At 40.0% G+C, this 140,245-nt stretch overlaps 1 protein-coding gene across 7 annotated transcripts; it reads left to right on the plus strand.

Annotated features, from left to right (window-relative positions):
- NIN (ninein) lies at positions 1,981-104,536 on the plus strand. 7 transcript variants are annotated; one of them, XM_018054354.1, is made up of 33 exons: positions 1,982-2,114; positions 2,602-2,654; positions 11,410-11,613; positions 22,729-22,810; positions 35,414-35,503; positions 36,993-37,162; positions 51,620-51,659; positions 53,132-53,322; positions 57,525-57,671; positions 58,149-58,316; positions 58,756-58,892; positions 59,204-59,344; positions 59,595-59,769; positions 63,200-63,310; positions 63,687-63,776; positions 65,810-65,948; positions 67,770-67,891; positions 68,976-69,481; positions 70,580-72,724; positions 74,022-74,147; positions 74,256-74,325; positions 77,514-77,729; positions 80,266-80,379; positions 83,044-83,166; positions 84,478-84,591; positions 85,383-85,529; positions 87,254-87,433; positions 88,738-88,887; positions 89,818-89,865; positions 90,812-90,913; positions 95,235-95,435; positions 98,932-99,045; positions 101,113-104,536. In XM_018054354.1, exons 3-33 carry the CDS (start codon positions 11,431-11,433, stop codon positions 101,320-101,322), a joined length of 6,552 nt encoding a protein of 2,183 aa, XP_017909843.1. In that variant the 5' UTR covers positions 1,982-2,114; positions 2,602-2,654; positions 11,410-11,430; the 3' UTR covers positions 101,323-104,536. The 7 variants fall into 7 exon arrangements, with proteins under 7 accessions (XP_017909847.1, XP_017909843.1, XP_017909845.1 ...); XM_018054358.1 differs by lacking the exons at positions 98,932-99,045; positions 101,113-104,536 and adding an exon at positions 97,089-97,632 and having other exon boundaries at positions 1,981-2,114; XM_018054356.1 differs by lacking the exon at positions 35,414-35,503.

Consider the following 140,245-nt stretch of genomic DNA (forward strand, 5'->3'; position numbering starts at 1 on the left):
AGCAACCACTAGTCTGTTCTCTATGCCTGTGAGGTTGTTTCTGTTTCACAGATATGTTCATTTGTGTCTTATTTTAGGTTCCACATATAAATGATATTATATGGTATTTGTCTTTCTCTTTCTGACTTACTTCACTTAGTATGATAATCCCTAGGTCCATTCATGTTGCTGCAAATGGCATATTTCCTTCTGGGAAAAAAAACAAAAAACAAAAAACTCTTTATTCACACCTTCTAGGACTGTTGGCTGTTTTAGTCCCCAGTGAACATACTCTCTTATTTATAACATGACATTTATGTAAGGATTCTGGTAACAGGTTAGTCTTCCCATAACAGGCAGTACGTATGTTGTATAATTATTACTGGACTGAACAGCCATGCATAAAGTAGATGAGTGTGTGTGTGTGTGTGTGTGTGTGTGTGCGCGCGCGCGCGCATGTTTGCACAAGACTATTAAAGAGTGGGGAGAGAGGAGCATGAACCTCTCCTTTTTCTTATTCTCCAGTTCCATGTGTTGAGGGAATAGCATTTGGTTTATAAAATAAAGCTGATCTGCATAAAACAAACAAACCCCAAACTTTATTTTCAGTTACCTGTCAATTCATATTGAGTTGTAAGAAATAATACAGAGAGGTTCCTTATAGACCTTTTCCCCAATTCTCCCCAAAGATAACATTTTGCATAATTGTAATATAATGTCACAACCTGCAAAATGACATCCAAACAATCCTAGGGCTTTATTCAAATGCCACCAGTTTTATGCTCACTTTTTCCTGTGAGTGTATATTTAGTTCTGTGCAATTTTGTCACAAATGTGATCTGGTTTTGAAGCCTAGCTTTGCCAACTAGCTGTGTGGTCCTGAGCAAGCTCCTTAACTTCTCTGAGGCCTGGTTTCCTCATTTGCAAATGGATGGAATAAGATTTGGCTCCTAAAGGTGCTGTGAGGATTCGATAAAATCATTCCTGTCAAGTTTCCAGCAGACTTGATTCTCAGAAAATGCTAGTTTCTTCCTGTCTACCCCTTGTTCCTTCAGTAGCAAGGGAACATTCTCTAGTTTCCAGCTGAAATAACCAAGCTGGTGGGTTATGCTAAATCAGGCGGCTCCTTCTTCAAGAGCAACGCATTGAACTCTGCAGCCCTGAGAGAAAAGTGGTGTCACCTCCGGCCCACGGCCCAGAGTCGGGTCTGCCTCCAGATCAGAAGTGTAGAGACGCGGGAAGTGAGAAGCTGAGACTCTGGGGGACCCGGTGGAGTAAGGGGAGGAGGAGGAGGGGGTAAATACCGCGCAGTCACAGGCCTGAGGATTTGCGACTCCAAGGAGTTTCCCTCCGGTGTGGCTAGTGGCAGAGGGCTGGATGTAGCCACAGAAGGACATGGTGGGCAGGTGCGGAAGCCAGTCTAGACTGGTAGAAGGGTCGCACTCACTGGATAGGGTTCAGGGTCAAGCCTGGAGCTCTTCAGCCTCCGAGGACCCTCTTCCAATGACCGCCAATGGGCGCTCGAGGGCCGAGAGATCCAAGGCCGCCTGGGGCAAAAGAGGCACCTGAATCCCCATCTCACGGTGCCACGGGCTGGAGGCGGGCCCTTTCCCCGACCCGGAGACTTTGCTGGCCGGGTGTCCTCGGCACGGAGGGGTGTGTGCACGAGTTTCTGGAAGGAAGGAAGGGGCAGAGGGTCGACTTCAGGTCGCCGACCTCCCCCACACCCTCCCCCTCCTCGGACTTTCCGAGTTCACATCTCCGCGGCGACCGCCCCAGCGATCGGGACCGAGCTCCTCCCGGCTTCGGCCGCACGAGGAGCGGTCCCGGTGGAGGAGGGTGGGGGGCTGACTCCGAGAGGGCCCGGGCGGCGCCCAGCGCTCCTCCCTCAGCGGCCCCAGCTGCGCGGGCCGCGGAGGAGGAGTCGCGCCCGGGCCGGCGTCGCCCTGGCTCCTCCTCCCCGCGCGGGCCTGGCCCTTCCTCCCCGCCGTCCAAGGCTTCGGGTGGCCGCCGCAGAGCCCGGAGCCGAGCGCGCTGGGTGCGGCCGTCCAGCTGCCACCGCCGCCTCCGAGTCCCGAGCGCCCCCGCGGCCATGGCACCCGCGGCGGCGCCGGGCGCCTGAGCTCCGGGACGCGGTGAGCGCGCAGCCGGCTCCCGGGGACCCCGGTCCCGCGGCCTGGGGGTGCTTGGAGGCCTCGTGCTGCCCCCGCGCCGTCGGCGGGGCCCTGCGCGCCCGGGCAGCCCCGGCGTCGGGACGGGCTGGGGATCCTCCTCCAGGGCTGCGGCCGGGTGGTGGCTGTCGGCAGCGAGGAAGCGGGTGGCCCGGCGGCCGGCTCGGACCTGGGCGTTAGCGGAGAACCGGGCGGGGAGGGGGCGGCGTGGGAGGCTGAGGAGGGGCCGGAGCGCGGGCGGCGGGGGCGGGTCGGCGGGCGAGGAGGATGCGCGCCGCAGTCCCCGGGAGCCCCGCTTTTGTGAGTGCTGGCCCCTTACATATGGAAATGACGCTCGCGCTGGTCCCCATTCGCGTCCTTTTGAAGGACGCCCGCCCGGAACCCCGGCGCCGGCTGCGAAGTATTGTCCGGCTTCTGGAGCCCTAACAAAGCGTCCCTCCCCGCTTTGCAGAGCACTGGAGGCAGCGGCCGGCTGTGCGAGCGCAACGGAGAGGCCGACAGAAGGTAAGCGAGGACGGCGGGGGCCGAGGGAGCTGCTGCTTCGAGGCACAATGGGGTGCCCGAGGTGTCCGGGGGTAGCGATAGGCAGGCGGGTCGGGGGCGCATCTGCATCACGAGTTGCGGGGCACCTGGGCGGCGCACCCGCGCTCCGCCCTCGCCTCGCCCTGCGCCGGCACCGCAGCTCAGCCGGGGCTGGGCACCTCCGTACCCCGCAGGGCCCCCGCCCGCACCGCCGGCTGAAAGCGGCTACTGTGTGCAGGTCCAGGACCGGACTTGCATCCTGGAGGGAGCAGAAAGGGTGGTGGTTCTGTTGCCTTGTGCCACCCAGGCAGCACTGTGACTGAGAAATTGAAGGGAAACCTGCCTGGGGGACCCCGAGGTGTTAGTCTGGCCTGAGTCGCAGAGAGCTGTTTAGTAAAGTGGGAATTTTAGAAGGTGTGGGTGATCAGTGCATAGAGAAAGTCTTCCCCGTGCGACTGCTAAGAAAACGGGGAGAACAAAATGACGCTCGGTTTATTGCCTGAACCCCTTGACCGCCAGACCCACGGAATGAAGTGTGGAGTGTAGCCGGAGAAGCTTCCAGGGTTCCAGAGGGTGGGCTTCTGCAGCTACCAAACCGGTCCCTGACAAAAGGACAAGGCTAATGGAGACAGTTTACTGCTGAAAGCTCTTTCTGTGAAGTTGAAAGAGACAGAGATAGGAAGGGGCGATTTCCCAGCCTCAACCCTGACAAACCCAAGCTTAAGTGTAAATGAAATGGGAGCTGGAAAGATTGTGCTACTGTGTACCTTGTTTCAAGACAGCTTAGCTATTATGTGATCTTTACTTGACTGGGGCAGATCCCTTCCTGGTATTGAGGGACTCCAGACATAAGCTTGTCATAGAAATTAACTCCTGGATTATTGAAATCAAAATGAATCACCGTCACTGTCTGTTGTGACTGAGGTGATAGCTTTTTTAGGATTAGAATCCCAATAAAGTCCACAGAGGCACTCAGGCTAAGCTTCTGAAACCAGGGAGGGTTCTCAATCCAGACCCCTAAAATATATTAACATAAATTTATATGTTTACTTGTTTCCTGAGGCTTGACAGTCTGCAAGGACATGTTTGTTTGTTTCAGTGTCAGTTTAATTTTGAGTCTTCTTTGGTGGCTAGTGTGTTGGTAATTGACCTGAAATATTGGCAGGTTTTGCTCTGGAGTTGAAGAGGGCTGTGAAAATTCCCAGACTGTTTGTAACAGTGACATGACAGACTGGCTGACAAAACCGTTTATCGTGGTCTCCTCAGCTGTTGTCAGTGTCCTCAGAGAGGTGAAGTGAACTGCTGGGGAGTTTCTTGGCAGATTTGTTTATTTTCAGCTGGTTTCTAGTGATTCCTTAGAGGAAAGCATTCTGAATTGCAGTGTAGATAAAGGGTAGGCGTTTACAGATGTTCCAGATGGGTTGGACATCAGCACAGGTATTGCCAAGGCAGGAAGAGGCTTTATGGGGGCCATTACAGGCATGATCTTTGCAGTCAAATGTCAGAATCAGTCATTTTTATAGGCACTTGCTCAGAATGCCATGGGTGTCTTTTTTCTTGTTCTTTTTTCATTTTAGATATGTGATGAGCCTTAATATCAAAACATGTTAACTGTCACAGAGGTGGAGAATAGGGCTCCAATGAATTTTGAACAGCCAGTCTTAATAGGCAACATTTTTATCATAAGTCAAATGTTGTTCAAATAAATTGTTTTAAATGTCACTGCAAATGACTTTCTAAACTAACATTTCACCAATCTTGATGCTTCTGTTTTACATTGATAATGAAAACACATTTTATCAGTCTTATATTGATAAAGGGTTGGCATATTTAGAGCATTTTAGAATGATTCAAACAGCCTGCAGCCTTTTCAGGAGGTTTATTTTTATAGATGTCAATTCATTTGTAAGCCAATAAATTATGTCATTTGAATTCTGGCTATTGAACTTACATCTGTTGGGCAGGGGCTTGTGGAGAGATTTACTGAAGCTTGCAAGAAGATATTTTTGTCCTATTCACAAATAAAATATAAATTTGAAAGATGGGAATATGCTAGTGAGCAACTTTATTTGAAATCATGACACTTTTATCACAGTGCATATCAGCAATTAACCATTTGTTCAAGCTTTTAGATGGAAAAATTATAAACTGTTTATGATGTAATGCTCACTTAAAAAACAAAGCTAGGAAAATATTGTTTATAGATATGAGAAGACAAGAACAAAATGAGGCTATACTCCAGGGAGCGGTAGTCAGAGCTGCAGACATTCTAAATTAAGTAAAAGTGGCTCAAGGAGTGAAAGTTGTTACAAGCTATCTCTTTTAGGAGAGTAACAAACATGAACCTCTGTTTTCTACTTCTGAAATTACAGGTTATTGAAGCTACCCTGTGCCAGGCTAATGATTTTATTCTTCCAGCCATCCTGAGTTAAGACTTGATTGGGTAATCTACCTAGCTATTAGGTTTAACAAAAGCTTGGGTTTGTTACATCATTTCAGGAAAGTAAAATACTAAAGCCTGTTATGTTTTAGAATAAATGCTAGTGGGATATCCTTAGTTAAAATTTTTTTAATTGTAGTTAGCAACGTTTGTTATTTTCTTTCAAATTTAATGTGATTTTTTCCACTGCGTGGTGACATTTAAGTTTTTGTGTTATATTTTTACATTCCGATTTTATTCTTGCTGATACTCTTGTGCCTTTAGTATCCAGCTAGAAGTGAGGTGCCATCGGAGCTGAGAGGAGACTCTCTGACAGTAATAGGTTTGATGAGCAGCAGTTTTTGGCAGAAATATTCTATATCAACACATAAATGGGGGATGGGGTGCATTGCTTTTCTGTTAAGCTTCTGCTAAGCTTAAATTTATTCTTGTCACTGTGTCATTTTATGCTGAAATTGGTCCAAAATAAAAATCTTTGCAACAAATTAAAGTGTTTGCAGAAAAGAGTGAAGAAAAAGAAACATTCTAGTTTGACCATTGGTATCATGAGGCTCTGAAGTGGCAAACAGTGAAAGCAAAAGGCATGAATTAAAAGCTTAGCCAAAGCAGAGCTGGTCTATGTTCATCACTTTAGTTATAAAATAACTAAATTAGTCACTTAGTGGTCACTGCCTGGGCTATGGACCCCCAACAGCTATGTCTGAACACAGATCCAAAAGCATCTATTATGATACTCAGGGAAAGCTGCTGAGCCAAGAGGGCCATCCAGACATTCCTTGTAGCTGTTCAGCTGCTGAACCATCTGGAGGCGAAATAAAAGGCCTGGGCTAGGGACTCTGGCATTGTGCTCATTTATTATTTGGTTTTCTCTTGCCAGACTTTGTCCCCTTTTCACTCCTTTTGGCCAGAGCAGACGTTCCCTTCAGCTGGTCTGCCATTCTTACAAGCTCCTTTCTATACCTTGGATGCTGGAAAGTTCACAAGTTCACGGCTCTACTTCATGCTGGCCTTATATTAGGGACTTCATTGTCCCACCTGCACCTCCACCTCACTCTTTTTCTATCCCAGATGACACTGTGATTTCATCAGCTGGGGTTGCCGAGGGGAGCACAGTGACAGCGGTTGCTGATGGACATCCCTGTCAGGGACAGCACATCCTGGCGGCCTTGTTTTGAGTTATTTGGAAGGAAAATGCTCTGAATCATTCTCATTTTGGGTGGTTGTTGGGTGGTAAATGTTATGATTAATGGCTTGGTGCATCTGCCTCCTATTTAACCATCCCTGGTTAGAATTCCAAAATATTACCCACACTGGCTGTTTAATTTAAAGGTGTCATAAGGTTTCTGGCAATTTGATTGAAAAAGTATACGGTAGAGGTCCAGGCTTGTGGCAGACTTTATAAAACTGAAATTGTCCTTGGAAATTTGAGGGATGATATATTAATCAAAACCCAACTTCTTCATCTCTAAGTGAGATCCCTGTCACTGGTGAGTGTCAGCTGGGCTCTCACTCTGGAAAGCATTGAATTGCACAGATTAGACATGCTTAAGTGTTAACAATTATCTGTTTCTGGACTATGCCCGTTATTGAAGACACAGTGAACATTTTGTGTAAAAATGTATTTCTTCTTTGCCATAAATCCCAAAGCTACTTTAGAAAATAGAGAATGCTTAGTCTGTGCATCCTTAGAGCCTCATGGGCTATGTGGTTGGTGGTGTTCAGTCGCTAAATTGTGCATGACTCTCTGTGACCCCTTGGACTGCAGTATGCCAGGCTTCACTATCTCCCAGAGTTTGCTCAGATTCATATCCATTGAGTTGGTGATGCTGTCTAACCCATAGTTATTCAATAAATGAATCAAAGGATGTAGGGAGGAAGGCACCCCATTCCTCCCCATTCCAATTTGGAGGAGTTTGTGGCCACCAGGTATTAAATGATGGTTTCTGGTGCTTCGTACGATACAGCTGGTTAATACATAAAAGTGGAGATGAGAGATTTGTCAATGATACCGTTCCAGAGGTCCCATTCATGTGTTCTGTGTGCATGTTTAAGGTTGACAGTATAATTTAAAGTCATACCAGAGTTCAAGTCCCGGGCCCATGGCCATTTTTAATGTTAAATCATTGGACAAGTAGCTTGACTTTGCCAGGCCCCAGTTTCTACGTATTAAATGGGAATATGATATCTACTTTAAAGAATTAGGAGGCTTTAAATGAGATAATTTTTGTGAAGTACTCAGCATGGGACAGACTTACAGTAAATTCTCAGAAGTTAAAAAGAAAAACAAAAAATCTTCTGAGCTCTCAACTATAGTTCAGCCTTTCTGCTTTTGTTTGACATTAAATTTATCAATAATCTGCCTTTGAAAATCGAGGAAGCCCTGAACATTGCCTACTGCTGTTACCATTTAGTAATATGATATTGCTTATACGCATAATACATCCCCCCACCTGTTCTTGCTTTCTAGGGTATTCCACAGCTCCTGTTTTGATTTTTGGAAGGCAGGACTATGGCCGGTTGATGTATATAAGTTACCCCTCTTCAGTTTACCTCTCCTTTGTAAATTGCAGGTATTTTCTTGGTTGTTTTCTCAATTAACTTCTTGTAGCTATTTCCTCTGGGATTAGCTGCTCTTGCTTGCTGTATTTAACACTCAAAACAACCTTCCAGCTTGGTATTATTATTCTCATTCTCTAGACAAGGGAACTTGGGAAAGTATTTTAAACAGATTTTCCTCCAAAATCATACCCTGTAACAACAACAGAATGCAGCTGAAGTTTGTGAATCCTTAATTACTAACTTGTAGAATCAAACTTAAGATGGTCTCCATGGCACAGTTTGACAGTGAGTGTTCGCCTTCAACTTATGCTTGGTTATGTCTTCTTGTGGAAGAAGTAGGTGTTTCAAAGTCTTCATAGGCTCATTTCTGTAATGTTCGTTCAGGGTAAGTTTCCTTGCAGGGTATCTCATATACTAACTGCATGACGTTTACTGAGTTCCTGGTTTGAAGAATAGACTGTACTAAGCATTGGGAAGCTGGAAAAGAAACTGAAATCATGGACCTTGCTGTTAAAGAAAATTCTGCCAAATGAGGAGAAAAATAGTTCTTGCACATGAAATAACTGATGAACATTTGGGGAATAATATCAACCAGTGAAAACGCCTTTTGTGCCAGAAGAGTACTGACAACTTGTCACCATATGTAACATCTTTTGGACGTTTCCATATGATCATTTGTTCTGCAGGGGTGGGGCTGTTTTTGCTGTTAAGTCAAAAGACTGTTTTACTGAGCATAGTTCTTGGGAAGGAGGGAGATGAAATAAAGAGATAAAAAAGGAAAATTGCTATGAGATGAAAGGTTTGAATTAGTGAAAATCCCATGACCTTGTAAAGAGCAGGATGTGATAGTTTATCAGGTTCAAAGCCATGAATAAGATTGAGACTTCTTAGTACATCGTGAGGTGTTTTTTCTTTTTAAATTGAAGTACAAATGAATATATTTACAAAACAGAAACAGACTCACAGACTAGAAAACAAATATGGTTACAGTTGCCAATGGGTGAATAAACTCAGATACACATAACTGTTGTGACTTTTATGGTCCTCTTTCATTGGTTTAGATGGACAAGTTTCTACCCCTTAAAAGTAACTTTTAAAAGGGGAAGTGTTAGAGTTCTTTCACTTTTGTGTTTTAAAAAAATATGCAAAATCAGGAAGAAGCAGAATAGTCTAACTTTTATGAAGTTGATCAAATTCTAGCCTAGGGACTCCCCTGGCAGTTCAGTGGTTAAGACTCCACACTTCCACTGCAGGGCTCTTGGGTTTGATCCCTGCTTGGGGAACTGAGATCCCATGTGCCATGGGAACTAGCCCCTCGACTATAGAAAGCAGCACCTAAAAAAAAAAAAAAAAAAGTGTATCTTGCCAATATAATTTTTCCTGGGATTAAAAAAAGATGGCCAAAAAATTAAAAATAAATAAAATTTTAAAAATTCTAGCCCAGGGGACTGTAAAACTCAGAGACTAAGTCTGAGAGCTGTGATAACCTTGAAAATCCCAGAGCATCTTGGCGATTCTCAACAGATCTTAGCTGATGATGAGGTGGGCAGACGCTAAGTGAATTTCATTAGCCAAGCCTTGGCATTGTCCAATTTCCTAACTTTTGTGCTCAGTTGCTCAGTTGTATCCAACTCTTTTGCAGCCCGATGGACTGTAGTCTGCAAGGCTCCTCTGTGCCAGGCAAGAATACTGGAGTGGGTTATAGCTTTGCCTAACACCTTGGTTGTTCCTTTCTGGTGTTTTGATGTTTATGTCACACTCTTATGTTATTTTGTAAACATTTACGTGGTGATTAGTTAAGCCAACAGACCAATCCTGGGAAGGCAGCCAGAGCTAGCAGCACCATAATAGAGAAACTGATAATTAGGAGAGGAGACCTTGGAGACCAGGAGCCTGGAGCAGAACATTACCTCTATCCCTGTAATGAGCAGCCTAGCTGTTCGATCCATCTTCTGAGTTCACTCAGTTCTGCTGAGAGCCTTGGGATGGTTGTTCGCTCTGTATTAGCTTGTCATGTTTTGAACAGTCGTCTGAGGAAAGAAGGCAACCCAGCCTAGAGCAGCACTGATGTGTTCTAGAAGGCTTGTTTATTTTCAGGTCTGGCTGTGTGCAACATCTTAATGTGTGTGGTCCCCGTGATTATAAAGATCTGCCCTATAACATCGCCTCTAAGTTACAGTTTTCTGATCCAGGACTTGGTTTACTTAAATGTGTGCTTTTAAAAGTAGAATATTGGTGTGCCACGGGCTAGCAGAGTAGAAATGGAGGGTCACTGGGGAGTGAGTGCAGAGCTTCAGTCATGCAAGATGGAAAAGTTCTAGAGAGCTGCTGTATAGCAGTGCATATATAGTGAACATTACAATACCGCACACCCAAAATTCTGTTAACAGAGTGGCCATGTTATCTTTTTTATCCCAAGAAAAATTGTATTGGCAAGATAAATACTTTATTTATCTATTTTTTAGGGTGCTGCTTTTAATAGTCAAGGGACTAATGCTGCAAGCCGTGTTTGAGATGGCTGAGGTCACCCTCTCAAGGGTATATATGTCTGTCATGCTTGGCTTCCATTGCATCATGGTGAAGGTACCTTCAGATGCAAATGTTTCAGACTTTCATTGGAAATCCCAACACAATAGAAGCGAATGATTATGCAAGCAAAAAACCAAATTTCGTTCTTCAACTGGAAGGGACCTAGACTTTTACGATATGTATTTTAACAAAAATGATTCTGAGAGTTATTGATAACTCTGTGTTTTCATGAGTCCTGTGAAAGATGGGAAAATGGAAAGGCTGGGATTGGGGTGGGTCAGAGAGATGGAAGACCTCTTCACCAGGAGTACAGAGGTTCAGTGGTCTAGATTGTAGAGGGTCCCAAGATTCTGCATGATTCACAAGTGGTCTGTGGTTCTTTCGAATCTCACTGTCTTTCTAAAAGGCTGAAGTGGTGTTTTCCTCTTTCTCTAGGCAACTAGGCCTTACCTAAAGCTCCCTGGGGCTAAAGCAAGCTTCAGGGAATACTCTTCCTGTCACACCACACATAATTGCAGCAGTGAAGTTAATTGAGTTGCCATTTTTGAGCAACTCATGTAAGAGGCATTTGGTCTCGTGTAAAGAGGGGTGGTTTTGTATCAGACATGTTCACCCAGTGCCTCTTTGCTGCATCCCTCCAGTCTGACTACAAAGAGGGGCAGCTAGGCTGGACGGAGAGAAATGAAACAGTTTGGCAGATTGCAACATCTGGCAGGTCTTCTGGAGCTTGCTGTATTGCGTGGATGCTCTGGTCCTGCTGTCTGTTGTCATTAACAATCACTGCATTTGGAAGGGCTGGATGGCAGGAGTGGCTTTTCACCTTCTCTGAGTCCTGACCACTCTGTCTTGAGTTTGACACACTGGCTGCCTGCCTGAGGCTGGGCAGGAGAGAAAGGCGCCTTTCTGCCCAGGAGACTCCTTCCTTCTGGTGACCCCGTCAGGACCCGACGTTGTGGATATGCACCTGGTGTGAGTGTGTGCGGGAGCTCCCCTGGGCTGGACTGGGTCCTGGAGGCCCAAAGGCTTCACTGGGAGGTGTGCAGTGTTACCTCCCTCCCCCGCTGACCCTCACAAGGCCCCGATCGACCAAAACGAGGGGCCCAGGACACACCCAGCGTTCCCAAGGGACTGGCAAGCGTGGGGGCGGCATGCAAGGGGCGGCAGGACTCCAGCGCTGCCATAACCAGGCCTTGTCTATGTCCCACACAGGTGAGTGCTGCGGGCGATGGGATGGATGAGGCAGAGCAGGACCAGCATGAGGCCCGACTCAAGGAGCTGTTTGACAGTTTTGACACGACGGGCACCGGGTCCCTGGGACAGGAGGAACTCACCGACCTCTGCCACATGTTGAGCTTGGAGGAGGTGGCCCCAGTGCTGCAGGAGACGCTGCTTCAGGACAACCTCCTGGGCCGGGTAAGGCCCGCAGAGAGGCGGGCGGTGGGAAGTGGGTGCGGTTTCTGTGCTGTGGGGTTGGGGGAGGGTGGAGCAAACCACAGGCGCTGCAACTTGTTTCTAACATTCTAGCCTTGTGTGCTGTTAGCTGTTAACCTGATGAACAGTGGGGGGCGGGAGGTGGGATGTAATGGAAGCAACACAGCAGTGCAGTTTGCTGCGGTGACCAGGGCCTGCTTTAATCTGTGCTCTGGAGTGAAAGTGTACACTGAGCATCTTAGACGAGAAGAGAAAAAGGTACCGAGGATGTTTTCCAACTCTTTGCGGTGCATTTTATGGACTCCACGCTCATCAAGGGAGGAGGCTGAGATTTCCACTGAAGTGAAGGAACTTACAGTGAGAAAACTGCCTTCCCAGGAAGAGCAGCTCACTAGGACGTTTATAAACTATAAACATAAAGCTATTTCTTGTGAGGACTGTTTGTAGGATAAAGTATTAATTAAACCTTTCACCCAGGAAATAAGACAGGAGGGTAAATAAATACTGTGCAGATTCATTTAAAACCCAGCATGACTTGCTTCCAGCAGCGATGTGCATGTGTGCTGATGTGAAGTTTTACCTATGAAAACAAACAGTCATGTTCTCCCTGTAGATCAGGTCACAGAGATGAGTAAGAGGTGAAAGCGGTTCCTCTTGCTGTTAGTGGGAAGGATGTCATGACCTGCTAGTGTCTTCAATTCTCATAACTAAAATTGAAAGCATCATTTGTTTGGCTTTGGGTTGAATCTTGCAGTTGGTTTTTTGAATGGATGAGAAGGAAAAATGGGCAGTACTTTTCGAGCTCTGTTGCTGCCATTGCCAACACTTTGTAGATGTTTGTTTTTATCACAGGGTGTAAATCGAGGAAGCAACTGTGAAGCTCAGCTTTATTCTAGTGACCAAACTTCCTTTTCTTCGTTTCATTTTCGCTGTCTCTTAACTGAAACATTGGGCAGGTGACCTCAGACACAGGGCAGTGTACTGGCACTCTGTGATGGGAAATAGGAGTGATGAGCATCCTGAAGTTAATGTACAGGGGATGATGTTCTTGGGGGCTTGGCACCATGAAGGTGGCATCTAACAGGACTCCTACTTAAAGAAAGTATGAGATTTTTGCAAAAATGAAACCATTTTTGGTAACTTTGGGGGAGGATTAGCTGCTTATAAATACATGTGATCCTTAAAAAAAAAAAGGCAAAAATCTTGCTTTGAAAGCAACCAAAATGGGAGCGTTGAGAATTAAACCACTTGCTCCTCATCGTGTAAGGCATTCAACTGTTTTCTTGTTCCTTCTCCATCTCAGACACTATCGGAAGCCCACAGAATCTCATTTCCCGCTGTGGTCCTTTGGGATCTGAGTCCTTTCGGTATCTGAGGGATAGTATCAAGCTTATTAAAACCAGAGAAGACAGAATATGACTTCGGGTTTCCTTGAGAGCCAGTGAAACACAGAACCCTCTGCTGTAAATAGATTGCCCCTTGGCAGCAGACTGACAGCCCACTCTCCAGGTGTTGTGCATCTTTGCCCTCATTGGGCAGACTAACACAGTGGACCAGTTATTGATTGATTCGTTAACAACTTGACACTGCCAACCCACTTTTAAATTTGCTCTTGGCTTGTGAATAATGAATACCTAAGTGGTCTATAGCGTGATATTTACTTATCCAGTGATAAAAGTTAAATAGATGTATGCATATTGATTTCATGGGGAAGGTCCCTGGTGGTTGTCTTGAGAGCAGAGTTGGCATGAATTAATGCACTACTGTTAAATTTGCATTTTTTATGAAACTGAATTATTCTCAGATGATCACATAAACTGCGCCATATGCTGTTAAGATACTCTATATGGTCTACAATTTTAAATTGTAAGGAAAAAAATTCCTTCGACTTCACTGGAGAATTCTAAGTTCTACCACCATGATATATTAAATATGGATCATAAGTTGTAGAATTATAAAATTATAAATTGTTTCTAATGCCAGCATCTTCCCTCTCTTTAGATGGTATTTATAGAAAAATATGTCAGAGTTAGCAGTTTGGCTTAATAAAAAGGGAGCAAGAATAATAGCATGACAAACCTAAGTATATTCATCTACTCACTAATTTGACAAATATGTATTATATGTGTCCCATATGTCAGCATGCTAATGGCCTTTTGGTATGGGTGCAACTTATGTTTATTGTAAACTTTTCCATTAAATTGGCTTTTGAGTACATTAATATCCATCAGCTTCCTGCATGCTTGTGGTTTTAATTTTGTCTTTTATATCATAACAAATATAATTTCTTTTTTAAAGAACTGATACATTTATTCCCTTTTTTTTTTTTTTTTTTTTGGCTGCACTGCCTGACTTGCAGGATCTTAGTATCCTGATCAGGGATTGAACCCAGGCTCTTGACAGTGAAAGTGCAGAGTCCTCCCCACTGAATTGCCAGAGAATTCCAAGTATAATTTTTAAACAAAACAAAATAAATAAGTTTTACCTCCTTTGGAATTAGGCTGAATTAATCTTTTTTTCTTGAAAAAGAAATATGGTAAAAAGCATTTCCCCCTTCACCTAAGAATATGAATATTATCTGTTTATTTTTTATCTTAAGATCCATCTTTTGTAGCTTTTTATTCTTTTCTTTTTTTAATCCTACTGTTTCTTTTGACAGTTATTAAGGAAACTAACTTAAATCAACTTGCCATTTTTATATATTTTATTAATTGGCCCTCAGATTGCCTTCTTTGCTCTTGCAAAGACTTGAAGTCATATTCCCCTGACCAGGGTGGGTGGGCTTCACAGGTGGCGCTTGTGGTAAAGGATCTGCCTGCCAATCCAGGAGACCCAAGAGACATAGGTTCAATCCCTGGGTTGGGAATATCCCCAGGAGGAGTGGCAACCCACTCCAGTATTCTTGCCTGGAGAATCCCATGGACGGAGGAGCCTGGCAGGCTATGGTCTGTAAGGTCACAAAGAGTCATTCATGACTGAAGCAACTTAGCCTGCACGCACTTGGTAGTTATCTTGTAAGTGTTTGAAATGCCCAGAGATTGTGGATCACTGATTTAAAGGAAAGAGGACATTGCTGGTAGGTGTTTCCTACTAGATTATCAAAAGAGCTCTACTTGTATCTTTGTTATCAGGTAAGCACCGGTCAGGCGGGTCAGACCCCTCAAGATACTGGGAACTTACAGACTGATTAGGTAACATTCCTGGTAGGTGAATAATAGTACTGGGGGTAAGTGCTACAAACATTTGAGAAAGAGAACCATATTAGCTCACTTATTAAACCAAGTTTTCATCTAAGCAGTTGACTCTAGTTGTAGGTGCTTCCTGTTTATTGTCTTTTAAATGAAGAGCTTCCACGTACCTCTCTACCTCCTTTATTAGAAATCAGAACATAAAGATGATAATTTACCTTGCTTTTGTTGAAGCCTTTAGTTAGTTCCAGTTTTAAAAATACATTTTCTTTTCCTCATGGAACATTTTAACTTTGAGACAAAGCTGCCTCCTGAGTTGCCCTGATGTCCTCTTTAATATGAATCTGGATGATAAAGAATTAACATCTCACATCCTTGACACTCTCTAGAATCAGAACAAACCATATGGTAGCAGAACTTACCCCTGGTTTCCAAAGAGGACCAAACGTATGTGGACTTCGGTCATCAAAGGCACTTTGGAATTTTTGTATTAAAATTTGAGAACTGTACAAATATATAATTCCACCCAGTTTCCCCACTTTTCATTTTCAAGTGCTTGGAGTTCTTTTATAAATATCATGTTTAATTTTATATGGTGATCTGCTGGTTTGTTTGTTCCCACTTCATTAAGCTTTTTAAGATTTCTTTCACTGGGGGCGGCAGAGGATGAGATGGTTAGATAGCATCACCGACTCAACAGACACGAATTTGAGCAAACTCCAGGAGATAGTGAAGGATGGAGGACTTTGGCATGCTGCAGTCCATGGGGTTGCAAACAGTCAGACACAACTTAGTGACTGAACAACGAGAACAATACACGTTTTAACCATTTGAAAAGTGGATCAGAAGTACAGCAGTACTTTCTGGTGGTGATAATTTATACTTCTGAGGGACATTTTCTGGTTCTATTTTGGTCTTGTGACTCTATGTCTATCACTCCATTCCTTTACAACCATGTCATCTGGGGTTGATTTGAACTCCTAAGGATCTATAATTCACATTTATAGACAAGAAGACCTGATTAAGAGATTACAAGACTTGCTACTTTTCTTTATTAGTACTTTCTTATCAACCTCACAGCAAAATTGCCTTTGGTATTGTGTACTGTGACCCTCGCGAGGCATTAATCTGGCATAAAGTAAGAGCAAAGGGAAGCCCATTGGAAAGACCTTCCATTCTCAACAAGAGGCAGGAGCAAGTGCTAAATAGCTGTTCTTTTCTACCTGCTCTATTTCAGTAATGACCGTCAGTCTCACCAGAGAAAATAGTGATATGATCAGGAATGGTCATTAGGCTTCTACAGTATTCTGTTTATACTTTTATGAGTAGCTTCTTGTTTGGATGGAGGGGACTGAAAGTTCTTCAGTGTCCAGCACAGATTTTACACTTCAGTGTCCATCTGTATGACAGAGAAACCTAGAACCCAGAACTTGGAAAAAGGATGATGACTTGTCCAAGGTCAGGCAACTCATTTGAAGCAGTGCTGAGAGGGGAACCCAGATTTTCCAGTCCGAGTTTGAATGCATCTCTCCTCAGACTGCACATATACAAATATGGATCTCATTCTCCATTCCCTGCAACTTGCCCTCACCCCCCCAACTCCCACCCCTCACCCCCCACCTTCCACCCCTCAACCCTCCACCTCCCACCTCTCAACCCTCCACCTCCCACCCCTCACCCTCACACCCACCACATGGAGACCATATGTTGTAAAGCAGTCTTTGAATCAGACCTGAATTCAGGTACTGATTCCTGCTGCTTTTTAGCCATGTATACCTGTTATCTTAAATACTTTGAGCCTCAGTTTCTTCATCTGTATAATGGAAAAAATAATATCCTCCTTATTAGATTGTGATGAAGTTGCCTTAGACTGTGCATGTCAGAAGCTTATTTTGGAGCCAGGCAAGTAGGTAACTTCTGTGTCCTGTGTCTCTCTGTACACTCCCCTCCTCTATCCCTTACACACTGAGAGTAGGTTTTTGATATGTGATGAATTCCCAGGAATGGTTTTTTGAGAAAGCTCATTCAAGTGGAGAATGGAATCACTAGCAACTCTCTTGAGTGGCAGTGGCTTGTATCTATTTCCATCTGTAGGCAGAACTCCTTGGAACTGTCTTGGAGTTATATGGTTGCTTTAGCCTTTGCAAACCCACCTTTGAAAATGGCCTTGGCTTCTCTCCACGTTGTTTTCAGTAAATGACTTTTAAGCTCCAATAACCCAAATGCTGTATTTAGAAGAAAATATTTTGTAACTGAATCTTTCATTACGAAACCAGGTCTCTTTGTTCTTCTGTGTCATTTCTCTTTGCATAATGCTGTCAATGGTTTTTTCCTCTACATCAGCCTTCTGGTGAGTCCGTATTTCTATACCCATTTCAGCTAACGTTTAACGTTTTCAAAGCCCTTTCTTTGATTTCTCCATTAATAGATGCAAACCTCCTAAGTGTGATGAGAGTTACGTAGGCCTTTGGTCCAATAAGTGCACTATGTTGAATCCTGGCTTAAGCCCTCTCATCTCGGGTCTGTTTGAAGTTCTGCCTGCTCACATGGGGAAATGTGTGTGCATCTGATCTCCATGATTGCACGAGATGATTTCATGCAATTTAAGTTCCTCCTTCTGTTTCCTGTTGCAGGGTTTTGTGTGTGTGGTTTGAAATAGCATCTGTTTATTATGCCATGCTTAAATTCTTTTTTCAGAGAGGCAAATTGTGTTTCTCAAAAAGCATTCCTATGAAATTTGGAGAGGAAGAAAGATGAAGTAAATTTCTATTAAGCACTGGTGACACATGACAGAAAATATCAGACTTGACTAGTCTTCCTGTTAATTTAGTTTGAATGTCATGTGTGTTTTCAGTCAGTCAGGTAATTTTCCCATTGCTGCAAACTGCCCTTTGAGGCATACTGGGTATAGGGATGCTTATAAAATGCTTGGCAGCAGTTATTATTCAAGTGAGGGGGGACCTACCAACGTATGCATGGCTATCAAAGCTGGTTACCGTGTGAGATTTAATTACATTGAATATTTTTGAAGACTTCTAAATTTTAACAGAACACAATAGTAAAGCTCCCTGGGAGGATAAAAATGGTACATAAAAATGTCAGGGACTGAACTGAGTGAGCCCCTTGGATCCCCACTTCTTCACAATAGAGAGCGTTTATTCACGTTTTTTGGTTCTGAGTTGTGCCCTGAGGGGCTTTTCTGCCCCATCAGTAATCTTGAGCTCTGATGAAAAATAGCAGTCACCTGCTTCTATTAGGGAACTCTCTTGAAAGATGTGGAATTTACTGCTGTTTAAGGCAGAGGGTCCAATGTCTCTGTCCTCACAAGAAGGAAAATAAAGATCAACTTAAGACTTACAGCTGCTCCAGCTGTTTTGATCAGCCTGCCAGGCATTTGCTTTAGACCTGTAGGTTCTCCTTGTGGAGGAAGAAGAGGTTACCCAGATAGACAGTGTTGGATTATGAAGAACCCCTGAGTTAATAATCATGTTTAGTCTTTTATAAATTTTTTTCCTTCTAAAATGTAGCTGATTTAATACATCCTAAGTCCATTTTGGAAACTTTTAAGCTCTGCTTGTGAATATCTTGAAGTCAGATGTCAAAAAACTGTCCTTCTTTTCCCTGTTGACCTACTAGGACATACTCTTTTATCAGAGCCCCCTACCAGCTTTTTTTTTTCTTTTTAATTAGAGCTACTGATTGTTTATTTGTTTGTTTTTGTAATTGGAGGATATTTGCTTTGCAGTGTTGTGTTGGTGTCTGCCATACAGCAACATGAATCAGTCACAGCTATATGTCTATCCCCTTCTTCTTGAGCCTCCCTCTACCCTTCCATCCCACACCGCTAGGTCATCACAGGGTGCCAGTCTGGGCTCCTAGTGTTGTATATAGCTTCCCACTAGCTATTTTACACAGTATATATGTCAATGTTGCTTTCTCAATTCATCCCAGCCTCTTCTCCCCCAACTATGTCTCTATTCCTGACATGCAAATAGGTTCATCAGTACCATTTTTCTAGATTCCACAAGTATGTGTTAATATACGATATTTGTTTTTCTCTTTCTGACTAACTTCATTCTGTATAACAGGCTCTAGGTTCATCCACCTCAGTTCAACTGATTCACATTTGTTCCTTTTTATGGTTGAATAAAAAGGGAACACTTTTGCACTCTGGCTGGGGATCTAAATTGATAACAGCCATGATTATGGCTGGAGATTCCTTAAAAAACTAGGAATAAAACTACTATATGACCCAGCAATCCCACCAGTGGGCATATACCCTGAGAAAACCGTAATTCAAGAAGACACAGGTACCCCAGTGTTCCCTGCAGCAGTGTTGACGATAGCCAGTGCAGGGAGTAACCTAGATGTCCACGGATAAAGAAGTTGTGAGATAGATAGATAGATAATATATATATTTATATAGATATATATAAAATCACACACATACAGTGGAATTATTTTTTCTTTTCATTTTTTTGTGTCTCAAAACGTTTGTCAGTTTCAGCCTTGTAGTTGCTAATCGACTTTCTTCCCTTGTCCCCCCCACCCTGTAGAATCTGGACTGTAGCTGGTAAACCACTTGAGGGCAGAGGTTATGTGTACTCTTGCCTTCGTGTCCTTCAGGAGAGGCTTCGTGTCCTGAAGCCTCAGTGTCCGGCTTTACACCTGGTGACATTGTGTAAAGTTGATGTGACCTGGAGCAACAGAGGGATCTCCCTGAGAGGTCAGACCAGGAGTGGGTAGGGGGGGTGCTGGGACGGGCACGGGGCTGGACTTTGATGAGTCTAGGCATAAGGCCTGAGTTCTCCTGGTACTCTGTCACTTCAAGACCAGCAGCCTTGGGAAAGGACATGCCTCCTCTGAGCCTCTCTCCTTTCAATTTAGCGGAAGGATGCCTGCCTTGGGATAGGGCAGTAAAATTCATCTAATCACAGGAGCAAAAGACAGACATAGAGAACAGAAGGGACTATGGGACACTATCAAACAGACTAATAACACACGTATAGGGGCCTGTCGCTCCTGGATGTTGTGCGAGTCAGCTGGCTAAATGTCCAGGAGGGAATGAACCTACAATAATGCCCCCAGGACTTGCATTAATATAACTTTCTAGTAACTGAATCTCTTTCCCATTTAGCAGTGGGGGTTGGGGGAGTAAATTTGAGATACAGAGACCCCTGAGTCATCTGTGTGGCTAGTCCTCACTGGGTTGAACTACATTAGGACAAAATTCTGAAGGGCTCTTTCCAATGACTTCTATCAAAACTGCCACCTTGAGAAGACCCAGCGGAGGCCCACAGAGTCAGGTAGAAAGGATGTGAAAGTCTCAAATCCGGAACCACCCTTTTGAAACAGGAGCCTCCTTCTCTTCAACTCATTAACTAACTGTGGCAACGAGGGACTCGAGTTTCATTTCGTCATGCCCACTGATTCCCTAAGAGAGAGTAGAATCAAGGAGCTGGGGTCCCCGAACACAGCAGCCAGACCTGCTTTTCTGGTGCTGGGCAGCTGCACAGATCCTGGGGGAGGCGGGCTCCCGGATCTCCCGCTCTCACCCCACCCCGCACTTGGTTGGCTGGGTCATTCTCATGGTCAGTGGGTTTGCTTGGAAAACATAGCCATTTCTCTGTGAAAGTGGTGAAAATAGTCATCCCATTACTGGTCCTATTGGTAGTGGCTACTACCACTTACTGAGTACCTAGCAAGCTCTGGAAGTTGGTGATGGACAGTGAAGCCTGGTGTGCTGCAGTCCATGGGGTTGCAAAGAGTTGGATACGACTAAGTGACTGAACTGAACTGCACGAGTGCTAGGAAGTTTAAGACACTTTATGTAACTCTCATTTTATCTCCCTAAAGCTGTTATGAGGGAGGTGGTAGCATATATAACATAAAATACATGTAATGCTTTCGGCAAAGTACCTGCCTGACTCCCTGTGACCATTCCTGAGAATATGGAGGCTCTATCACCAGGGCCTAGGATAGGGCCTGGCACATAGCAGTGGCCCAATAAATATCTGCTGAATGAATCATAAAAATTAGTTGTTCCATAGCCCTGCTTTTCAAGAGGAGCAGACTAAAGCTTGGAGAGGTTTAGTAATTGAGCCATTTCACAGAAGCAGGTGAGTGGCTGAGCCAGAGTCAGAACCTCCAGCCAGCTGGCTCCGGTGTATAGAGCCTTCGCTCCTCACCCTTCTGCTCACCCTCAGAGGAAGGCATGATCCTGGTAGGAAGTAGTAGATGCCAGTGTGGGAGATGCCCTGAGTAGGAGGGGCTTGGGTATGTGATGTTTGTGAGCTGGCTGGTTGGGAAGATGGTCTTGCCCCTGGTTAACCAAATCTGGATGCCACAGTGCCTGACTCACATCTGCCACTGCCAAAAGCTGGCCCTCTTTCCTCTCCCTGGTATTTCTGTGATTTGTCAGCTGTGAAACCTAATGAGCAGTTTATAATTCTATGATCTTTTAATCCTTCACTGGCTCCTTAGCAGATGCCCGCCCTTCCTTAATAGACTTCTGCTGTGGCTCCATAAATATGCTTTTAGTCTGTATGATCTAAAGGAATATGATTTAGAAAGCAATTTCAAGTAATCAAAATGAATGTGGTAGAGAAATCACATGTACTTTGGGGGAGTGTGGTAAATTGCAAGCATATACAGTTTTATGACACCCCGAGGTGAATCTCAGTGGATTCCTCTCTTTTGCATTGATTTACATGAATAAGACATATGATTTGTTGTTTAGATAACTAATGAGGTTTGCTGCTTTTCCACATTTAATTCAGAAGTGGTTTTTATCTGTCACCTATATTTAAACTCCTAGGCAATGTTTTGTAATGATGTCCCAAAGAGACCCACGGCATCACACATTATGAATTTATCAACTTTGTATTTACATATGGGCTTCTGTATAAATAGGTATCATGTTATTAAACTATAATTATGGTGAGAAGAAATACCGACTCTCGCTTCTGCCCCATGGTGAGATCATGTGAATTTAGGTTGTAGAATAATGTACTTGGCTATAAAAAAACCATTTTACTATTTTAATATCCCAGTTCTGAGTTTGCTTGTTTGGTTGTTTTTTTCAAGAATTGTACAATCCTCTGCCCCTTTTTTCTTTTTAATAATGAAAGTTATAAATGATACCAACAGTCCCATTTGTGTACCACACCAAGAGAAGAGGGACTCTCCCTTATGTGCCAAGGAAACTGATAAGGATATTGGTGCAAAATTGTACTCACAAAACATTAGATAAAGCTTCAATAATCAATTCTGAGTATTTACTTCAGTAAGACTCAGGTTCCATCCTACTTTAGTCAAGGTAATTGTATTTGTAAGAATTCGGGAGCATGCTTCCCAAGGTTCTTTTATCCTTTGTGTATGCTATTGATTTCTACTTGTTTATAGAATTAGGGCCTTGGGAGAGAAATATCATCTACTTGCCTGAGGCAAGACTGTATTTCAAGTCATCCTTGAAAGGTAGTTTACTCTCTTCTAGAATGTCTTAAGAGATGAAAGCATTTTTGGCACATTGTTAAAAAGGGTCATTTACTTGGAAAATTTTTTCTAGTGTCTCACCTAACATCTTTCTCTTCTGGTCTTGTTCAGAAAAATAAAAGAAACTGAGTTCAAAACCTATCTTCTTCTGAGTTTATAAAGAGGATTTTGCTGTGTTTTTTCCCCTCGGGGTTGAACAAATGTTGACATTGGTGTTGGTGACTCTGGTGTGTAAAATGATCATCCCATTTTGCCTTTAGTGCTTTAGAGAAAAGAAGAAGTGGGAACAAAAACAGGGTCTAGGACTCCCTTCAAGGCTGTCAGGATGCTACCAAATGGTTCTGGAACCTTGTACATGGGTTTGCTTCCTTAAGGCTATGGAGTTTTTAATTTATTTTGAATTCTTTATTTTCAGGTGCATTTTGACCAGTTTAAAGAAGCATTAATACTTATCTTGTCTAGAACTCTATCAAATGAAGAGCACTTTCAAGAAGCAGGTAAGAACGCTAACTTTTCTTCTCTTCCTTCTGCTTTAAAATGTGTCCAGGGGAGAATCTGGGGACTTTGAGGCATGTGTGTGAAAGCTGCGGAGTATCTGCCTCCCCCAGATTGAGCAGTTATTTGGAGTGACTTGTCTTTTGACGTGGTCATAAAAGGCGTGCAGCTGTCGCACACTAGGAAGAGCTTCCTCTATCACAGCAGCGGATTAGGGAAGAAATCACTGGATTGTTCCCAGGAGATCTGTCAGATGGTGTGGCCGTAACTCATTCCCGGAATGAGCAGAGTGGAACTGAACGGTCCTTCTTCCGTCCTCATTGCCTGTGAACATGAAATAATATGAACTGGGGCAGAATTTTGTCTGAAAGAAGGGTGGGTAATTTTATTTAGTGCCAGCGAGTGGATAGCCCTGTGTTACAGACAGGACCATGTTATAACTGTTTTTCTCTCTCCTCTTGAGTGATAGTTCTTTATGGTCCTTGTTGTTCATATTTGTACTTTTAGTGCCCAGTAGGATGCTTAGCACATAGTAAGTATTCAACAAAAACTTAATATTATACTTCCTTGATTTTTTAAGGTACTATAGATTATGACACATCATTATTTTATATACTCCTAAAAAATTTTTTTTCTCAGTTATAATGGTAAAATGCCATTGATTATAAGACACATCATAATTAGAGAATGTTCAAATCTAGGAGTGTGTGTGTTGGGGGTAATGTCTTAGGATCAGTGATATATGGTAAATATTTAAGGGGAAGTCTAAACAGTGTTGAAATTTATATTATAATACAGTCTGGTTTTTTAAAAATCAGAAGCTAGGGTTAGAGGTTGATTATAAAGGGGCACACAAGGGGATTTTGGGTGTGATGAAACCATTTTTAAATCTTGATTGTGATGGTGGCCACAAATTTTATAAGTTTTTTTCTAACCCACAGAATTGCTCTGTAAAAAGGTGAAACTTACTCTACGTAAATTAAACCTCAATAAACCTGACTTTAAAAAAGAGAACACTAAAATTATAGTCCAGTTTTGAGATTGAGAAGAGATTATTAACATTTTGTTGCTACAAGCAGTCATTCAGTGTGACCTACTTGGAAGCACAGGTGGGAACTCTTGTCTTATCCTCACCGGTGATCCAGTTCATCAGACCTTCTGAAATGCTCCAGATTTGTGTCATATGTATAAACTCTGCGGTTAGCAGTATTTTGGGTTTGGATTGAGTCTCTCCCTTTTTATTAAGGTTATTGTTAATTCTGAGGCTTGCCAGAGCTCTCTGCAAGCCCCTAGTGAGTGTGGGAGGGAGTTTATTGCATCATAGAGGTTTTCCAGACTAAAAACAGAATTTCTGTAGGTCACCCAGTGCTGGAATCTGGACTTTTGTTCTTACTGGTTCTCATATTTTGTTTAAGGTTGTCATCTTGATAAAAATAGTGTAAGATCTAGGGACCCTAACTAGAGCTATCGTGACATCACCCCATCTATTGTTGTTCGTGCGCACATAGGTAGCATACACTTGAGCTCTGTGTTCTCTTTTCCCATAATGGGTATTTATGTCAGTTTGTAATAGGCTGCCCTGATTCTTGTCCTTTTGCTGCTCTTTCTTTAAAACCTGTTCTTGATACCTGCCAGAAAATTATCATAATAAATAAACAGACCACAAATGTGAAGGGTTCCCTGTAGAACTGTACCATCTTGGGATCTGAATCATAGGACGAGGAGGTAGACAGTGTCTGGTTGAGCTTGGTAACAGTTTGAAAGAAAGGTTTGTAAGTCCAACTCCGGTCAGTGGTTTCAGATTTATACGTGTGCCTCACTGCTGAGCCGGAGGAGGCATCATTTGGACAAGTCTTCCAGAGGGGTTTTAATAGTTGACTGTGTGCTCCGTCCTTTGGGTAGACTACAGCAAACCTTTGCTACTGAGCTGCCCCAATTCAGTGCAATAAAGCATCAAAGTCCTTACTGACAGCATTTCCTCCAGCATGGACGTGACTTCCCTAACATTTGACCTGGAAGGATAAAATCTAGGATTGAGCCTGTGCCTTAAGAGTGTTTTATCTCATATGAGGCTGAGTCATTCCTTCTTTGTTCCTGAGCATCTCTGCTTTTTCTGACTTTTGCCTGTCACTCCCTGGCCCTTTCAGTTGTTTCTGGGGATCATGCATTTCTTTTCACTCAAACATTCTCCCACCCACTCAAGTATGTGACTCCACCCCTACAGACTGCCTGGCTTGGCTGGAGACAGGCAGAGAAAGAAGGATCAGGACTTAAATGCTGTATATCAAGAGGCCACCTGGGTTCACCCCCTCTTTCCCCTTTACGAACATGGTTCAATTCAGTCACTCAGTCATGTCCAGCTCTTTGTGATCCCATGGACTGCAGCACGCTAGGTTTCCCTGTCCATCACCAACTCCTGGAGCTTGCTCAAACTCAGTCCATCGAGTCAGTGATGCCATCCAGCCATCTCATCCTCTGTCGTCCCCTTCTCCTCCCACCTTCAATCTTTCCCAGCATCAGGGTATTTTCCAATGGATCAGTTCTTCGCAGCAGGTGGCCAAAATATTAGAATTTCAGCATCAGCACTTCCAATGAATATTCAGGACCAATTTCCTTTAGGATGGACTGGTTTGAACTCTTATCAACATAACAATCCCTTAAGTCATAGACTGTATGACTGCAAGGCTAGAGTGAATGCTGCCATTTTATCCATGAGCAAACTGAGATTCAAAGAGGGATGTGGGTTAAGTCTCACAGATAGGGGCAGAGGAAGATGCTAACATTGTTATCACCAAGGGATGGGAGTCCAGGAGGCTTTGGTTTAGGGTGTTCACCCTCAGATGGATGAGCTGCGGGCAACGCAGTCTCAGTCAGTGCAGCCTGGCCAGAAAGATTCTGACAAGTGGCCAGCAGCAGAAGGAAGGAGCAGAGAAGAGCAAGTTTCACCTAATCGTTAGTGACAGGGGTTCTATGTCCTCAGCATTACTTGGCTGTTCAGCACTTAGTTCATTTTCCACCATAAGGGGCCAGGGCTGTGGTCTTTTTATCTTATGTTTTGAAATCAATGGACCTACTGGACTTTGAGAGGAAAAATTACTCTTAAATTAGTAAAAATAGGAGGGCCATAGTGCACAGCCTTTGACACTGAATGAGTCATGAACTGATATTTTGTAACATCCAAAATCTTTATAAATTAAAAATATCCAGTGCTGTACCTGACTATAATATAGAAAATCCAGCCTGATATAGTAGAAAGACCCTTGAACCAGAATTATGTAATACTGGCATGTGTGTTCAGTGGTGACCAACTCTCTGCCAACCCCATGCTCCCCTAATTGGGTGGCCTTATATCACTCACCTAGAGCCAGACATCCAGGAATGTGAAGTCAAGTGGGCCTTAGAAAGCATCACTACGAACAAAGCTAGTGGACGTGATGGAATTCCAGTTGAGCTATTTCAAATCCTGAAAGATGATGCTGTGAAAGTGCTGCACTCAATATGCCAGCAATTTTAGAAAACTCAGCAGTGGCCACAGGACTGCAAAAGGTCAGTTTTCATTCCAATCCCAAAGAAAGGCAATGCCAAAGAATGCTCAAACTACTGCATAATTGCACTCATCTCACATGCTAGTAAAGGAATGCTCAAAATTCTCCAAGCTAGGCTTCAGCAATACCTGAACCATGAACTTCCAGATGTTCAAGCTGGTTTTAGAAAAGGCAGAGGAACCAGAGATCAAATTGCCAACATCCGATGGATCATTGAAAAGGCAAGAGAGTTCCAGAAAAACATCTATTTCTGCTTTATTGACTATGCCAAAGCCTTTGACTGTGTGGATCACAATAAACTGTGGAAAATTCTGAAAGAGATGGGAATACCAGACCACCTGACCTGCTTCTTGAGAAATCTGTATGCAGGTCAGGAAGCAATAGTTAGAACTGGACATGGAACAACAGATTGGTTCCAGATAGGAAAAGGAGTACGTCAAGGCTGTATATTGTCACCCTGCTTATTTAACTTATATGCAGAGTACATCATGAGAAACGCTGGGCTGGAAGAAGCACAAGCTGGAATCAAGATTGCCAGGAGAAATATCAACCTCAGATATGCAGATGACCCCACCTTTATGGCAGAAAGTGAAGAGGTACTAAAGAGCCTCTTCATGAAAGTGAAAGTGGAGAGTGAAAAAATTGGCTTAAAGCTCAACATTCAGAAAATGAAGATCACGGCATCGGGTCCCATCACTTCATGGCAAATAGATGGGGAAACAGTAGAAACAGTGTCAGACTTTCTCTCTTTGGGCTCCAAAATCACTGCAGATGGTGATTGCAGCCGTGAAATTAAAAGACGCTTACTCCTTGGAAGAAAAGTTATGAGCAACCTAGATAGCATATTCAAAAGCAGAGACATTACTTTGCCGACTAAGGTCCGTCTAGTCAAGGCTATGGTTTTTCCAGTGGTCATGTATAGATGTGAGAGTCGGACTGTGAAGAAAGCTGAGCACCGAAGAATTGATGCTTTTGAACTGTGGTGTTGGAGAAGACTCTTGAGAGTCCCTTGGACTGCAAGGAGATCCAACCAGTCCATCCTAAAGGAGATCAGTCCTAGGTGTTCTTTGGAAGGACTGATGCTAAAGCTAAAACTCCAATACTTTGGCCACCTGATGCGAAGAGTTGACTCATTGGAAAAGACCCTGATGCTGGGAGGGACTGGGGGCAGGAGGAGAAACGGATGACAGAGGATGAGATGGCTGGATGGCATCACTAACTCGACGGACATGAGTCTGAGTGAACTCCAGGAGTTGGTGATGGATAGGGAGGCCTGGCGTGCTTCGATTCATGGGGTTGCAAAGAGTCGGACATGACTGAGCGACTGAACTGAACTATATACATTAAAATCTCTGAGGTCTTTGGTTACCTCATATGTGAAGGTAATTATACTAGAAAATACTTAAAATCCATTCAACTCCAGGATTCAGCTGTGTTGTCTCCTATTAGCTAAATGGCATCTACGTGTATGAAAAAGCTAGCTCTGTGTTTCTGTAAAATTTCACCCCAAATAAATTGACACTACAAGGGTTTACTTCTTAAAGGCAAATACCCAATATAGTTCATGCTTTCCTATTCTTCTAATAAAAGACAGCTATTATAAATAATACAAAAGAAAGCTATAATAGGATTTCAGAGGAGATGGAATTAAGTCATGATTTCCACAGTCTTGAGTTCTGCCATTTCTAACGTCTCTGAGGTACAGTGTCTTTATTTTTAAAATTAGAGGGTATAGATGATTTGCAGCATCTTTTTAATTCTGATGTTTATGATTCTAAAACTCCTAACAGAGAGTTTTTCCCCCTAAAAACTCAACAATGCAATGAAGGTACTAACATTTAGATGAAGTCAGAAAAATGGGTTGGGAATGTAGGGAGTCCTTTGTGGATTGCAAGCTGATTAACATCACCGGTGGCAGAGCTCCCCCGCATCTATATGTGCAGCTTAATTTTCAAGTTATTTTCCTAGAGAGAGAGAGGGACACCTTAATTATTATTTATGGATTATAGGATTTGGGTAACGGAGATGCTGACACAGGCTCCAAGCTACACGACTGTAAGCTACATAGTTACATGCCTACGCTGTCCGGATCTGTTCTCCAGAGACTTTTGTCCTTATCTGATGCATCTTGCCATAGGTTTCTGTTCTGTGGTAGATGTTAGCATGACGCAGCAAGCGCTTCCTCCCCTCATACTGTTAATGTAAATATCTTTCCTTTGTTTATCTGGTGAGGGAAATCTCAGGTTTGGAAAAGCTAAACCGTTAGAAAAATAAGGTAAGGCAGATGATTGGGTTTTTGGTTTTTGTTTTTGTTGGTAATAAACATTCTTCACTCCAGAAACTGCCCTATTTCTAATTATTTTCCTTGTATTTTGGAGAAGCTGTGACTGTAATAAACAAATACTTCCTCATTCACTTGGCAAGTGTGCACTGAAGCAGACAGCAGGCTAGATCCCGGTTTGCAGGGCTTGAAGATTTGTGCTTGCAGCTGTATTTGGGGGCTGTGGGCCAGGCCCTTTGAGGGCCCTGTATTTAGAAGATACGCACAGATGGTCAGCAGGAGTGTCCTCTTGTCCTCTCTTCAGTTAAGAACTTAGCCCTTGGTTCCCTTGGTATATATGGGATGCTATCAGTGAGGACCAAAAAGATTTCTTCACAAGTTAAAAGCAACATAAAGGCACTACCACTAACCACCACCACCATCGAAAGACCATGTGAGGACTCATTTCCTGAGATCAGAGGGAACTAGAAATGTTCACATCCACTGGTGGTCATGTAAAATAGTGGGACATCCCTGGACTTTTGTAAAACAATAAGCATCAAAAACTATAAAAGTGTTTTTGGCCAATCAATGCCAGATTCAGATTTTATGCTATGGAAATAATTATGTGTGTGTAAGGACAGTCATTTAAAATAGTTAAAATACTAATATATATATATATCTTGAGCAGAAATTTTTTTAAAGTAATTTTATTTATTTATTTTTGGTTACACTAGGTCTTCATTGCTGCAACGGCTTTTCTCTGGTTGCAGAGAGCGGGGTCTACTCTCTCGCTGTGGAGTACGGGCTTCTCACTGCAGTGGATTCTCTTGTTGTGGAGCACAGGCTCCGGAGCGCAGGCTCAGTAGTTGTGCCTCATGGGCTTAGTTGCCCTGAGACATGTGGGACCTTCTTCGATCAAACCCGTGTCTCCTGCACTGGGAGGCAGATTCTTTACCACTAAGGCACCAGGGAAGCCCCCAAGCAGAAATTTTTGACCGTGTATTTTGGTTAGGCAAGCTATGATGTACCTGTATAATCAAAGACTAGGCAGCTATTCAGTTGTCCTCTGGAAGAATACTTATTGTTATGACTTTCCAAGGAGCAAGAAGGCACTTTAAAAAAATATATGTGTGTATGTATGTGCAAAAAGGATATTACTGTTATTTAAAATTAAACAAGTCTGGGGAGAACTTTGCTAATGAAAATGTTTGGACGTTGTGCTGACCTAAGTTTATTTTTCAGTTCCAGTGTATGCAATCCTTTCCAAATTAGGGACACAAAAATGGTAGTTTTCTGCAGGGAGTCCTAGAGAATTGGTGTGTCCTTTCATGTCAGTGGTGCTAGTGATAGAGAACCAGCCTGCCAGTGCAGAAGATGTAAGAGGCTCGGGTTCGATTCCTGGGTCACGAAGATTCCTTGGAGGAGAGCATGGCAACCCACTCCAGTATTCTTGCCTGGAGAATCCCCATGGGCAGAGGAGCCTGGTGGGCTACAGTCCATAGGGTCACAAAGAGTCGGACACAACTGAAGTGATTTAGCACACATGCCTTCATGTCAATGCTGTGGTGAAGGGAAAGGAGATGACAAGGAGGGGAAAATTAGGGCACGAATGGGATGAAGGCGGCTTCAGTTTCTAAGACAGACAGGATGCTGTCACTGTGCGTTTGTCAGTAATCTTAACCTGTCACAACACATGAGGAGAAGGAATGTGCTGCAGGACTGGGGGCCGCGAGGCCTTCCCTGAGTCTGCTCCATGGGCTCCAGGCCACCGCTGACCCCCAGGACCCCAGGTGGGAGGACCCAACCCCAGGCAGAAGCTACCTGACTAGTGCCTTTGCCCCAGAAAGCTCCTGTGGCTTTCCCTAAACCTCAGGATGCTAGGTACTCCTCACCTCAGTAAGGACTAAGGGTCCAGGTCTCTTTGACTCCAAAGCCCATGGTCTCTTTCCATGTAGCACTGCTGCCCTGGAAAGCATGCAGTCCAGCTGGGCAGGTAAATCTAACAAGTAAAATGTTTATAGAAAAATATGACCACAGTCAGTATTAAGCATGGAACAATCAATATATGGGTTGTACTGAATTCACAGGAGAAAAATGGTCCCATAAAGGTTGTACCAGGTTTGAAAGAAGTCAGTTTTGAGCTGAGCCTTGAACAATGGGGAGGATTCAGTTAGATGATCTGTGAATCTCTGGCTTCTTGCCCCAAATGGCTCAAGAAGCAGGGCCTTCTAACAGGAATTAGCAGGCCGAGCCTCCCAGGAGAAGGTTGGTGAACAATCTCATCATCATTTTCAACTCAAAGAGTTTTCCCTATTGACAGATCTTCACCTGCTTTAGGGCTTAGATAGATCATCTGGTCAGACCAGTCACCCCTGGGGATTGTTAGACCACACCTATCCACCATCCTCATTACCCTTGGGGAGAGTGCTAACCTTCCCCTTGACATTTCCCTTCCAGACAAAGCTAATCACAGCCACCCCATTTTGTGCCCAGAAGCCCCTGTGTTTGAGCAGGAAGCATCACTCAGATTGCCAAGAACTGAGTGGAACTTGTGGAGACTGCAACTAAAATACTGTCTTTGCATTCAGCTGTTTAGTTGCTAAGTCATGTCTGACTCTTTACAACCCCGTGGACCATAGCCTGCCAGTCTCCTCTGTCCATGGGATTTCCCAGGCAAAAAGACTGGAGTGGGTTGCCATTTCCTTCTCCAGGTTTGCATCCAGGGAGGGGACACTAAAGCTCCAATTGGCACCTGCATTTTGTGTGAAGATGCCGGAAGAGAGGCGTGATTGGGGAGTGGGGTGCCAGGGTTCAGGAAGCAGCTGCCTTGGAAAGGGCTGTGTGGACACAAAAATGGGGGTGAGGACCCTGCCTGCAGATGGTCTCCGCAGAGGTGGGGTTGCACTGGGAGGCAGAAGGAATGGATGTAATGTCCCAAGGCTTTCCAGATGTCTTTTTTTCCCCTCTCCCTTCCTTGGAACATCTCCCTCTCCATCCCTTTTCTTTTCCCACCTCTCCCGCTCTCCTCTCACTCATTCTTCCTCTGCCGGTTGGACCCCAACCCATCAGTTCTTCCTGCTTCTCCTCTCCCAGCCCTCCGTCGGCCTCTAGCTCTCTGCCCTGCTTCTCTTCCTCACCCGCTTCCTTTGCTGTTGGTTCTCTTTCTGTCTCTGTGTCTTCCTCTCTCTGGGTTGTTCTCCACTTTGCTTCTTCTCTTTCCTTTTCTCTTATTTAGTATCAGGTGTGCACTTGCTCTCTGACTGTGTGATCGCTGTGCAGCAGTGTGTCAGAGTGGGCGAGGAGGTGGGATGCACGGTGGGGGTGGGGGTGCTCATTTGCTGCGCAACTGCCTTTTCCTGGGAAGCTTTGTGGAGTGGGGTAGGAGAGGGAGGCTTGTCCTGAGGTTTACACCTGCTTTATTTTCAAAAGAGTTTCAGGAATCCCGTGAGGTCAGCCAAAATGTAGTCTAGAGAGTCTCAGACGATCCCCCTGTCCCCAGGTCCATTAGAAGGGGTGGGGTCTCTGGGAATGAATTCCTAGGTTAAGGAGGCAGGAAGCCACGGATTGCAGGAGCAATTCCAAAATAAGGCGATCAGCAGCACAAAGGTGTAGCTTTCTTCTTCATCCTGGAAATATCCTCAGATCATTTCAGGGCAAAGGGAAGTTTGAATCAAAAAGTGATAAAATAGCCATCTTATCCCTCAACGATAACCTCAGATATGCAGATGACACCACCCTTATGGCAGAAAGTAAGAGGAACTAAAAAGCCTCTTGATGAAAGTGAAAGAGGAGAGTGAAAAAGTTGGCTTAAAGCTCAACATCCAGAAAACGAAGATCATGGCATCTGGTCCCGTCACTTCATGGCAAATAGATGGGGAAACAGTGGAAACAGTGTCAGACTTTATTTTGGGGGGCTCCAAAATCACTGCAGATGGTGATTGCAGCCATGAAATTTTTTAGAAGACACTTACTCCTTGGAAGGAAAGTTATGACCAACCTAGATAGCATATTCAAAAGCAGAGATATTACTTTGCCAACAAACGTCCGTCTAGTCAAGGCTATGGTTTTTCCAGTGGTCATGTATAGATGTGAGAGTTGGACTGTGAAGAAAGCTGAGCACTGAAGAACTGATGCTTTTGAACTGTGGTGTTGGAGAAGACTCTTGAGAGTCCCTTGGACTGCAAGGAGATCCAACCAATCCATCCTAAAGGAGACCAGTCCTGGGTGTTCATTGGAAGGACTGATGCTGAGGCTGAAATTCCAATACTTTGACCACTTGATGCAAAGAGTTGACTCATTGGAAAAGACCCTAATACTGGGAGGGATTGGGCACAGGAGGAAAAGGGGACAACAGAGGATGAGATTGGCTGGATGGCATCACCGACTCAATGCACATGAGTTTGGGTGAACTCCGGGAGTTGGTGAGGACAGGGAGGCCTGGTGTGCTGCAATTCATGGGGTCGGAAAGAGTTGGACATGACTGAGCCACTGAACGGAACTGATCCCTCAACAACTACAACAGAATGCTCTGCCGTGGCTGGTTTCTGGTGTTTAATACTGGAGTGCATCTCTGAAACTCTGCTTTAACTTCCTATGTATGTACTATGGGTGGCACTGCATCCCAGGTCCTAAGCTTGTGTTTTTCATGAAAAGTATTGATGGAATAAATAGTGTTTAGGCTTTGGGGTAACCATTTCAGCTTCCTCTTGGGTCCTCGTTGCTTTGTCTTTGGCCATTGCAAGAACTGAGTGTTCCAAGTGGCCATTTGCATCACACAGGTGCCTGGGGCAGTTCTGGGAGACAGCACAGAGTGTACATTGCCCTGCTCAGTTAGAGGGAGAAGGGAGAGGGGGTGGGTGGCTGTTGGTTGTTTTCCCTGCCTGCAGCTAGCCTGTTCCAAGTGGTCATTCTCATTAACTTTGTATTTCAGTTTTTCTTTTAGTGTGAGCACAAGATCTTCTGGTCACTTTAAATGTGTGCATTGTGGTTCATGCTGATCCTGGAAAGTGAACATGGTCACAGCTCTGGAGTTTCTCTTCTTGTTACATCTCATCCTGAGCTCTCCACGAGAGTGGAGTCCAAGACTCCTCTAGGCAATGTGGGCTTGTCTGCTTTCCTTCAGAGTTCACTTGTACTTTCATGTAGTGATGCCAAATAGGGGAAATGGAAAATAGGAAAGAAGGGAAAACGACTCACAAGCTTGACACCCCAGGTAGAATCATAAATATACATTCAAGGAACTGAAAGACTGAAAGTAAAAGCAGTCCTTTATTTCCCCCCTCCCCCCTGCCGCTGCCCCCCACCCCCCCACCCCCCACCACTGATACTTCATGTCCCTCCTTAGAGCTCATGATTGGAGCAGTTACTTACACTTAGGTTAAAGGAAGCTATATGTACATAATTTCATTTCTTAATAGGTTAAATAACCATGTATTATCTGACATAGAAAAGATTATGTACAGTACATTTAGATGTGCTCCTAAAGCAAAGAAACTTTGCCCCAGGGCTGTGGTTTGGCAAGGCTTTCTTGGGCGAGGTAAGGAAGGGGCAAGGTGTTCTTTAGTTTCAGTGAGCAAGAATGTCTTGAAACCCCCACTAAGGCCTCCTATTTGGTGGACTGCTGCTGAACGCTTGTAAAGCCCTGCTTGAAATGAATAAGGAGAATGTTGGAGTTTTCAAACCCTTAACGCAGCAATGACTGTTGGCCATGAATGTTCTCTCTAGACCTCCTTACATTTAATGTCTTTCTTCCCTTTCTTATTTTGTAAATACAATGAGGTTGATGCTGTAAAGAGAAAAAGGATATGTGAGTATGTAAGTCTAAAATGTAACTATTTTTAATTGATGTGATTAGTCTGATACTTTATTGTATGATCTGTGAAATTTCTTATGAGGAAACTTTAATACTTCTTTTTTCCTTTGCTGTGTTAATATCTTTATTCCTAAAAGATTTTATATTTTAATAGATTTCTCTAGAAATTGACTTTGTGATGTATGTACAGTCTGTGAAAGATATTAACTTAGAGTTTACTCAGAATTTGTTTTTATAATTAAAATTAACTTAAAAATTAAAGTTTCTGGCAATGCAAAAATAAGTACGTATATAAATAAAACACCAAAGGATCCTAGTGTTTCACAATCTACGTATTACCTTTCATTGTGTAGGGAAAAAAACTGTTTCAAATCTACCACTGCTCCCTACACAGCATGAGATATTTAGTGGTAAATAACTAGGGCTTCCCTGGTGACTGGTGACTCAGATGGTAAAGAATCTGCCTGTAATGCAGGAGACCCGGGTTCAATCCCTGGGTCAGGAAAATCCCCCTGGCAAGGGAATGGCAACCCACCCCAGTATTCTTGCCTGGAGAAGCCCATGGACAGAGGAGCCTGGCAGCATACAGTCCTCGGGGTCACAAAGAGTCATACACGACTGAGCGACTAACACTTTCACTAACTAGGGCACCATTTTATCCACAGATGGGTTTTAGATTAAATCACAGTGGGATTTTGGGGGGGGTTGTTTTTTTGTTTGAAACAGTAGCTTTGTCCCACTGCCTTTTTTCATCTGAAAAAGTACAGCATATATTAAGAGTTCCTTTGTCACTTCCTTCCCCAGACTGTGACTATCTTCTCACAGTGGGGAAGTCCCATGTTCTATTTTCTGATGTTTTACATTTTCCCTTTAATTTTTTCTAAGCCCCCGTCATCACTAAATGGTGTATCTTGTTGTCCTCCACTAAAATTTAAGAATATGTAATAAATTAAGGATGGTTCTACATTGCCTCTTATCTGACTAGCATCTGTGGGTGTCAGCTGCCAACAAGCAGCTCGGGTGTCTGGGCCGCTCCTGAATGCTCACAAGCTGACACACTCTCTTCTGATAAAAGGTACCTTCCAATATGCATGTGCCTTTCAGTATAAATTTTGTATGCTTGAACACTTTCTGTAAGAGAATCATTCGACCTAATAAAGTGGCTTGGCTGGGACTTTGAAAAAGCTAGATATAAATATCGCTAGAATTTATAGAGCAAGCATAAATACTTCACTCTGAGCTTTGCTGAGCATTTTCAGGATGTTTCTGAGCACATTTGTGAAATCAGAGCTTATCCCAGGAAAAGGGCCTGGGGGAGTGAGGACAGAGTTAGTCACATAGAATCACCAGTCCTCCCAGGGAAGCTTCAAAGTAACAGCTACCCCTTAACATTTACGTGTTAAGCAGTAGGGTTTTATTTTCTTAGTCCTTCTCTAATCATCTACCCTAGTTTTGTTGATATGTATACAGCCCTTAACTAAAAATCTACATGTCTGAGTTCAGACATACCTCGTTAAGACTGTCATCTGCAAATAGAACACATATGTTCTCCAGAGAGACAGTATGTCTATATGGGTGATAAGAACTGAAATCAAAGTATTACCAGTCTTATATTTAATGGAATATTTTATTCTCCAAATTCTGTTCAAGATGCTAAAAAAAAAAAGTCTGTCTCTAATTTGACATTCGTAATGAGTGAAGTATTATTGCTTTAAAGCTACCCTTGTAGAGGAAGAATAGTGCGTGGTGGTGGTGGTGAAGGTGGTGATGATGGTGAAGGCTGAACCTGAGACATGTTCTGCAGAATGCTGAAGCCCTTCTTCAAGCTCAGGAGATGACTCTCCCCTTATATGCACATTCTTATTTATTTTGCAATACACAAAGCTCATGAAGAGAAAAAAATATATAATTTTCTTAATGCAGTCTTGCAGTTGCTGTTGTATTCCACAGCTTTTAATTTTATAATGAGATTTTGATGCCAAGCAATGAGCTGTCATTAACTGATTAGGATGCACTGTGTCAATTTCTTTGTTCTCTCATCTTGCTTATCTGATGGATCAGAAAGTGGGATGGTTAACAAAGGAGTCACTGAGGTACAAGAGGGGTGTGTTCCAGACTAATTGGTGTGAATGCTGCCTTTACAGTGCTGATAGAGTGTTCATTTTATCCTCATTTTCCAACGTGTCTCTTTGGTGGTATGATCCCTCCCTCTACCTTCCCCTGTGTCTGTAAACAGAGGTGATAAACAGAAGAACAAATATGACTGCTTGCTGTGTCCTGATCTTAATTCCATAATTTTAAGCAAATCTCTCACTGTGGGCTCTGCATCTCTCCCGCCATATGCTGAGATCTACGTGGGGCACACTATAAATCATTCGGAATTAGAAGCTGTGCTATGCATCTGACCTGCTGGCTCGTGGACGCCCACATCCACTGCAACTGGCAAATGGTGGTGGTTTATTTTGGGGCTGGTATATAAGAGGCTGTGTCCGAAGGCTGGGAGTTGTCAAATAGGGACTGAGATTGTCTTGTAATGTGGCCTCAACTCTTGTCTCCCTGCCCAGACTGCACTCTCGAAGCTCAGCCCAAATATGTTAGAGGTGGGAAGCGTTATGGACGCAGATCTTTACCTGAATTTCAAGAATCCGTGGAGGAATTTGCAGAGGTGACCGTCATTGAGCCACTTGATGAAGAAGCACAGCCTTCACACATCCCAGCCAGTGAGCGCAGCGAGGTAAGAGATTGGACAGACACATCCACCTGGACCATAGGTGTGGAGACTTGTGGGTACCCACACCCTTGTGGCGCAAACACAGGAGGACTGAGGGGCCTATGGCTTTTCTCAGCCACTTTTTTTTTCAACTACATGCTAATCTTATTACTTGCCTTTTGGATATCTATGACTGCTTTTTCTATTGTTTATATGTTTCATCTCTGTGTCAGCTTTTGAAGAGCTGATGTTTCTGTGCATGTTTTATGTATATAGTTTTTAATTCAGTTATTTTTATATTATCTGAGGTCTGCCACTTCTAGCTCTTCTTGGGAATATCTCTCTCCTCCACGGCACTGTCATTTTTAGTTATGTAAAAAGCTAATCAGCTCCCTCCCCGCAAACTATAAAACAGCTGCAGTGACAGGTAAGAAGTGAAAGCAGTTTCCAGGCATTTCAGGAGCCAGCATCTTATCTTTTGTGGTGGGGTAAAGCAGCTTTGCAGGAGAAGGCAATGGCAACCCACTCCAGTACTCCTGCCTGGAAAATCCCATGGACAGAGGAGCCTGGTAGGCTGCAGTCCATGGGGACGCAAAGAGTCGGACATGACTGAGCGACTTAGCAGCAGCAGCAAAGCAGCTTTGCAACTTTGTCCTTGTCACAGGGCTCAGCAATTGCCAGGATTCTTACCAGTTCTGTCGCCCCCAGGCGCATCTGACTCCCCAGCAATCAGATATCCCCCTGCTTCCCTCATCTCCCTCTTTTCATTTTACATTTTGCTATACTCTACCAATAAGGAAGAAGCAATAGCATTTTCTTTTTTTTTTTTCTTTATGGCTCATTTACCAGTGTCCCATTTATAGAACATGATTGAAAGTGCCATGCTGAGCAAGCTCTAAATATTCCTTGCAAATCCCAGCTTAGTCAGGGGATGCAGATATTTCAGATGCTCATATACGCTGGAATAGAGACAAAGAGCCTCAACTTCCTTAAAGTCATCTGTAGATCATAGTTTAAGCAGGGAGTGTTTGTTGCCATTAACTTTCATGTTCAGCTTGCTGATATATCTATGAGAAGCTTGCTCCAATAATGTCCCCTGCAAGCAGATACCTCATCTTCAACTTTCTAGAATACCTACAAACCCAAAGGTAACCAGAGAGAGTCCCAGTATTGAGCAGAAATGAGACCAACCACAAGTGCTGCAGTTTAGAAGACACGTGATTGGTCTGCTGACGAGAAGAGGCTCGCACTGCTTTCTAGAATCAAGTGATACCTGTCCTCACAATAGAAGTGAAGGAGCAGTGGCAGAAATGCGAGGGAGAAGAGAGGAAGAAAAGCAGCTGAAGGGGGTAAGATAGACAGAAGCCACAAAAGTGGTGTGAATAGTGTGGGTGAGAGGTGATGGCTAAAAATAGAAAGCCTATGAGAAGCAACGAGGATGCTACTAAAAGATCACAGCACTAGGGGCCCATGGGTCTGGGGCAGAGACCTCTACCCATCTTGGTTCAGTAGGTTTCAGACCCTTTCTTGGGTCGCTTTGAGAATTTAGATAGGGCCCTTTCCACAGTAAAACACATAGACTCTCACTCACCAGTGTTCCATTTACTACTTCAGGTGAGCAAGTAGTTTGCAGACTTCAGTTACACAGTGTGTGTGCTGTTTATTTTGCTGTCAGGAAGGGCATCAAAGTTACAGCATGAAACCTGCTGCATAGCCCTAGCTAGTGTGGAATGCATCTGAGGCATTTCCATGTGAAAGAAAAGAATTGATTAAAATAGGGCTCCACACTTGATGGGGGAAGATTTTCTTATCTGGAAAACACTTTTGAGTCTAGTCCTTTCTCCAACTGTTTTCTGTACTGAGATACTGTTATTTGGTGCTAAGAAATTAAATGGTTACTTTTTTGTGTGTGAGGCGAGTTTCTAATTACCACCTGGGGATACCCAGAAAGTTCTTGGGGAGAACTGATTTTGTTGCTGGTAGGATATTTCTTATGTTTTTATTTAATTTCATCTACTGATTTCCAGTGAGATTTACTGTTTAAAAAGTACGACTTTGGCTTTATGTGTAAATAAAGTTAAGGGTTGAGGCCAGAGTCTGGGCAAAATCTTGCTGCTTATACTTAGCACGAGGGTATATTGGGAGAATCATTTCACCCCTGATAAACTTCAGCTTCCCTAACTCCTCTAGAAACCTCTTAGGTGTGACCTTTTGACACTATAGAGAAGCTTTGGTGTTAACAACCCACTGTCAAAGAGCAGCAAATAGGGGGCTAGAGAACATCATTTGTCTCTGTCTGTTCTCCCCAAGGACTCTACTGACTTGACTTCGAGAGTCTGTTATAGCCCAACCAGAAAACCTGTAGCAAATCAGATAACACGTTTTTACCTCCCTCTTTGTTTATCGCTAAAAGTGGACTCAAAGTTCATCCAGCTGCTTTCTTGTCTAAAAATGAAGTGTTTTGTGAACTGAATGGAGCCTGTTGGTTTTCAGATCGATTCATCACATTCACAGCATGATGCGTGAGGCTTTTATGTTCCTGTGGGCAGTAAGACGGGCCGGCCTCCGCTCCATGCAGCAGCCTTGGCTGTGGACGATCTGCAGCATAGTTTCGTCACCACTGGTCTTAATTGCATCTGGTTGTGTCAAGGTGGCACTCCGGTTTCCTGGCCAGTTTTTGTAGTCATTTCAGCAATCGAACGCCACTCTGTTGGTCAACTCAGTTCATGCTCTGGGCAGCACTGGCTTGCTCTAGACACCCTTGTCTCTTCTACAGAAGCTATCTAGCGCTCCTTGGAGTACTGGGGCATCTTCCCTATTGTAGAGTGGCCCTCAGGTGGGGAAGATGGGGAGGGCAGTGTTCTCAATGAACTGTGGGATTGATTTATTCTTAACTTACAAGTTCAGTGTCTGTCAGGAGGTCTTTATTTTTTTTTTTATACAAACAGCCTGATTGCAGATTTCTGCATGAATAAATGGGTTTCATTGCATCTCAAGCTACCAAATCACTTCTTTCCAAACTAAACTTTTTATTTTGTATTGAGGTCTAGCTGATTAACAATGTAGTTACCAGTGTAGTTTTAGGTGGACAGTGAAGGGACTCAGCCGTACACATACACATATCCATTCTCCCCTAAACCCCGTTGCCATCCAGGCTGGCACATACAATTGAGCAGAGTCCCGTGTACTATGCACTAGGTCCCCCACTGGTTACCCATTCTAAACACAGCAGTGTGTACATGTCCTTCCCGAAGTCCCTAACTGCCCCTTCCCCCCGGCACCCATGAGTTGGTTTTCTAAGTCTGTGAGTCGCTTCCCGTTTTGTAAGTTCATTAGTATCATCTCTCTTTAGGTTCCACCCGTAAGGGATGTCACAGGACAGTGCTCCTTCTCTGTCTGACTTACTTCACTCAGTGTGACACTGTCCAGGTCCACCCGTGTTGCTGCGAATGGCCTTATTTTACTCTTTAATGGCTGAGTAATATTTCATTGTATATGTGCACCGCATCTTCATCCTCTCCTCTGTCGATGGACATTTAGGTAACTTCTGTGTCTTGGCTTTTGTAAACGGTGCTGCAGTGAACACTGGGGTGCATGTTTCTTTTCAGATGTTTTTCTCCAAATATATGCCCAGGGTTGGAATTGCAGGGTCATATGGTAGCTCTATTTTCAGTTTTTTAAGGAACCTCCATACGGTTCTCCATCGTGGCTGTACCAATTTACATTCCCACCAACAGTGTAGGGGGGTTACCTTCTCTCCACACCCTCTCCAGCATTTATTGTTGGTGGATTTTTTGATGATAGCCATTCTGTCAGGAGTTCTTTTTCTTTTTTCTTCCTCTTGGTTGCCTCTGGCCCTTTTGTCTCCTGCTGTTGGGTGTTAAGAATTTCTTCCTTGGGTGTGTTTGTTATCAGGGACTCATATTTCCATGTGGCTTTGCAGTATTAAAGGCAGGAGCGGGCTGGGTCTCCTGCGCCATGACTATTTCATGAGGAGCAGTCAGATGGGAAGCTCCAGACAAGTCTGCATGGTTTGGTTCTAGGTTTCTTTGACTCCTGGGCCCTGGCTCAGGGGTTCCTGGCTTGCCCATAGACTGAAGTTTTTCCTGTCCTCTGACAAGCCTCATTTTTTCTTCTAAAATGATTTGAGAGCTTTTTCTTTCTTTTTTTTGATGAAGACCACAGGACCTGAATCTGTTATCAGAAGTTCAATAATGAGGAAGTCCAGCCGTTATTACCCAGCAGGAGAATAGTTTTCGGCTCTAGGATGAATCAAGTAATAATCCTCTTTATTTAAGGAGTTTGGAGAGGTGGGCAGTAGAATGGAATGGTGTCACGGTTCAGTTCAGTCGCTCAGTTGTGTCCGACTCTTTGCGACCACATGGACTGCAGCATACCAGGCCTCCTTGTCCATCACCAACTCCCGGAGTTTACCCAAACTCATGTCCATTGAGTCCCATCTCATCCTCTGTTGTCCCATTCTCCTCTAGTCCAACCCTCCAATCCATGCATGACTACTAGAAAAACTATATGTATGTTGAGCTTTAAGCCAACTTTTTCACTCTCCTCTTTCACTTTCATCAAGAAGCTTTTTAGTTGCTCTTTGCTTTCTGCCATAGGGTGCTGTCATCTGCATATCTGAGGTTATTGATATTTCTCCTGGCAATCTTGATTCCAGCTTGTGCTTCTTCCAGCCCAGCGTTTCTCATGATGTACTCTGCATAAAAGTTAAATAAGCAGGGTGACAATATACAGCCTTGACGTACTCCTTTTCCTATTTGGAACCAGTCTGTTCCATGTCCAGGTCTAACTGTTGCTTCCTGACCTGCATATATGTTTCTCAAGAGGTAGGTCAGGTGGTCTGGTATTTCCATCTCTTTCAGAATTTTCCACAGTTTATTGTGATCCACACAGTCAAAGGCTTTGTCATAGTCAATAAAGCTGTGGTGTCACAAGTCACCTCTAAATGCTAGCCTCAGGGTAGCTTGTTTCCTTCTAGGAACTCATCCTGTAGAGATATGTTAGCAAACAGTCATCTGAAGGGATAAACAATAATCCCTACCCAGTTTCCCTGGTGGCTCAGATGGTAAAGAATCTGCCTGCAATGCAGCAGACCTGGGTTCAATCCTTGGGTTAGGAAGATCCTCTGGAGAAGGAAATGGCAACCCACTCCAGTATTCTTGCCTGGAGAATTCCATGGACATGGGAGCTGAGCAGCTAACATACACACAAACACACACACACACACAGTTTCCCTCTAGGGTTGTTCCAGAGTAGGGGTGTTGCTAAGGGTGGACATTTAATTCCTAGGCTCTTGGTCTAGTTACGCACAGTGTCCTTTTAGCATCCTTATTTGGAAGGCCTTCTCATATGTACAACAGATTATGGGTAATTCTCAGTAGCCACAATTCTCTGATGTCTACCTGTAACTCCACCATTTTCCTCCCACCCAAGAAACAGAGATGCTGGCAAGCGAGAGTGATGTTGTGGTGTGTGTGTTAGTCACTCAGTCGTGTCTGACTCTTTACAACCCCGTGGACTGCAGCCTGCCAGGCTCCTCTGTCCATGGAATTTTCCAGGCAAGAATACTGGAGTGGGTTGCCATTTCCTATTCCAGGGGATCTTTCCAACCTAGGGATCGAACCTGGGTCTCTTGCATTGCAAGCAGATTCTTTAAGGTCTGAGCTACCAGGGAAGCCTGATGTTATGGTAAAGATTGCTTTCAAGCACGTAAATTTTTTAATGTAAGTTACACATGAAGATCCAAATTGCCCCCACGGCCATTCATGGTGCACCAGCTATTGTGTGTTGTGCCTTAGGTGAGAACCCGTGTTATGACTACGGGATCACATTTTGGCCTCGTCCTTTGAATAGAATACATGAGTTCTGTGAGTTATAACACCTTGTTATGAGTGTTTGGGGTTGTGTTTGACTTTTGTTTCAGTTCACATAAGGTAAAACCCCAACATAAACTGTCAACATTTTAATCATCTCTATCCTACCCTCCCCCAGTTTTATTCAGGCAATTTGATTCTTTCCTGATGAAGCAGAAAATACCTAACCTCACTGTTAAGCATGCCTCCCCTACCAAGTTTACTTTACAAGGCCATAAAGCCATTGCATAGGGAAAGACCGCTGTAATCCTGCTCAGTTTTTTAGCACTAAAATGATATTTTAGAATTTCACTTAGAAACCCTGAAGGCAAAATGTGCTAGTTCACAAGTGATGGTAGGTTCCACCATCAGGTTGAGATGTGCAGTCACCTTTCAATTTAGTGTGTTTATCTGACAAATAGATCCCTTGGGAGTCTGACCTCTCTTCTAGGGTATTGAAAGGAAAATGGTGACTTTTCTTTGTTCATAGGATCATTTTCACTCAAGGCAGTTCAGTTGGACATTCTATTCTGAATTAATCCAGACTAACAAAGGGCACTTTCTTGATTCCAACGTAAGGTATGATTAATGAGAAGGTTTTGGTGGTGGTAGTTTTTGCTTTACTTTGTGAAGAAACAGTTGAGTTTTTAGATTCCAAGAGTACATACCCACCCCACCCCCCTTAAATGCACAGATGCGGTGGCTGCTGAACTAACCTTGAATTTTGTATTCACTTTTCTCCTAAGAGTAGCTGGAAGTGGGGGAGAAAACGGTTTCTTGGTTCTATTCTGTATTATTCAGATGTAGTGGAAAAGGTTGACAATGAACACAGTTGGACCAGGGCCACTTTGCTTTCTGCCCTCATTCCAAACACGGGACACCTTGTTAACTGTTCTCCTCCACAGGGTATAAATCGGGTCTCGTAAGATTCTTATCATGAGCCAGAGGCTTTAAACAATGATTTCTTCAATTGCAGACAATAGGAGTGTAAGTCAAAACCTTGCAGTTTAAGTAAGGACCTGAGAGAAAAGTTAAAGCCAATTGCTTCATTCAGCCGAGAATGGACATGAAATCAAGCCTTTGTGTCAGGTCTGTGGGAGTGGGAGGATGAGTGGTGGTGGTTGTTTAAAACCAAAAACAGAAATGAAGAATCCCAACGCTGATTTTACTACCCTCCATAAAATCAAACTTCTTCAAGAAGTGCGAAACTGACTTAAATTATCCTTCTGTTCATTTTCATATATGCATAACTTTGTAGTTGAACTTCATGAATTATTCATTTGTGTTGTATAGAGCAGATATTTAATTTTGGAGCAATCTTCTTAGTAACTTAGAGACGTTCTGCTAAGAGCTTTTGTAGTCAAACCTGTTTTTCAGTTCCTCGCCTGTTACATTATTTGTTCTAGTCTTAGATAAAATAAGCAGTTTCATTACTGATGCCATTTGCTCCCATCAAATGATGTGAGATTATCAGGAGAGGTTTCCTTATTCATGGAATTCCAGTGATCTCCTTCATATTTCTTGAGTATTATTAGATCATCTGGCTATTCTCAGAGATGAAACACTCATTCAAGATGCAAATATAGATCATAAAAGTGATATAAAGACACCCCTTCAAAGCTAATAAGATGCTTTCATTCTAACATAGACACAGCTCTCAGATTTTCAGGTTTTGTTGTTCTGATAAGTCCTCCTGATTTCATCACAGAGGAGGTTCCTTTGGAATCCAGCCCTCATTCTCACCTCTTTCCAAGTCAACAATTTCTAATACTTATTTTCTAACTATAAAACAGAATCAACAACACTTCAAAGAAAAATTAACAAGTTAATTTAAGTGATAATAGTAACATTTTTCCAACTATAGCATTAGAAAGTATTTTTCAAATAGAAAAGGGGTATCCACTATCTGAGAGTGACTCGGATGAGCAGGATACCACAAGCAGATGTATGAAAGAATCCTTTTCCTTTAAGGACTTTAAAATCCAGTGAACTGAAACCAGTCCTCAAACTTGGTAGAAAAGGCTTAAGGCTCAGACTTTAAATTCAGCATTTCTTCACACTGGCAGTACCGCAGGCTGTTTGGCATTGCAGCAGGACTTATCTAAATGTGCATGCATTTTAAAATCATACATTGATTCTTGTTATCCCCAGCACGCACTTGTAGCTTTTAATTGCTTTTAAAGATAAGGAACTGATTTGCATTCGAGCTGTGACAGCCCTGCCACTGAGCAGCTTGTCCCTGGGTTAAGAGATTAGAGTGTGGGGCTGTTGGGGCGCCCTTCATCGCCCCTTCACCTTCAGATGCTGGAAAGCTAGAGATGAAGTTCTCAAAAGTGTGTCCCTGCAGGGATAGTAGCAGCCTGGCTGGGCACACTTAGCTTCCAGTACCTGGCCAGAGCATGGCTTTATAAATATTTAGAATTGTTAGTTAAATAGGCCATACCATAGATGCTACACTTTTAAAAGTGCTAAGGTTTCCATCATAAATATTCTCCTAAACTGATCCTGTTTTTGTCTAGAGACTTCCTGTGCTTACTTAAGTGTGCTGTTCTTGTAAAATGGATACTATGGCTCAGTTTGTTGGGGGAGCTTTGTTCCTTTAATAAATTTCCTTTCTTTTCTCTCTGGGCTTGCAAGACTTTCCCCTTTCCAAAAAAAAAAAAAAAAATCTGCTTAAGTCTGCTGAGATCAGCTCAGCTCAGCAACCTTTGCTGGAAAGAATAGCCCCGTGTGTGCACCATAATCGTTTTAATTAGCCGTACATTCTGAGGGGCACAGAGGTCTGCACTCGAGCAGATGGCTGCTGGGGGCTGAGGTTGGGCCATTGTGGCCAGGGGCCAATGCCAGGCCCACGGGCTGCAGATGCTGGCCCAGCCTCGGGGCTAGCAGCTCCGGGATCCCAGAGGCTCGGGCCATCTGCTCCGCAGTCCAGCAAAGCAGGTGTCCTTCCAAAAGAAACATTCCTGAAAGCAGGGCCGCCTATATGGCCCACATGTGCGGGACACCCTCGTCCAGCTGTAAGACAGCCTGAGAGCTGACCACAATGACCAGTGTGACTGAGCTGCGCAGCCCACAGGGTGGGTGCGGGACTCCCTTTGTCTGCTTATGTGTGTGTGTGGGGTGGGGAGAGCTGCTTTCTGCAGCAGCTGTTTTAGGGCCAGGCAGCTTGACCATCTCCCCTCTGTCCACTCTCACGGAGGCTGTTGGCCAGGACACATGGCATGCTGAGCCCTGTCAGCTGTGGGGACACTGCTCAGAGTGCAGAGGCCCCCCAAGGAGGCCTCGCTCCTCTGCTGAATCAAAGATTGATTGCTTCAGCACAACTAACACGCTCAAAGCTGTCATTTCTACAGTCTCTTCTGGGTTTGTTCTTAAAGCTGATGCTGGTCTGTCTGCTGTTTCTTTCCTCTGCCTTTGTCCTAGTGTTGCACACCCAGGTCGTAGGAATAAAACTATGACATTTATTTACTTAACAGACACTTAGCACTTAATTTGTAGCATTCACTGTTTTAAGTGCTTTCTAAATGCTAGCAGACTCTCAGAGGCAGGTGCCGCTATTCACTTAACCCTAGGGAAACTGCACGCAGGGATTAAGTAACTGGCCCAGGTTTGCATAGCCCATAAGTGAAGAATCCATCTCTGGAGCCTAAACCCTTTACCACATCATTGTTCTTGCTGAAATATTAACAAGAGCTAACATTTCCTAAGACCCAGGCATGTGCCTCCATGTCCCTATGGGAGGGGGCGGTCAGCCCCACTCTGCAGACAGTGGCAGAGCTTCACCCTGGCAGTCTCCCCCAGCTACCATTTTGCCTCCAGAGTCAGGAATAGCTGGGCTCCCACAGGATGATTTTTTTTTAATTTATTAATATCCATTTGTTCTCCAGGGAGAGGCTATTATAAGATTTCAAGGAAAGAAGTTGAAAATCCTTTTTCATTAATTAGTAGAGAACACATCCCAGCAATTGCCACCCCTTCCTCTCCCACTTTTCCAGAGGTGTTCATGATCACCTCCCTTCCAACACTCAGGGCCGACCAGTGTCTGGAGGTGACCTGCCAGGCTTTACTGCTGGGGAAAGCATCAGCAATTAAAGGACCTGGTTCCAGAGTGATGGCTCTTTTTATTGGTGGTATTCCAGTAGTCCAGAGATCTAACCCCCCTCTCCCCCACTTTCTAACCTGCCTTCCCCTTTCTTTCCCCCTGCTTTTTAATTGGAACTACTGGTTCCAGGCAGTGAGAATGAAAATAAATGAGCTGTGAATGAATTGGATCTGCTCCCTCCCACCCTCACGCCCTGAAACTGCAATTTAATAACAAACATTCAGCCACTATGTGATGTGCTTATCTCCCCTTAAAGGAACAGACCTATGGGGGAGACTTGGAAGCATAGCGAAACATCTGGGTGGTAAACTCAATCTCCAGTTGAAGTGGTCTTGGGATGAAAATATAGCCCTTCGGATAAGTTTGCTTCCTCTTCTAACAGGGCTGGTCTTAGCTGGATCTGTGCTTCTTACACAGGGCTGTAGAGAAACGCTTAGAAAATCATTATCCCTGGAGATGTTAAAATAAGTTATTCCTTACCTTGTCACCACTCACCCTAAGAGTTTGCATGAAATCACTTACATTGCTGTACCTGATGCCATTGGTTAGGCTGTCTGAAGGGTGCTTCTTTGGATGACTCTAGTCATAGCCCCCAAGGCAGGTCTCAGATGAGTGTCCCTGATCTTCCTACACTCTGCTAAATTTAGGAGGCATTGGCACCAGCAGCTTTTACCCTCTTGGAAGCACCTGGGCTTCCCACTGAGCCTGTTCTCTTGATCACAAGTCATTGTGCAGGAGGACCTTGCTGACTAGCAGAGTGGTACATACCCAGGGGGCAGAAGTTTCCCTTTCGCCTGCCCCCAGCTCACAGGGAATTCATTCAGTGAGAATTCGAGGGCAGGTAGGCAAAAGAAGGAGTGAAGTTGTACCCATTTATATGGTATAAACAACATTTATAACAGTAAAGGAAATGAAATTGTTTCCCACATCGCCTCAACTAAATATATATTTATTGTCTCTGTTTCCTTCCAGTCTTTGTCTAATTGTATGAATTTTTTTTTCCAGTGGCCTCGTGTTCATGGCATTTTTGTTGTGGTCTTTCATTTAACATTTCATCAGATGTATTTTATGCTCCAACATGGTTTATATAATGACTATATTATGATGTGTTATTATACTTTATGCCCCACTGTTTTTAAATTGTTTTCAATACTTTACTTTTACCATCAGAAATCATATGGGATCAGAATGCATGAACATTTTCATGGCTTTTGATACATAAAGTCACTTCCTTTACTAAAAAGTAATATCCACTTGTATTGTTTCCAATAATATTAATAGGTCTGTTTTATTTTCTTTCCCAAACAGGCCTATTTTAAAGCATAACCTGTTGGTAATAGGAATCATATCTTAAATACTTGGCTAATTTAGTGAGAACAAAATGATTGCTTGGTTTTAATTTATGTATCTCTGAATGCTACTGAAATGAACCTTTCCCCATATTTAATTGGGTTGCCTCTTATGTGAATTGTCTGTATTCTTTGCATATCTGCTGGAGACTTGGCATTTTTCTTACAAATTTTTATAAATAACCAGTACCTCCCAAGGGAAATCAAATTAATCCTTTAAGTTTAAACATGGTAATGAAAAGAAACTGCAAATATAAATTAAACATGTACTACATAAACACATGTCCAAGAAAAATAATATCAACTTTTATTTGCTTATTTAGTGCCAGGCACAGTTCTAGGCATTTTTACCCAGCTCTGTGAAATATGTACTACTTTATTCCCATTTTATAGATGGAGAAATCGAGGCAAAAGAGATTAAGAAATTTGTTCAAGCTCAAACCCAGTAGGTAAGCCTGGGTTCAGAGCCAGGTGGCAGTCTGATTCCCACCCTCAATAGTCAGATGTGAGAATCGGGGAGGAGGGGTGGCAGGGAAGCGGGAATCAGATGAGGCACCCAGTTGCACAGATTCATGAGATTTTGGAAATAGCACACTGAAGCCTCTTGCTCCTCTGAACTAATTAATTGTTCACTATTTTTAATGAGTTGAGAAGTGAGAAAATGTAAGAAATACATTTTTCTATAGCAAGACACACACCGTGTTGTGTTAGGAATTGTTGCTGAGCATTTTTTGAAGGGGTGTGTTTGCATTTTTCCAACTATTGTCCTGGCAGCGGCTTGTCCAGTGGTACCTATTCTGCCATGTCTCATTTCATTTCTGCTGTTAAAAAATCATCCCCTGCATGTGATTCGATAGGTTTTATTTTGACCGATGGTTCTTAGATCACAACAACCTACGGTATTTTTTTCAGGTGGACTGAATGGATTTCATTTTAGGGTGTTTCCAACTTACATGCTGAATGATGAATTTTCACCGTTTTGGGTGCTGCAATAATATGAGCATTTGCTCTGTTGGTTGAGGAAATAAATGTGGAGGGATAGACAGGCAGGATGCTTTTATTAGGAGGCATAAAAATGTATACTTTACAAATAAAAACAATTGAATTCTGCCTAGAAACAACAGTGTGAGAAAAATCTATGGAGGTCTATTTCCTCCATTGCTCCCTCCCCAACCCCCAACACATCATCCGTTCGTCAGATTTGCGGTGTGGAAATGTGGGCCAATAAAATTGTAATCACAATCAAGTAAAAATCACATTGTGCCACAGTCCCTGTACTTATCATCCGTTTTAGTGACTTTGAGTTGTAATCTGTGAGTGGTAGTGAGCTTTTGTATTTTGAGTTATAGCCTTTGAATGTCTCTCTATGGCAAGGATAACTTATCTCAGCACTGTCAGTTTGGGGTTTCAGGTTAGTGTGGCGAATCTTGGTGAGCTCTTTGAATCGGTGCTCTATGCAGTATCTTTCTGAGTGAAATATGGAGCTGTGAAATCCTGGTAGATGGTTATCCTTCAATTAAGAAGAGAGGAACAAAATAGATGCGCCTAGGTTAGCTGTAGGAACTTCAACTTGTATTAACTTGAACAAGTTACTAAAAGAAATCAACGTTTAACTGAAGAATTTTAGATTGTGCACTGTCTGCCATGAGGGATCCAAGCTCTGGAGATGAGAGTTAATTAGGTTTGTTTCCCTGTTGAGTTCATTTCAAGAATCTAAGAAAAAAGTTCCCCTTGCACAGTTCGGCCACCAAGGAGAGTGGACTGGTTATTTATGTGTTGTCAAAGGCTGTTCAGTCACTAAGTCGTGTCTGACTCTTTGCGACCTCAGGGACTGCAGCACGCCAGGTTCCTCTGTCCTCCACTATGGAGTTTGCTCAAATTCATGTCCATTGAGATGGTGATGCTATCTAATCATCTCATTCTCTGCTGCACCCTTCTCCTTTTGCCTTCAATCTTTCCTAGCATCAGAGTCTTTTCCAATGAGTCGACTCTTTGCATCAGTTATCAAAGGTAGCTTCTTCATTCATAAAGCTGGATCTTTGCTGAGACAGCAGGAGGTTTTAAAAGGGGGATACACTTTTCTTAACAGGGTTACCTGACTGCGGTGGTTGTAGAACCTCCTAACAAGAGTAATTAGGAACCTTGCTGATGAGGTCAAAGATCACTGTGTACCTACTCATGGCCACTGGTTGGAAGCATATTTGTGCCATGCTTGGCTCATGGAGCGAGGGCTGAATTTTGATTCTGACGGGTGTCCTGGGCTGGGTGCTTTTGTGCAGTATATAAACTACACCTGTATGCTGTGACTTGGAAAAGACTCAGTAGAACATAGCATGATAAGGGGCAAAATGATCCAGTGCAGATCCGTTTCACTGTTTTTAATGTAGTAATTCACTGATAATGTACATTTTAACTTGAGCTCTCTAGCCTACTTGTTTGGGGCTGCACCTCTGTCTCCTCATTGTGCCACAAACACTCCTGTCTCATTCTGGTCTCATGGGTCAGCAAACAGTCTGCTCCTATCTTTCCACTTGGCTATCTCCAGCTTACCCCTCAAGTCTCAGTCAGATCTTGCTTCTTCCAGGAAGTCCATCCTGAACTTCCAAGGCTGACGGATACCCTAATTAGGTACCCATTCTTGAACTCCTCCACAATAGCACTTAATACACTACGGTATTGTTCTTCTTGTTTTCTTGTCTGCATGACTTTGTCAGCATATAAACCTCATGAGAGAAGAACTGTGCTTGTCCTGTTCGTGGTTGTTTTCCAAAGATGTAGCATGATACCTCACACTTATTAAACATTTACTGAAGAACAAACTCATAAATGCATGTGTATAAACTCTTCTCAGGTGATGGATTCTGAATATTGGCTTTGGCCTGATTTTATTGGCTGTGCTAGGTTTTGCTATTGAATAAGTGACGTCCGCTCACAGGGCAAATCCTTGGTGAGATGCTGCAGAAGGCTGTGTGGTATTTCTTAGTCATCTGCTCTCTACTGGCTCGCTGATTGAGGAGAGCCTGCCTGGATAAATGCTAGCGGGTCCTGAATCATGTGACTTACTCAGATGATGACATCAGAGCCAGAGAGTGATGTGGTCTTGGAAGAGCAGGCTTGGTTCTGAAGCACACTAACCTCCTCCTCTTGCCTCCCCTAGCACTGGAAGACGCAGCGCAGTGAGGAGTATGAAGCAGAAGGTAGGAACTGGGGGTGTGCCGGGCCGGCCTGGGAGGGAAGGGCTGCATTCACAGGGCGTTCTCCACAGCCCCTTCCCAAGGCCCGTCCCGTCTTCCTGCTGGAGGCCAGCTAAGAAGCAACCTGAAGTACAACAGCCACAAAAAAATTCACTCCCAATTGATACCTCATAGTTTTAAGTCATTGAACTTAACATCATGCAAGATATGGCAACTGAGATGTGGAATTTCACTTATGGGTTAATTACTGTCTTACATAGACTTTCACAGTAATCTATAAACCATCCTAAACGATTTACTGATTAAATGCATCCCTCGACAAGTTTCCTGGTGATCTTACCAGCAGATGGCACTGTGGTTCAGCTGACAGATCTCAACCCACTTCAAAGCCTGCCGTGGATTAGCTGTACTTAAGTGTAATTACAAATTCTCTAGGTCTCCAGCCTGTAAAGACACAGCAGTAACGGGCTTAATGTCTTTAATAAATTGTAAGGGTAGCACTAAATACTCTTCTCAGCCTCCAGGTTTCTTGGAGGCACACAGTATCATGCCAATAATTAGCTCATGTTTAAGTAACGACAGAATCTCTAATGTGAAAGTAGAAATCTTAACTAGAAGTGGGAACTTTTTCATAGAGAATAAATATTTATTTTTAAATAAGTAGGTTGATCCTTGTATCCTCAAATAGAACTTATCCTTAATATGTGCTTAGTCACTCAATTGTGTCTGACTCTTTGCAATCCCATGGAAGCCCACCAGGCTCCTCTGTTCATGAAATTCTCCAGGTTAGAATACTGGAGTGGGCAACCATTCTCTTCTCCAGGAGATCTTCTCGAGCCAGGGATCAAACCCAGGTCTCCTGCATTGCAGGCAGTTTTGTTACCCACTGAGCCATGAGGGAATCAACTATCCTTAATACACAGATAATAACTTGCAACCATTTATTTTTTTAAGTTAGGTTGCTTATAATAGTCATGTGTAAAGATTAAGAAACAGGCTACTCTTGAGACTTTTATCATTATTTAATGGTATTTACCATGAAATTATTTCCTTCTCAGTAAAACAGTGCTTAGACTAGAAAGAGAGTAGAGATAGTAAAGTCTGGTAGCTATAGTTGAGGTAGGATGTATAAAGCTCTTTAGAATGGCTCTCAACCAGCCTTCTCTTTCAGTCACACCAGAGCCTAAGCCTGTGCACATTTTCCTTTGAAATAAAACAAACCTAGAACCTTGACGTGACTGCACCGGAATATTTCTCATAGGGGTATAACTGCCAGTGAACAAAAGAGTGCCTGTTGGCCTTCATTGCAGCCTAAGAACCAATGGTTCTACTTCATTTGAACTTCTGGATCAAATCAACACTTGGTGGTCTCTTTTTTATAGCATTTATTTTCAAAAAGCACATTTTTCTTGGAGTATAGGTGCTCTCTCTGTGCAGTTCTTTTAGGGACAATATAATATATGCTTTTATTTTAGGCCAGTTAAGATTTTGGAACCCAGATGATTTGAAAGCCTCACAGAGTGGGTCTTTGGCTCCCCAAGACTGGATAGAAGAGAAACTGCAGGAGGTTTGTGAAGATTTGGGGATCACTCGTGATGGTCACCTAAACCGAAAGAAGCTGGTCTCCATCTGCAAGCAGTATGGTTTGCAGAATGTCGATGGAGAGGTGAGCGTTGCGTTGTATTTTTATTCAGGGATAGTAATCGTGATACAAGCTAACCTGGCCACAAGCTGGAGACAGCCATGTTTTGGTTTCCAGCTGCAAGTTACAGAGACTCCATTTTCTTTTTTTCCTGGCAAGTCAGCCATCAAGTTTCTGTCTCTGAGGACCTCATGTTTGTCGTGAGAAAAAAAGAACTGACAATAGCTGATAAATACTGAACCCAAACTGTGTGTGCCTCACTGTGCTAAGCATGTTACGCCACATCATTATCAGACCCCATCTCAGGGTAGCCATGATGTCAGTCTATTTGTAGGTGTGGCATTCACAGAGTCAGAGGTGAGAAAGGTGTGGAGGCAGGACAAGGCAGAGAGTTCAGGAGGGTTGAGTTGCGGGAATACTTTGAGGGCCAGGCTGATGAGTTTAGTCTTTGGAGAGACAATCTCCATATCACTCCAGAGTTCTTTAGCAGATTACATAATACATTGGAAAAACTTACTTGCTAAGGCTGGTCTGAACTTCTTTTATGGGGTATATTGGTGTAAAGAGAGCCATAGATTAGGACACGAGCCAGGAGTCATCACAATAATCTGGGTCATGAGGAAATGGAAAAGGGTACGTTGGTGGTTTTAAAAACGTACAACAAAAGAGTCTTGAAGAAGCCCCCCTGATGCTCTTGCTTGGTAAAATTCTCAACTTCACATTTTCTAAAAAAGTAAGAGGGGTGGCAGGACCGGGTGCATGAACAGCCATGAAACAAAAGATTGTAATTAATTCCAAGACACGTCTTTCAAAGAGTTAAAAATAAGGATTGAAGGGACTTAGAGGTTAGGGCTACAGTTGTACAAGCTTTGGGAAACTTTGATTATAATGATATTCAAAACCATGTTATCTGCTTGCTCAGAGGATAAGTGGTATTATTTTCCTAAACCAGAATGAGATTTATTATCAAAAGCTTCCAAGTAGCCTAGCTTGCAGAAAAGTTCTCCCTCCTCCTCCCTTGTGTATGTGACCATTGCACACTCTCTGACTACCCTGTAATGGCTCCACAGTCATTTATTTATCAGTGGTGCCTGTTGAGTCATAAAATTAAATTCGTCCTCCTAAATTATAAACCAGTGCAGTGTACAGAACCTTGGGTTGTTTTTGCCAAGAAATATTGCACAAACTTGGATTATTTATCTAAGAACAAATCTTGGAATAAACTGTAGCTGTTTATGGGGAGTTGCATTTTCTTCTGTGGTGGAGTTTCCAGAATCCAGGAAAAGAAGCAGCACATTTATTCTCCTCTGCTGTGAGGATGAGTGAAGGATTGCTAATTGAATGTAGCTTTTATTTAGTGTTTTTCCTCCCTGCCAAAATCATGAAATACTATAGTGCTTTTGTATTATTAGCTCTAGACCACAGCGGAGCTGAAAGTTCATGATGATCTCACCAACACACAGCTTGGAATCCTAGAATTTTACAACTGAAAGCAATTTTAGATTTAGTCACCCCACATTTTATAGATAAAGAAAGAGGTCACTGCTGCATGTTGCCATCAGCATGAAGGGAAACTGGATTGACTGTCTTATACCTGAAGCTAGTGCCCTGCCTTCTAGAAGCCAAGATGGCTGTAGGGCAGTGAAGGCAGACCATCACCCTTGTTGTTTAGTCGCCAAGTCATGCCTGACTCATGCAGCCCCGTGGACTGCAGCCCACCAGGCTCCTCTGTCTGGGGGATTTCCAGGCAAGAATACTGGAGTGGGTTGCCATTTCCTTCTCCAGGGATCAAACCTGGGTCTCCTGCTTGGCAAGAGGATTCTCTACCACTGAGCCACCTGGGAAGTCTAGAGGCCAGATATGACCCAAAGGCCAGGTGACCTACACAATGTTTAAAAATTGAACTATTTGCTATACTTTTTAAAATCGGGAGATTTTTTCTGAAAATCACAAGATTTGGCTCCATTTTTCTGGTAATGAGAAATGGCTAGCCCCTCTGGACAGGGCATGCACTCAAATGTTCCGTTCACTGCTTTAAAAGGCTTCTAAGTAGCCTTTTAAATGTCTTAAGACCATGCTGCCTCATTCATTTATATCACCTTCCTGGCGCCTCTGGCTATTTCCCAACTTACACATTGGGAAATCTGCCATCCAAAGACCTGGCTGGTGATAGGGAGGAAGAATGTCCTCAGGGTTCTAGGTTCAGCTCCTGCATAGGCTGCAGGGTGTGTCCCAGTTGCCCACTGACTTGCATTCTTATCAGGCCAACCCAGTCCGTCCATCCTCTTGCGAATCCACAGTCATTTACTCACCACTTGCCACACCCCCATGTCTAATAACTGGCAGGACTCGCTTACTCCACCACTTGGAATGGATCAGGTGATGGGTGTTTAGGCAGTCGGGAAGCTGTACATTGCTTTGGCCAAGGTCACAGGGCTAACGATGGGGAGCAAAGTGTTAAAGGCAAATATATTGGAATGTTCCAATGTTAAAGGCAAAATATGCTGGTTAACTTAAGTCATCACTGCTGGATTTTACTGTAACTTCTGGCTTGACAGTCCTGAAAGCCTAGTCCTCTAAGAAAGTGTCCTTTTGTTTGATAAAAATGAGACAGAGAATCTAAGGGAGCTTGGCAACCTCCGAATTTTGCCCCAAATATCTTTCCATCTGTTTCTTCGTGTGATTCTCTATGGGAACTGTCGCTTCTTCCAAAGATTTTCACCCTTTAAAATGGTTTTGTTTTGGAATCCTCTCCAGAGGAAGTGGTAGAAAAACAAGAATAGAGACAGATGTTTCCCATTGGATATGAATTGGGAAAAAAGGCATTCAAGATAAAAGAAATGCCACAAGGACTTAGCTGAGGGATAAAATCAACAATTAGGAGATGACAGGAATCCTAGCAATAGTCCAGACTTATGAAATAAATATTGAAAATTTGAGGATTTGTTACAAAGAGGCTTTTGTTAAAAGAGACCCAGTTGCAGGCACTAATGGTAAGTTTGTTGCTTATTTGGTTCCTTGCTACTCAGCAAATTAGGCATCATCTTGTTAGAAATGTAGAATTCCCAGGCCCCAGCCCCGGATTTAACTACATCAGAGTCTGCGCTTTAACAAGATCCTCAGGTGATTTCTGCTTTGTACATTGGGTCATATCCTATAGAAAAATTTCAGCCCCCCAAATAGGAAGCTGACTGTGAGAATGGAAGGCTTTGCTTTCCCTCCCTATTTTGTGGTGTCTGTGATTCATGTTGCTTTATTCCCTTTTCCATTCCTCTGTGAGTTAGGGAACAAACCATCTCCCAGGCACGCCTCTAGAAGAGACTCCATATGATGAGGACCACTTGATTACTGTCAGAGAGGGCAAAGTAGTGAGGCAGAATTTCCTTCTCTTCACATCTCTCGGAACACTTCTATTGCACACACGTGAAATTCTTCCTATCCAGTCCTCATTTGGGCTGTGCAAAAGCATTAAAAGAAATTAAAAGCCCCAAACACCACAATGTGGTTCCAAGTAATGTTCTAAATTCCAAGGCATGGGTTTCAGACCCAAGCTCTTAAATCATTGCAGTCTGTCCCAGACCCAATTATGCTAGTTTCCAAAATTTCATATAAGCAAAATATCATGTGGAGTCACTGTAATATACTGGCTTAACGAATGTCTGTTTTCTGCTGTTACAACACTGGGAAGCTATATCTTTATATTTTTCAGTAATTCTTTAACTCACAAGATAATGCATAGCAACGTTAAAGATAACCTGTTCTAAGAGTATGAGCAAAAGAGAAAACAGTTAATTTCTAAATTGCATAAAATTATGAAGATGTTGAAAATGAATTTTATTCAGTTTATGGGAGGGGGAAGGACAGATTACTAGAAAGGAAAATATATTTAGTGAAGTGAGAATAAAGGCACATGTCATATTTCTGGAGTCCTGGGATCAAGAGTGGTGCCAATATCTGTTGGCTTTGTTGTTTAATCTCTAAGTCATGTCTAGCTCTTTGTGACTCCATGGGCTGTAGCCTGCCAGGCTCCCCTGTACATTGGATTTCCCAGGCAAGAATAACTGAAATGGGTTGCCATTTCCTTAGACCGAGGGATCAAACCAGCGTCTCCATCACTGGCAGAGGAACTGTTTACCACTGAGCCACTTGGGACTAGAAGTGTACTTTGAACTTCATGGGGTTTTTGTTGAGAGAAATAGTTAAGATGTACGGTTGCCCTTTTCTAGATGCTTGAAGAAGTCTTCCATAATCTTGATCCTGATGGTATGATGAGTGTAGAAGATTTTTTCTATGGCTTGTTCAAAAATGGAAAACCTCTTACACCATCAGCATCTACCCCATATAGACAATTGAAAAGGCACATCTCCATGCAGGTAAGAAATAAATAGGAAGTGGATTCTTTGGGAGTAAAGTTAACATCCATTTGAATAATTTCTAGTGAGTTAATCTGCTGTCTGAAGAAAAATACTGAGGAGAAAGAGAAGCAAAAGAAGAGCAGAAAAGAAAGACTAAACCACTGAGGAAGTTGGGTTTGAGAAATGACCATAAATTATAGTAGGAAGACCACTAATTATGCCCCTTCATGTTAGCTGTGGGCCAGAAGGAACCTGATGTTAAGTAGAGATGCATCTCATCTGTATGCAGGATCTGTCTGCCAGGTCAGCTGTTGATCAGCTTTGCATTCTTGACTGACATGGGAAAGGAAGATCAAAGGGGCCGCATGGCTTTTTATCCTAGCAGCATAAATGAGAGAAGCATGCCTCTGCCCCTTGTGGTCGGGACTGACTGCTTTTGGTCTTGACCAATGTCGTGTTGCAATGCCTGAGCTTGCTCAAGTCTCTTTCTTCTAGTCTTTTGATGAGAGTGGACGACGGACCACAGCCCCATCTGCAATGATGAGTACCATTGGCTTTCGGGTCTTCTCCTGCCTGGATGATGGGATGGGCTATGCATCAGTGGAAAGAATACTTGACACCTGGCAGGAAGAAGGCATTGAGAACAGCCAGGAGATCCTGAAGGTGTGGCAAATGACAAATTGGGAAGGGTTGAAAAATTCTGTTTGTGATTTGATTTGATTTCTCCTTAATGATTCTTCCGTTCACAAGATCTCAGACATAAGAGATAACTTTTGCTCCCCCCTTTAACCAGGAGTGTTGCTGACTTCATGTTTTTAACCCCTAAATTACTGACAAGAAATTTCTTAACTGATCTCTGGTTGGTAGAGGTTTGCCATTGTGTTTATTTACAATGCCAGACAGCGTTTTTAAAAAAGACGTAAATAATCATGTTTTCCTTAGAGAGACCTTAGTCGAGTATTGTTCCGAAGCAACTGTTAAAGAAATGTAAACATCCAGTTTGTAGATTATAAATTCAGTTCCCCAGATCTGTGTAACCTTCACATTTTCTGCTTTCTTAGGATAGAACTTGTGATTATCTTGAACTTGTTCTGATTTCTAGGCCTTGGATTTTAGCCTTGATGGAAATGTCAACTTGACAGAGTTGACACTGGCTCTTGAAAACGAACTTTTGGTCACCAAGAACAGCATTCACCAGGCAGCTCTGGCCAGTTTTAAGGCTGAGATTCGGCATCTGCTGTGAGTTGAGCAGAAAGCTTACCTGCTCTGTCCCCTTTGCTGCTTGTTGAGCAAGTGCTTCGGATGCCTGTGGCGTGTATTCCATTCTGAAGGCAGTGGTGGCTAATCGCCCACCATCTCACTTCTGTGAAAGTGAGGTGGAGCTTAGATCTGCATGTAGGCTTTTGAAAAGGGCTGTGGAATGTGTTTTGGAAGGGCTCTGGTTGTCTTGGTTTTGTTTTTGTAGAGGAGCAAGCCAGAGGAGAGCTCTCTGGGTCTACTTGTTGCCTAGTTACAGTCTCCCTTATAACTTTGTTTCTTTCTGATTCTAGGGAGCGAGTTGATCAGATGCTCAGAGAAAAGGAGAAGCTCCGGTCTGATCTGGACAAAGCCGAGAAGCTGAAGTCTCTGATGGCCTCAGAGGTGGACGACCACCACGCAGCCATAGAGCGGCGGAACGAGCACAACCTCAGGTGGGACGGGCGGGGCCAGGGCCCTCCTTTCCCACCACCCTGGCCCAGAGCAGCGGGGTTTTGCCTGCCTGCCCACCTGCTTGGCCACACCTGGCTGGGGTGACTTAGGCGTGGCCAAGCCTACAGGAAAGCAGAGCTCACTGGACACTTTCTCAAGGGGCTTCCCATCTCTATGACTCTGTTTTTGGTGGCTCTACAGGGGGACCTCTGAGGGACTTGATGGCAGCCTTTCAGTCTTTCCTTCTCACAGGAAACTGGATGAAGAGTACAAGGAGCGAATAGCAGCCTTAAAGAATGAGTTCCGAAAGGAGAGAGAGCAGATCCTGCAGCAGGTGGGCAAGCAGCGTATGGAACTTGAGCAAGAAATCGAAAAGGCAAAAACAGAAGAGAATTACATCCGGGACCGCCTCGCCCTCTCTTTAAAGGTAATTATCCTCTTAGTTATGTGGTCTGTGTGCCTTCTGGGAATACCACGTGGAAAACCACAGCTCTGTAAGAGGATAGGTCTGCACAGGGCTCATAAGTCTGGGTCAACACCCGGACATGGTAGAGCCCCCGCTGGGATCCAGGTTTCCGGGGTGTCCGGGCTTCTGGTTTGCCAATAGCATATCTTGTTCTTACCTGCTGAAGCTGCACTGAGTCCTCAGGGCTGTTTGATACTTGGTTGATGCTGTCCCCTTCCTCATCCTTAGCAGATGGCTTTTTTTTTTCCTTCCACACTGAGGCCATCCACTTTGTTTCTCTGCTCCCAAATCTACCTTTTCCCTTGCACATCCTCCTCCTCTTTTCTGTGTCTCAGTAGAGGAAGTGATCCTTCTCTTTATGGAGCTCTGACACCAGGTAATGTGGTACAGTGTCAGCTGGAGCTGAAGGTGGGCGGGACCCTCTCAGGTCTTGGGAGGGGTCTGGACTTGAGACTGCCTGGTTCCAATCTGGATACCACCACTTACATAAGACCTTCATCAGGTTACTCAAGCCTGTTTCCTAATGTGCAAAAGAGTCACCATCATAATACCAACCTCATAGCATTGATGTGGAGATTGAGTGAGTTGCTACATATACAGTATGTGAAAGTAATAAGAACCTATGGAATAGTTAGTTTTCTTGAGGTTATGAAAGGTTCCTGAAACTCCACAAATCAGAAACTGAGCCAATTCTCCCTCCCTAACCGTCAAACTGCTTCCTCTCCTGAATTTTCACCGTAATCTCCATCACCATCCTGTGCTGTTAAGTCATAGAAGTCACCGTCCTTGGTCATCCTGGATTCTCACTTTCTGAGTCCTGCTGATGCTCTGAAAGGCTTTTCAGATTTACCCCATTTCTCCATTTCCACAGCTTCTGAATAGGTTCAGAATTCATCACAATTTCTCAACTGACTTATGTGCATCCTTTCTTCCATCTATCCAACCTCCCTCCGCCTGGTCACCAGAGTTATCTTACTGCTGCTGCTGCTGCTAAGTGGCTTCATTCGTGTCTGACTCTGTGCAACCCCATAGACAGCAGCCCACCAGGCTCCCCGTCCCTGGGATTCTGCAGGCAAGAACACTGGAGTGGGTTGCCATTTCCTTCTCCAATGCATGAAAGTGAAAAGTGAAAAGTGAAAGTGAAGTCGCTCAGTCGTGTCCGACTCTTAGCGACCCCATGGACTGCAGCCCACCAGGCTCCTCCGTCCATGGATTTTCCAGGCAAGAGTACTGGAGTGGGGTGCCATCTTACTGAAGAAACTTAAAAATCATGCTACACCCTTTGTAAAAGTGCAGCGTGGCAGCCTGAAGGGCCCTGAAGAGGGGTTCATGCTCCTACCTTCCTAATCTCAGGTCTTGCCAGCAACCCCCAAGCCCACGCGTGACCTCTGCTGCACCTGCTGTCAGTAATTTCAGTTTCTCAGTGGGCTTTTAGGCTCCTTCACTGCTTTCTCCAACACTGCAGGCCAAATTGCTTATTCGTTCCCATTACACTTAACTTTTTTTTCTCACCAGAAGGTAGCATATTTTCTATCACATCTTAGGTAGTTGTATCCATATCTGTCTCCCCTGCCATGGTCCCAATTGTGTGGTCCCTGCTTCCCTGGTGGCTCAGATGGTAAAGCGTCTGCCTGCAATGCGGGAGACCCGGGTTCAATCCCTGGGTCAGGAAGATCCCCTGGAGAAGGAAATGGCAATCCACTCCAGCACTCTTGCCTGGAAAATCCCATGGACGGAGGAGCCTGATAGGCTGCAGTCCATGGGGTTTCAAAGAGTTGGACACGACTGAGCGACTTCACTCACTTGTGGTCAGCAACAGAAGCTGACTTCTTAGTTTCCAAAGCGCCAACACAGGCCCAGTTCATAGAGATTGCTCCTGATTGTTTTCACATCTAAATTTAGACATACTTTGAAAGATTAGAATTCTAGAGTTGTCATTTGGGGGGTAGGTAGTTTTCTTTCTTAAACACTTCAAGCACATGCTTTTTCACTCCGTGTTAACTGTATAAGGGTGTGAACAAGAATATATTTAAAACATTGGCTCTGCTTAAATGTCCAATGACAAAGGAATGGATAAAGCTGTGGTACATAGATACAGCGGACTATTACTCAGCCACTGAAAAGAAGGTAATAGCGCCGTCTGCAGCAACATGGACGGACCTAGAGAGCATCCTGCTGAGTGAAGTAAGTCAGAGAAGGGAGAATATCCTATGACATCCCGTATATGTGGAATCTAAAAAGAAATGATATTCATACAAATGAACTTACAAAAGAGAAACAGACCCACAGACTTTGAGAATGACCTTATGGGTGCTGGGGGAAGGATGGGGAGAAGGGATAGTTAGGGAGTTTGGGATGGACATGTATACTCTGCTGTATTTAAAATAGATAACCAACAAGGGCTTACTGTATACCACATGGAACTCTGCTCAGTGCTGTGTGGCAATCTGGATTAGAGGAGAGCTTGGTGGAGAATGGCTACACGTATATGTGCGACTGAATCCCTTTGCTGTTTACCTGAAACTACCACAGCATTGTTTGTTAATTGGCTATATCCTAATACAAAATAAAAAGTTTTCTAAAAACAAATATATCATCTCTATATTTTGGCAAGATATGCTTTGAAAATACACAGAAAAAAACCACATTTTGTGGACTTAGGTTGACATGTTATTATAATAATTTAAACATAAATTATGAAAAAACTGTATGTGTAGCTTTTATATCTTTAAACCAAAATCAAATTGCAAATTAAATGTAAACCATGTCTATATCATCATTAAATGAAAATTGTTGGAGCTATTCTCCTTTTTGTAGCTTTTCTGAGTTCTCTTTTGCTGTCAAATAAACATGGTATTCTGCAACCAGTCTTTCATTTGACATCCTAATGAGAACGCTTTTCATGTCATTAAATTTTCAATTGCAAAGCTGTCAGATAGAAGTACAATGCAAGTCATATATGTAATTTCAAATTTTCAGACAGCCACATTAAAAGGTAAACGGAAACAGGTGAATTTAATGTTAAATCATTTTAATCTGTAATCTCTAAAACATTATCATTTTGACTTGTAATTAATATAGAAAACCTGTTTGTTATTGAGCTTTCTTTTCATTTTTGTCTAAATCCTCAAAGTCTGGTGAGTGTTTCATACTCACAGCTCCTTTACCTGAAACTGCTAGTGCCTGCTATTGGATAGCATGGTTCTGTAGGATCAAGAAAAAGAAGAGGCACGCTTTGGGGTTATAAGATAATATTGGTTTTTTTTTAATATTTACTTTTTCTCCGCTAATGTACTGAAACTTTCTCAATCTAGAGCATTGATTTATGCATGAAATTAAACGGTACAACAGCTTCCTTTTTAATCCACGGAATTTCCCCAAATTTCTTCAGGAAAACAGTCGTCTAGAAAATGAGCTTCTGGAGAATACAGAGAAGTTGGCAGAATATGAGAGTCTGACAAACAAACTTCAGCGAAATTTGGAAAATGTTTTGGCAGAAAAGGTAAATCTGTTTAAATGTGATTTCCTGAAAGGCAACCCCGAAATGTAGTTTACTCAAAAGACCAGAAGCAGTGCCACTAAGAAAATGCCTATTATGGAATTATTTATGTGACTAAAGGAAGTTGTCAGCTTTGGCAGGGATTTAATTTATACGAGGAAAACTTTGCGTGGCACTGAGAAAAGGTCTCTGCTTTAGTTGAACACATCACTCTAGAATGTTCTTTCCATCATCCAGTGGATGGTGTTTCTGTTCAAAAGTCACATTCCTTTCATACTCAAGAGACTGAGTGAACACCAGAAATTGGGGCCTTTGGTATTTTTTAGGTCAAAGAAGGATACTTGGGAAAAATGACAACTTTGCACTTTCCATTTTCTAGTTTGGTGACCTTGATCCCAACAGTGCTGAATTCTTCATGCAAGAAGAAAGGCTGACGCAGATGAGAACTGAATATGAGCAGCAGTGCCGGGTGAGTGACTGAAGAGAACTTAACTTAGTAAGTGGAGAGTGCCTAGATTCAGATCCTGCCTCACCATTTACTAGCCAGGCGACTGGTAAACGTAACCTGTGGGTATCTCAATTCCTTATCTACAAGGTGACAAAAATAAATGAACCCACAAAATAGAGTTGTCGTGGAGAGTCAGGAAGTACACGTGATGCGTGAAGAACAAAGCCTGAGACACAGAAAACACTTAACCTAAGTGCTGGCTATTATATTATTCAGTATCCTGATATATGAGAGTCGTGCAAACTGCTGTTGTCTGTTTTATCTGGGTCAGAAATTGCCAGTAATTAGAGGAAAATAAAGTTTTATTCTAAGAGAAGGAAACTGTGGTCATGTTGATATGCTTATTCCAAAACCAGCCTTTCCTGCGTGCCGGCCTACTCTGATATAATTTGCTTTTGTTCTGTGGGGTTTTTTTCCTGAATAGATTCCGTACTTTATTTACAAAATGCAAATAGAGCAGAAACCACTCAAGTCTTTAAGTAGTAAGTCATTACTACTAGAGGACACAAAAACATCCTAATAAGTAAGAATCTTTGACTTTTTTAGAAAAGTAACTCTTCTAAGCTCAGGAATCTGGGATTTTTATTTTTTTCTTAAACCACAAACACTTGTGTATTTTAACATGGTGAGCATAACTGAGTTCAGCCTGCTTTAGATGAACATAGTACTTGGGCAAAAATGGAGAAAACAATCACCTCCTTATGAAGTGGTTCATAGTCTGCCTTCTCAGGAAATGTACATACACGCAGATTTTGAGAAAAGAAATGAAATATTCGTCACTCTTACAAATACATTTTGGCTCTTGTCTCTAATCTCCTATGCTTTCAGTTATATAGATTTTTTTTCTCCTATGGTTTCAATTATTTCATCAGTAAAATCTGTCAGCTCCACCTCCGAAAATTCTCCAAATTCATCTGCATATACATTTTTAATAGCTTTTCATAACCATACGATTCACCAACTTAAGGTATACAATTCAGTCTCTTTTAGTATATTCACAGAATTGTACAACCATTACCATAATAAATTTAGAACATTTTCATCACCCGCAAAGAAACTCCCAGTCCACATAGCTGTAATCTCTCCCATGACTTCCAGCCCTAGGCAACTAATAATCTATTTGCTGTCTGTTTGGTTTTGCCTATTTTTAACATTTCCTAAAAATGAATTTATACAATATATTGACCTTTGTGACTGGCTTCCTTCATTTAGCATATTGTTTTTGAGCTCTGTCCATGTGGTACCATGTATCAGTACTTTGTTTATTTCTATTGCTGCGTAATATTCCATAGCATAGCCATACTGCATTTTATTTATCCATTCCTTAGTTGATGGACATTGAGTTATCTTGAATATTGTGAATAATGGGCTGCTGTGAATAATTTGTGTGTGAGCTCTTGTGTGGACATATGGTTTCATTTCTCTTGGGTATGTACTGAGGAGTGGAATTGAATCATATGATCCCTGTATGCTTAACCTTTGAAGAACTGCCAAATTTTTTGCAAAATATTTGCACCATTTTACATTCCTACCAGTAAGAGAGTTCCAATTTCTCTCCATCCTTGCCAACGGTTGTTACCATATGTCTTTTTTATTTTAGTCATCCTAGTGGATATGAAGTGGAATCTCATTGTGGCTTTGATTTGCATTTCCCTAATGGCTAGTAACATTGAGTGTCTTTTCATGTGCTTGTCAATATATCTTCTTTGGAGAAATGTCTCTTCAGATCCATTGCTGAATATTTAAATGTGTTATTTGTCTTTTTATTATTGAGTTGTAATTGTTCTTTATATATTCTGTATACAAGTCCCTTATCAGATATATATGGTGCAAAAACTTTTTTTCCATGCTGTGGGTTGTCTTTTTACTTTCTTATTGGTATCCTTTGAAGCACAAAAGTTTTTAATTTTGATGATGTACAGTATATCTGTTTTTTCTTCCATTGCTTGTTTTTAACATCACATCTAAGATTTATATTGGTTTTTAAATTCCAGCTATTACAAGACCAAGTAGACGAACTCCAGTCTGAACTGCAAGAATATCGTACACAAGGCAGAGTATTCAGGCTTCCCTTGAAGAACTCACTGTCAGAAGAACTTGATATTAACAGTGGTTGCATCGAGCCTGACCAGGGTAAGCCTGTTCAGACACCATCTTTTCAGAGTCTGTGCCTTTGACTTTTGATTGTAAAACCATAGTTGAATGTAAAATTGCAAAATGTTGGCAACCCTGCCTTCTCCGCCCCCACAGCACTACCCCACCCCCACCCCCCAAAAAAAGACTTTGGCAATGCTATTTTCTTGAGCTGTTTCACTTGTGGTATGTTTTTTTCATTTGTCCTGAAGTCTTTATGAGAATATTTCCATCTGATTTTGATACACATCAACAAAGAAATGGAAAAATCAAACCACAAGGATATTAAAAAAAAAAAAAACTGGCTACGAGTCTGCGAATCCAGGCCTTGGGAGTGTTAGAATTCAGTCACTGAGTTATTGCTGAATCCTCCCTTTCTAAAAGAGTGCCTAACTGGTATGACAATGTTTTGGAGAGTGAGCCAGCCAGAAACCCCAGAATTTGATTTCCTTATGCTGGTTGTGCTAAATGCCTGCAAAACAACAAATAAGATAAATAAATGTTGGTGCCTGTGCCTTGGGGAGGATTTTGAGTAATACAGATGGAAGGCAGAGCTGTTTGGGAACCCTCCTATGTTCATTATCAGCTCTTTTCCTTCCTCCTCATATCCTGCCTCTTTCCTCCAGTGGGTTGACTATGAATTTCAGAAGGGTTTGTAATAAATTCTTCATTATATATAGCTTTCCCCACTGCTACTTGGAACAGGAGTACAGGTTCTCACAATGGTTGTTTATTCTTCTCCTTACCTATTTATTCTACAGTAAATAAGGGAGTGAGGAGGGAACAGGAAGAGGCTTGAATACTCTTCCTCTAAGTCTGTACTCTGTAGCCTTACTGTGGTAAAAGGATGGAGCCCAGTTGATAGAATATATCTCAGAAGCTTTTCTGGGCTTTTCCGTAGATGACCAAGGACTGGGAGTTCTAATCATGGGTACATGAGGCTGTGCCACCTTGGGATGGTTTACACCCCGGGTATCACTTCTCAGATGGGGAACGCCATGGCAGGTGTAGAGAAAGCCCAAAGGTTGTCAATTCCAGATGTTAGACTTACACTATTTCTTGCATCTGCCTGTGTCCCTCCACGTGAAAACTTTGAGTTCCCTGCCTTAATACTAGTCCCCTGCCTTAGTATTCGATGTAATCATTTCATCTGTGTACTAGCTCAGCCCTCAGCTTATGCTTCACATTTCAATGTCTGTCTCAGTCACCATTGTGGGCAGTTGCAGAGGTGAACTCCTATGGAATGAGTTGATAGTTTTCTACAGAATCTGTCTATATCTGGGTTCCTAACCTATGCTTTATTCTTTTAAATAACTTTAGCTGATAATTGAAGATGAGGCCCCACCTGCACTACAGGAAATTAGCATTGTAGTGCTCAATCTTCTGTAATGTTGAGTGGTGGGTTGGATATCTTGATCCATGAAGTTAACACCTCGAAGCATAGCAAGTATGCTGGCCATTCATCCCCCTGCCACATTCCCTTCTGCTGATTTGTCACCCAGTATTTGTTGGGTGGAAAGAAGGCTGATTGGTCTGATCATACTGCCTCACTTGGCAGCATTTTCATTAGCAGGAGGTCACTTCTAAGAAACATTTCCCCCATCTGCTCCCACCTCCTGTCCTATTGACTTCTATTAAGGTTTGATACACTGCCTGTATCTCATTTTCCCTTATGCTTGAAAACAAGAGACCACTCTTGGATTCTGTTGGATGCTGTTTCCTAGTAGATATCATCTATTGCACTTTAGGATTCCATAAGTAATGCCAGTTGTGTTATTGAAAGAACCTGCAGCTGGGTCAACAGATCCCATGTGTTTCCAGGGCTTGGTTCTGAAGAATGCAATCCACTGAATATGAGCATCGAGGCAGAGCTGGTCATCGAACAGATGAAAGAACAACATCACAGGGACTTGTGTCACCTAAGACTGGAGCTTGAAGATAAAGTAAGACCTTCTTCTCAATCCTGTTCTCTGATTTCTTTGAGCTCTGACAAGCTTTTGCATGTACGACACTCTCCATTCTTTTTTCTCCCAGAGCAGCACTTTCTGTACATTTCCTCATGCGTCTGGGTGGCTACGAGGAACTCACTTCCTCAGGATGCTTTCCCAGGCCAAGGGGCCTTTGAGGGCTCTTCTTCGTAGGAGAGAGATTCTTAAAAATAGAATATCTTCAGTCCTAGCCAGCATGGAGCTGAAAGGTCATTACATTATTTCCAACTCATTAAAAAAAAAAGTCCTTTGATGCAGCATCACCTCCTGAATTAGGTACAAGTTCTGAATCTTGGTTTCAAAACCCTTTGCCGTGTTGCTTTAGGTTATGCTTCCAGTCTTCTCTCTCATCATCCTTTGACTTACTTTATCTTCCAGCCAGACCCGGTAGTTTGCTGCTCTTCACCAAACTGTCCTCTCTTGCTCATGCTGTTACATGCTATGTTATTATTTCTTTCTACCTCTTGAAAGTCTACTTAACCTTCAGAGTTTCCATCAAATGCTAGCTCTTCTATTCCTGAATTCTCCCAACCAAACATGATTTTCACCTCCTTGGAGTCCCCAGGTTACATTGTAGGTATTTTTCCTACACATGTTTTTAAATGTTTTATTCTAACTGGTAGTACACTTTCTTTATATTCGTCATAACCATGTCTAGAGAGGGGGCTGTGTCTTATCCAACTTGTGTCCCCATGAGGCCTGCAGAGTACCTGACAGGTGTTAAATAAATACTTGAATATAATTATCTATGTTAAGACTTGCAGTTTGCAGTTGGAAAGGATGCCCGTGAAGAAATACAGTGTCTATGTGAAGGTCTAGTTAGTTTTAACAGAATTGTTTAGAAACTAATAAAATTCAACCAATTTACAAAGGAAATCAAACCTGACTTAAAAATATCTTATTTAATGTGTTTTGAATTGTTACTTTAAAACAAAAATAGGAAAACTGAGAAATGTAAGAAAAAAGTCTTTACTGCCCCAGAGCCTTGCCATGGCCTTGAGTTGAATAATACTGTGGTGGTTTTGCTTTCTGGCTTTAGGTGAACTATTATGAAAAGCAGCTAGATGAAACCAAAGTTGCCTTTGAAAAGGAGCAGGAGAACATGAAGCTCAAGTGTGAGAATGAAGTACACATCTTAGAAGAACAAATAAGTGACCTTAAAAATAAGATTGCAGAACTTCAGGGCCAGACAGAGCTACTCAAGGAGGCGCAACACATGGCTATCTGCAGACATGAGGAGGAGAAAAAGCAGCTGCAGATGAAGTGGGATGAGGAAAAGGCTCACGTGCAGGAGGAGCTGCGGCTGGAACATGAGATGGCACTCAGGGCTAGGCTGGAGCAGGTGGAGGAAGGCTTTAACAGAGAGAGGGAAAAACTCGTTCAAAATGGCGCCTGGACAGAGGAGAAGGTGAGGGGCTTGACTCAGAAACTAGAACAAGTTCACCAGGAGCAGCTGAAAAGCCTGGTGGAGAAACACATTCTTGAGAAAGAGGAATTGCAAAAAGAGCTCTTGGAAAAACACCAAAGGGAACTACATGAGGGAAGGTAAGAAAGTGGGGGAAGAAGAGGAGGGGACACCAGTCCTCAGGGGCACCACAAGTCCCCGTTAATAAAGGAGACTTTGAAAAACCAGAAGGTGTAAGAGCCCACTTAAACTGACTAGAATTCTTTTTTAGTTTTTCAACTTGTTTTGTCCTTGTTCAGATATAAGCCTATCTTGGGATTGTTGAAACTTTTTTTTTTTAAGAGGAAAGTTTTGTTTTGTTTTTTATCAAACATATACTTTTTAAGGTTCCAGATGAGAATAAGATGATCACAAATGTGATTTCTTCTTTGTTTAGTCCTGTTGTTTTCTGAGAAAGGCCTTTTATAAGTTATTAGATTCGGGCAAAGTTACATTTCCTCCCAGAGTTATGAAACACTATTTTGTGCTTACTTTCCTCATGTGAAACCTCAGATGTTTTAGAGGGCTTTGGTGCTTCATACTTTATCTCATTGGTACTTCATTAAATAGAAAGCAAACATATATGTATGGTTTGTATAACTACATATAGACAGACAGACAGAGTCACTCAGTCTTGTCCAACTCTTTATGACCCCACAGACTGTAGCCTGTCAGGCTCCTCTATCCATGGAATTCTCCAGGCAAGAATACTGGAGTGGGATACCATTTCCTTCTCCCAGGGATCTTCCTAACCCAGGGATCAAACCTGGATCTCCTACACTGCAGTCAGATTCTTTACCATCTGAGGCACCAGAGTATACATAATTAAAATGAAAGAATTTTATGTATTTCCTATTTAGGGTTTAGGGTAATATGTATTTGAACATTAAATGAGAAAGCACTGTAAGTTTTCGGCTAAAACTCCATGAATATCTGGGAATATGCCAGAGAATTTGGTTTCTAAATCTTCTTTTTAAATGCAGAGAGAGGTAAGTGAGTCTTTTAAATTAATTATGGCTGCCATTGTTTGGCACTCAGAAATGAGATCCCTTCTGAGTATAGAAATAAGTGAAGACCATTTTTTAGAAAATATTTACATTGTTTGCTTGGCTGCTGCTTGTACGCGTGGGAAAATGTTTTTTTGTTTGCTTCTGGAGTTGATGACAGTTTCAGTAATGCTGTATGTTGACCACATTTAGGGAAAAAATGGAAACTGAGTGTAATAGAAGAACCTCTCAGATAGAAGCCCAGTTTCAGGCCGATTGTCAGAAAGTCACTGAGAGATATGAACACGCCCTGCGGAGTTTGGAGGTACACTACCGCCAACAGCTGAAGGAGCTCCTGGACCAACAATGTGAGGAGAGGTCCCAGTGGGAGTTTGAGAAGGACGAGCTCACCCAGGAATGTGCGGAAGCCCAGGAGCAGCTTAAAGAGACTCTCCAGAGGGAGAAAACAACCTCTTTGGTCCTCACCCAGGAGAGAGAGATGCTGGAGAAAACATACAAGGAGCATTTGAATAGTATGGTTGTAGAGAGAGAGCAGCTACTACGGGACCTGGAAGATCTGAGAAACGTGTCTGAAAGTCAGCAAAGTCTCCTGTCCAACCAGATACTTGAGCTGAAGGGCAGTCATGAAAGAGAGCTGAAGGACCGTGAGCAGGTCCTGTGCCAGGCAGGCACCTCAGAGCAGCTGGTCAGCCAGAGGCTTGAACAGCTGCAAAGGGAACATGACCAGGAGAGGCAGGAAATGATGTCCAAGCTTCTGGTCATGGAGAGTGTCCACAGAGCAACCTGTGAGAAAGCAGATCGAGAGAGGGCTGAGATGAGCACAGAAATCTCCAGGCTCCAGAATAAAATCAAGGAGATGGAGCAGGTAGTGTCTCCTCCCTCCAGGCTTCAGAATAGCTGTCAGGTGATAGGAGGGGAGGAGGCAGAAGAAAATGGCACCATGTCCCTGCTTCAGCAAGGAGAACAGCTGTTGGAAGAGAATGGAGATGTTCTCTTAAGCCTGCAAAGAGCCCATGAACGAGCAGTGAAGGAAAATGTGAAAATGGCAACTGAAATTTCTAGGTTGCAGCAGAGGCTGCAAAAATTAGAACCAGAGTCAATAATGTCTCCTTGTTTAGATGAACCAGCTTCTGGGCTCTTTGGAAATTCAGTGGAACAAACAGAGCCATTTTTACAGTCAAACCGAATCAAACAAGCAGAAGGTGGAACCACGCAGCATATTCTCAGTGACCTACAAGGCGATGAGGTCCGTGACCTCGAAAGTACAGGGACGAGCTCTGGTCAGAGACAGGTCAGAGTGGAGGAGTCTGAAGCATCAATAGAGAGTTTTTCCGAGCTTGAAAATAGTGAGGAGACCAGAACTGAAACCTGGGACCTGAAGAATCAGGTCAGCCAGCTTCGGGAACAGTTAATGATCTTACGTGCAGACTGTGATCGAGCGTCTGAAAAGAAACAGGACCTACTGTTTGATGTTTCTGTGCTAAAAAAGAAACTGAAGATGCTTGAAAGAATTCCTGAGGCTTCCCCCAAGTATAAACTGTTGTACGAAGATGCCAGTAGAGAAAATGAGTATCTCCAGGAAGAGTTGAGGGTGATGGAGAAGCGCTACGAGGAAGCACTAGAAAGTAACAAAGAGCTCACTTCAGAAATGTTCAGATTACAGGATGAGCTAAAGAAGGTTGAAGAAATGACTGACACATTCCTTAGCCTGGAAAAGAGTTACAATGAGATCAAAAGAGAAAATGAGGAACTGCATGTTCTGGTTTTGAGACTTCAAGGCAAGGTTGAGAAGCTACGAGAAAGAGCAGCAGTGCAGTGTGACTGCTTCTCCTTATGGGAAGCCCGTTTGGATAACCTGGAAGTCGGACCTGATGCGAAGGTCTTTGAACTAAACCAAACACTGGATGAGCGTGTACCAAATGTTATGAGTGTGCACCATATTATAGAAGAACATTTGTATCAAGAAAACCAGTACCTAGAACAGGAGAATACACAGCTCTTAGAGAAAGTAAAAGCACATGAAATTGCCTGGCTACATGGAACACTCCAGACACATCGAGACAAGCCTGGAGCACAGAACCGAGTTATACTGGAGGAAAACACTGCTCTCCTCGGCCTTCAAGACAAGCATTTTCAGCACCAGGCCACCATCGCAGAGTTAGAACGGGAGAAAAAAAAGCTGCAGGAGCTGACTAGAAAGTTGAGGGAAAGAGTCACTGCTTTAGTCAAGCAAAAAGATGTACCTTCTCAAGGAGACAAGGAGGAAGAGCTGAAGGCAATGATGCATGACCTGCAAGTCACATGCAGTGAGATGCAGCAGAAAGTTGAGCTTCTGAGGTAATGTATGTACCTTCCGCACTTCATGGAGTCTCCCAGAGCACCGCACCACATCTAACTTCTGCTGCTTGCTGTGCCTAGAGAAACTAACCTGGTAGTCTTCAAAAAGAGAGCAGTACTTTAGACTCCCTTCTGCTTCTGTGTTGTATTAACAAGTAGAACAACCCAGCCTAGGAGGCATTCCTTCCTCTATAGGAAATAAATGTTGTTCATTTGGGGGCTGAAAGTTCATAATGGAGAGTGTTGGCTGTTTAACCACGTGCATCATCATCGTATGTCGTCTTTAACTCCTTTCTAGCACTTCACTGGGATGGACAGACTTTCTTTCCTTTGGCTAAATGTTATTTTCCTCATTTTGATGAAACAAGTTATATGAGAATGAATGCCTTTTGTGTATTATTAACTCACTTGGTAGATAAGAACTTTCTTCTTATACTAATATGGGGGAAAATGTTGTTTCATGGCTTATAGTTTTTCACTTACATCACTTAAAGTGCATGCTGATATTCTATAGATATTGGAAATTCATCTTAGAACATACAGTTTTTTGAGGACCTATCAGATATTCATGTGCTGAAAGAACAAAGACAAATATACTAATTTGAACCACTGCTCACTTGACTTTATATATGATAGCAATTGTCTTCTAACAAATTTGGTTCAAACAAATTGTAAAATTTACATCATGTCTGAAATATCTTAATGATACAGGGAAAAAAAAAAAACAAAATAATTCTAGGTGTAGTCTTTCCTCTTTTTATTTTAGACGCCAAAATTCTTAGTTCCAAAATTCTTAGTTCTTAGTTCCAAAAATCATAATGAGATGAAAGAAATTAGAAGGTAACCATTAGTATACATGTTTTGATATGTCCTTTTCATTTATATAGTGAATTTTCTTTCTCTAGGTACTTTGCGGTTTAAAACTAAAGCTCATACAGCTTAGTGATACGGCTTTTGTCTTTGAGGAGCAGGCAGGACTTGAGACTGAAATACAGTTATTTGCTGAAAGCAGTATGAGAAAGTCACCAAGTAGGATGGGTACTGAGTCTCTTTTGTATCTCAATGCTTAAGTGTTTTAGTCACACTTCCCTAATGTCTTTTAGTAAAATTCTTACTTCCCAAAAGAAATGAGTCACTGTCAATAGCTTGATTTCCAAGTACCAAGAGACTACTAATTTAGGCTTTTCTCTTTAACTGGTATGGAATATGAATTTAATTGGAAGTTACTAGAAAGTGTTTTCCAAAGATGCCAGATGATGGCCTTTTTATAACTATTTTAAAAATCTCTGTACTGCAGATATGAATCTGAGAAGCTTCAAGAGGAAAATTCTATTTTGAGAAGTGAAATTACTACTTTAAATGAAGAAGACAGCATTTCTAACCTGAAATTAGGGAAATTAAGTGGATCTGAGGAAGAAATGTGGTAAGATATATACTTAAATATTCTAAAGGCATTTTTGCAAGGACTAAAACTGTGGTACTTCACTGTTTAAAGCCTAACTCTTAAGTTATATTTTCATTGTCCCTTTAGGCAAAAAATAGAAACTGTAAAACAGGAAAAAGCTGCAGTTCAGAAGATGGTTGAAAATTTAAAGAAACAGGTAAGAGGTATTTCTCAATGTTTCCTGATTCTAAAATTGTCTTTTTTTAAATTTGAAATTTATAGCACATGCCACTGGAAACGTAGCCAATAATGGTAAGGTTGTAATTCTGAGTTTCAAAATGGAAACTTACCTTATGCTAATTCTAAATTCAGTTTCTATTTTTTGAAAATATATTTATTATTTTCAAAATGTGTGTACATTATTTCTAGACTTCTGGGTGTTTAATACAAGCCGTATAATCAGTGGAAATGGGGAGATGATAACATCTAAACCAAACCTATGAAAAACTAGCTCTACCCCTTATGTGTTTGTTTTTTTTTAATTGGTGGAAAATTGCTTTACAATTTTGTGTTGGTTTTTGCCATACAGCAACATGAAGCAGTCATAATTTTATACATACATATATATCCCTTCCTTCCTGAGCCTCCCTTCCCTCCCGCTATCCCACATCTCTAGGTCATCACAGAGTACCAGGCTGGGTCCCTGCTATTTAGCAGCTTCCTACTAACTGTCTGTTTTACACATAATAGTGTATGCATGTCAATGCTATTTTCTCAGTTCGTCACACCCTCACCTTCTCCTGCTGTGTCTACAAGTCCATTCTCGACTAGGTTCATCAGTACCATTTTTCTAGATTCCATATGTAAGTGTTAATGCACGATATTTGTTTTTCTCTTTCTGACTTCACTCTGTATAAGAGGCTCTAGGTTCATCCACTTCACTACAACCGACTCAGATTTGCTCCTTTTTATGTCAGAGTTATATTCCGTTGTGTAAATGTACCGCAACTTCTTTATCCGTTCATCTGTCAATGGACATCCAGGTTGCTTCTATGTCCTGGATATTGTAAAGTGCTGCAGTGAACATTGGGATACATGTGTCTTTGAGAATGGTGGTTTTCTCAGGGTATATGCCCAGCAGTGGGATTGCTAGGTCATATGGTAGATTTAGTCTTTTAAGGAATCTCCATACTGTGTTCCATAATGTCTGTATCAGTTTATATTCCCACCAACAGTGCATAAGGGTTCTCCTTTCTCTACATCCTCTCCAGAATTTATTGTTTGTAGATTTTTTGATGATGACCATTCTGACTGCTGTGAGGTGATAATTCATTGTAGTTTTGATTTGAATTTGTAATAGTGAGTGATGTTGAGCATCTTTTCATGTGTTTATTAGCCATCTGTATGTCTTCTTTGGAGAAATGTCTGTTTAGGGCTTCTGCCCATATTTTGATTGGGCTGTTTTTCTGATATTAAGCTATATGAGTTGCTTGTATATTTTGGAGATTAACCCTTTGTCAGTTGCTTCATTTGCAATTATTTTCTCCCATTCTGAGGGTTGTCTTTTCATCTTGTTTATAGTTTCCTTTGCTGTGCAAAGGCTTTTAAGTTTTTTTAGGTCCCATTTATTTACTTTTGTTTTTATTTCCATTAATCTAGGAGATGGGTCAGAGAGAATTTTGCTGTGCTTTATGCCAGAGTGTACTGCCTGTGTTTTCCTCTCAGAGTTTTATAGTTTCTGGCCTTACATTTAAGTCTTTAATCCATTTTGAGTGTATTTTTGTATATGGTGTTAGGAAGTGTTCTAATTTCATTCTTTTACATGTAGCTGTCCAATTTTCCCAGCACCACTTATTGAAGAGGCTGTCTTCTCTCCATCATATATTCTTGCCTCCTTTTTCAAAGATACGATGCCCGTAGGTGCTTGGGTTTACTTCTGGGCTCTCTACCTTGCTCCTTAGTCTGTATATCTGTTTTTGTGCCAGTACCATACTCTCTCAAGGACGGCAGCTCCCCATGTGGTTTTCATTTAGGTTAGCCCCTTCCTCTTTCTTCAGCATGATTAAAAGCAGTAGGTTAAGAATAGAATTTTACAGATATAGAATACTAGTTAGTCCATGTATATTTTCACAGAATTATGATTTATTTAGATAGTGTGTGCCATTCAATGCCCAATTCGTATAATCTCAACAATGTGCAATTGTGTGAAGAAAGGCCATTTGAGAATCAGTCTGAAATAGTCAAAAGACAAGGACATCCTGGGAAAAGAGTATTTTCAGCATTTGAAATAGACAAAGTGTTAACATCCAAAATATATTTTGTACTCTTACAAATTGCAAAACCCAATTGAAAATGGATAACTGATATGAATGGTCAAGTCAGAAAAAAGAGCACATATAAAAAGTAAGTTAGCCTCATTATTCATTAGGGAAGGGCAAATTAAATATTTCCTTTTTTTGCATATCAGATCGGTAAAAATTAAAGATTGATCTCATCTAGTATTAAAAGGGAGTGAGAAAATGAATCTACTCATACATTGTTGATAGAACTATAAGTTGGTAGTGCTATGAAGAACACATTTTGGGGATGTCAATCAAAATGGTAATGTATATGCATACCTTCTAACCCAGCAGCCCAGCTTCCAAAAATGAGATGCTAAATACTAAATGCCACCATGTATAAACAAATTTTCCAAAAGATTGTTTTTTTGTTAATATGAGAATGGATAAATGCAGCATGGAATGTCTTGCTACATGGAATACCTCACAGCCACATAAAAATATAGCATGCAGCAGTTGCTGAATGCACTGATTTGGAAAGATAAGAGTCTATAAGATATTATAAGTGGAGAAAGCAGAGTATCTAAACATCTGAAATTATGCAAATGTTCGATCTAAAGAAGAAAAACACTATGTGTATATGTGTCTGTGAAAGTGAAAGTCACTCAGTCATGTCCGACTCTTTGCGACCCCGTGGACTATACAGTTCATGGAATTCTCCAGGCCAGAATACTGAAGTGGGTAGCCTTTCCCCTCTCCAGGGGACCTTCCCAACCCAGGGATCGAACCCAGGTCTCCTGCATTACAGGCAGATTTTTTACCAACTCAGCTATCAGGGAAGCCCTCATATGGGTTTGTATATGCATCGAAAACAATCTGGAGGGGGATGCATCCAGCTGTGGACAGTGGCTACCCCTGTGGAGTGGGATTGGACAAGTGTCTAATTGACTTTGTAATAATGAGTATGAATTGTGTCTGCTATTAAATGTGTATGTGTGTGTGTGTGTGTGTATATATATATATATATATATAAACTATACATAGAGAGGGTAAAACAATCTCTAAATAAGCTGTTTTAGCAGAAGTAGGATAACAAATTTTAAACACTTATTTCAATTTTAATTAGATTTCAGAATTAAAAACCAAAAACCAGCAGTTGGATTTGGAAAATATGGAGCTTAGCCAAAAGAACTCTCAGAATCAGAAAGAGCTGCAAGAACTTAATCAACGTCTGGCAGAAATGCTAAGCCAGAAGGACAAAGAGCCAGGACACAGTGCATGTGAGGAATGGGAACAAGAAAAGTCTAATCTCAAAGAAGAACTGGAACACTGTAAATTGCAGGTATGGTCTACAGCTACTCTATAGCCTTTTTGGAGGAAATCCAGTGAAAAAAAAGAAATGCTTATATTTAATTTCTTATGCATTTAAGTCCTAATAATTAAAACAGTGTAGTGTTGGCACATGAGTAGAGAGATGAATAGAAAGTCTAGAACTAGACCCAGATACTTAGTATATAACAAATGAAAACTTAATATATAACAAAGATGGGTTCTCAAATCACTGGGGTACAGGTGGACTTTTTAATAAATGGTACCTACCTGGACAACTCATTAGACATTCAGAATTAAAGTCAAAAGACAGCTCATAAACTGGGGAAAAAAATATTTACATCATATGCCACAAAGAGTGGGGCTAATATTCCTACTATGTAAAGAACTCTTAAAAATTAAAGGACTTAGGATCAAAATCTGATAGCAAAATGGGAAAAATGCATGAACAAAATAGTCACACACAAAGAAAAAGAGATAAAAATGGCTCTCAAACCTATGAAAAAATATTTGGTTACTTAGAATTAGAGAAATGCAAATAAAGCAACACTGATATCTCATTTCTCACCTATGAGATTGGCAACAATTTAAAAATATAACAACATATTCTGTTGACAAAAGTTTGGAAAAACAGGCACTTTCATACATTGCTGGTGGGATATAAACTGGTACCGTATTTCTGGAAGGAAATTTGGCAATATCTAACAAAATTATAAATGTACTTACTTGTATGCTAGCAATCTTACTTCTAGGAATTTACCCTAAAGATATTCCTCCAAAAACATGAAAATTCACATGCACAGGGTTGGCTATTCATTGCAGCATTGTTTGTAACTGCAAAGTACTGGAAACAACCTAAATGCCCTCACATAGGAGAGTTGTTGGGTAAATGTGATGGAGTCACACCATGGAGGAGTATTATACAGGTTTAAAAAAAGAAAAAGAATGAATGAGAAAGATCTTTTGGTATGAAATTATTTCCAGGACACACTAGAAACAGGTGAAAAAGGAAAAGCTGAAAAGCATATCTAAGAGTCTCTCTAGTATGTCTCCAACCATGTAAGAAAGAAGGGGATATTAGACAATACACATGTATTTGTGTAAAAGAAATACAGAATTTTTGGAAAAGAAATACAGGAATGATAAACCAGGTAACTAAAGAGATGCTTCTGTATAGGGGGCAAATGGGAAAGGAATGCAGGAGAGGAATGGGAATGGGATAGCAGGGATGAGGACGGGAGTGACACTTCTGAGAACCTTTTCATACAGTCTGATGCTTAGAACCATGGTCATGTTTCACATACCCCCTCAAATAAACAAGCAAAACCAATCCAGAAAATAAAGATCAGGGGAGGGGGAACTAGATGGAACACAAACACTAGCAAGTGACCCTAACAGTGTTATGAGTGGATAACGTAACCATGATGTGGAAGAAAATAAGTAATTTAGAAAGGAGTGTCTTGACTGTACATGGTAAGGTTAAGACAAAAGGAAGTGTACATAAATGCTACAATAGTCACTAAATGTGTTTCTCATGAGGGTGTATGTTAGTGATTCTGGAACTAGTCTGTGTGTACCAGAATTGAACAAATAACTAAATATATTGTAGATAGTAAGAACTGCGTTTCTCATTTTGGGACAAGGAGGTTGGAAGTGGGGAAACTAGGAAGGCTAAAATGAACCTTCTGATGTTGGGCTGGAATTTGAGTTAATAGAATAAACTCATTATTTGTTTAGTATATAGGCAGATACAAAAATGTAGATGTGTGTATATGAATGGAGCACCCAATTATTGATTCCTGAACACTGTTCTCCTACATGAGAAACCCGGGCTTCTTAAAGAGATGATTGATCCCAAGGCTGGTGAAGGATCAATTCAAAATGAGCCTGGAGCATCTCATGGTGCCAGAAAGAAAAAGGTGCCCCCTGAAAAAAATGGGGCATGTCAAAAGGACAGGACACAACCTGAAGAAGCTCCTAATGGCCAAAGCTGAAATAATTTGATCAACAAAATAAAGCATAGCACAAAATAAGCATAATTATAAAATACAGAATGAAATGAATATCTATAGGTCCATACTGTTATGATGGAATAGGTAAATAAAGGAGAGAGAAATAACAGATCTTCCTTACCATAGAATTCCAATTAATAAATGTAGAAGGAAGGAAGGAAATAGCAAGTCTTCATTAAGCAATACCAAAGTGGTAATTGTTGTCAATAAAATCCACTGATAGACACTAAAATTAATAAGCAAATGCTTAAGAAAAAACGCAGTTTGCATGGTCTCAAAGCATCTGCCCCCCAGAGAAAGATAGTAACTTTACAGTGGAGAATCTTCAAAAATAAACTTAAGAAATCATGTTTATACCATTTTAGTGAAAAGTTTTTTAAAAGATAGTTTGGGTTAGTTCCACTGAGTACAAATGATCTTAAAACAGTGTGCCATTGAGTATGCACTATTTTTTCCTTAATGCTGCCTTTTGTGACCTTATTAAGTTTCCCTAGGCTAAATGAGTGTGTTATTTGACTTTTTAATTTTTTTTCTTAGTCTTCCACTTTAGTGTCTTCTTTGGAGGCAGAACTTTCTGAAGTTAAAATACAGACTCACATCGTGGAACAGGAAAACCTCCTTCTCAAAGATGAATTGGAGAAAGTGAAACAAGTAAGACTGTGTGCAGCTTAGGTGGGGGCAAGGAGATATGTGTGGGAGTCATAGAATAACATGTACCAGATTGTCTTTTTTTTATTCTAGCCATTGAGAGTCCCTTTTACTGAATCGTGTTAACTAGCTTATTGCTTAGTGAAGTTCAGGGCATGCAATACAAGTCTAATTTATAAGAGCTCCTATCACTAATTCTCCAAATGTTGTTCTAGTTATACAACTTATGTGTGTTGTAGGCTGACATTCTATTAATTACTATAAATGAATCCCAGCCACCAGTTTAAGAAATGTTTTGCTCTACCTTTGCCCAGCCAGATGTTAAGGTAATATAAATTTGCCTAAAAAACTGGTGACTTTCTTGCTAATAACTTTAGTAACTATTCACCCAGATTTGTGAGACCCAGGTTCTCCCTTTTTCTCATAGTGAGTTTGAGGCATCTATCTTGGGCAGAAGAATAGATTCTAAAGCATTATGAGGGATGTGGTCTCACCTATGAATTTGGCTTTAAAAAGCATATTTCAGAGTTTCAAGCAAAGACCTAATTTTAAGTATAATTTTAAGTCCACCTTAAAATTTATAAGCTGAACACTGTCCAATTTTATTCTTTATTCTGAACCTTTCAGTGAGTACATGAATTTCTCAGTTTATGCAATCTTGATATCTAATAGGAGAATTTAGTTTTTCCATTTTATTTGTTTCACCAAAGGATTACTTTAAGACCGTGATATCTTTAGATTATAAAACTCTCTTGTATCTATCCAGCCTATGAGCATAAAGGTGTCCTTCTCTGAATGCTGAAATAGAGCCTGTACCCCTGGGCGTGTTACGTTTGCGTTGATCCCTAATTGACACCCATAAGTCTTGATTTCCTAATAAGGTTGTTAGACTCAGGGAACTTGTATCTCTTCCAGTGCCTAATCGAGTACGGGTATCTAATAGGTGCTTTATAAGAACTTTTTCCAGTCAGATGCTGCTATGCAAGGTATAGCTGTCCTGCCATAGCAGAAGCTGTCGGCCCTTATAAACATTCCAGAAGTTAAAAGGCCCTTCTGTGTTATATAAGTATTCCAGGACTGTTATTACCAAATTTATCCTAATTAACTTGGGCATAATTTTCTCCTTCTTTTTCTGTTGTTCAACCTTTCGGATGATAATGATGGGTCCCATGTCCAAGCATGGGAAATGTATGTGCTGTGATTTTGCCAAGCTATGGATCAAAAGAAAAGGAGCAGAGTTGAGAGTACAGCAACATGATCAGGACATCATTTTGGCACATTTTTCTTGCATGTGAGCCCTTTTGCTTTTGGTAGGAAGTTGTTCATCGTCCCTGGACTCTTGGATCACAGGAGTAGGATGGTGTCAAGCTGTTGCTGCCGTACAGCTTGAACCTAGAAAGCACATGCTGCTCTGTATGACATAATAATTTCTTGTTCACAAAACAGTTTTGTTTGTATTATCTGTTGCACTGAAAAGAAACATAACTAGCACCAGCAGTAGTCACATGACAGTCTGTAGACACCCAAACTGGTACCAGGCTTTGTGAGGGTCTCGGGATAGGGAGGCAAGGTAGTGAGTAAAGGAGAAAAGTCCTTTATTAACCCGTGCCCAGGTACATGGATTTTTCTTCATCTTTCTGACTTGTTTAGATTTGTAAATTATGCTGAATTTGTTGCCGGTTGAAGACAAGCTTCAATCCTTACCGTCTGTTTTGTTATACTGTTCCAAAAGACCTTCAGGTAAAACATTAAAGGTGGCCATAAAATCGTGACAGTAAATAATTGAAAATTGAAAGCCAGATGAAGCAGAGGGAAATGGAAAACATATGAACTCTAAAAGTGTAAGAAACAATCAGTCTCTTTAAGGCAGTGTTTGTGGTGGCTGGAGACTGCTCCCACACACCAAGATATTTAGCAGTATCTGGGGTCACATTTGGTTTCCACACTGGGTATACAAGGCAGGGAGTGTGTGCTACTAGAATCTAATAGGTAATGCCTGGGATGTTGTCAACCATCCTACAGTGCATAGGACAGTCCCCCATGACAAGAAATTACCTGGCCCTGAGGGTCAGTAGTGCTCAAGTTGATGATGAAAAGGAACAAAAAGTTTTTGGTTTATCATGATTCCATAAAATGCAGAGGAAGAAGCAAGTGTGTCCATACCAGCAACATTTTTCTAAGCCAGTCAATTTAAGCATCTCCCAAAGTGAAGGGTATGTAAAGTGTGCTGAAAAAGACTGATTTATCTTTAAACTTGACTTTGTGTTGGTTGATACATTATATGTGGTTGATGCCAATTCTGTATTCTTGATTGAAAAAAGATTTTTTTTTCTAGCTAAAAAAGAATGAGGAAAATGTTTTGTCATATGTACCCACGTTAAATTGATGACAGAATGGCAATATGTTATTTATTTTATCCTGAAGGTAAAACAGAAGGCTGGGACCATTACTTCACAATGTCTGGTAGATTTTTCCTGAGCAGACATTTCGGCAGTCAATTGGAGAATTGAGAGAAGCGGGGAAGATTTTTGTCAAAGTTAATTATAGTCCCCTGCAGTCTATATGTCCTTGGAAATAGATAGGGAAATGGCAACAGCCATGAAATGTCCTGTCTATAAATACATTCATGAGATGTGACGGGTGGGCTCATTTATTTATCGCTTGCAGCTCTGCAGATGTCCTGATCTCTCTGACTTCCAGCAAAAAATTTCTAGTATTCTAAGCCACAATGAAAAACTGCTGAAAGAAAAGGAAGCTCTAAGTGAAGAATTAAATATCTGTGTTGATAAGGTAATAAAAATAAGACTTTACCATCATCATATGGTATGTACCGTAATGAACATTTCTGTAATGCCAGTGGCATATGGGCCCACTGTGTTAGCCTAAAAGTCTCCTGGAACAGCATTTTGCTGGCATTTTGTGACCTTAGAGCTCCTGAAGCCATTAGTGTTTTTTTTTTTTTTCCTTGTATTGAAGTATAGTTGAGTTACAATATTGTGCTAGTTTCAGGTATACAACAAAGTGATTTGGCTGTGTGTGTGTGTGTGTGTGTGTGTATGTATGTACTTCTTTTTTTTTATGCTTTTCCACTATAGATTATTATAAGATATTAAATATAATTCCCTGTGCTATATAGTAAATCCTTATTTATTTTATATATAGTGGTGTATATCTGTTAGTCCCATACTCCTAATTTATCCCTCCCACTCTTCCCTTTTGGTAACCGTAAGTGTGTTTTCCATGTGTGAGTCTGTTTCTATTTTGTATTAATAAGCCCATTTGTATTATTTTTTTAGATTTCACATATAAGTGATATCGTGTAATATTTGTCTTTGTCTGTCTGACTTATTTCACTTGTTACGATAATCTCTTGGCCCATCCCTGTTGCTGCAAATGGCATTATTTCACTTTTTTATGGCTGAGTAATATACCATATGTATATGTATACCACATGTGTATTTATAATCCATAAAAATTTTAGGATTATTCTAGTTCTGTGTAAAAAGGTCATCAATAATTTGATAGGGATCACATTAAATCTATAGATTGCTGAAGCCATGATTTTAACAGGAGTCTAGATTAGTTGTTTAATAAATATTAAATACAGTAATATAAAGATTGTCTCATTTAAATAATCATTGTTACTTAATATATATTACTTAAATATATCACTAGTTTACTTACATATAACGTGAATATTATGTATTTAACAATCTGAAGCCTGTTGCATAGTTACTTTTTTTTCTGCTATATTTTCCTTGCCAAATCCAGAAACACTGCTTTTGTTACATCTGCCTTAATAGACACACTCTGTTTTCCTATTATGGCACTCTCTTGGGATTTCTAATTGCCTGCCAGCCCTTCATGTCTCACCCACAAAACATGAGGCAATGAGAAAGAAAACTGGAAATCCCCAAAGAAAAGAGACTCTTCAAAATTAAAGTAGAAAAAAGAGTCAAGGAGACGTTTGTCTTTTACCTTGCCCCAATCCACTATGTGAAAAGATGGTACTTGATCTTCTCAGTGTAAATGGAGGCATATAATTATGAATTACAGCTAGACATGTTTGCAAAAATTACCTCTTTTCTTTTCCTGAAACAGTTGGCAAAATCAAGTCTTTTAGAGCACAGAATTGCTACTATGAAGCAAGAACAGAAGTCTTGGGAACACCAGAGTGAAAGCTTAAAGTCACAACTAGTGGCTTCACAGGAAAAGGTATGTGGACAATTCTTGTTTCATCCATATAGTTAATTTTTTCCTATATCTTCCAGCAGAACTCCAAGTGGAAACAATGTTCTAAGTGGATGTGGTCTAAAAGGGTTCAGAATGGTTCAATTTAACTAATATTTCACACGTTACAGTATAATAAAATAAGTTGAACAGTGTTTCCTCCAAAGTTCATTATTATGAAATAATCATGAGATAGTCTCATCACTGTGAGATTACTTATTTATGAAAGCTTAAGAATAGTGTGCAAAAATGACTTCTTATTTCTAATTTAGAATTAGGATTTCTAAGGCAGGTTCATGCCCTATTATAGTTAAAGGTATCTATTGACATTCCATTTACCAATTTAAAATTTTAAAAATTGAAATATAAATGAGATATTAGCATGGAGTAGGGTTCTACAAAGATATGGTTTTATTTTAAACTGAGAGGTCCTTTGCAAAACACCACCACAGTCTAAAATGTAATTTCTACAAAATTCAGTAAAATTATCTATTGTGATGCCAGCTGGTACTCCTTGGTTCTGTAAGATATCACTTGGTAATACACCAGATGACTGTACCAGCAATACCTTGCTCAAGGTATATTTCATTATTCTCTTAAATATAACGTAACATCCTGTAAAGATACATAATATCCTGGTTTTCCCTGAGCAACTGAAAAGAGCTGGATATAGTAAGTAGAAACAGAAGGGACTTTGAAGTTCTGTGTCTTAGTTCATTCATACATGCACATGCTATACCTGAGACCATGAGGCTTTGTCATTTGTTCTGATGTAGGTTCAGAATTTAGAAGACACTCTTCAGAATGTAAACCTACAAATGTCCCGAATTAAATCTGATCTACGAGTGACTCAGCAGGAAAAGGAGGCTTTAAAGCAAGAAGTGATGTCTCTACACAAGCAACTTCAGAATGCCAGTGACAAGGTAATTTCTTTTCTTTATTGAGGTATAACTTTATACAGTAAAATGCACATAGTTTTAGTTTATAACTTATTTTTACACATATATATGTATCTATATATAAATGTGTATTTTACCTAGAAATGTGTGTAGGTATGTTTGTGTAACCACCTCCTAGCTCAAAATAAAGAACATTTCCAGCACCCAGTAGGCTCTCTTGCATCCTCTTCAGTTGACAACCCCAAGGGAACAACTTCTCTACCTTCTGCCATCATAGGTTAGGGATGCTTGTTTCTGAACTTCACATAAATGGAACCATAGTGACAAGGTAATTTTTTATGTTGTGCAAGTCAAAAGACCATGGGTAAAAACATTTTGATATTATAGAAAGTGTCTCATTTTAATATATCACAATGCTGCTTCATCTGTTTGCAAATAAATTAAGAACAATATATGTAGACAGCATATTAAAAAGCAGAGACATCACGTTGCCAACAAAGGTCCATCTAGTCAAGGCTATGGTTTTTCCAGTAGTCATGTATGGATGTGAGAGTTGGACTAGAAAGAAAGCTGAGCACCGAAGAATTGATGCTTTTGAACTGTGGTGTTGGAGAAGACTCTTGAGAGTCCCTTGGACTGCGAAGAGATCCAGTCAGTCCATCCTAAAGGAGATCAGTCCTGAATATTCATTGGAAGGACTGATGCTGAAGCTGAAACTCCAATACTTTGGCCACCTGATGCAAAGAGCTATCTCATTTGAAAAGACCCTGATACTGGGAAAGATTGAAGGCGGGAGGACAAGGGGATGACAGAGGATGAGATAGTTGAATGGCATCACTGATTCAAAGGACATAAGTTTGAGTGAACTCGAAGGAGTTGGTGATGGACAGGGAGGCCTGGCGTGCTGCGGTTCATGGTGTCACAAAGAATCAGACATGACTAAGTGACTGAACTGAATTGATGTATGTCAGCCTTGGGTAGATGTTAAGATTTTGTCCTACCATAAAAACTGGTGCTAAATTCAGCTACTTTATCTCTTGCTGATACTTTTTTTTAAACTGTGTTTTTTTTAAAAAAATAATAGTTGTTTCCATTTTAAAAAGTGACTTTGGGGCTGAAATGTTTTTCAAAATGAGACTGTACCATTTTTTTTCTTTTTCATGTTTTGGCTTGAAAAGCAAAAGGCTTACCTAGTTGTGATACCTTAAAAAAATATTTTTTAAAGCATCTTTCAGGAGCAAAAAAAAAAAAAAAAATCACTGTGGTAGCTTAAAGCATATTCCTGAGTTCAAGTCTCAATTATATGGATGATACATGCTTTGGATTCTAAAAAAGGGTATGATTGCATATGTGAAAAGGAAACTAGAGTTTCGCATGTGAACCCTTTCAAGTTAGCTGTGCATTTCAGAGTTCTCTTTGTGTCCTATGTTTACCAAAAGAATGCTTATATGGATTCAAAGCATAACTTCATAAGAATGAGGTAATCTCTAAGGACACTAGTCTCTATGCACTTGGGTCCTATGTGGAACCTGGCATTGCCCTACAATCAGCTTTGCTATTAGATCTGATAGAGCTGTTTTGCCAAAGACCATTTAAAACAGAATTTCCAAACCTTTTTTAAAAATAAAAAACTCAAGAATATTGTTTTACTTTTATCTATATATACCTGTGCTCACTCACATTAGAAGACACTCAAACAAGAAATCAGCTTGTTTTTTAAGGCTTAACTCTGTTAATTCTCTCTTAAGAACCGGGCCCCAGAAATAGGCACCCATCCATCAGGATTCCATAACCAACAGCAAAGGCTGTCCTGGGACAAGCTGGATCACCTGATAAATGAGGAACAACAGCTACTTTGGCAAGAGAATGAGAGAGTCCAAACCATGGTACAGAATACCAAACCAGAACTCATACACTCCCGGGAGAAGGTAACTTGAAAAGTTGCACGTGGTAGGCTAGGTTTGAAAGTCAGTGTTTGATATGATTGCAGTGATTCTAGGGTATGGATTTGAGTATTCTGGTGTTGCAGACTTATTTTAAGAATGTATAACTTATCATTTACTTGCAATATAATTTTATCATGATATGTTTATATACTATTTTTTATATAAGCAGTTCTGTATTAAATCTGTGATTTTATAAATGGAAATTATGTTAACCATATATTCCTCATTCAAATAGGCTAGCCACCAAGACTGATAGTACAAAAATGGCAAAACTAAACTCAAATCTTGTTGATGTAACTCCTTGTAAGAGGAAATGTTGCCTCTCTTTAAAGACTCAGCATTTCAAGGTTAGAATGGTATTTAAAGATCATGTTTTTCAGCTGATGTTTAAATTCTTTACCTCTGCTGAGTACTCAAGAAATTATTTATTTATTTAAATTGAGATTTTATTTATTTATTTGCATTTTTTTAAATTGTATTTTAAACTGGAAGATAACTACTTTACAATATTGTGATAGTTTCTGCCATACATCAACATGAATCAGCCATAGGTATATATATGACTCCTCCCTCTTGAAACTCTCTCCCACTCCTCTAAATTGTCACAGAGCACTGCCTTTCGGTTCCCTGTGTCATACAGCAAATTCCCACTTTACATTGAAGGATAATTCCTTTACAATACTGTGTTGGTTTCTGCCATACATCAATATGAACGAGCAACTATTTTTAACCTATGCTTAAGTATCTCTTTTGAGAAAGAACTCCTAGGAGTCACAGATATTCACTAGAACTCCTACCCTGTGCCAGAAACTACTATCACTAAAGTTGCAGTGTTGAACAAGACTAAACATGGTCGCTGTCTTCATGGAACCTAGCTGATGTAAATGCACTGTTCAGGTGTGAACAGGCGAATACAGAGTCAGAGGAACTGTCACCCGCTTCACTCCTAAAAGTTATGCGCATGTTAGGCACACAGGTGCCTACACATTACATCTGTTTGCTTGGTGGCCACTTGGCTCTATTGATTCCCAGTGCGTTGGGTGAGCCAGAAGTCCCCTCTTCCCTGATGCTTAGTGTTGGATCAGGCTAAAAATAGATTAACCTAGAAAGGATCTTTGGAAATCCAAAAAAGCTAGCTTCAAAAATTGGCAGACTTGACTGGAAAAAGCTTTTTTAATAGAACAAAACCCAAGCACTGAATAAAAACTTTCATTATGTTAGCTTTTTGTTTTTCCTGGCTGGGTGATTATATTAGCATTTCTTCCTGTTATACTGGTTCCTGTTAGGTCCATCAGCTGGAATCCAACCTTCCTTCTCCTAAGCACCAAAAACATCTAAATTCATCAGGTACTGTGAAGCCCACAGAGCAGGAGAAGTTGAGCTTAAAGAGAGAATGTGAACAGTTTCAAAAGGAGCGATCTCCTACTAACAGGAAGGTGAGTTTTTGAGTTACTACCACGTGGTTATATGCTGACTCTGATGCATCTCTAAATGTATGTTTCTTCCCCTGTGTGCTTCCAAAGAAATGACTAATGGCATATTTTGGTTCTTCCTTTTATCTGCACTTTTGTCATCTTGTCAAAGCAGTATCATAGTTCTTTTTGATTGAATGATTGCTAAAAAGGAGCAATTTAAGTTTTCATGAAGAAGATGGTTAATCATCTTCATTAGTATATAAACCTTTCTAAGTTAGTAAAACATCTATACCTGAATATTAGGAACATTTTAATTTGGTTAACTACTGCCGTATAATAGAAAGACAAAACATTCATGTCTCAGTTTCTGTAGGTCAGGAATTTGGAAGCAGCTTAATGGAATGATTTTGGCTCAAGGTCTTTCCTGAGATTGCTCTCTAGATATTAGCTGAGGCTGCAATATCCAAAGGCTTCACTGGTGCTAGAGATCATCCACTTCCAGATTTATTCAGATAACATGTTAGGAAGAAGCTTCTGTTTTTTTGCTGGCTGATTGCCAGAGGCTCAGGTACTCCCTACCTGGACCTTTTCTCAGGATGTGGCAATGAGTGATACAAGAGAGAGATTCCAGAAGACCACGATGGAAACTGTAATATGTTTTATAAACCAATCTCAGAAGTCACACAACATCACTTCTGTATTCTATAGGTCACACAGACTAACTCAGGTCTAATGGGGGCAGGGGACCAGGCAAGGGTGTGAGATAGGGGTCACTCAGACTGCTTAGGGGCTGGCTACCACATGGTTAAACCTCTGTAACACGATTCCCTTTGCTTTGTTTTCTTTGTTACATTAAGTTTGAGTTCTAGACCAGTGTTACTGTGGGAGTTCTTGGTATTTGTTTTCCTTTCTTTCTTTTTCTAAACTAAAACTCAAGAGTTTTCACTACAGGCACACCTTGGAGATATTCCGGGTTCGGTTCCAGACAACCACAGTAAAGTGAGTCACATGAATTTTTTAGTTTCCCGGTGCAAATAAAATTATGGTTCCATAATTATGTCATTTAAAGTCTAGGTTATATTCAAGTAAACTTTTCAGAAAGATGTTGGGTTTCATCCAGCTGCTCACCAAGGGGAAAGTCTAATGATAGGTTTTAAAATAACAATGAATTGAAGTGTGCCTGAAAAGCATACACCCGAATTCCATTTAACAGTTCTTGCTACACTTCTCAGCTCTTTTAATGGAGGCAAAGATCAGCATTCTAGAATTGTGTCATATGTTTTCTGCTTAGCAATATTCTGAATCCTTGAGTGTCCTCTAGCTCATTAGATTCTCATAAGATTCTGTACCAAAGAGAATTCCAAAAGTGGATCCTCATAAAATTTTCAAATTTCTTCTTTAAAATTGAGAAAAGAGTTAAATAAATCAGGTTTTGTGTACTATGTTTTCAGATGTTTTCCACTACTGCAGATCCATAGATGAGCATGAATTCAGTTTAGTGAAATACCAGCATTTAAAAAAGTTTTATTATAGTTTCTTTACAATGTTGTGACAGCATCTTTAATAAAATATACTATAAAATATCAAAGTATGTGGCTTGTAGTAGGGATAAGTATTATTTCATGGAAGTTTTCTTTTAGTGATGTATACTTACAACTGATTATGCATGTATATGTACATGTGGGGGTGTGTGGATGTACTGGGTTGCAAGATAAAATTTATTTCGCACAGTGAGTGGCATTGAAGTTTGAAAACTACCTGCCTTAGGACTCTGTTCTATGTGAGGTATAATCAGTGCACTGAATTATTTGTTGTTTTCCCTTGATGAATGAACTCAGCTTTCTTCCAAGAGTTGAGATTTCTGATTAGTGTAAATTTGTCAAAAAAAGTTGAGCAATTCAGGTTGCTTTCTTTTTTTTTAAGGGAGTTTTATGTTTTTCAACAGGTTAGTCAGATGAAATCCCTTGAGCGAGAATTAGAAACAATTCATTTGGAAAATGAAGGCCTGAAAAAGAAACAAGTAAAACTGGATGAACAGCTAATGGAGGTAAGTTTTTAAGGGAAATGACCTGAGCTATGAAGAATATTTTAATCCATGAAGGACCCATTTGTTGAGAGAGGCTAGCATAGCATTAAATTCCTATTATGAAAACAGTGAAAATCTAAGTACATTGCCAAGCTGGACTCTTTGGTTGGTCTTACCAAGTTTGATAGATATTTTTGCTAATTACACAGCCATAGGAATATATACTGCTTCACAGAAGAAGGAATAATAATAATAATGTTAACTATCCTAAAATGCAAGGACCTGTGCCTCAACAAATTCAAGGGGCAGGGACTCTGACCAGTACTGACCAAGAGCCTCGGAGCTCTCTCGCCAATGCTGTGGTTTTAATAGTTTCCTGATACCTCCCGCAGTGTAGTGTTTTAGAGATGTGATGTGCTCTGTTACAGCCTATTCAGTTAGGAAGTACATTCCGGGAGTTTAAGAGTATTAGCATTTAGACATTTAATTTTCAAGTGTTGCCATTGTTCATTTCTACATTTGTAACCCAGCACTGCCTTGGGAGAGGTACATCTGTTAAATATAAAAGTGGATTAGTAAAACTTGTCAGCTTGGACATTGAGTTTCTAGTCTAATAGATTGCTTTCTGAACACCAAGTGCAATTATAGGATATAAAACAATTTATGTAAAATCTTCCTTAATAAGTAAAATTTTCATTGAGGTACTTTACTTTGGGTAATAAAAATATTAGTTACTCCAGCATTTGATGACCTGTGTACTGAACTGAACATTTATATAAGGTAGAGAGGTACGGGTAGAAAATCTTTCTGTGCTCTTAAAAAGTTCTGTGTACATTTGAAAAGACCCTGATGCTGGGAAAGATAGAAGGTGGGTGGAGGAGGGGACGACAGAGGATGAGATGGTTGGATGGCATCACTGACTCAATGAACAGGAGTTTGAGTAAACTCCAGGAGTTGGTGATGGACAGGGAAGCCTGGCGTGCTGCAGTCCTTGGGGTCACAGAGTCGGACACGACTGAACAACTGAATTGAACTTTCATTTTTTAAAGCCCAACTCAGCTGTATTTTTGGAAACAAGTGAGAAAGAAAAGAAGAAAAGAAATTTAAATCAGCAAGGGTGTAATTATTATCCAAATAGATTGTAAATGTTGATATGTCAAATAAGGCATCTGAACAGTGTCTGGCTCATGAAGACACTTAATAAATGAATGAATGAAAAAAAAAGTTCTGTGTATACAAATATTTTAAAGCCAGAATTATAGGAAGAGAGATGTGTAAATATTTTCTTTTGTGAAGCTGGACACATGCAAAGGTAATTACGTTTCAATAGATGCTTGGTTTTTAAATATGAAATATGGGCAAACATATCGCATTTATATTTAAATGACCACTAAGGTTTCTGTCAATTTTATGTTCTCTGATTTATCTACTAATAGGGAGATTAGTGAAACTGTAAAGAATGAAATCCAAACCATATTTGCTTTTCTTTCTGCATATAATAAATGTATTTATTAAAACTTTGAGCTGCAGGCTGTGTTTAGATATAGATATGCTTTTCTGATGAAATAATTATATACTCTAATGAATGAGATATCTGAAGCCACATATGACATGTCTAGTACCAAACTGAAAAGTAACAGGGTATACTTCATCACTGTTTGATTAAGTATATGCTCTTCCAAATGCTCTTCCAACAGGCTGAGTCTTCTTCCACCTGCTCTCTTTGGCCCCTTCTCTCCCAATCATACTTTACATGGTTAATCATCATAAGCAATTTCCCCTCATTACTTTTCTCCCTGATCTAGTAGTAAATATTTGGTAATGGATGAGGGAGATTGAGTGTTCTTGTCACTGGAGCTGAAAAAAGAAAAAGCATGAAATTTTAATTGGAACACTGTAAAGAACACCTCATACACTATTTTAATGAAACTTCCATTGAAATAAGACTGAGCTGTGGACTCTGTGCAGACATAATTCTTTAGCAGCTTTATTAAATGTAATTCACACACTACGCAATTCATTCATTTAAAGTGTCTAATTCAGCGGTTATATATATAGAAATATGTATATACATGAATTATTAAAATGGCAAATTTTGTTAAGTGGCATTTACTGGCATTAATTACATTCACAGTGTCACCACTACTTCTAAAACCTTTTCATCACCTCAAACAGAAACTCTAACCATTAAGCAATAACTCTTCATTTCCCCTTCCCACTGGGCCTATAAATTGGATTTTTGTTTATGCTGTGATATCTAAGATTAGGCCAAATTTCAGGATGTACAGTGGTTTTTCATACCTTTCTTTTTTTGCCCAGCTCACCTGGGGATAGGTACATTCCTCTCACTCCAGCATGGATTCTTATCAGGTTTAGGGGAGGGATAGTAGGCAGGCAGGGAGATAGTCCTACATCAGAATCTTTGGTATCAAGGAATTTAGGGAAAGCTTTCTAGGTGATTCTATCTGATGTATGTACTCCCTTGGGGGAAGGAATTTCTTCTCATCCCTATATGATAGTTTAAACTCATTATTAATATAACACATACCCTTACCCCAAGGCAATTAAAGATCCCAAATTATTAGACGAGGAAATGGAAGAATTCGCCTCCCACTCCATGGTTTTTTTTAACTATATGAGGCAATGTTCCATAAACAATTTGTTTTGAACACTTAAAAAAAAAGTTAAAGATTGTTAGCAGTTCTTATAGTCTGATGTGTACCTCTGATAGCCAATAGTTTTGTGGTTTATATCCTGCATCTCCACAAGGCATTTAACATCAGGTCTATTCCATACTACACTTGAAATCTTCTGAATTATTATATTGGAATGAATTGAGGTAAAGAAGCAAGCTCATAAACCAACCAAATTACAATAGATGAGGAAGTGGCTGCAAAATTAAGAGCTGTTTGACATTTCAATATCTGTAAAATTTATATACAGAGAAATGTAAATGTTGGTCTTTTTAAGTTCCTCCTGACTGGAGCATATATGTTAAAGTATATAATATACCCTGTTTTGTGCTGTTCTTTCTCTTTATAACTCATATTTCCTTTCTCTAACTCCTGTAATTCTCTTTTGTTTTTGTTTTATCTGTGGCTAACCTGTACCTAGAACTCTGTGGTTGGAACTAGCAGAGAAGGGTGCAGTTCTCTGCCTGAGATAGTGTGTGAAGGTAGAACATTCTCTTTCAATGAATTTCATAGCATGGAGACATCTCATTAAACCCCTTTTTCATGTAATCATTTCTACTACTGTGACAGTTAATAAATACTTAAGAGCCAGTATTCAATTTCATTTAACTCTGGAATACATCTGTTTACATTTCCATCAGGATTTCCCTCAATATATAAAGACATAGTGAAGAAAATCATCCCACTGATACAAAATCAGGGGATCATAAAGTGGTGGGTTTTCTAAATCTGTAACTAGAAATATTTCAAAATGGGTAATAACCCACCTCAGAAATTTAAATTTAAGGAAATGGATAGTGGCTCTGAAGTTTCATGATAACATTTAATTCTAGTTTTGTCTTAGAGGGCCTTTTTCCCTTCTCACATGCCTGGGGGTGCTTCCTCATGAGTTTAGTACTTGGTCATATTTGTTGCATGTCTTCCATTGAGCTCTGTGTCTGCTGAATGTGTCCACAAATGTGAAGTGGCATGACTCACTGACCAAATGCAATGCCTTCTTTCCCTTGTCCCACATTTGATTGGCATGTGATACACATACTATTTCTTCATTGTCTTGAATAAATCCTTTCATTCCATGTACTTCAATTCCCAAATATTCTGGAATATCACCTTACGTCCCAGAATTGCCAGTCTGATGACTAAGATAGATTAAAATAATTTGAGATGCAAGATGAGATTTTCAAAACAAATTGCTAACTTAGAAAAAAAGTAGTCATTGAACTGCTTTTAAGAATCTTTATGACTGGTAAGTAGCAAAACTCTAGAGCATAACCTCTTTCTGCCCTTTGCCTAGTCCACCATTTTTTTTTTAAAGAGGGATAATTAAATATTCTAGTGTGGGAAGAAAAAAGGAAAATCCAGACATATGTGCACCATGTACCTCATGTTTTATTGTTGCTTAAGACTGAGGAAGTATAGTTTAAGTCTAAAACTTTTAAGGCCTGCTTATTCATTGAATATATTACCTCCTAAGCAAAATGATTTTTTATTCTTACTTGGGATCATGTGCTGCCTGTTTTAAAGTTATCAGTAAGTCTGAGAGGCCATTAATGAATCCATAGACTTCCTTTCTCTCTGCCTGCTACTTTCAAGGCAGCTCTGTGACTGAAGGCATGGTAGCTGACTAGGGCTTTACTCTTATTCTCCAGATGCAGCACCTGAGGTCCACTGTGATGCTTAGCCCATCCCCTCATGCTTGGGAACTGCAACTGCTCCAGCAGCAAGCCTGTCCAGTGGTTCCCAGGGAGCAGTTTCTGCAGCTTCAGCATCAGCTGCTGCAGGCAGAAAGGATAAACCAGTGCCTGCAGGAGGAACTTGAAAATAGGACTTCTGAAACCAACACACCACAGGTATGACGATCTTTTTCTAATAGTAAATGCAGATCACCTAATTTAATTTTACCTATTTGGAAGTTACACCAGTTCAAAGGTGGGGATGAAGAACCTCAATCTTTTGTCAGTTACACCTTACCTGTATTACAAATCCACAGAACTGCAGTGCTGTTTTGGCTTTGGTCTTGGTTTTTGTAGTGCTACTTTTGAGCTCTCAGCTTCTAAGCTGGGTAATTAAGAGTTCTGGGTCTCAAGCAAGTTGCTAAGTGATGATGAAGTGTCAGGCTCACTTGAGCATACTGTGCAATTGACCTAACATTCTTGTCTGATGCCAAAAATATTACAGAATTCAAGTGCAACTCTAGGATATGTATTACTACTAACAAAGCATCCTGGGTTTTCTTGTACCAGAGGGTGTGGCCTGCCTGAGTTCCTTGGAATTCACAAATGGAGACTTTTCACAACTATTAAAGTAGAATGTGTCGTCAGCGACTTTTTTAAGTTGACATAGTTCATTTAACTTATTTTTTTAATGATCTAGTTTGAAAAACTATTTTTAAGAAAATAAAGATCTTCTTCCTCTTCCCTTTGAATTAGCATTATCCCAGCTCACTACCAGACATAATCTTATATTACCTAAGTTTTCAAATAGTTAAATTTTCTTTTTAGTGCTTCATTCATGATTGTCTTCTTTCAAAAGTCTCTTAATTCTTCCTCAGAATTACGAATAAAATTAAAAACATTCCTTAATTTTCAGAATTCTAGATTAATTCATTCTAGTTCAAATAACTCTTCTGTTTTCAAAATGTACCTTGCCTCTCAGGTGACATTTGACAAGGAATTTCCCAATTCTTTTTCTGTAATCTGGTCACAGTGGCTTTGCAAAGTCATATTAGCACCATAATTGTACATTGGAGCAATTTTGTTTTCTTTGCCTACTAGTATATATCTATGCTTTTGCATGATGTAATCATCATCTATTCTTTCCAACAAAGGCTTAAAACCCATGTTTTGACATTCAATTCAACTATGTCAACTACATTCAATTTCCAAATACTAAAAGGTAATTCCAGAAGTAAAATTGTGATGGTAGGTATTGGACAGATGCTTCAGCTCTTCATTATAGAAGTGAATCATAAAACTTGGTCTCAGTTTTTAATAGACATTTTAAATCAAATGATCAAACTAAGATCCTACTCATTACTCTCTCATATATACTACTTTTAAAACATGCTCCTCCCAACCTACCTACCAGTGTTTAAAAGTAAAAAGTATCCCTTTACTTCAATTACTTGAGGATTAGATAGACAAAAACTGTTAAGACTTTTGTACTTAAAAAGAAAAGAGAATTTCTCCAGCCAGATGGCAGAGTGGACTGCTTATTGCTCTCACGGGAAGGTGACGGCAGGCTCTGACAGCAGGCTATCTTTGTTTCTGGTAGCTGAGTGAGCTGACACCGGTTTTAAGAATACAGGATGTTGTTAGAATCTGCATGTTGTCTCTGTGTGTGGAGTGATATGGTTTCTTCTGCCTTGTGTTGCTTTGCTTGCATATGTAGTATTGATGTGTGCTTTCAAAATTGTTTGCATTGTAAATGTGTGAATTTAGATTCCCCCCAAAAGCATAATCTTGACATCAGGGTGAAGTGTACCACTTGCCTTCTTTCTCTAGGCCTTGCTACCGGAGCAGCGAGCAGTGCATGCAGATTCCTACAGAAGGATTGGGCACCTGTGAAAACTGGGCTGTTATTGATGGCATTTCTTACCATGGCAGATACCATGCACACACCCACACACACCACACTAATATAGATATAAGCTGAGAAATGTTTTGGAATCAAGTGCTCTTTTAAGTTTTATTATTAAGCCTTTGCAGTATTATGTTTTTATTTATGTGAATCAAATTCACAAATTTCAGCTTGTTTCACTTAATTATACCATTTAAAGAGTGTGAATTTGAGATTCTTGAAAGGATGTGAATTTTGTGAATCAAATTCACAAATCTCAGCTTGTTACACTTAATTATTTATACCACCTAAAGAGTGTAGATTTGAGATTCTTGATGTATTCTATATATTTTCTCATTCCATACGTTGTAAATATTTTTAACAAAAGGTACTGCTTTTATATATGGAATTTGAAGAAAATCAGGATTATTTATACTGTTTTATATAAGATGTATAAACTTTTTTGACAGGAAAAAGGAAAATTTTGATGAAATAAAATAAGTTTTAAATATATGACTGCTTTTGTTTTTCCTCTTTCCCCACTCTTTTGCCATGCCCCATGTTCTTTGAATTAATTATCCAGGTTTTTTGCGTTGTTATGCTTTTTCTTTTTGTTTTTAAGGCAAGTGGAAATCTGGCCTTTTCCATTTATGTTTGAATTTTAAAAAGCCATTATACCTTTTAAAATATAGGATTTTTAGATGCTCTTAGGACCTGGTTTCTTAAAATTCTGTGTTAGTCTTTTGCCTACTATAGGTTTTATCTTTAAATTAGTTGCATGGCTTAGCAGTTTCTTTTATGTTTGAATAAATTCTATTATTTAATACACAAACTGTTGGCTTTCACCTCACATTTGGTCATTCTTTGTGCTTTTTAAAGGACACTTTGGGGTATATTTTTAAGGACAGGTTATGCCATCAGCTACTAACACCTGAGTCTTGCTTAAACATTTGAAGAACCTTTTAAAATCTGAAATTCTTTATGTGAACATTTTTGTAGACCGAGCGAAGGGGTAGTCAGTTGCACTCTAAATCTTGTTCTAGGTCCCTCTGCACTTCAAAACCCACACACACCTTAATCCATCACTGTTGTATAAGGAGAGGAGAAGCCAGCATCCTTTTTCTGCCCTGTTGTTTCATCTAGGAGCTCTTTACGGGGAGAAAATTAAATATGTTCTAATGATAAGTCCATCCTCCAATTCAGGTATTTGCTCCACATTGACAAATCAAATTAGAAAACCAATAATTAGAAGAACTAGTGGGAAGAAGCTACTAGAAACACTAACTCCCTCACAGTAACTAGCCATTTTGAAGATAAAAACAGACACACATACTGCAAGCTGATTGGAAATGTTAGGTGATCCTGAATAAACTCAGTTTTTATTCATTTTGTTGTTGAAAGTCCCACAGTATTGCAAAGACCCAAATCACAGATGAAAGGTTGATAACCATGTTTTAATTTACTTTGGATACCTATTTTACTATAATAAGTACACCTAGATCTTAAAGTATTGGTTTTAAGAATTTTGCTTTATCTCAGGGGAAGATGGTAGCACAGGTAAGAGTCTTTTTTTTATCTTTGATTTCTTTCTTTGATAGGGTTACCGTTCTAACCTGTGCCACCCATGCAGTGTTCAGAACTCCCATTTCATCAGAAATCCACCCTTGCTATTCAAAAGCAAACATTTGCTGTCCTTTCTCTAGGTATCTTATGGGGAAAATTAACTACTAGTGCTTTCTCATGGCATGATTTTCAAATAACAATACAATTTTTTTTCTTTTCCTTCAGGGAAACCAGGAATACCTGGTAACTGTCATGGAGGAACGAATGTTGGAAGTTGAACAGAAATTGAAACTGGTGAAAAGGCTTCTTCAGGAGAAAGTGAATCAGCTCAAAGAACAAGTGAGCTTCCCAGGTCATATCTACCCACCCATCTCACCTTCTGCTTTAACTCCAGTTTTACATCCCTTTATTGCTACTAACTTGCTAACTTTTGTTGTCTAATAAAGGCAAACTCTATTATAAACTCCTAAATTAGAAGAATTTCTAAAGCATTTCTAATGAGGTTCAATCCACATTGAATTTTTATAGATTTTTTTCCCCAAATAAACAGAAATTTTCCATTTGTAAAAAAATGGGGGGATAATAAATGTAACTTTAGCTTTCTTGTTTGCAACAACTATGACAACCTCAAAATCTAACTTGTGGCTATAGCCAGACCCCAAAAGGCTCTGTTTTGAATCAAAATCTGGACTCTCAAATTCAGGACCACCAAGTAGGCTGATCCTTTTTCCTGCTGGCAGCAGGTGTGGCCTGAGTGCTTATAAATTATTTGTGCATCCACTGAAGAGACATAACAGAAAAGACTACTTTCTAGGGAATTTTATAACCTCTCTGGAATCTGAGATTGAGACAAACTGTGGCAGGGGGTAGGAGGGTAGAAATTGCCCAACCTGGGTTTTTAGATATGTAGAATCTGAGAAGAATAATCCCAAGGGAATGGTGGACAGGAACTTTGCTGTGTCCTAAATCTTAGTACACAGAATGGAGAGAAAGAGAAAGTCCTGTTCTTATATTTATTGATCCAGTCCCTTAATCATTTATTCAACACATAGTCACTACATGGCAGGTTCTGTTCCAAGTACTAGAAATACTAGCAAAATCCCTGCCCATATGGAGTATAGTTCACCTACATGGTACTACTGCCATTTGGCAGTACTTCCAGCAGCAGTTCAAAAACAAAGAAAATGGGTAACATGGGGTGTGGACATCTACAAACACTTTGGCATTAACAGTTCATCCTATTCTGAGAGAAGCAAAAGAAACTAGAGAGGGAAGAGTAGATAGTAGAGGGTCTTGGTGCTAAACCACAAGAGTTTGGATTTTGTTGTGTAGTAGATAAAAGTCACTGAAGTGTTTTTTAATGGACGGGAAAGAGGAAAGATTATACACTAAAACAGTTTAATAGAAAATAATGTTAGTTTTATATTAAACTTGCCAGTCACCTAGGTTCTGGGCTTCTGTGTGATAGTCTTTAGCATTGCTGTTTGAAATGATACTATGTAAATTAATTAGCCACACCTTAAGTTTTCTTAAGCTTCCCTGGTGGCTCAGATGGTAAAGCATCTGCCTGCCATGTGAGAGTCCCAGGTTTGATCCCTGAGTTGGGACAATCCCCTGGAGAAGGAAACGACAACCCCATGGACAGAGAAGCCTGGTAGGCTACAGTCCATGGTGTCGCAAAGAGTCGGACACAACTGAGCAACTTCACTTTCTTTCTAAGTTTTATTACCTTAAACCTTCATACTTGTAGATGCATTGCCTGAAACTGGGTGTAAAATGAGGAGTTAAAGGTATAACAAGGGAAAGGGGATTGGAAAATATTAACTAAGGAGATCGAAAATCAAATTATCCTATTCTGCTGAAGAGTATTCCCACCCTAACCAAGACTATATATTTTAACCGTAAAGATTAGAATATCTCTTCTAGACAAGGTTTTATTTTAAAAGGAAGTAACTGCTGAATCTTTGTGTTATAATACATGAGCTACATTTTAAAATAATCAGTAGTTTGTATGTAGTTATTAACAATAGAGGCTTATCTCCCATTCATAACAGGTAAACAGTTCACAACCTCAGAAATTTAAATATAAAATTATTGTGATATTTTTAGAGAATGAATAAAGAAATAATACCTAGGCTGAAAAATACCTTCACTTTTGAATCCTCAAATATCAATTTGTTCGTTTATTAGTGACTTCTACAAACAAATTATGCAAAGAAACAGCCTGGAATAAGTAGATTTGTTTTACTTGTATACCTGGTACCAGGTCTGATATTAAAGCTGTATTGTAAAATAAAAGAATGTAACTGATAGAAGCCATTTGCCTTTATAAACAACTGTCCTTATATCAGATCTTTTAAAAGAATAACAGAAATGGCGTCAAGATGTTTCTGGTTCTGTTTCCAGCTCTGCAAGAATACTAAAGCAGATGCAATAGTGAAAGATCTGTATGTGGAAAATGCCCAGTTGTTGAAAGCTCTGGAAATGACTGAACAGCGACAAAAAACAGCAGAGAAGAAAAATTACCTCCTAGAGGAGAAGATTGCCAGCCTCAGTAATATAGTCAGGAATCTGACACCAGCACCACTGACTTCTACACCTCCCTTGAGGTCATAGCCAAGCCAAAGGATGAACACTCACGATTGTGCACTTTACTGAAATGGATGGGACATTTCGGATGTTCTCTCAATGGTTGTTGTTGTTTTCTTAGAAACCTTTAGTGGCTTAAAGTTAAGCCTAACCTAAAACTTCCAGGAACAGAATTAAAGTCTCTATTCACTGTAATTAGTTTTTCTAAATAGACTGTAATGGAAGTTGTAAACAAATATTTATTTCACTGAACTATTCCCAAGTTTTGAATTTTTAAAAAATATTCTAATAACCATCAAGAAGGTGATATGAAAACAATTCAAGAATTTTAAACCCCCAGTTTTGAATGAGTTTTTGAAAATTACTATTATAGACAAGTTATAACTATTATGTACAAGTTATTATGTAGATTGCAGATTTTTAAAAATTGAGATATTATTAATTGGTTGTTTTGATCTTTATTTTAAAACCAAATCTATGTCTTCTCATACACTTAAATATGGAAGAGTCATTCTGTTTCTAGTAGTTTGGGTTTTTTTAATTGTTAGACTTTCTGTTTGGTAACAGAAACTAGAGTCAATAACCACTGAGGTCAGAAAAGGCAGAATTCATAGAACTCTACCTTCTAATACCTATGACAGTATTACCACTCTTGATGTATTGTAGATATAAAACTCATTTACTCAACTGCAGTGTAAACTAATGTTAAAACTTTACTTTCTTTAAACAGCCTTTTTTTTTCTTTCTTAGAAGTCTCTTTGGGAGTTTGTCTTCTAAGAAATGGATAGAGCCACATTCTTAAAGCATTTGAACTATAGGGTAAGCACTGAACAGACTGCTTTGGAGTAAACAGCTAATCCTAAAAGAGAGAGGAAGCAAACCATGTGGATTTTTCTCTCTTTAAGGTCTTGGAGTTCGTGAACTTATATTTGGGGTTGCATCAAAAACTCAGGGAACAACACTTTAAGTCATCTTCCTGAAATACTGTAGGGCTCTTAAAAAATTTGAAATGTATGAAATACATGACTATTTATTTGTTGTATATTTAGAGCCATAATGGGATTTTTATTTCTACATTTTTAATGAATTTAATTTTCTGGGGAAAGGGCCTTGCTTTTAGAGTTAAAAGCCTCTTTTAACTTATGGAAGAGTTGTTATTTGCTTGTTTAATGTGGGTCAAAATTTCCATGCTTCCTATTCCTCTGTACCTTGAATCTGATCATAAGAATTTCTTACTGTGATAAGAACTGGCATGCCATCTGAGGTAAAGGAGTGCCAAATAGAATTTTCCAATCAGTCTCAAGACTAGAACATTATAAAACAGTAAACGTTTTGAGTAACTTTTTTTCCCCAGGTAAAATCCCTGCTTCTAGCCAGGAATTGGTTGGTAAAGAACTTACTGTGTGTGGGACGCAAACAGGGCTGCTTATCACAGCCACCTATTTGTTTTTGTGGAAGAGTAATTAGGTCACAGAAATTCACTCTGCTGTATTAGAGGAAAGTTAAGTCCATCAATCTTTTATAAGAGGTATCACAGCAAAATCAAACACTACCTTATGGGCAGGAACAAAACGTGAAACGAACTGCTAAAGAAAGTTCTATTATCAGAAATTCCTGATTTCCCCGGAAAAGAATTAATTTTAATCCCTCCCTATAGTTATATTTAAAAACATTTGATATCTGCTGTCATACCTTCCATAATCATTTTTGTCCAGTGCAGACATTACTAGTAAACTCAACTACTTGTATGGCATTGACTAACACTTAAAACTGTGGATAAGCCTAGGTTACGATCATAAATAAACTAAGCGCCTGTGGTGTTTTTATATGATATGCTTTAAGTTATTCAAGGCTTTTGCCATCAGAACTGAACGCCAAACATATTTCTCAAATAGATGGCTTACCATATGATCACATATGTTGTATTTTTATCTTTATTTTTTACATTATGAAAAGTGTAGGTTAATTTGTTTATTTCTTATATATCTGTATTTATATGTATATAAAGTGCTGTACAATGAGTGTAAATATGACTTCTGGAAAGTTTTAGACTACTTCTGGAATCCCTTTATCTAAAATCAAAATGCTGCTCAAATGAAATTTAATTTAATATCTAGGTGCTTACTTTTTCTTTTACTGAACTTATGAGACTGGAAAAAAGATCAATACGAGAAATAGAGTTACCTTAAATTTATATATTTGTGCAGCAGATTATTTTTGTAGACTAGAGTGGGAATTTAACTGGCGATTTATAATATAGCTTACAGCTTTTAAAAGAATTTAAAGAGATTAAATTTAAACTATTAAATATTTAGATTTTGCTTTCAGACTTTATAATAGAACTCCTTAAAATCATGTTATATATTTTATAGTCATTTAATTCCTAGTTTATTAAAAGTACTGGTTGTTAAATTCATTTGATTTCTTAAGAACAGTTATTTAAATTAGTTTTAGGAGATAGGATCTTCATTTCAAGGAAAGAGAATCAAGTTTGCCATTATGATAATATGTTACCCTTAGAAAGGGAAATTGTGAATAATAAAATCTACGTCATTCTATTTTGCTTTCTTCTGCTTTTTCGAAGCCTGAACTCTTAAGCTCAAATTTGTAAGGGGAGAAAAGTGGATGGGGAGGGTAGAACCAACCACAGTATTTATTTTTCTAAAACGTAATAAACCCAGATTTTTAAAAACTATTGTAAATGTGAATTCTTCCCAGAAGCTTCAAATGCATTGTTTATATATTTAACCTTAAACATATGTAGATCACAAAGTCATAGGCTTTCGAGGTACAGGAGGAGTTCTTACAGGTCTAGCATTTTGATAATGTACCAATACCCAGAGTAGGTATTATGATGAGGAACTTTTGGTTTTTTAAGAATGAGTAAAACTTCAACATGTGAAAATGAATTTATTTTTGTGATTTCTTTTTCTCCGAGTGAAGGAAAAGAGAAATGTGTTGCTATTGTCAGAATCTTAAAGATATTCCTACTCAAGGTAAGGCTAAGTGCTTTGTGATAGTATTAAGCAAGCCTTGTTTGAACGGATTACTGACTAACTGAAATGATATAAATTATGCAAGTAATGCCAAAACTAAGTCAAAACTTAATAGCCAAAGCATTCCTTACTTAAAAGTTATTAATTATATCATGTTTGGACCTATTTGAACATCTCAGCCCTGTAAAACATTTTTGGTTTTATGACATATGGATAGCAGTTTAATAATAAATCTATCCAAGTCAGCTTTTTGTTTCTCAGATTTTTTTTGAATGATATACATTAAATCTGTTCTTATTGGAAGACGTTATCACAGCATGACTTAAAGGAACATTGGTTTTGTAAAGGAAAACCTGAATTCATCTATAGCCATCGCTAGAATTCTTTGCATGTAAAGATAAATGTGTGTGTGTTGATATTGACTTGGTGTATTTCATCTTAGCAATTCTATCCTAGAATTATTTTACCATGAGCTTAAAATGTAAATAAATAATTTTGCAAATATGGCCCTTGTTTTCTATACACCTTGAACTGTTGTAAACAGTTTCAGTATGTTTATCATCGGTTTTTAGAGTGAAAGCATCGAAACATTGCACTAAACACATTTTACAAATACAGAATCTCTGGAGCTCTCACTCCAGACCTACTGACTCAGAGCCTGCATTTAAACCCTACCCGCCCCAAGTCCCAAAATGATTTGTATGTGATCTAGAGCACTGCTTCTCCATTTCTGTCACAGAATCAACGACCATCACACCAGCCAATTTGAGACCCCTATGGCGGTTCATAATTTACTTCTAAAATCCTGACAACCTCGGGTGAGGCCCTACTTGAGATTTTGGTTGCTTCGGGCATGCCTTTATTTCACTTGGCTGTGTTTATGGGTGATTCATAATTTTCAGTTATTTGCCACTACTGGAAAAAAAATTGACCTAAAAGCACATTAAGTTAATAATGCTGAGTACTGAAATATAGAATGGAAATATTGGCCAAATGAGACCTTACAAGCCATGTTTTATTTATGAAGCTTTTATACCAATCTCACACTGCCTTTATGTGACAGGAACTATTATTAACCCCATTTTACAGGTGAAAAAACTGAAAATTAGCAAAGTTATGACTTACTCAAGGCCACACAGCCAGCTCAGTAAGGGACTCAGGACTCACTAGGCAGGTTTGTCTATTCTAGTATTTTGCAATGTAACAGGTATCCATTTCTCCTTCTAGCAAACAACATTTAATTGGTACAATTAACTACCTACCATGTACACTGCTCTCTAAAGAAAAATATAAAAATTATTGATTTTCTGTTTATAAACTGGGGTAGAGTAGTGAAATTTATACACACACAAAATAAATGGAAAAAATTAGATCAGTATGAGAAAACAATCCAGTTTTCTTGATGGACTCAGCGCTACAGGTACTAAGATAAGCAAGATTAGTGTCCTCAGGTATTTTAACAAAGAAAATGGGGAAAGTTCTTAACCTAGCATTAAATATAACTCTGTACTTCATTGTTTTGTAGTCTCTTTTATTCATGTTGCATTGAAAAAAGTCTTAACTTTTCTAATATATACCTGATATACATATTCCCATAATAATGATTGAATTTTGTCCCAAAGACCAAAATTTTGATCTAATGCAAAATGTCTGTAACCTGTGAAGTTAAATTTAATATAGTTACTACAAGTCAAAAAAGTGTTTATTCTTTGCTTTGTTTTGCCTCATTTGCAATCAGGAAAAATGACTAATTTTGAAAAATGGACATATTTAAAAAATTAAAACTTCAAGGAACTATAAACTGAATCAGTGAAATAAAGAGTAGGTAACAGTATAAAAATAGAACAGGATGCCCTTATGTTAAAATAATATTTAATTCTGAGAAATGATGACATGAGATGTACTTTACTAGCTAAGGAAAAGTAAACACTCTGAAATGTCCTTACAGCCCAGATGAACATTTACCAATCATTTTTCTTTCCTGTTTGAGTATCTGTCTTTAAGATCTCAAGCAATAAATAAATATATTAGAATATAGATAGGGGGGCAGTCCTAAGATGGCAGAGAAATAGGACAGGGAGACTACTTTCTCCCCTACAAATTCATCAAAAGAACATTTAAACGCTGAGTAAATTCCACAAAACAACTTCTGAATGCCGGCAGAGGACATCAGGCACCCAGAAAAGCAGTCCATTGTCTTCGAAAGGAGATGTTTTATCAGTGGTGCTGTATAGAAGGAGAAGTCTTGAGACTACTGTAAAAATGAGACTGAAAACCAGAAGCAGGAGGCTTATGTCCAAACCCTGAGAACACCAGAGAACTCTTGACTCCAGGGAACATTAATAAATAGGAGCTCATCAACGTCTCCATACCTACACTGAAACCAAGCACCACCCAAGGACCAACAAGTTCCAGAGCAAGACATACCATGCAAATTCTCCAGCAACACAGGAACACAGCCCTGAGCTCCAATATACAGGCTGCCCAAAATTACTCCAAAACCATTGACATCTCATAACTCATTACTGGACACTTCATTGCACTCCAGAGAGAAGAAATCCAGCTCCACCCACCAGAACACCGACACAAGCTTCCCTAACCAGGAAACCTTGACAAGCTGCCTGTACAACTCCACCCACAGCAAGGAAACTCCGCAATAAAGAGAACTCCACAAACTACCAGAATACAGAAAGGCCACCCCAAACACAGCAATATAAACAAGATGAGACAGAGGAATACCCAGCAGATAAAGGAACAGGATAAATGCCCACCAAACCAAACAAAAGAGGAAGAGAGAGGGAATCTACCTGATAAAGAATTCCAAATAATGATAGTGAAAATGATCCAAAATCTTGAAATCAAAATGGAATCACAGATAAATAGCCTGGAGACAAGGATTGAGAAGATGCAAGAAAGGTTTAACAAGGACCTAGAAGAAATAAAAAAGTCAGTATATAATGAATAATGCAATAAATGAGATCAAAAACACTCTGGAGGCAACAAATAGAATAACAGAGGCAGAAGATAGGATAGTACAAATAAATGAATCAGAGAGGAAAAAGGAAAACGAATTAAAAGAAATGAGGACAATCTCAGAGACCTCCAGGACAGTGTTAAACGCCCTAACATTCGAATCATAGGAGTCCCAGAAGAAGAAGACAAAAAGAAAGACCATGAGAAAACACTTGAGATAATAGTTGAAAACTTCCCTAAAATGGGGAAGGAAATAATCAACCAAGTCCAAGAAACCCAGAGAGTCCCAAACAGGGTAAAAGCAAGGTGAAACACCCCAAGACACATTCTAATCAAATTAACAAAGATCAAACACAAAGAACAAATATTAAAAGCAGCAAGGGGAAAACAACAAATAACACACACAGGGATTCCCATAAGGATAATAGCTGATCTTTCAATAGAAATTCTTCAGGCTAGGAGGGAATAGCAAGACATACTTAAAAGTGATGAAAGAAAATGACCTACAGCCCAGATTACTGTACCCAGCAAGGATCTCATTCAAATACGAAGGAGAAATCAAAAGCTTTACAGACAAGTAAAAGCTGAGAGAATTCAGCACCACCAAACCAGCTCTCCAACAAATGCTAAAAGATATTCTCTAGACAGGAAACACAAAAAGGGTGTATAAACTCGAACCCCAAACAATAAAGTATATGGCAAAGGGATCATACTTATCAATAATTACCTTAAACGTAAATGGGTTGAATGCCCTAACCAAAAGACAAAGACTGGCTGAATGGATACAAAAACAAGACCCCTATGTATGTTGTCTACAAGAGACCCACCTCAAAACAGGGGACACATACAGACTGAAAGTGAAGGGCTGGAAAAAGACATTCCATGCAAATAGAGACCAAAAGAAAGCAGGAGTAGCAATACTCGTATCAGATAAAATAGACTTCAAAACAAAGGCTGTGAAAGAGACAAAGAAGGACACTACATAATGTTCAAAGGATCAATCCAAGAAGAAGATATAACAATTATAAATATATATGCACCCAACATAGGAGCACCACAGTATGTAAGACAAATGCTAACAAGTATGAAAGGGGAAATTAACACTAACACAATAATGGTGGGAGACTTTAATACCCCACTCACACCTATGGATAGATCAACTAAACAGAAAATTAACAAGGAAACACAAACTTTAAATGATGCAATAGACCAGTTAGACTTAATTGATATCTATAGGACATTTCACCCCAAAACAATGAACTTCACCTTTTTCTCAAGCACACACGGGACATTCACCAGGATAGATCACATCATGGGCCATAAATCTAGCCTTGGTAAATTTTTTAAAAAAAAATGAAATCATTCTAAACATCTTTTCTGACCACAATGCAGTAAGATTAGATCTCAATTACAGGAGAAAAACTATTGAAAATTCCAACATATGGAGTCTGAACACACGCTGCTGAATAACCAACAAATCATAGAAGAGATCAAAAAAGAAATCAAAATATGCATAGAAACGAATGAAAATGAAAACACAACAACTCAAAACCTGTGGGACACTGTAAAATCAGTGCTAAGGGGAAAGTTCATAGCAAAACAGGCATACCTCAAGAAACAAGAACAAAGTCAAACAAATAACCTAACTCTACACCTCAAGCAACTAGAAAAGGAAGAAATGGAGAACCCCAGGGTTAGTAGAAGGAAAGAAATCTTAAAAATTAGGGCAGAAATAAATGCAAAAGAAACAAAAGAGACCATAGCAAAAATCAACAAAGCCAAAAGCTGGTTCTTTGAAAGGATAAATAAAATTGACAAACCATTAGCCAGCCTCATCAAGAAACAAAGGGAGAAAAATCAAATCAATAAAATTAGAAATGAAAATGGAGAGATCACAACAGACAACACAGAAATACAAAGGATCATAAGAGACTACTATCAGCAGTTATATGCCAATAAAATGGACAACATGGAAGAAATGGACAAATTCTTAGAAAAGTACAACTTTCCAAAACTGAACCAGGAAGAAATAGAAAATCTTAACAGACCCATCACAAGCATGGAAATTGAAACTGTAACCAGAAATCTTCTAGCAAACAAAAGCCCAGGTCCAGACGGCTTCACAGCTGAATTCTACCAAAAATATAGAGAAGAGCTAACACCTATCCTACTCAAACTCTTCCAGAAAATTGCAGAGGAAGGTCAACTTCCAAACTCATTCTCTGAGGCCACCATCACCCTAATACCAAACCCTGACAAAGATGCCACAAAAAAAGAAAACTACAGGCCAATATCACTGATAGATGCAAAAATCCTTAACAAAATTCTAGCAATCAGAATCCAATAACACATTAAAAAGATCGTACACCATGACAAAGTTGGTTTTATCCCAGGGATGCAAGGATTCTTCAATATCTGCAAAATCAGTGTAATACACCACATTAACAAATTGAAAAATAAAAGCTATATAATTATCTCAATAGATGCAGAGAAAGCCTTTGACAAAATTCAACATCCATTTATGATAAAAACTCTTCAGAAAGCAGGAATAGAAGGAACATACCTCAACATAATAAAAGCTATATATGACAGACCCACAGCAAACATTATCCTCAATGGTGAAAAATTGAAAGCATTTCCCCTAAAGTCAGGAACAAGACAAGAGTGCCCACTTTCACCACTACTATTCAACATAGTTCTGGAAGTTTTAGCCGCAGCAATCAGAGCAGAAAAAGTAATACAAGGAATCCAAATTGGAAAAGAAGTAAAACTCTCACTCTTTGCAGATGACATGATCCTCTACATAGAAAACCCTAAAGAATCCACCAGAAAATTACTAGAGCTAATCAATGAATATAGTAAAGTTGCAGGATATAAAATCAACACACAGAAATCCCTTGCATTCCTGCACACTAATAATGAGAAAATAGAAATTAAGGAAACAATTCCAGTCACCATTGCAACGAAAAGAATAAAATACTTAGGAATATATCTATGTAAAGAAACTAAAGACCTATATATAGAAAATTATAAAACACTGGTGAAAGAAATCAAAGAGGACACTAATTGATGGAGAAATATACCATGTTCATGGATTGGAAGAATCGATATAGTGAAAATGAGTATATTACCCAAAGCAATCTATAGATTCAATGCAATCTCTATCAAGCTACCAGCAGTATTTTTCAGAGCTAGAACAAATAATTTCACAGTTTGTATGGAAATACAAAAAAACTCAAATAGCCAATCTTGAGAAAGAAGAATGGAACTGGAGGAATCAACCTGCCTGACTTCAGGCTCTACTGCAAAGCCACAGTCATCAAGACAGTATGGTCCTGGCACAAAGACAGAAATATAGATCAATGGAACAAAATAGAAAGCTCAGAGATAAATCCACGCACCTATGGACACTTTATCTTTGCCAAAGGAGGCAAGAATATACAATGGAGAAAAGACAATCTCTTTAACAAGTGGTGCTGGGAAAACTGGTCAACCACTTGTAAAAGAATGAAACCAGAACACTTTCTAACACCATACACAAAAATAATAAACTCAAAATGGATTAAACATCTATACGTAAGACCAGAAACTATAAAACTCCTAGAGGAGAACATAGACAAAACACTCTCTGACATACATCACAGCAGGATCCTCTATGACCCACCTCCCAGAATATTGGAAACAAAAGCAAAAATAAACAAATGGGACCTAATTAAAATTAAAAGCTTCTGCACAACAAAGGAAACTACAAGCAAGGTGAAAAGACAGTGTTCAGATTGGGAGAAAATGATAGCAAATGAAGCAACTGACAAACAACTAATCTCAAAAATATACAAGCAACTCCTGCCAGCTCAATTCCAGAAAATAAATGACCCAATCAAAAAATGGGTCAAAGAACTAAATAGACATTTCTCCAAAGAAGACATACAGATGGCTAACAAACACATGAAAAGATGCTCAACATCACTCATTATCAGAGAAATGCAAATCAAGACCACAACGAGGTGCCATTTCACACCAGTCAGAATGGCTGTGATCCAAAAGTCTACAAGGAATAAATGTTGGAGAGGGTGTGGAGAAAAGGGAACCCTCTTACACTGTTGGTGGCAATGCAAACTAGTACAGCCACTATGGAGAACACTGTGGAGATTCCTTGAAAAACTGCAACTAGAACTGCCTTATGACCCAGCAATCCCACTGCTGGGCATACACACCGAGGAAACCAGAATTGAAAGAGACACGTGTACCCCAGTGTTCATCGCAGCACTGTTTGTAATAGCCAGGACATGGAAGCAACCTAGATGTCCATCAGCAGACAAATGGATAAGAAATCTGTGGTACATATACACAATGGCGTATTACTCAGCCATTAAAAAGAATACATTTGAATCCGTTCTAATGAGGTGGATGAAACTGGAGCGTATTATATACAGAGTGAAGTAAGCCAGAAAGAAAAACACCCATACAGTATACTAATGCATATATATGGAATTTAGAAAGATGGTAACAATAACCCTGTATGCGAGACAGCAAAATAGACACAGATGTATAGAACAGTCTTTTGGACTCTGTGGGAGAGGGAGAGGGTGGGATGATTTGGGAGAATGGCATTGAAACATGTATAATATCATATATGAAATGAATCGCCAGTCCAGGTTTGATGCACGATACTGGATGCTTGGGGCTGGTGCATTTAGACGACCCAGAGGGATGGTATGGGGAGGGAGGAGGGAGGGGAGTTCAGGATGGGGAACACATGTATAGCTGTGGTGGATTCATGTTGATGTATGGCAAAACCAATACAATATTGTAAAGTAATTAACCTGCAATTAAATAAATTTATATTTTAAAAAAAGAATATAGATAGAAGATTAGAAAATAGTATTGTATCATTGTTGATTTACTGAAGTTTATAACTACTGTGTTTATGTAATAGTATATTCTAAGGAAATACACACTGAAGTATTTAGGAATATATAACCATAATGTATACAAATTATTCTCAAATCATTCCTAACAAAATTACATAGAAACAAATCAAGGAAGCAAAATGTTTTTTGAAAATAGGTAATGGGTATGACTCCTTGGAAGAAAAGTTATGACCAACCTAGATAGCATATTCAAAAGCAGAGATATTACTTTGCCAACTAAGGTCCGTCTAGTCAAGGCTATGGTTTTTCCTGTGGTCATGTATGGATGTGAAAGTTGGACTGTGAAGAAGGCTGAGTGCTGAAGAATTGATGCTTTTAAACTGTGGTGTTGGAGAAGACTCTTGAGAGTCCCTGGGACTGCAAGGAGATCCCATCAGTCCATTCTGAAGATCAGTCTTGGGTGTTCTTTGGAAGGAATGATGCTAAAGCTGAAGCTCTAGTACTTTGGCCACCTCATGCGAAGAGTTGACTCATTGGAAAAGACTCCAATGCTGGGAGGTATTGAGGGCAGGAGGAGAAGGGGCCGATAGAGGATGAGATGGCTGGATGGCATCACTGACTCGATGTACATGAATCTGAGTAAACTCTGGGAGTTGGTGATGGACAGGGAGGCCTGGCAGGCTGCAGTCCATGGGGTCGCAAAGAGTCAGACATGACTGAGCAACTGAACTGAACTGGTGAAAAGTTCGGCATAATCAGATACTTTTCCACTTCCCTGGGAACATAGAAAATGGGGAAAGAGGCAATTGGGCAGAAGTAAAAGCCAAAAGGAAGCATTAAGAGGGCCTATAAGGTACAGAAGGGGCTGATGAGCAAATGAATACCCCCCCCCCCACACACACACACACAAATGACCATCATGAAACAACACATAAAGATCCAGTGAAGGCTCAGGATCTCTAGTATACAGTACCCCCTCCTCTATCTCTACACCTAATAGAGCTACACAAGTATTTTTCTTGAGGTTAAAGACACTTTATGTCTTTTACTTTCTCTCTTGCTACCTTAGGAAGAATTTAACTCAGTTCTTCAGAGCAGAGAAACCTGCTCTGGCTAGTCTTAAGTGAAAGAGGATTTACTATCAGGAATAATACTCAGTTTATGGAACCAAAGGGCAGGAAATAAAGACTTCGTGAGGCTTTAAAACAAAGACTTTAGTGCTCTTCCTTACCTTTTTCCTCCTCTATCCCTATTTCTCATCACTTGGCCTTTTGTTTTTGCTTCTCTGCACCTGTTTGTTAAGACTAGTGGAGTAGGGTTGTTGTTTCTCCTGCTTTATCTGACTTTCTTGTTTAAGTGCCAGAGTCCAACAATTACTTCCAAGTCACAATTCCAAAATTTTAAGGAATCTGACCAGGCAGTCTTTCCATAATCCAATCAACTATGGCCATTAAGGGTCAGAGTCTTGGGGGTACAAGCTTCAGAGGTCACCACATCACAGGGGATACTCTCACAGATAAAGGGCTAGAGCAGTTAGGGAAGTGTAAACTTGAGATGTGTAGACAGTGGTTATAAAAATGACTTTAAAAGGTAGAACCTCAAAGATTTCCCTGTTTACTCACGTTTTTTATGGAAGTATAATGGCTAGTCCAAGAGAAGCACCATCTTAAAATGCCTCCTGGTGACAAATGTCACTATTGCTTGTGTTATCCAATCTTTTGTTCTTATCCCCTTCCCCTGCTCCTTCGTCCTGATTACTACATATTCTCTAGATATCACATATGGAGCTTCATCAAGATGTTCATCCAAGTCACAGAGGGTATAATGTCACCTATCATATACTGCTTATGTTGCACAATTCTGCAATATCTTATTTCAAATATTGCCAGAGAAAGCAAAAGTTAGACGTCTTTTAAAAAATATAATTAGAGGAAATTTGAATTTTGTATTAAGACCATGCATAAAAGAAATTATACTGAATTTTTTCAAGATACCTTCCCCTACTCTTGAAGAATGGGATGGGGCCCTTCCTATGTGCTCACATGAGCACCCTGTGCATTCCCAGGTAAAGCAGAGACCACTCCATGTAACGGCCTGCTGACTTGTCTGATCTCCATTAGACTTAGATCTTTTAAGACAGTAACTGCTGTCTTAGTCACAGTGCTATTCCCAGTTCCTAACTCAATGCTGGAAACAAACTGGTGGTCAGTATTCATTATATAGATGGAAGAGTGTGAACATTTTTATTTTGAGAATGTCATCCCGTATGGTTTTTCCAGTAGTCATGTATGGATGTGACAATGCAACTATAAAGAAAGTTGAGCACCAAAGAACTGATGCTTTTGAACTGTGGTGTTGGAGAAGACTCTTGAGAGTCCCTTGGACTGCACGGAGATCCAACCAGTCCATTCTGAAGGAAATCAGTCCTGAATATTCATTGGAAGGACTGATGCTGAAGCTGAAACTCCAATGCTTTGGCCACCTGATGCAAAGAACTGACTCATTGGAAAAGACCCTGATGCTGGGGAATACTGAAGATGGGAGGAGAAGGGAACGATAGAGGATGAGATGGTTGGATGGCATCATCGACACAATAGACATGAGTTTGAGCAAGCTCTGGGAGTTGGTGATGGACCGGGAAGCCTGGCATGCTGCAGTCCATGGGGTTGCAAAGAGTCAGACATGACTAAGTGACTGAACTGAACTGACTGAGTGGCACTCATAGGAGAGTATAGATGCTAATTGTTTTATGTATATGATTTAATAATAGTATTTATTATTTTTAAAGGATCAAAATTTTTAAAATGTATTAGTGAGAAGTTTAAGAAGTTTTCCCAATTAATTTAAAGGAAAAATCATCTTTCAGTGTGATAGAAATTAAGTTGAAAGAGTACATTTCCCTTTTGGGCCCAGAGATCACAGTTTAATAACTCTGACAATAAGCAGTACAAGCCCATGACATTTACTCAGATGAGTAGCTTGTAACAACTGTAACAAGTTAAATATCAGCTTTTTTAAAGAAAAAGGACAAAATTTGAATGGCTTTTTTTGTTGTTGTTTGTTTTGGTAGAGGTGCTTGTCTTATGTTACCTCGCATACCTTGCAATGTTTAGTTTTTGCTACTCAATAAATTCCAACATTATCATTTTTCTGCTAGATGCAAAAACTGGAAAGTTGGTTCATTTTCTGACTTCAGGAAGTAGGGTTAGCTTCCAGGTTTGTGTCTGCATGTTAGTTAAATATCTTCCTACAACAAAATATCACCAAAAAAAAAAAAAAAAAAGAAAATCAAAAAACAAAAAAACACCAAAATATCACCACCTGCTTAGATCTAATAATCCCATGATACAAGAAGACTAAGCCACTTCCAATCTGCTCTTCTTTATTTCTAATCTCCTTCTCATGATACATGTAGATAAAAGAAGACAGGGCAAAAGAAGACAGAGCCACTTCAGAACAATCTATTAAAATTTTCTTCCAAAATAATAAGTAACTTTTCATCTTTCTAAATTCAAAGATGATATTCGTGTGGGCTAAGTTGCTTTAGCCGTGTCTGACTCTGAGACCCTAATGGACTGTGGTCCACCAGGCCCCTCTGTCCATGGGATTCTCCAGGCAAGAATACTTGAGTGGGTTGCCATGCCCTCCTCCAGGGGATCTTCCCGACCCAGGGATCAAACCTGTATCTCATATGTCTCCTGCAATGGCAGATGGGTTCTTTACCACTAGGACCACCTGGGAAGCACTCGAGGATGATACATGCTTTAGAAGCATATTCAAGCATTTGAAAATAGCACTATAAAAAAGGGAAAGATTACCCCAAATTCTACCACTCAATGGTAGCCACTATTAATATTTTGGTGAACTCTCTTGCAGACAATTTTATGTTTACAGTGTTTACAGATATAATACATGCACACATTTATACTCATACAATTTTATATAAATGATATCACACATATATATGTGTATACACACTTATAGACACATATATACATATGATTTCTTCCACAATGGTTTCCCTCACCTATGTAGAAAATGTCACATTATTTCCCTTAAGTACTATAAAACTGGCTTCAAGTTGCTCACTCTGATGTCAGTGATAGGGCATAATTGAATGGCCCTACTCCTCTTTAAGAATGCATGACTCCCATCTCCTGACCTTTAAACTACCATCCTTCTCTACCCTCGTTTATTGAAGAGTTTAGCACCTGTGTCACTGTCTTCAACAAATATTCCTATCATTTTGCTTACTTATTTATTATCATCTGTGCTTGGTCTTCATTGGTGTGCGAGGGTTTTCCTTATTTGTGAAGTGTGGGGGCTACTCTTTAGTTGCAGTGCACAAGCTTCTCACTGCAGTGACTTTTCTTGTTGTGGTGCACAGACTGTAAGGCGTGTGGGCCTCAGTAGTTGTGGTTCCCAGACTCTGGAACACAGGCTCAGTATCTGTGGCACATAGGCTTAGTTGCTCCACAGCATGTGGGATCTTCCCAGACCAGGGATTGAACCCACGTCTCCTGCATTGGTAGGCAGATTCTTTACCACTGAGCAACCAGGAGAGCCCCTCCTATCATTCTTGGTGACTTCAATTTCCATATAAATGACAAGAACAGAGGAAGTAAAGAGCTTCAGTTCAGTCACTCAGTCATGTCCGACTCTTTGCGACCCCATGAATCGCAGCATGCCAGGCCTCCCTGTCCATCGCCATCTCCCGGAGTTCACTCAGACTCACGTCCATCGAGTCCATGATGCCATCCAGCCATCTCATCCTCTGTCCTCCCCTTCTCCTCCTGCCCCCAATCCCTCCCAGCATCAGAGTCTTTTCCAATGAGTCAACTCTTCGCATGAGGTGGCCAAAGTACTGGAGTTTCAGCTTTAGCATCATTCCTTCCAAAGAAATCCCAGGGTTGATCTCCTTCAGAATGGACTGGTTGGATCTCCTTGCAGTCCAAGGGACTCTCAAGAGTCTTCTCCAACACCACAATTCAAAAGCATCAATTCTTTGGCTCTCAGCCTTCTTCACAGTCCAACTCTCACATCCATACATGACCACAGGAAAAACCATAGCCTTGACTAGATGGACCTTAGTCGGCAGAGTAATGTCTCTGCTTTTGAATATGCTATCTAGGTTGGTCATAACTTTTCTTCCAAGGAGTAAGCATCTTTTAATTTCATGGCTGTAGTCACCATCTGTGGTGACTTTGGAGGCCCCCAAAATAAAGTCTGACACTGTTTCTACTGTTTCCCCATCTATTTCCCATGAAGTGATGGGACTGGATGCCATGATCTTCGTTTTCTGAATGTTGAGCTTTAAGCCAACTTTTTCGCTCTCCTCTTTCACTTTCATCAAGAGGCTTTTTAGCTCCTCTTCACTTTCTGCCAGAAGGGTGGTGTCATCTGCATATCTGAGGTGATTGGTATTTCTCCCGGCAATCTTGATTCCAGCTTGTGCCTCTTCCAGTCCAGCGTTTCTCATGATGTACTCTGCATAGAAGTTAAATAAGCAGGGTGACAATATACAGCCTTGACGTACTCCTTTTCCTATTTGAAACCAGTCTGTTGTTCCATGTCCAGTTCTAACTGTTGCTTCCTGACCTGCATACAGATTTCTCAAGAGGCAGGTTAGGTGTAAAGAGCTTAGGCCATAAATAAGTTGGGCTGTGAAATGGAGAAAGGAGAATAGATGGTAGAGGGAGATACGGCCTAGAGAAAAATACTTGTTTTTCAGATAGGAAATGCTTGAGTTTAAATGCTGTGAGAAGATGCCAGTGGAAAAGAAGGAAATAACAGACACAATGGTCATGATAAAGTGAAAAGAATAAGAAAATTGGGGATATGTCTAAGGTAGAGGTTTAGCAAAGAACATGGAATCTGAGCTAGGTAAAGAGGTCAATGAGGACAGAAGTTAGATGTGAGTAAGTAGTTGATATACAGAGGCCCAACTGTAAAGGTGGTGATCATCTACAGATTTTGGTATCTGAGTTGGGGGTGTTGTGTCCTAGAACTAACATCCCATGGAAACTGAGGGATGGCTGTATATTGAGACACGACAGAGCCAGTGTTTGGGAGTACAGACTTGAAATAGGGAGTTTGAGGCTCTTAAAGTCCAAGATTTGGAACTGTTTTCTTGTCAGATACCTGTCCTCATCATTTCATCAAATCTGCCTGCCAATGCCACCATGAATCTTTAAAAGTTGCCCTATTCCACACAGCCTCCAAAAGTAGTCTTAAAAGAATAAAACTGTATGTAACATATATACTTAAAATCTTTCAGTGGCTCCCCATGCCCTCAAGGTCAATCTTTGATCTTTAACATGATTTAGGACAGATTATCCAGACAGAAAATAATACAGGGCTTCCCTGGTGGTTCAGTGGTGGAGCATCCACTACCAATGCAGGAGACACAGGTTCAGTCCTCGGTATAGGAGGATCCCATATGCAGAGCAGCCGGGCCCACGTGCCACAACTACTGAACCTGTGCTCTAGAGCCCAGAAACCTCAACTACTGGGCCATTGTGCCACAACTACTGAAGCCTGCATGCCCTAGAGTCTATGCTCCACAACACAATGAGAAACCTGCTCACTCCAGTAAGAGAGTAGTCCCCACTTGCCACAACTAGAGAAAAGCCTGCACAGCAATGAAGACCCAGTACAGCCAATAAGTAAATAAGGAAGTATAGGCCTTAAGTGACACATTAGACAAAATGGACTTAATTGATATTTATAGAACATTCTATCCAAAAGGAGTAGAATACATATTCAAGTGCACATGAAACACTCTCCAAGATGGATCATATGCTGGGCCACAAAGTGAGCCTTAGTAAACTTGAGAAACTTGATATAATATCAACCATTTTTTCTGACCACAAACCTATGAGGTCAGAAATCAACTACAAAGAAAAAAAATGTAAAAAAAAACAAGCACGTGTTGGATAAATAATATGCTACTAAACAACCAATGGATCACTGAAGAAATGGAAATCAAAAACACCTAGACACATGGAAATGAAAGCATGATGATCTGAAGCCTATGGGACACAACAAAAGCAGCTCCAAGAGGGAAGTTTATAACGATACAAGCTTACCTCAGGAAATAAGTAAAACCTCAAACAACCTTACTTTACAAACAAATCAACTAGAGAAAGAACAAAACCCAAAATTGTAGAAGGAAAGAAATCATAAAGATCACAGCAGAAATAAAATAGATGAAGAAAATAACAGAAAAGGTCAGTGAAACTAAAATCTGGTTCTCTGAAAAGATAAAATTGATAAACCTTTAGCCAGACTCTTCAAGAAAAAAAGGGAGAAGGCTCAAATCAATAAAATTAGAAATGAAAAAGAAGAAGTTACAATGGACGCCACAGAAATACAAAGAATGATAAGAGACTACTATAAGCAACTACATGCCAATAAAATGGGCAACCTAGAAGAAATGATACATTTCTTAGAAAGATACAGTCTCCCGAGATTGAATCAGGAAGAAATAGAAAATATAAACAGACCAATTATAAGTACTAAAAATGAAGCTGTGATTTTAAAAATTCCCAACAAACAAAAATCCAGGACCAGATGGCCTCACAGGCAAATTCTATCAAACATTTAGAGAAGAGTTAACACCTAACCTTATGAAACTATTTCCAAAAAATTGCAGAAGGGGGAGCATTCCAAAACTCATTCAATGAGGCCACCATCACCTTGATACCAAAACCAGACAAAGATACCACAGAAAAGAAAATCATAGGCCAATATCACTGATGACATTGATAGGCCAATATATCTAATGAATACAGATGCAAAAATTCTCAACCAAATTTTAGCAAAGCAAATCCAACAATACACTAAAAGGATCATAAACCATAATCAAAAGGGATTTATCCCAGAGATGCAAGTATTTTTCAACATCTCAAATCAACCAGTGTGATACATCACATTAACAAACTGAACAATAAAAACTATATGATCATCTCAATAGATGCAGAAAAAGCTTTGACAAAAGTCAACAACCATTTATAATAAAAACTCCCCAGAAAGTGAGCATAGAGGGAACATATCTCAACATATTAAAGGCATATATGACAGACCTACAGATAGCATCACACTTGATGGTGAAAAGTTGAAAGCATTTTCCTCCAAGATCAAGAACAAGACAAGGATGACCATTCTTGTGCCGGGGTCCAGCCCCAGTGGATCCAGGGTGATTTGAAGGTGGGGACGGAATTAGCGTCCTAGGAAAAATCTTAATTACAGATATATAGAGAGATTAGAAACAGATAGTGTAGTAGGAAAATTAGTGGAGAAAAAGAGTCTGAATAACTTGGTTTACGTGGAATAGCATCCATGCTCCAGATGGGAATTCAGCCAGAAAAACGGGGAGCAAGAAAGAAACGACATGGGGGAATCAGTCTTTCCAGAAACTGATCCGATTTCTTTATTTTTCAGGTTTGTTTATATACCTTTTTGTTATACATAGGGATGAATACAGAGTCACGTGGGGGTCAGCAGACCTGACCCTTGTCACAATCAGGTGCTCCATATAAAATTATACAAAGGTCTTATGGGTTTGACATCATCTTCTGGCCATGAGACCTGCTGACATTTTATGGCCCTTTCTGATACCGGTCAGTTAACCAGAAAACTTACTTTTCCAGGGGTGATTTTTTCTGAAATCAGGCGCCACCCTCCAAATAAAGTTGCATTCCTATAGGGTGAGGGTGTAGTGAGTTACAACTAGGAAAGGAATTTACTTAGCCTAAGGTTTAACATGAATAATCTTAAAGGTTAATACTTATTTTTCCCATATGCTAGTTATATTCATTATAAGGGCAAGGAATATGGGGATTTAGCAGCAAATATTGGCTCAACAAATGTAAACCCCTGACCGATGTTCCCCTTAAGATCTATTTAGTCTTAAGATAATGATAAAGTTACATTTTTACATAGCAAGGACACAGTGATTTATAACAAAGTACAGTGATCTATAACAAAAGAGAAAATTCAGTAACTCAAAAAGTCTAGTATTGCCAACATCAAAAACTACTATATTTCCTTTTCTATATTCCAAATACATTGATTAATATATTCCCAGGTGCCTAAGGATATGGAGGCCTGGCAGCAATCACTGACTCAACAATGAGAAAAGCCCTATGCTAATACTCCAAACTCTCTGTGCTGTTTATGGTTGAGAGGTTGTCACACAAGCTAGTCTGTCAGCAGAGAGGTTTGACCTGAGACACCCTTGTCACACCCAGGGCAGGGAATTAGCAGTAATTATTGGCAGGACAAATGAAAAAATCCTTCACCAATATAATTTCTAATCAACCCACTATACTATACTAATAATTTTCTAACTTCTCAAAAGAGTCTGTATTTAGAAAGTTTTAAAGCATCTCGTGCCTCTCAAGGTTGGGTGGGAGGCTGTAAACAATCACATGTGGCCTGATGAACCTGATCAGGGAGGCTAGAGGACCTCCAGAGGAATTTCTAAGTTGAAACACTCTTGTCGCGCCCAGGAATTTTTATTAACTGGAGCTGCAAGTTAACTCCTTCTCCGAGAAAAATGGTTATGGGGGAGAGCCCCCCGTAAAGTCAGAGGTGTAGGTGAGAGCATGAAACAGACTCTGGTTTTGGGGTTGGATGCTCGGGAACAGGGGGTTTCCTGAGGCTTGAACATGCCTTTGCGTATGCCAAGCCTCCTTCCTCATGACCTTGGCCATGGGCGGAGTTCCTCACACTGGCCCTCAGCATTCTTGTTTTATTCAACATACTTTTGGAAGGCTTAGACATAGCAATCAGAGAAGAATAACAAATAGATGGAATTCAAATTGGAAAAGAAGTAAAACTGTCACTGTTTGCAAATGACATACTACTATATATAGAAAATCCTATATGCTACCAGAAAATGACTAGAGCTCATCAATGAATTTGGTAGTCGCAGGATACAAAATTAACACACAGAAATCTGTTGCATTTCTGCATACTAACAAGATCAGAAAGAAAAAATATCCCATTTACCAACACATCAAAAAGAATAAAATACCTAGGAATAAACCTACCTAAAGAGGCAAAAGATCTGTATTCCAAAAATTACAAGACATGATGAAAGAAATCAAAGATGACACAGACACATGGAAAGATATACCATGTTTTTGGATTGACTATACTCCCAAATGCAATCTACAGATTCAGTGCAATCCCTATCAAATTACCAATGTCATTTTTCACAGAACTAGAAGAAAAGATCTTAAAATTTGTATGGAGACACAAAAGACCCTGAACAGACAAAGCAACCTTAAGAAAAATGGAGCTGGAGGAATCAGGCTCCCTGATTTCAGACTACATTACAAAGCTACAGTAATCAAAACACAATGAAACTGGCACAAAAATTGAAATATAGATCAATGGAACAGGATAGAAAACCCAGAAATAAGCTCACACAGCTAGTATCAGTTAATTCTCAACAAAGGCCAGAATATACAATGGGGAAAAAGACAGTCTCTTCAGCAAGTGGTACTGGGAAAGTTGGACAGCCACATGTAAATGAACTAAGAACATATTTAATGCTATACACAGAAACAAACTCAAATGATTAAAGACCTAAATTTAAGACTAGACTATAAAACTCTTAGAGGAAAACATAGGCAGAATATTCTTGACATAAACTGCAACAATATCTTTTTTGATCCATCTCCTAGAGTAACGGAAATAAAGCCAAAAATAAACAAATGGGATCTAATTAAACTTAAAAGCTTTTGCACAGTAAAAGAAACCATAAACAAAATGAAAAGACAACCCACAGGATAAGAGAAAATATTCGAAAACAATGCAATCGACAAGGGATTAATCTCCAAATTTTACAAACACCTCATGCAGCTCAATATAAAAGAAAAAAAAAATGGGCAGAAGACCTCAGTTCGGTTCACTCACTCAGTCACGTCCGACTGTTTGTAATGGCATGGACTGCAGCACACCAGGCTTCCGTATCCATCAGCAACTCCTGGAGCTTATTCAAACTCATGTCCATCGACTTGGTGATGCCATCCAACCATCCCACCTTCTGTCGTCCTCTTCTCCTCCGGCCTTCAATCTTTCCCAACATCAGGGTCTTTGCAAATGAGTCAGTTCTTCGCATCAGGTGGCCAAAGTATTGGAGTTTCAGCATTAGTCCTTCCAATGAATATTCAGGACTGATTTCCTTTAGGATTGACTGGCTGGATCTCCTTGCAGTCCAACGGACTCTGAAGAGTCTTCTCCAACACCACAGTTCAAAAGCATCAATTCTTCAGTGTTCAGCTTTCTTTACAGTCCAACTCTCACATCCATACACAACTACTGGAAAAACCATAGCTTTGACTAATGGACCTTTGTTAGCAAAGTAATGTCTCTGCTTTTTAATATGCTGTCTAGGTTGGTCATAGTTTTTCTTCCAAGGAGCAAGTGTCTTTTAATTTCATGGCTGCAGTCACCATCTGCAGTGATTATGGAGCCCAAAAAGATAAAGTCTCTCACTGTTTCCATTGTTTCCCCATCTATTTGCCATGAAGTGATGGGAATAGATGCCATCACATCTTAGTTTTCTGAATGTTGAGCTTCAAGCCAACTTTTTCACTCTCCTCTTCCACTTTCATCAAGAGGTTTTTTAGTTCCTCTTACTTTCTGCCATAAGGGTGGTGTCATTTGCATATCTGAGGTTATTGATATTTCTCCCAGAAATCTTGATTCCAGCTTGTGCTTCATCCAGCCTGGAATTTGCATGATGTACTCTGCATATAAGTTAAATAAGCAGGGTGACAATATATAGCCTTGACGTACTCCTTTTCCTATTTGGAACCAGTCTTTAGTTTCACGCCCAGTTCTAGCTCTTGCCTACAGAAACCTGCATACATATTTCTCAGGTGGTAGGTGAGGTAGTCTGGTATTCCCTTCTCTTCCCACAGTTTGTTGTGATCCACACAGTCAGAGCCTTTGGCGTAATCAATAAAGCAGAAGTAGACATTTTTCTGGAATTCTCTTGCTTTTTCAATGAGCCAATGGATGTTGGCAATTTGATCTCTGGTTCCTCTGCCTTTTCTAAATCCAGCTTGAATACCTGGAAGTTCACGGTTCACATACTGCTGAAGTCTGTCTTGGGGAATTTTCAGCATTACTTTGCTAGCATGTGAGATGAGTGCAATTGTGTTGTAGTTTGAACATTCTTTGGCATTGCCTTTCTTTTGGATTGGAATGAAAACTGACATTTTCCAGTCCTGTGGCCACTGCTGAGTTTTCCAAATTTGCTGACATATGGAGTGTAGCACCTTAACAGCATCATCTTTTAGGATTTGAAATAGCTCAACTGGAATTCCATCACCTCCACTAGCTTCGTTAGTAGTGATGCTTCCTAAGGCCCACTTGATTTTGCATTCCAGGATGTCTGGTTCAAGGTGAGTGATCACACCACTGTGGTTATCAAAGTCATAAAGATCTTTTTTGTATAGTTCTTCTGTGTATTCTTGCCACCTCCTCTTAATATCTCCTCTTCTTAATATCTTCTGCTTCTGTTAGGTCAGTACCATTTCTGTCCTTTTTTTGTGTCCATCTTTGCATGAAAATTTCCCTTGGTATCTCTAATTTTCTTGAACAGATCTCTAGTCCTTCCCATTCTATTGAAAAGACAAAAAGATATGACACTGAAAGATGAACTCCCCAGGTCGATAGGTGCCCAATATGCTACTGGAGAATAGTGGAGAAATAACTCCAGAAAGAATGAAGAGATGGAGCCATAGCAAAAACAGTGCCCAGTTGTGGATATGACTGGTGATGGAAGTGAAGTCTGATGTTATAAAGAACAAATTTGCATAGGAAACTGGAATGTTAAGCATGTGAATCAAGGTAAATTGGAAATGGTCAAACAGGAGATGGAAAGAGTAAACATCGACATTTTAGGAATCAGTGAACTCAAATGGACTGGAATGAGCGAATTTAACTCAGATGACCATTATATCTACTACTAAGGGCAAGAATCCCTTAGAAGAAATGGAGTAGTCCTCACAGTCAACAAAAGAGTCCAAAATGTAGTTCTTGGGTGCAATCTCAAAAACGACAGAATTATCTGTTTGTTTCCAAGGCAAACCATTCAATATCACAGTAATCCAAGTCTATGCCCCAACCAGTAATGCTAAACAAGCTGAAGTTGAACGGTTCTATGAAGACCTACAAGACCTTCTAGAACTAACACCCAAAAAAGATGTCCTTTTCATTATAGGGGACTGGATTGCAAAAGTAGGAAGTCAAGAGATGCCTGGAGTAACAGGCATATTTGGCCTTGGAGTACAAAACAAAACAGGGCAAAGGCAAACTGACTTCTGTCAAGAGAATGCACAGGTCAAAGCAAATACCCTCTTTCAACAACACAAGAGAAGACTCTACATATGGACATCACCAAATGGTCAATACTGAAATCAGAATGATTATATTCTTTGCAGCCAAAGATGGAGAAGCTCTATACAATCAGCAAAAGTAAGACCAGGAGCTGATGTGGCTCATTTCATGAACTCCTTATTGCCAAATTCAGACTTACATTGAAGACAGTAGGGAAAACCTGTAGACCATTCAGGTATGACTTAAATTAAATCCCTTATGATTATACAGTGGAAGTGACAAATAGATTCTAGGAATTAGATCTGATAGAGTGCCTGAAGAACTATGGACCAAGATTCATGACATTGTACAGAAGGCAGTGATCAAGACCATCCCCAAGAAAAAGAAATGCAAAAAGGCAAAATCATTGTTTGAGGAGGCTTACAAAGAGCTGAGAAAAGAAGAGAAGCTAAAGGCAAAGGAGAAAAGGAAAGATATACACATTTGAATGCACAAGACCTAAATAGACATGTTTCCAAAGAAGACATACAAATGGCCAAGAGGCACATGAAAAGATGTTCAATAAGACTAATTATTAGAGAACTGCAAATCAAAACTATAATGAGATATTACCTCACACTAGTCAGAATAGCCATTGTCAAAAAGTCTATAAACAATAAATGTAGGACAGGCTGAGGAAAAAAGGAAACCTCGTACATTGTTGGTGGGAATGTAAATTGATGCAGCCACTATGGAGCACAGTATGAAGGTTTCTTAAAAAACTAAAACTAGAACTACCATATCAGCCAGCAATCCCACTCCTGGCTATATATTCAAAGAAAACCGTTGTTCAAAAGATAGGTACATGGATAAATGGTTCATGAATATATGAACCTCAATATTCACTGCAACACTGTTTACAGTATCTAAGACATGGAAGCAACCTAAATGTCCATTGACAGAAGAATGGATAAAGATGTGGTACATATATACAAAGAAATGTTACTCAGCTATTAAAAAGTATGAAATAATGCCATTTGCAGCATTATTGATGGATGCAGACATTATCATACTAAATCAAGTAAGTCAGACAAAGAAGGATAAGTATCTTGATATTGTTTACATACAGAATATTAAAAATGAGACAAATGAGCTTATTTACAAAACAGAATCAGACACAGATTTAGAAAACAAACTTATGGGGAAAGGTGGTATGGAGGAATAAATTGGGAGCTTGGGATTGACATATACAGTGCTATATTTAAAATACATAACCAACAAGGGCCTACTGTATAGCACAAGGAACGGTGCTCAATATTCTATAATAGCCTAAATGGAGTAAGAATGTGAAAAGAATAGATATATGCATATGTTTAACTGAATTACTTTGCTGTACACCTGGAAATAAAAACAACATTGTAAATTAATATAAAACCTATATTCCAATATAATATTTTTTCAAAGATAAAAGAAAAAAAAACAGAGTGGGAGATTAGATTAAAAAACAAGAGTATACAATATCCTGCCTACAGGAGACCCACTTTAGGGCACATGACACATACAGACCGAAAGTAAGGGGATGGAAAAAGATACTTCATGCAGATGGAAATAACAGGAGTGGGGAATCACAATACTCTTGTCAGACAAAGTAGATTTTAAAGCAAAGGCTATAAAAATAAAGAAGGACACTATATAATGGTAAAATGATCAATATAAGAAGAGAACTTTATACTAATCAACATATATGCATCTAATATAGGAGCATCCAAACACATAACATATTAACAGATGTAAAGGGAGAAATTGACAGAAATATAATAATCGTAGGAGAATTTAACACCCCAGTCACATCAATGGACAGATCTTCTAGAGAGAAAAACTGTAAGTCCAGCAGACAACCTAAATGATAAAATAAAACATTTAGACTTAATTGTTATTTTCAGGATGTTACATCCAGTAAAAAAAGAATACACATTCTTTTCAAGTGCACATGGAACATTCTCTAGGACTCACCATATACTAGGCATAAAACAAGCCTCAACTAATTTAAGAGTACAAAAATTATCTCAAGCACGTTTTCTAAACACAAAGGCATGAAACTAGAAATCAATCACAGAAAAAGAGAGAAAAATATTACATTGAGACTGAACAACATGATACTAAGAAACCAATGGATTGACTATGAAATTGAAAAGGCAATTTAAAACTACCTTGAGACAAAGACAGTAAAAATACAACTGTATAAAATCGATAAGATGCACACATGACCCCTGCACTCAACACCACAAAGGCGTAAACAAACCAGCCCAACCCCTGGCAACACCCCTACTCTCATCCCACAGAAGGAACAATACTACTCCCCCCTGGGGGATGAGCAAGGGAACTTGCTACTTGTTTTCTCTCCTTCCTGCAGCCTGTACAGGAGTCCCAATAAAGCCTTGTCTGAAAGAAAAAAATTTCTTTTTTTTTCATCCCACAAATTTCATCTGTTGAAGCAAAAGCATTTCTTAGAGAGAAGTTACTAGCAGTGATACAGGCCTTCCAAAAGAAAACAAGAAAAATCTCAAAAGTCAACATAACTTACCACTTAAAAGAATCAGATAAAGAACAACAAAGTCAGCAGAAGAATGGAAAAATAAAGATCAGAGAGGAAATAAATAAAATAGAGATTAAAAAATGAAAACAAATGAACAATAAAACCAAGAGCTGGTTCTTTGAAAGGGTAAACAAAATTGACAAACATCTTGCCAGACTCACCAAAAAGAGAGGATGAAAATAAATGGAAAAGGAGATAAAACAACCAAGACTGCAGAAATTTAAAAAGAAAGGGAATACTATGAACAATCATATGCCAATAAATTTGGCAACCTAGAAGAAATGGAGAAGTTTCTAGAAATAAACAGCCCACCAAGATTTCATCAAGAAGTAAATAATTTTGAACATAAGCATCACTAGAAATGAAATAGTATCTGTAATTTAAAAAAACTCCCTATAAACAAAAGTTTAGGACCAGATGTCTTCACAGGTGAATTCTACAAAACATATTAAAAAGAACTTATACCAATGCTTCTCAAACTCTTCCAAAATATTGGAGAGAGCACTACCAAAGATGTTCTATGAAGCCACCTTCACCCTGATATCAAAACCAGATAAAGATACCACCAAAGAAGAAAGTAATAGGCTAATATCTTTGATGAATATAGATGCAAAACTTCTCAATAAAATATTAGCAAACTAATCCAATAACACATAAAAAAGATCATAAAATCATACTTAAAAAAAGATAAATTCCAAAAATAAACCAATAGAATATATGAAAGAAAATAAAACTATTAGCCTAGAATTCTTTACCAATGTTGTTTTCAAAAAAAAGTGAAACATAGACTTTTTCAGACATAAACAAGCTGAAATATTACATCATCAACAGACCTGCACTACAAAAAGTAACATATTCACAAATTTGGAGGCTTAGAATATGGGCATCTTTGGGGATTATATGTGTGCTACCACAGATATAGAAGATTTGAACACTATCAACAAATTTGAATTAACATTTACAGAACATTCAGCCCAACAACAGCAGAATACACATTCTTTTCAAGTGCATATGGAACATTTACCAAATAGACCATGTTCTGAGCCATAAAACAAATCTCAATACATTTAAGGGGATTCAAGTCCTATAAAATGAATTCTCTTTTAAAGAACTTTTACCAAGTATGATGAACTCTCAAAATTCAACAATAAAGACACCCAATAAAAATTGCAAAGATTTGATCACGCACTAAATAAGATACAAGAACAGCAAACAAGCACATGAAAAAAAATCTCAACATAATTAGTTATTAGAGAAAGGCTAATTAAAGCCACAATATGATATCACTACATACAGTAAACTTAAAAAATTGTACAACATGAAGGTTGCAAGGTGAGTTTTATTTGGGGCAAAACGAGGACTGCCACCCAGGAGACAGCACCTCAGATAGCTCTGAGAAACTGCTCCAAAGAGGCAGGGGTGGGGGTGTGTGTGGGGGAGGTCAGCTAGTCACAAGAAGCAGTCATCATCATGAAGCACTCTAGAGCTTTTCTAGATATGAGGTGACACAAGAATTGGGCTCCTAAAGTTATCTATCTGAAGACCTGTTCTGCCAGTCCCCCATCCCCACCCCCACCCCTGCCACAGCACAGAATGCCTCATTTCTGCTCTCCATCCTGAACTTCTTTCAGGGGGTGTTGGAAAGCAGTAACTGTAGCAGCACATGATTTAATTCTCGTAGAGGTAGGTGGCAAGTCCTAATGGCAAGCGCCAATTTGTAGTTGACAATATCTACTAGAATGGCTAATGAAAAATGACTGAACAAAACAAGTGTGGATAAGGATGTAGAGTAACAGGAATTCTCACACACACACACAGATGGTAAGATCATAAAATGGTACTTTGGAAAACAGTTTGGCAGTTTCTTAAAAAGTTAAGTATATGTATACCTTGTCATTACTTTCCTGATATTTAACCATGAGAAATGAAAGCATATGTTCACACAAAGACACATACATGAGTATTCATAGCAGCTTTATTTATGATGGCCAAAACTGAAGACAGCTGAAATGTCTGTCCATCAACAGATGAATGGATAAACTGTGGTATGTCCATAGAATGAATATTCTAATAAATATCAATGAGTTATTGTACAAACAACATGAATGAATCTCAGAATAATTATTTCAAGTAAAGGAAATCAGAGAAAGGAATATATATGTATAATTTCATTTATATAAACTTCAATCACCTGCAAACTAAGTTTTCGTTCACACAAATTTCAATCACCTATAGTGACATAAAGCTGACAAGTTGGAAGGTTATGGGAAGGAGTGGAAAGGTAGGATACAAAAGAAGACAAGGAAACTTTTAGGGATGATGGCTATGTTCATTGTCTTCATCATGGTGATGGTCTCTCATGTTTTATACATATGTTAAAACTTATAAAATTTATACAATTTTAAGCATGTGCATTTTATGTAAATCATATCTCAATAAAGCCATTGAGAAAAAAATGATGGGTAAACCTGATAGAAATTTGTGTTAGAACACAGATGAAAAAAGAATCTGAAAGAATGTGTTAATCACAATCTTTGCTCAGGTGTATACAGATCTGTGTAGTATATTTCTATTTATTTTCTATAATGTTTTTCCAATTGCTTGTCTCATTTTGGTAGCAAAATAGCATACTGGGTCTGTTAAGCTTGTCCTTTTATCATGAAATAAGTGAATTGACTCTTTGGAAAAGACCCTGATGTTGGGAAAGATTGAAGGCAGGAGGAGAAGTGGACGACAGAGGATGCGATGGTTGGATGGCATCACTGACCACTGACTCGATGGACATGAGTTTGAGCAAGCTCTGGGAGTTGGTGATGGACAGGGAGGCCTGGTGTGCTGCAGTCCATGGAGTCACAAACAGTCAGACACAACTGAGCTGAACTGTTATATTTATACCTACCACTTGATGCTTTTCTCTCTTTTAAAACTCCAAAACACATGATATGATACTCAGCCTAACTCAGAAGACTCAAAGTGGGACATTTTTCTTCAAAAAATTCAGGTCAAATCATGCCTTCTTACTCTACTGAAAGTCATTAATATTTAACATTGTTAGTATAGAGTTTTGTGGATCTATCATTTTCAGGATATTTGTGTGAGATGAAAAGAGAGGTAAAGGACATAGAAAAGTTTACAGACTGCTTATAGGAGAAGGGACATGAAGCGAAAATAATAGAGATGGAGAGAGACACTCTCATACACTGCTGATGGGAAATTTGACAATTAAAACATTGAAACTATTTGCAAACTCCTTGCATTAGTTTCTTATTCAGCTGTAACAAATTACTACAAATTTAGGAGCATGAAACAGCACAGATTTATTACTTACAGTTTTGGAGATTAGAAATTCAAAACCAGTCTCACTGGGCTAAAGTACAGGTGTTGGCAGGGCTGGTTCCTTCCGGAGGCTCCGATGGAAGATTTAACTTCCTTGGCCTTTTCAACTTCTGGAGGCTAACTGCACTCCCTAGCTCATGGCCCCTTCCTCCAATCACTCGCACCCTCTTGCTTTCATCATCATATCACCTACTTCTTGTAAGTGTTGCCAGAGCTACTCCAAACCTTTGCTCAAAGTCAACCTCTACCTTTAACAAGACTGTCCTTGCGCAGAATCTTCCAATCTCAACCTTAGTAGGGGTTAACATAAGTCTTCAGCTTAAATAATTCAGACATAAGAAAGGAAGCTACAAACAAAAATGGAATCAGCTGAGACCATGATGGTGACGAATCTCACCTTCAACAGATCCTGAATCTCTATTGGTTTTACTATATTAGCATATTAAATGACACACTTTCTGGTAGCCATGACCAGATATTAAGGACCAGAAAAAGGATTAAAGTGGGTGGCACCCTACACCACAGAAAAAACACTGCCCCTTCCCCAACAGACTTATGTACATACCTCCCCATCATTAGCTTCACAATCCTCATCCTTCCATCTTTACTCTTTAAATATCTCTTGCCAGGTGGGTGAGAAGTTGATCTGTGAACTTAGTTCCCGCTTCTTCATTCTTTGCCCATGAAATAAATCTTGCGCTGTGTCAAATCTTAGCTTTGGTTTTGTTTGTGGTTGCTCAAACCTAAACAGAAAAAGAACTCTCCTAATAAGTCACAGAGCCCCGAGTAGGATAAGGCCTGAGCAGAGTCCACATGACTTAATTCGGTACCTTAGGAAGGCTTGTAATTAAATTGGACTCACCTGGAAAATGTAAGCTGCTCTTCTCATCTAGAGACTCAACTTACTCACACCTGTGAAGTCCTTTTTATTATGTTAATATGTTTGGAATCAGGGTGTGGACATCTTTAGGATGCCATTATCTAGCCTAATATACTCTTTGACTCAGCTATTCTGCCTCTAAGAGTTTGATCCAAAGAAATGCTTACAGGAATTCAACTATAAGGAGTATTCACATGAGGGACCAAATGTTGATTTGATCCTAGAAGGAGGAATTTCTCCATATCCATAACAAAAGTTACAGTGCTTGTACTTTATTTGAACTATTCAAACTATGGATCCTCAACTATACTCAGTAGTGTCAGCAGTTCAAATATTAGTTATTAACATTGTTACCAAAAGTAGGGTCTGGTTGCTTGCAGTTCAAAAGCCAATAAAAAGGCAAGGTTGGTGGAAAGGAAACTTTGTAGGCTTGCTTTATTTTGGATACCAGCAATGGGGAAGGAGGAGGTGAGGATGTCTGTCCAAAGATCAACTCCCCACCCCCAACCCAACAATCTGGGGCAAGAACTTTTATAGACAGAGAGGGGTGCTACATGCAGAAACAGTACAGTCAGCTCTGACAGTCACCTTGAAGTTGATCAGTGGTGGTCTGACCAGCATCATCTTGATTAAGTACAGTTAGTCTTCAGTTCCAGGGTTGGTTGGTTTTCATTTCTTTTGAGGCCAGTTTTCAGAATTATGGCAGCTTATGTCATGGCTAACATCTCATCATCCTCATGTAGTTAACTTCTCCACTGCCCCCAGTAGTAGATATAATGGTCATCTGATTTAAATTCACCCATTCCAGTCCATTTTAGTTTGCTGATTCCTAGAATGTGGACGTTCACTCTTGCCATTTCCTGTTTGACCACTTCCAATTCCCCTTGATTCATAGACCTGACATTCCAGGTTCCTATGCAATATTGCTCTTTACAGCATTGGACCTTGCTTCTATCACCAGTCACATCCACAACTGGGTATTGTTTTTGCTTTGGCTCCATCCCTTCATTCTTTCTGGAGTTATTTCTCCACTGATATCCAGTAGCATATTGGGCACCTACTGACCCGGGGAATTCTTCTTTCAATATCCTATCATTTTGCCTTTTCATACTGTTCATGGGGTTCTCAAGGCAAGAATACTGAAGTGGTTTGCCATTCCCTCCTCCAGTGGACAGGAGTGGCAGGAATCCCTTAGAAGAAATGGGGTAGCCATCATGGTCAACAAAAGAGTCCAAAAGGCAGTACTTGGATGCAATCTAAAAAATGACAAAATGATCTCTGTTCGTTTCCAAGGCAAACCATTCAATATCAAAGTATGCCCCAACCAGTAATGCTGAAGAAGGTGAAGTTCAATGGTTCTATGAAGACCTACAAGACCTTCTAGAACTAACACCAAAAAAGATGTCCTTTTCATTATAGAGGACTGGAATGCAAAAGTAGGAAGTCAAGAAACACCTGGAGTAACAGGCAAATTTGGCCTTGGAGTACAGAACGAAGCAGGGCAAAGGCTAATAGAGTTTTGCCAGGAGAACGCACTGGTCATAGCAAACACCCTCTTCCAACAACACAAGAGAAGACTCTACACATGGACATCACCAGATGGTCAACACCGAAATCAGATTGATTATATTCTTTGCAGCCAAAGATGGAGACGCTCTGTACAGTCAACAAAAACAAGAGCAGGAGCTGACTGTGGCTCAGATCATGAACTCCTTATTGCCAAATTCAGACTTAAATTGAAGAAAGTAGGGAAAACCACTGGAGCATTCAAGTATGACTTAAATCCCTTATGATTATACAGTGGAAGTGAGAAATAGATTTAAGGGTCTAGATCTGATAGATAGAGTGCCTGATGAACTATGGAATGAGGTTCATGACATTGTACAGGAGACAGGGATCAAGACCATCCCCATGGAAAAGAAATGCAAAAGAGCGAAACGATTGTCTGAGGAGGCCTTACAAATAGCTGTGAAAAGAAGAGAAGTGAAAAGCAAAGGAGAAAAGAAAAGATGTAAGCATCTGAATGCAGAGTTCTAAAGAATAGCAAGAAAAGATAAGAAAGCCTTCTTCAGCGATCAATGCAAAGAAATAGAGGAAAAGAACAGAATGAGACAGACTAGAGATCTCTTCAAGAAAATTAGAGATACCAAGGGAACATTTCATGCAAAGATGGGCTCGATAAAGGACAGAAATGGTATGGACCTAACAGAAGCAGAAGATGTTAAGAAGAGGTGGCAAGAATACACAGGAGAACTGTACAGAAAAGATCTTCATGACCCAGATAATCACGATGGTGTGATCATTCACCTAGAGCTAGACATCCTGGAATATGAAGTCAAGTGGACCTTAGAAAGCATCACTATGAACAAAGCTAGTGGAGGTGATGGAATTCCAGTTGAGCTGTTTCAAATCCTGAAAGATGATGCTGTGAAAGTGCTGCACTCACTATGCCAGCAAATTTGGAAAATCAGCAGTGGCCACAGGACTGGAAAAGGTCAGTTTTCATTCTAATCCCAAAGAAAAGCAATGCTAAAGAATGCTCAAACAACTGCACAATTGCACTCATCTCACACCCTAGTAAAGTAATGCTCAAAATTCTCCAAGCCATACTTCAGCAATACATTAACCGTGAACTTCCAGGTGTTCAAGCTGGTTTTAGAAAAGGCAGAGGAACCAGAGATCAAATTGCCAACATCCGATGGATCATGGAAAAGCAAGAGAGTTCCAGAAAAACATCTACTTCTGCTTTATTGACTATGCCAAAGCCTATGACTGTGTGGATTACAATAAACTGTGGAAAATTCTGAAAGAGATGGGAATACCAGACCACCTGACCTGCCTCTTGAGAAACCTATATGCAGGTCAGGAAGCAACAGTTAGAACTGGACGTGAAACAACAGCCTGGGTCCAAAAAGGAAAAGGAGTACGTCAAGGCTGTATATTGTCATCCTTATTTAACTTCTATGCAGAGCACATCATGAGAAACGCTGGGCTGGAAGAAGCACAAGCTGGAATCAAGATCACCAGGAGAAATACCAATAACCTCAGATATGCAGATGACACCACCCATATGGCAGAAAGAGGAACTAAAAAGCCTCTTGCTGAAAGTGAAAGTGGAGAGAGAAAAAGTTGGCTTAAAGCTCAACATTCAGAAAACAAAGATCATGGCATCTGGTCCTATCACTTCATGGGAAATAGATGGGGAAACAGTAGAAACAGTCAGACTGTATTTTTGGGGGCTCCAAAATCACCGCAGATGGTGACTGCAGCCATGAAATTAAAAGATGTTTACTCCTTGGAAGAAAAGTTATGACCAACCTAGCATATTCAAAAGCAGAGACATTACTTTGCCAACAAAGGTCCACTAGTCAAGGCTATGGTTTTTCCAGTGGTTTTTCGTATGAATGTGAGAGTTGGACTGTGAAGAAAGCTGAGTGCCAAAGAACTGATGCTTTTGAACTGTGGTGTTGGAGAAGACTCTTGAGGGTCCCTTGGACTGCAAGGAGGTCCAACCAGGCCATCCTAAAGGAGTTCAGTCCTGGGTGTTCTTTGGAAGGACTGATGCTCAAGCTGAAACTCCAATACTTTGGCCACCTCATGTGAAGAGTTGACTCATTGGAAAAGACTCTGATGCTGGGAGGGATTGGGGGCAGGAGGAGAGAGGGATGACAGAGGATGAGATGGTTGGATGGCATCACCGACTTGATGGACATTAGTTTGAGTGAACTCCAGGAGTTGGTGATGGACAGGGAGGACTGGCGTGCTGCAATTCATGTTGTCGCAGAGTCGGAATCGACTGAGGGACTGAACTAAACTGACTGAACTTCTCCACTGGGATATGAGTGAAAGATATGGCTCAGAATATTGTCTATACCCCTTGTAGAGGAACAAAGGTTCTTCCCTTTGTTTAGTGACTACATTATTATTACTTGGTCTCCTTTGACTGTTTTCCTTTGTTTCTGCATGTTCTCACTTCTGATTAAACTTTAGGGGGCAAAGATCATTATTAGTTATTAATCTTGATATTACAATAAAGTTCAGGATTTAGATAGGAGCAGTTTGTGAAAAATGATGTGTGTGTTTATGGGATGAAAGAAATGGAGACAGGAAAAAAAGATTGAAATTTTTTCCCCTACATTCTCAGTTATTGTAATCTCTAATCAAAAATACCATCAAAGTCGTTGGAAAGATTGATGATACTATTATTAACAAAATTATCTTGCAAGTGTTTGATTTCCAAAAAAATACAAATAGATCATACAACTCAATAACAAAAATAGTGAACAATCCAATCAAAAAATGGGCAGCTATTTCTCCAAAGAAGACATATGTATGGCCATCAGGCACATGAATAGATGCTCAATACTCCTAATTATTAGAGAAATACAAATCAAAACTACAATGAAGTACCACCTCCTACTGATCCAAGGGCCAACATTAAAAAGTCTACATTTACAGGGGTAGGAGGAGAGATAAGCTGGGAGATTGGGACTGACATATACATACTACTATATGTAAAATAGATAACTAATGTGGACCGACTGTATACCATAGGAACTCTTCTCAATACTCTGTAATGGCCTATATGGGAAAAGAATCTAAAAAAGAATGGTCACATTTCTGAACACCTGAAAGTAACAAAGTATTGTAAATCAACTATACTCCAATAAATTTTTTTTTAAGTCAAAATAACAAATGCTGGAGAGAGTGTGAAGAAAGGGGAACTATCTCACACTGTTGGTGGGAGTGTAAATTGGTACAGTCACTATGCAGCACAGTATGGAGATTCTTTAAAAAACTAAAAATAGAACCAGCCAGCAATCCCATGCTTGGGCATATATCTGGAGACAAACATAATTTAAAAAGATACATGCAACCCAATATTCATTGCAGCACCATTTGCAGTAACCAAGATATGGAAACAACCTAAATGTCCATCAACAGAAGACTGGATAAAGAAGATATGGTACATATATACAATGGAGCACTACTTAGCCATAAAAAGGAACAAAATAATGTCATTTGTAGTACAAATAGTACAAATGAAATTAATTACAAAACAGAAACAGATTCACAGACATAGAGAACAGACTTATTGTTGTCAAGGCAGAGAAGTGGGGGAGGGATGGATTGGGAGTTTGGGACTAGTATTGATAGATGCAAACTATTATATATATGGGCTTCCCTGGTGACTCAGATAGTAAAGAATCTGCCTGCAAAGCGGGAGACCGGGGTTCAATCACTGGGCCAGGAAATAGAATAAACAACAGGAATGGATAAACAACAAAGTCCTACTGTATAGCACAGGAAACTATATTCCAATATCCTATGATAAATCATAATGGACAAGGATGTAAAATATATGTATATGAAAATAGGGTATGAAATATCAAAAGGATATGAAATATATGTATAAAAGGATATGTATACATATATATGACCAAATCACTTTGCTGTGCAGCAGAAATTAACACGAAATTATAAATCAACTATAATTCAATAAAATAAGATAAAAAGCTCAAAAAGAAAAAATTGTCTTGGCTGCTAGATATGATCATTCAGTTCTATCATGTATGAGATAATTAGGCCCTCGAAAGTAATCCATATAGGCTCTAAATTTGGAGTACACTATTATGGAAACCCTGAACATTAATTTGTTTAGAGGCCTAGCAGCACTCTGATTTTATCAATAAAGTGTTCAATGAAATACAGTATTTTAATGGTACTATCATAAGGTTTTTCCAGTAGTCACGGACATGAGAGGTGGACCATAATAAAAAAGGCTGAGTGCCAAAGAATTGATGCTTTCTAATTGTGGTGCTGGAGACTTTTACGAGCCCCTGGGATTGCAAGGATATCAAACCAGTCAATCCTAAAGGAAATCAACCCTGAATATTCACTAGAAGGACTGATACTGAAGCTGAAGCTCCAATACTTTGGCCACCTGATGCAAAGAACTGACTCATTGTAAAAGACCCTGATGCTGGGAAAAATTGAGGGAGGAGGAAAAGGGGGTAAGATGGATGAGATGGTTGTATCACTGACTCAATCGACATGAGTTTGAGCAAACTGCAGGAGATAGTGCAGGACAGAGAAGCCTGGTGTTCTGCAGTTATGGTATCCCAAAGAGTCTGATACGACTTAGTGACTGAAGAACAACAACAACATTAAGTGATTTGGAATAAAAGTTCCAAAAGAACTTAATAGAAGTTGTAGGACTTTAGAGGTATCTGTGTAATACATGAATCATAAGGAAGCAATCTGTTATTTTTAAGCCTTTTATTTACATTATCCTTTAGGTTTCCTTTTCTACTGATTTCCGGGACATTCCCTGCATCCTTTTTCAATGGCTCATTGTTCTTTTGCCTTTTTTTTTTTTTTTTTTTTTAACAATATTCCAAGTCTTTGACATTCCAAGCCTTCACATACCTCAACTTTCTCTTTCCATCACTTCCACCTCTACTACAAGTCCTGGCTAGTGGTCATACTTGCAAACTCTCATTAAAAACTCTTGAAATTCCCCTCTGACCACAACCTCCTTGTTCATGCCCTCCAATTTCCTGGCTCCACTGAATCTACCCTTTGTCTACAATGTTATTGCTAGTTCCTCAATCCTGATCAGCATGAGGTAAACAGCATCACTTGCCAAAGGCAGAGGATCTTAATATTTAAACTCCTGTTCAGACTTGTCTTGACTAAATGGATGATTTGGGTTAAGTTTTTAAAATACTAAGCTCTTTAAGGAATCTTAAAGATGTATCGGACATGGGAAAACCCAAAGCAAAGTCTGCTTTCTTTAAAAATTTTGATTTTTAAAGAAAATTGCTTAGGCTTTTCTGTATTAAAGAGTTTTTAATATTTACTGACAGTTCATTTTCAACTACTGTTCTAATCCCAAATTTTAAATTGATTAATCTTGGTTTGTTGGATTTCATCCTTAAGTTTTTTCAAAAGGGTTACAATGCTTTAATCCCTCAAATTTTCATGTTCCATTGCCTTTTTGCTTGAATTGTCAGTACTTATCATCTTAATTTGTTACAAATTATATAGATTTCTTAAGTTCCATCCTTTCCTAGGTACTTCCTCCTAGGATCCTCTTAAATTCCAATCTGGATTAATTGAGTTCCAGCTGTGCAGCTGTGATACTGAGACAAATTTATTTCTCTCCTGTGTTAGAGTCACTATTTCTTTAATCTCTATCTTCCTGTTTTTGTTTTGTTTGTTCTTTGTGGGTATGAGACTTATAATCTTATTTTTTTTAGAACTTAGCTTCTGGTAACTTACTATGATAGGATAATGGAAAGTTTACTTTCAGAATTCTTTTATGTCCCCAAATGTCTAGTCTCCCCTAATTTTTGACTGACGTTTTGGGTGGATATGGAGTTGTTAACTAAAACTGATTTCCCCACATTTGTTAGCCATTGTTCCATTGTCTTATTTAGCTGTCCCAGATGATTAAAACCTGATGCTAATCTGATTCTCATTCCTTTATAATTGACCTTTACTTTCACTGGAAGCTTTTAGGATCATTTTATCCTTGGTCTGAAATTTTACAATGTCACATTAAGACAAGGATCTTTTCTCATCAATTTTGCAGAGCACTTGGGAAATCCTTTCAATTGGGAAATTCCTATTCCTCATCTTTGAAAAAATGTCTTGTGTTCCATTTTGATGATACTCTATTTTCTCTTCTGGAACCAACATTTTCAGGATATTGGGCCTCTTATATAGAGCCTATTTCTCTTATCTTTTTCCTCATATTTCACACACCTCTGTCTTTTTATTCTGTGGTCTGGGAGATTTGCTTAACCTATTTCCTAACTTTCTTCTGAATATTTCACTTGGCAACCCCTATCTTTAATTTCTAAGAGCTCTGTATTGCTTTCTGGTTGTTTCTTTTTCATAGCATCCTGTTGTTTGTCTTGTGAATGCAATATCTTTTATCAAATATCTGTTGATG

The sequence above is a fragment of the Capra hircus genome, chromosome 10 (assembly GCF_001704415.2).
Source record: "Capra hircus breed San Clemente chromosome 10, ASM170441v1, whole genome shotgun sequence".
NCBI lineage: Eukaryota > Metazoa > Chordata > Mammalia > Artiodactyla > Bovidae > Capra > Capra hircus.

Bases quoted from the DNA above. Each gene is read 5' to 3' on its own strand.
- NIN (XM_018054354.1), top strand. From the start codon at position 11,431: ATGGATGAGGCAGAGCAGGACCAGCATGAGGCCCGACTCAAGGAGCTG. The intron at 35,504-36,992 runs GTACCTTCCAAT...CTCCCTGCCCAG, and splicing joins ACACTCTCTTCTGATAAAAG to ACTGCACTCTCGAAGCTCAG. The intron at 87,434-88,737 runs GTAACTTGAAAA...GGTTCCTGTTAG, and splicing joins TCATACACTCCCGGGAGAAG to GTCCATCAGCTGGAATCCAA.